The sequence below is a fragment of the Strigops habroptila genome, chromosome 9 (assembly GCF_004027225.2).
Source record: "Strigops habroptila isolate Jane chromosome 9, bStrHab1.2.pri, whole genome shotgun sequence".
NCBI classification, from domain to species: domain Eukaryota; kingdom Metazoa; phylum Chordata; class Aves; order Psittaciformes; family Psittacidae; genus Strigops; species Strigops habroptila.
In genome coordinates this window covers 24,594,942-24,712,669 of record NC_044285.2, presented here as the reverse complement: position 1 = coordinate 24,712,669, position 117,728 = coordinate 24,594,942, and the positions used below count along the sequence as shown (strand labels likewise).

The window sequence follows — 117,728 nt, the reverse complement described above, 5'->3', positions numbered from 1 at the left end:
GAAGATAGAAAACCAAAGCTGAGTAAGAAAATACGGGGGTTTTGATGGAGAAACTGAAAACTGCCACAGCCTGTATCTCTGCTTGTGCTTTGGTGGCTGCCCTTGGACAGGCAGTTCTGTCACCCTGTGCTCAGCTTCTCGTTGCACTAACAAGGGACAAGGAGCTTCATTGATCTTTGTGAAGCATTCAGTAAGCACCACATTTTTCTTTCATGTTCTGGATGTCTCTGCTATAGAACACATACACCAAACCCTGCCCGTAATGAAGTAATTAAATGGCACTGCTAAAGGGATGTCATAGGATGGGACTGATTATAGCTCACCCAGAAATGTCTTCCCAAGTCCCAGGCCCTTTGACGTGATTCTCCCCCTTCCTCTGAATTTCTTCCTGCATTAATTTCAGCCAGTCCTGAGATTATTTGAAAAAGGGCCTTGGGGGACTTGTTCAAAGGCACTGCCACCACGAACGGCTTTGCTTTCTGAAGTGAAGCGTTTCACTCCTATCTGCCTGGACATATGAGCTGCTCAGCACTGCTTCATTAGGCGAGTTATTTTTAAAATCCCAGAAAGAGCAAAACATTGAGAGAGGAATTAGCATTTGCTGTTGAAACAGCTGCAGAGAGGAACCGGCAGAAACCCACTGTGGGTCCCCCCTGCCAGCCCTGTGATTAACCAGGCAGCAGTACCCAGAGTCACTGACACATGCTCAAGCTGCATATCAGATGTTAGAAATTACGCCTGAAGATGAGGATTAGTGAGTGACCATCGGAACCGTGGTTTGGGTGTAAATAAGAGGGTGAGTACCTACACTGAGTAACAAAACGTCTTTGAAAGATCTCTCTCTTCCCTCCAACCCCATCCTGTGTTTCCCACTTTCTCCCTTTTTCTCTTAAGGATTTGGACACAAAAAAATCCATTTTGTTTTCTAAATACATATCAGTGAAAAGATAAAGAGTCCTTGCTTCTCCAGGGTCTTTGCCTGCCTAGAGTCCTTGCTTGCCTAGAGTCCTTGCCTCTCCAGAGTCCTTGCCTGCCCAGAGTCCTTGCTTCTCCTAAACAAAACCTAAAACCCAGCGAGCACACAGTTCTTTCTTTCAAAATGCCAAGGCTGATGCTACTTGTATTCTCACTTTGTAACACATTTAAGTTTCCCAGTGACTAATACTGCTCTTACAGCACAGAGTTAAAGCAAAAGGCACGGCAATAGAAGTGTGAGAGCCAGGTTTTGGTAGCTGTCTTTTTGCACATGCTGATTGCCCTGCGGCTTGTGCTGCTCAGGGCGGCTATGGCTCACACTGATAATGTTACACAGGCAAAAAAAAAAGTGTTGGAAAGCTGCAGCCCGTTATGGATATAGTGTAAACCTGGAAAGGGAAGAGAGGTGACTCCAAATGTCCTTTACACCTAACTGGGAGCGCACACGAATCACGGCTGAGCCAGTGTGCAGCTGCTTTACCTCTTCCCTTCGCCCTTGCCTGCAGTCATAGTGGTTCTGTATTCAGAAGGAATCCAGCAGGAGCTGTTCCAACAACCTGCTCCCGATTCCAGCCTCGTAAAGGCTGAATTCCTCTGAATTAATTCTTGTTCAGACTACAGCATTTCCTCTGGAAAAACCCAATCTCAGTAAGTGTTTGCAGTGATTCTGCAGCGACAGGCGCTCTGCCAGCCGGCAAATTGTGGGTGGACTGTTGCAGTGGACAACTTTCACCACTGCTAAAAATACACAGGAACCTATTTGGATGTCCAGCTACCAAACACCACTTTGCCAGATAAAGAACCCTGTGATGTTAAATCTGCCATCTGCCCTCCTAGAGACTGCGTTTAAATGTCCCTTGGGCTTTTATGTCTTAGTAAACTGTGTTCCTTGGGTGTTTTCTCACCAAGGTGTGTTTCCCAGCCCTCAGGGAAGTCTTCCTGGAGCCCACAACAGAGGTAATAAAATCTCCCTTGTCTGTGTCTCCCTTTTTGGTTGCACAGAAGCATTAGCTCCTCTTGGCAGAGCATCTCATTAGGAGCTCATGTTCAGCTGATTATTCCTCTTCTGAATCAGTGTTTTCTATGACTTTGTCACCCACCCTGTAGTCCAGCTGCGGCTCTATTCATAGGCTAACGACTTTACATCTGCTGGCATTGAAAAACATGTTGTTTACTTAAGCTCAGCTCATTAAGTGATTCAGATTAGGTTTGGTATCAGCGACCTGCCCCTAACTTCTGCGCACCTGCAGATCACCAGTAATGATTTTATGTTCTGTTGTAGGTCACTGCTCACACACTGAGTGGCGGGGGGTCAAGAACAGATAGGAAGGGAGCTGTGCCTCGTTCCGTGATGCCTCTGCTTACAATTACACTTGGAGACTTGTCAGTTCGTTTTCAGTCCAATTAATATTTGTCATATTGACTTACCTCGGTTCCTCTTCCTCAATCAAAATATCGTGAGAGACAAGATCAGATGTCTCATTAACTGAAGGTTTATTCTATCAGTGCTACTGCTTGAAACCCTGACATTAAGGAAAGTGTCTGGTTAACTCGACAAAGCCTACTTTTCATAATGTTACAGCATCTTCCTGAAATGATTTATTAGTGAGGCCTCTTACCTACATTACTCTACATTATTTTGCTTGGCATTGCTGTCAGCATGACAGAGACACACCACATTTGCTCCAGTAAAGGCCGTCCTTTCACTCCCACCCCCAGATGGGCTCAGCCTTCAACCGAGTCTTTTGTGGGGCTCTGCTTTATTGCAAAATGGGATATTCTCACCATTTCTTTTGCAGGCAGGCTTGTGCCTGTTTGTGAGCACTCCAACAGGACACAAGTATTAAAGAGTCAGATTTGAAAAGGGAAACTGTGGAGTCAGCATAATGAGAAGTGGTAGGCAGCTTCTGGCTGTTTAATGAGCAGGAATTAAATGTTTTGGAAGCCTGTAAGCAACTTCCTTTCAAAAACATGCAACAACACTTCTCTCCAGCAAGGGTTTACCCAAACCCAGCAGCAGTTACTCTTTTTAGGTATCCTTGATCCCAGAACATCAAGCAATGTCTGTCATTAACATTTCAGGAGACAAACAGCTGCCACAGATCTCATCTGGCCTCTTCTCTCTCAGCTGTTAACTGTGAGAGGCCAGGCCAACTGCCCTGTGTGCTCCAACCACTGCTGCTCAGGGACAGGGCCCCAAATGAACCACGCTCAGGGTTATTTTGCCCAATGCTGCAGAGTCCTTTGTGTCAGGGGTGTAAAATCCAGCAGCCCCCCAGCTTCCTGCGCTGCATCTTGCACCGGGGTGTCTCTGGGCAGAGCTCAAAAACGTTCTCCGCACCCCGCACGTGTGTTCTGACGTTTCCAGCTCTCGCCTTTGAGAGCTCAGTGCTGGTGTGTGTGAACACTGACACCCAGGAGCAGAGAGACACCGAATGCAGTCGGGTTTCTGTCCAGGCAGAGAGAAAAGGAAAAGAGCTTCCAGTGTTTTTAACACTCAGAACAGAGGGAAGAAGGGGAGAATCTCCTTTTTAGAACTCTTGAGCAATACAGCACTGGACTGTCTGTTTACTCGTAGCCACTTGCAGTTGTTCCCTTTCTAAGCATGTAACAATTTGTTGTTGGTTTTTGTTGCTGCTCCTCTTAGGAGAGGCAATGGAACAAGGATTACGAGACTGCTGCAGATCGATCCGCATTGGGAAGATCCTGATACAGAGCGACGAGGAGACGCAGAGAGCCAAAGTGTACTACGCCAAGTTCCCACCAGACATCTACAGGAGAAAGGTCCTGCTCATGTGCCCAATACTGAGTGAGTGTCTGTTACATTCAGTTCTACCCATCTGGACAGTGAGGACATGGAACTGAAAGGAAAATGACCAAATTTCAGGGGCTTTGATTAGGTTTTTCCTTGATTTAGGTGCCACAGCAGGGAATTGGTCAGGCTGTGCCAGAATACGTGTCAGTCAGCCTGCACCAGCACGAATGCAGAGCAGATCACCTGGGCATGCCTGTGTTTGTGAGAAAGGCTGGAGCATTAAGACTTGATATCAATTTAATATTTGCCATGAGAAAAGACTCAAACAGTATTTTTCTCATGCTATTAAAAGACATTTTTGGATTAATATTATAATCGTAGAAGTAAATTACTTTAGAATTAAATACAGTTAATACTACCAAAAAAATATAATCTGATAAGTGTGGTGAGGAGTTTGTCAGGATGAAGTAACTTTTCCAGTGTAAGATTTAATTCTGGTTCTACACGTGGAGCTCTTAATTGCTATTTTACTATTTCAGATGAGCTTTCTTGCCTCGGGCCTTTAATAAAATCCACTGGCTTCAGTGCTCAAACCCAGCAGAGCTGTTTCAGAGTGGAGATGAAGTTCCTCCTTCAGGAGATCAAAGTCTCCTACAGTTAATACCTGCAGAGGTGGTAGTTTTGCAGCGGGCAAGGATGGTGGTGTCATTCAGTCACACCCCAATGTGAGCACGGATGTTCTTGGGGGGCTGAGGACAAGTTCTTCAACAAGGGGAGAGGGGTGATAATAAATATATCACTGTTTCCCCTTTTAGGCACTGGCAATACTGTCATTGAGGCTGTCAAAGTGCTTGTAGAACATGGCGTGCAACCAAGTGTCATTATCCTGCTCAGCCTGTTCTCCACACCTCATGGCAAGTTGGGGCCTTTGCCCTCTCTCGAAAGGTGCCAAATTTATCATCCAGGAATTCCCTTTTAAATGACAGATGTTCATCCTGTTCTACCCACACACTTTGGACAGAAGTATATTAGAAGAGGCTGACCCACTCGCAATAAACAAATATGACTCTATGATGTTACCAGAGTTTCTTCCTACGTTTTATTATTGAGTTGAATGAGGGTATGTTTGAAAATCTTTTTGGCCAAAGGGGGAAATACTTGACTTAGGTTAGTTCTGGTCAGTTCCAGCCTGAGCACAGCATCAGGTTCAGTAACAAAGCACTCTGTCATTACAAAGTCAAGCATTAATGCTGGGGTTGTATAAACTGCTGCGCTCTCTGTTTTAACTTGTTTATTCTTCCATAGCCTGAAGTTTTGGGGCTGCCTCGAAGAACAAAGACACGTCGTGTCTTCAGCTGCCGCTGTGCTCCTGGACACGCACCTTTCACTGCAGCTCTGCCCTCAGCCTGACCCACAGGACGCAGAGGAACCTGCCTGACTGTGCCGGGGCACTGGAATGCAGCACACACAGTGCAAGCTCCAGGCACAGCGTAAGGGTCTCACCTCTAAGTCAGCAGAAGAAACCAAAATGGAGCTTGTTCAGTCACTCGGACATGCAGGTTTCCTGCATTTTCTTCTGCCTCATTTTTACACCACTTTTGTATTTGTTTCATGTTTATTCTGGAGCTTTCAAATCCCTGATATGTGACTATTGATGTGAAGTGGTTCTGAAGCTCTCAGACTATTTATTGTTTCTACCTGGACAGGAGTTTGTTATAGCCAAGTGAGGCTGAGCTGCTGTTAAGGAAAGGGGAAAATCAGCCATAACTAATTGCAAGTAAAGTTACTGAGTCACTTGGAAACCTCTAAAGCTGTTTCTAACTCAGAGCCCGATAGCTGTGTTATCATAGAGACATCTGTTTTAATAGCGAGACAAGAATTGATCCTACACTACCTGATGAGCAGCGCTGCAGCCAGCAGGCAGGGACGCTGCCTGCACGTCTTGTAGGCAGCTCTTGTGCTGCTGCTGCTTGGCAGAGACGCAGCACTGGCACAAGGACACGGCTGTAACCAGAACCAAACCCAGACAGGGCACGAGAACCTGCTCAGAGAACGCCTGTAAATCCACACGGCTTCAGACACAGCTCATGCTCCTGTCTTAAAACCACACTTCAGCTGCCAGAATGAAACAGGAGGTCACCAGATCATCCTCCTGTTTCTGTAAACGAGGAATTGTGAGCTTTAAAAGGCACAAATAGCACCTCTGTGGGTGCTAAATTCCTACACATTTCCTATTGTGTTTAGCTGCCATCCTCCTATCACCAGCCCCCTTCAGAACACATTTTGCCAGCAATGAGGTGATTAATTCTACTGCATCTTTCTTCAAACACAGCTCAGGGTCCTCCACGAGATTTACATTAGAAATGCAGGTTAAGATTGGTAAGATTGAGGCACTGGAACAGGTTGCCCAAGGAAGTTGTGGATGCTCCATCCCTGGCAGTGTTCAAGGCCAGGTTGGACGGAGCCTTGGGTGACACGGTTTAGTGTGTGGTGTCCCTGCCTTGGCAGGTTGGAACTAGATGACCTTAAGGTCCTTTCCAACCCTAACTATTCTATGATTCTATGATTGAGGTGCTGGAGCGTGTCCGAAGAAGACCAGTGAAGCCAGTGAAGGGTCTGGAGAACAAGTCTTACAAGGAAGGAACTGGAGGTGTTCGGCTAGAGAAAAGGAGGCTCAGGAGAGACCTTATCGCTCTCTACAACTACCTAAAAGGGGCTGTAGTGCGGTGGGTGTTGGTCTCTTCTCCCAAGTTTCACACTACGAGAGGGAATGGCTTCAATTTTCCCTGCAAAACAAACTTTCCAGGCTTTAAAATGGGATCTTTCAGAACTCAGTGGGAATCCCTTCCATTCTCTATGGGAGACGAGTCTGGAGAGCCGCAACCTTTCCCTCTGCTCAAACTAGCACTGATACCCAGCATGGCACAAGCCCCCTCAGGTTCAAAGCTGAGACTGTAGGGTTTTTCTCTTCTGTTTCTCTTTATCTTCAGCCAGTTTTCTTCCCGCTGTGTGTTTCCAATTCCTGACTTTTCTCCGCCAGAATACCCTGAAGGAGATGGGCTTTCCCTGGAGGTATCACAGATGCCATTTGTAGTTTCAGTGGCAAGAGGGGAGGAACTGCAGACATTAAGAACCAGCCTTACAGAACACAGGTAGTCCAGTGTTCTTAATTAATCCAGGGTCTTATGGAAAACGGGGATACCTTAGCCTTTATACAGCATGACAGCTGGCTTTAACACATAATACACACTTTAACAGCAGAGAACACTCTGCCACAGTTACAGGGCAAGGAGAGCCAATGTCCCCACCAACAGCTACCAGTGCTTATCGCCACTTTTCAACTCGCTCTTTATACGCGCTGGCCCCTCTGCCCAGCACACACTGAGCTGACATGAAATGGCCCCGACACTGCCGGGCCTTGCTGCTGTGGAAACGCAGGCCCCGCTGTTGCTGGGCTATAGCGGCCGCACGGGCGGGCCGCGGGACGCTCCGCTCCGCCCTGCTCCGCCCCGCCGGGGGGCAGCGGGAGGCCGCGGGGTGCCCGCGGAGTTCCTCACCCACCACTCGCCCTCAGCCCTCGGCCTAGCGCCCCTCTTCAAAATGGCGGCGGCGCCGGGGCCGCTCTAGCCGCGCGGTCCTCCACGCTCCTCTCGTTGGGCCGCGCTGCTCCTCCTCCTCCCTCCTCCTCCCTCTTCCTCCCTCCCTCTCCCTCCCGCCCCACTCCTCCCATCCCGCAGGGGGCGGCGGCGCCTGCGCAGAGGCGCGCGCGCCTTCACTTCCGTTTAGCCGGCGGCCGCTTCCGGGCCCCCGTTCCTTGGTAACAATGGAGCAGAAAATGGCCGCCTGAGAGGGGAGGGAGGGCGACGCTGCGGCTGTTCGGGGACGGACGGAGCGGGGCGAGCCGGGACCGAGTCCGCTGAGGAGCGGGGAGAGCAGCGGAACGAGCGCTGGGGAGGCGGCGGCGGCGGGCGGCGGCGGCGGGCGGTGAGTAGCGAGGCCCGAGGCGAACTCTCAAAATGGCCCGGAGGAGGGAGAGGCCCAGGCCCAGGGGAGGCGGCGGCGGCCGCGGCCCCCGCCCGGAGCCGGGCGCTGTGGGACCCCTTTGCCCTTGCTCTGGGTCCCCGCCGTGCGGGCTGCGCGGTCCCGGGCAGGGCAGGGCGGCTCCTGGCTCCGCGGGGCTCGGGAGGCCGAAACCGCCCCGCGGCAGAGGCGGAGCGGGTGCCGTGATGGAGCTGGAGGCGGTGATGGCGGTCTGGGCGCGGGTGTGCCCGGGGCACTGCGGGGATCCTCGGCCCCGTCCCCCCCCGGATGGGCCGGGCTCTGTTACCCTGGGCGCTTTTTCGCGTTCTCCTGGGGTGTGTGGCAGGGCCTCCCGCCGGAGCGGGGAGAACCTGTTCCTCCATTTGGAGCCGGAGGAGGGTTTGTGCTCCCCCGCCGGGAGGGCTGCTGGGCCCCTCACCCTGTAGGTATCCGATTGGGCTGGAGGAGGAACTGAAATTAGCCCCTTTTTGGAGGGGTAAAGTGCGTGGGGGAATTACAGCCGCTGTCTTGGGCCTCTCTATACGGCTTAGTTGCCTACTTAAGGAATCGTAGCTCTTCAGGATGGTGTTTTCAAGCTATTCTTCCCCTGAGTTGAGACAAGAAGTCCTGTTGTGGGACACGGGCAAGAGGAAGTCTTAGCATGTTGTGTTGTTATGAGGGTCGTGATCAATTTGGGACCTGTTAAAACCTGTGATGTTTGCTATTCCTACCCTATTAGTTTCTCTCCAGTTAATCACGTCATCTTTGCTCTGTCACCTTAGTTTCCTGTGCAAGTTGTTCCTTCCCTTTTTAATACTGTTCGTTGACATTTGAGGTTTCTGTTTACTGGGTTTTCAGAATCGACATTGTCAAGTCCAGCTAGATGTACTTATTACTTTATCTTCAGTGATCTACTTTAATGGAGAAGCAATATCTGGTTGTATATAACAGTAACGTAGTTATTAGTGTTTGTTATGTGTTTTTATTTTAGTGTGTAGTAGAAGGAACCTGACAAAAGGTGTCACAGCAAAAGATACAGGGTTGGTTTTTTATTTGTTTCACCATTGTTCAGGAAGATAGAGACTTTATACAGAGAAGCTTGTAAGCTAGAATTCCAACTCCATTGTACCCAGCAGTACCATCACACAGCTCATTTATTTTCCCTGTTCATATGAGCAGCACTGGTTAATTTCAAGTCAAAAATGGCTGTCAGAATGCTAAAGAAGCTCTGGCACCAGTTTGTCCCTGAATTTTAATTGCAATGATTTGTCAAGTTTTCTCTTCTTACTTTTGTCTTTAACCAAATAGTTGGCTGTTTCTTGTGCACTTAATTGTCATAATTGGAAGTCAGAAGCTTAGTTTTGTTGTAGTGGTCAACTCCAGCAGTTAAGCTGACTGTATTCCCTCCACAGGTTTACCAGTTTGGAATTAAAGGGATTATATCTTGGAATTATGGCTTGCCTGCCCCTAACAAGAGTGAACACACCGCATGTTATAAAATTAAGGGTTTCTTGTTATGTTAGACCACTAAAGAATAACAACTACAGTGTTCTCTTCATCAGCAATTCTGACTACATGAATGTTTGTCACTGAAGTAACCACACCAGCATTTTTCAAGCGTGTAGTGGTTGTCATCTGTGTCATATTTATTTTCCATATTACTGAATCCATAGCCATGCCCAAATGTACTGGAAAACAGCGTCTGGAATCTCCGTTACATGTCTCTTTTTCCTTTCTTTCCTCCTTTTGTACTAGTATTTTTAGAGGGATTGATAGTGTGATCCTTAATTTGAGATGGTTTCAAACCACCCATATATTAATGTATCTGCTTAGCTCGTTCCTTTATTTATCTTCCCTATGGGAAGGTAGCAAAATAAATTCCTTGATCTTAATAGAATGCTTCTAGTTGCAGTGGAGGTCTTGTACTACTTTTTTTGCAGCCATAACATAATGTTACGACTTCATATACTTGAGTCTAAAGATTGCATTTAAGTCTTAATTTAATATAGCGTAACATTTTACTAGACTGTTCTAAATTTTTTGTGGAGAACTCAGTTTCCATGAATTAAAACTTTGAAATCCAGAAACCCAAATTATCGGGTATTTATCCAAGGTTTCGTAATTTAATCTCAGCCTTGAATACTTATCAGCTCTTAAGCTTGCAGAAATGAACCTTGTAAGGGATAAACCCAAACATGGATGTCTCCATCTTCAAGATAATTTTATGTGATGGCCTTGTGCATCTCAAACAATGCTTCTAAACAGTGTAGCAGCTTCAGAAGTTAGTTAGAAGCTTCAGATGGTGAGCAGGGATAGCCAGAAGCATCGCAGAGACTTGGTTTAGCTTTTGCACGGGTTCCTGCCTGCAGTTAAGATCATAAGAAGCACACAAGCCTGTCTCCTTCAAACTGTTCAGCTTTACATTAACGAGGTATGTGTTAATAACTTTTTGCTGATGCACAGTATTTAAGCTCAGCTTTTTACTCGAGGAGGTCTGCGGAGTCATATGGTCTCATTAAACCATCTAACAATAAATGAATATGGAAAAATCAGCACACATTTTCTCTTAATTTAGTAACTTAAAAACATTTTGCTTGGAGCGCTCTCAATTTCAATATGCAAGATGTGTGTGCACGTAGTCATGTTAAAATGCTTGAGCTTGCCTGCCTTGGTATATCATCAGATATGGAATTCTAGGCTTACAGATACTTACTTACATTCAAATAAGTTTTGCTTAATTTTGTTTTCTGCTCCTATATTGGGCACTAGACCTCAACAACCAAAATCCATGTATCAGAATTCCTGTGTGGGTTGTGGTTGTACTGATTGTCAGTGTTTTATCAGCCTTTTAGTTCCAGTAGTGCATGTATTAGCAACAGTGTTGTGGAGACAGTGAGATTTGGCAGTAAATTTAAAGGTGGGGGTTTCTTTTCTAGGTGAAATTCGGTGAGTTACGGTTGGCTCAGTGCTTTCACTAACCAGAAGTTCTGTTTCTTCAGAAATCAGAATAGTACCTGCTGGTCATTATGTAGTTTTGTGGGTACAACTTCCTTGGGTATCAATCTTGTTTATACCAATTGTCTTTCAGTGTCAACACTGGTTACTTGCTTGCAGCATTACTTCTTCCTTTGAGCTTCAGAGTGGCCCTTCTGCTTGCTGACCTAGCAGGAGGCTCACTTCTGGGGGGAAAAGAGCATCATTTCATGAGACTCCAGTGCTGGAAACTTGCTACATCTTTGTATACACTAAGCAGCTACCTGAATTCAAAGGCAAAAGGCAGTACTATCTTAATTTTATTTTCAACTTGCATGTGAAAAGTGTTGTTTTAGTAAGTGCAGATGCTAATGTGAAGCCCTGCATTTTGGCAGTTCTTGCTGCATGTATTTTCAGAGCTCCATCTTCATTCCACATGCTCTCAGTATTCTGGAATTGCTAAGCTTTACCCTTTCGTGCAGAAGATAAAATTGGAAAACTGTAATGAGCTTTCTTTGGTTTATAACTAGATCTCTTTGAGTTGGGAATTTATACAGTAAGGTGCCTGCTCTGCCTTAGTGTAGGACTGTTGGAGAGTGCTGGGATTCTGTACTCTGATTTCTTCACTTTCTGACTTCTCAGGAGTTGATGGTACATCTAAGAGTGTTTCTCTTCATCTCAACAGTTGGTTCTCTTGAAATGTTTTCCTTTTTTTATTCTGTGGAATTTTCTGCAACTGTTCTGCAAAAGTATTCAACTGCTTTCTATTGTTTAAAATGTATGTTCAGAATGACATCTCGTTTTCGGGCTTTTGCTTTGAAACATACTGGGGTAGTAAAATAGCTGAGTCAATGTTTAACACTCCTTGCTAGGCCAGCATTTAACTTCTATAGCAGTTTACATGGAATAGTTCATAGAAGACAATTTCCTTCCAGCTTTTCAGAAGTGCTACATGTTCCATGACATTTTTTGAGGCAAAGAGGACATAATGAGTTCTTGAGTGTTTAAAATTTAGGTGACATCTACTAAGAGTGTAGATCCTGTTCATCAGAGTGTCAACAGGAAGCAAGAACAGCAGGAAAAGAAAGAGTATATCCAAAATTCATGATGTAGCTTTGAAAACAAGAAAAGTTTGTTACTTGTTACTGTTTCTAAGATGTAGGTGAGTAAATTGTACCTGTGTTATCAAAGCCTTTGGTGTGATCACAAAAGGCAACTTGTGCACCTGCAAGAAAGGGAAAAAAAAATAACAAACCAAACTTGACATAATGAAGCTCCATGTATAATGCGAATACTTCACTGTTTCGTTTCACTGGTTTATGGTATCTTTTTCCTTTAATGACAGGATTCACTGACAGTCAGGTTTTGCTCCTGCTTTTGAGCTTGCAGGCTTGAATGATGAAATATTTAAGATGAAAATGTAGTTTCTGTTATGTCTTTCTGCTAGTTTGAGGATTGAGTAACTGGATGCTGAGTGGTATGGAAGCTATTTTTCAACTTGTAGTTCTTCTGGGAGAACCTAGTAGTTGTGAGGTGGGGTGGTTCTGATGAACACTGCACATGCAGTTGGTTCTGTGTGTGCATAGAGAACCCGGAGTAACAGAACTGCCTGTTCTGGCTGCTGTTCTGGTGTCATTTGAGAAATGGAATTGGAGAGAGTGCCGAGGGTGGTCCTGCCAGACGGGATGGTATGTTAGAGCTGCTGAAGTCAGAGTTCATGGAAAGCTCTTCGAGCAAACAGCTGTGTCGTACTTCTGCTGTAGAGCTAAAATGTCTTTGAGTTATGTTCAGGGAAAGCAGAGGAGGAAAAGAAATAGTTAATCTGTAACAACCCAAACCAGAAAATAAGTATTTCTGGCTTCCACTCCTGAGTCACTTCTTGTAGTCAAAGGGTTTGATAATTTCGGCAGACTGGAAGTAAGCAAGGTGCTCTACCGGTTGAAGTACCTAATTATGATGAGGTTATGAATCATAAATGAGAAATTAGCCTTCTGCTGAGCACATCTATGGAACACTCATATTGCCCTCATCTTTTTTTGTTTATGCAAAGGTATTGACTATGTTGCTGAGACATGAGGTGATTCAGGAAGCGTTTCTAACATGCAGCATGCTACAAATTTCTCCTGTAACGTTGAAATACCAGTAACACCTCTATGGGGAGTTCTAGAGGACATTGCAGACAGCTCATGAGCATTTGAGTTGTTTCTGCCATTTAATTCAGTGCCTTTGTCCTGTTAAAATTGGAGACTTGCCCCGTAAATCTCATGACGATTTCTAATTTTAAGGTATTGCTTTTCCATTTAACCCTGCAAATGAGGGATTTTTGAGTTCAACACATCTTGTCAGTTTTACCTGCTTAGTTTAATGAGAGTTCTAATGTTATGTGTAATTTTTGTTTTAATTCAGAAAATCAGGAATGCAGGCTAAAGCAGTGTCTTGGTGTTTGATACAGATAACTGATAGCGGAAGATACTACGCATTTTTGAAGGAGGAAGAACTAGTGGTTTATCACTGTGCCTCATGGTCCATTACTACTTTTTCTGGGAAGCTTTCTGCAGTATGAAGATACACAGTGTTATTGTTGAAGCTAAATGGATAACATAAGTCAGTTACCAGTGCTTGCTGTCCCACTAGGTTGGTTTTAAGCAGTAGTAAATTCCCGGTGGGTTGGATTTAGTTTACATATAACTTGGCATAAGGGAAAATGTAAAATACTTCTTGTACTTTATTGAAGGAATATCTAATACTTTATTGAAGGAATATCTAATACTTTATTGAAGGAATATCTAATACTTTATTGAAGGAATATCTAATTATTGAAGGACTATCTAGTACTTTATTGAAGGAATATCTAGTACTTTGCTGAAGGAATATCTAGTACTCTTAAATTTTTCCTATCCAAGTGGGCATAATATTACTTCCTCTTGAATGAAAGAATGTAACAAACAGTATGTTTTGTGGACTTACTGGTTTTGCTCCTGCAGTCTCTTGCAGCAGTGGAGAGACATCTGGTCATACGTGCTCTGAAATCTCGGGTTGTTGAAGCATAACTGCAGGGAAGATACTTTGCTGACTTGTGGAAGGATGGGAACACCAGTTAAGAATTCACTGTAGTTAATGTGTCTGGATATTTAGCTGGTGAAGAATATTCCCCCCCCACCCCCTTTTTTTTTAATAGGAGAAAATAATTTATTCTAGCTGTGATTCCCTTGTTTTGTGCAACCTTTAGGCAATTCCCCCTGTTTTTCCATAAAGAGGTTTTCATCAGCTGAAGTTGGCAGTAATCAGCAGATCTGAACTTCCTGCTCATAGACGTGACCTTCCCCACCCTTTGTCAACTCAGTGCTGACAAGGAAGGACAGTGAAGAAGGAAATTGTGAATCTTTTAACTTGGCTAGGAACAGTCTTCCTCTGAGTTGAACTAAATCACTGGAAGAAAGAGAAACAAGTACCTGCTTATTAGATAATCAAATGTTGGTTGTTTTGTTGTAAGGTAATAGTATACCTGTTGGGTTTCCCTATGTTACTGTAGTTGGCTTCCTTAAGCCAATCTTAATTTTGTGCAGTGTATGAGCTGAGAGCAGACTCCTGAGTGAGGGACGGATTCTCATGTTATTTCTGCAACACTGTATCATGCTGAAATAGGAGGGAGGTGACACGGTAACTGCCACCATGGAAATCCTGTGGTACAGCCAGATGGGATCTATGGAGTCATACTGAGGCAGTAGTAGTCTAAATATTCTAGTAAGTTCAGTCTGGTAGAGCAGAGCTCTGCAGCGGTGTGAGGGGTGAAGCTTAAAAAGGACAGTGTGGACAACGGGCTGAGTGGACGGTGAAAAGACAGAAAGTAGCAGAAGCCTTGGGGTAGATTGCTGTCAATAGTAAGGTAGGGAGAAGGTGTTGATGCATGTTTATGTGTTTCTGTATTTCCATTGTGTAAACATCCCATATAGGTTCATTGCATTCCTAGGACATTGAAACTAAACAGCGTGAAACTGTAATCTATTACAGGATTGTGGGGGAGTGTAATCTATTACAGGAGCTTGCAATAGGAAAACACAGGGAGCTTGTCACTAGTCGAAACAATCCTAATGTAAATGCTGTTCTTAATCCAAGATCCTACTTGTGAGGCTTTTTTCCTAGCAGTAGCATCTTTTCAGTCTTGACCAATAGCTGATTTTATGGTTCAGGAGGGAAGATATGAGATGATGGAAGATTGAAGAGGAGCAATCTTGTAAATCAGTAAGACTGACTTATTCTGAGCATTTCCTAAAGCATCACCTATCAGAGTACATCAGTCTGGGGGTAAAGAAGAGAGATTTATTTCTTCACACACTTCACTTGTTCTGAAGCTTCTTTAGAAGCTCCTGTTTTCCATGACCAGGAATGGTGCTCCTTAATTTTCTCAAATGGAATAAGCAAATGTGTTAGAAGCCAATAGGCATTATGTAGTTAAGGTGCCTGCAAGCACTGGAATTTGCAGTTAAAAGGAAAATTTTCAAGCATAAGCAGTAAACAAATGTCATGCTTTGTACGCATAGTGTGGCTTGCTTTCCTAAAAGCTGTTGTAGAATTAGTCTAATGCTTACAAATATGTTAATACTGCCATCTTTATGAAGACATTCTATGTGTTTTAAAGTCAGTAAATCCCAAGGTGGCAGTCACTTGGGGGAAAATATTTTACACGACTTTATGCTGCTCCCATCCCTTAGCATCTTAATACATTCCCTTATTTCCTTAATCTTACTGTCAGCTTTATTTTATTGTTGTCCTAAAAAAGGGAATGCTGGTTAGTTTTGATGTGTATCCCCAGAGAACTTACACATCTTTCAAGGCTTCAGTTTGGATGAGAGTCTCATTCTACTTAAGGCTTTATTCAGATGTTTCCTTTAAAAGCAGCTGTCTTTGTGTTTCTGGTGTCTTCTCAGAATGTCTTTAAATGAAGTTACTTGGAATCATAATTCTGCTACGGAAAGCTTGTAAAAAGTTGTTTGAGTTTCAAGTCAAGCGATGTTCTCATTAGAAATATGTCTGAGATTGGCAGGGCATACAGATTTCATCACTGAGCCCAGTCAGAGGTGAACATACCTGCTGAAACCATTGCACAACTTCCACTGGGAGAGGGTTCATTTAGCAGTGTATTTGACAGCACGTCACATGCGAGTCTTCAGACAGGCCATGCCATCTTCAGATTGCGCCAGAGATTTAGCAATGCAGAGAAGGCCGATAGGCTTCCAGTTGAAACAGTAGTAACCCTGGAGATTGCTGCTGCTTGCTGATAAAAAGATCAGAAATAAGCCTGATTTCTTTGGTAAAATGGCAGAAATTCACAGAACCAAATAACACCAATAGCCTTGCTAACTGTATTACTGAGTGGCAACAAGTCATTTGTGCTGTCGTGTGACTAACTTTAAAAGCAAGTTCTACTGTGTCAGAATTGAAGAGGGTTGGAGCAGCTATTTTATACTTTACAAGTCTGCAGTAATGAGATGTCCCATCCTCTGGAATTCTTGTACTGTTCCACACTGAGGTTGTCAGTGCACTTTAATTTTCTCAATAGCAGCTGAAATAAAGTGCCCCTGGAGAGCGTACGGTACCGTGCTTCTGTGGAGAAGCACTAATGTAAACTGTGGGCAGTCTTGACTTGACAGCTGTGCTGACAAACCCAAAAAAGATGCTTTTTGCACTAGACAGATGTCGAAGTGTTGGAAACGTTCCAGTGAGAAGCAGAAAAGCTTTATTCTTCCAGTATTTTCATGTCACATGAAGTATGGTTTAAATGAAAGGAATGTTTTCTGATGGGGAATGTTATTGCAGAGCTTTTTAGCATGCAGAGGATTAGCTTGCTAATCACCTCTCTGAGTAACTAGATTCTACCAGTTGTACAGGAAAATTCTTGATGTTGTGAATAGCGAGGCATAGTGATTAAGGAAACTAGTTATTATTTTAACTTCATTTGATATATTTGCATAGTGCAACTAGTGCCAGAATGTCTCCTGCATTTGCATGTCTTTTGTTAGAATATTTATCAAATATAGACATGGCATTCATCAATAATTTTTTGAGACATTGTCAAGTATCTCATGCAAATGAAAACCAACATGAGGATCAGATTGTAATTAAATATAAGGAATATAGAAGACACCTTTTTGTAACGGGAATTATATCTGGCATATGCTGTGGAGTTTTGTCCTGGAAATTTTAGTTAGCAATAGTAATAATTCAGTAAGTGCTGAAACTTGCAAGCAAATTCTTCTCTTGACTTAAAGCTATAAACTTGGTTTTACAAACCCTTTTCCTTTTTTGAGGAAATGAATAGGATACATGTTTCATAGCATCTTCCATCTTCTATATTTGAACTCTTCATAAACCCCTTCATTCTGTTAAAATTCACTTGGATGGTGAAGAGGGTGTTTGTTGTAGCAGGTGGGAAGAAGCAATAAACATATAATCCCATGCTCTTTTAGAGAGCATGATCAAGGATGGCTTATGCCTTGTATCGGTATGGCGCTGTAAGGCATGCTTTGGGAAGCAGTTGCAGCATTAGGAATATTGTATGCTAAAAAGCAGAGTCATGGACACCAAGTCAACTGTGTGAATGTAAAAGATGGACTAAGGATTATGGCTGATGATATTCCACGTGTTCCTACTTCGTGCTTTATTGGTGGGCATAGGTTTTGTTTGTACTGCTTGAAGAGGTTCATGCTTGGAGAATGATTTCACTTTTGATCGCTTGTGGTTATGCATTTCATCTTAACTGAAGCTTCATTAGCAACCTGCCTCTCCTCTCAGTTTAACGATAACGATGACTGTAGTACAACTTAAACATGCCAAAATTCCATGGCATATTTCATTACACTGGATAAAGGGTTTGTTTTCTCCTTTTTAGGTACTCTTCCACTTGTCAAGATGGAAAGCTCAGATTCCAGTGATAAAGGGAATATCGATCAATCGGAAGCACAACGTCAGAGTCAGCTGGATCGGTTAGATCGAGAAGAAGCTTTCTATCAGTTTGTAAACAACCTGAGTGAAGAGGACTACAGGCTTATGAGAGACAACAATTTGCTAGGAACACCAGGTAGGTAATGCCTGAGTGTGTACCTCTTGCTAGGATTGCTTGTAGGTGATTTGTGTCCTTTTCTGTTCTCCTGAAACTGTTTCACCCATTTAGTTTGTGTGCTGCAGTTTGTGTTCCATGGTAGGAAGTAGCTTCTTGCTGATTTGTGCATATTCAAATTTGAGTGGTGCCCTGACTATTGGAGAGGTAGTCAGGGTGATGTGGGTTCATCTGATACAAAAGCCTAGTGTTTATACAACTTGGTGGGAGCACCCAGAGTTGTGCCAGTTATGGACCCTTAGACATTTTTGATTGAAAGATAATCTCCCTTAAGCATCTATGTAAAAGTTTTGTGCTGGTGAGTGAAGAGTTTGTAACTAGGGTAAGTAGCCTGGTGTGAGATTCTGCATGGGCATTTTAATGTCAGTTTTCAATTGACTTACTACTTTAAATTGACCCTTTGTAGGCTGATACCCAATTCAAACCAGTTCTAATTTAAAACATGACTTCAACTAATTTAAACCATCTTTCATGCTTGTGAAGGTGTTACTTTAAATATTTTACTCTGGACAGCCATTTAATTGGTATAGGATGACAAAAATTGCTAACAAGTTGTAGAGGTTCCAGAACCAGAAAGCACATCTGTCTTGAATAGGTTGAAACTGTTGGAACTTTCCACTTCAGCAAAACTTACTTGGGACAGTGGTGCTGAAGTATCTGAACTTCCCCTTAGCAACCTGCTTGGCAGTCTCATTATGGCAGGATTTAACTAGAAAAGACAAGCAGTGGCTTGTACCTTCTTTAGAAGCTTTTGATAATGCTTGCCATACATATGATTTGGAAATATTTTTGGAAAATTTTGCTTATTTTCTAAGGTGAAATTACTGAAGAAGAGTTGCTGAGAAGGCTACACCAAGTTAAAGAAGGTCCGCCACAGCAAAACAGTGATGAGAATAGAGGTATATACAGTATTTGTGAAAACTCTTAACTTTAGCACCCCATACGGACCTTAACTTGAGTGCAGGAGTGGAACAAGTTAAGCCTAGGCAGGTGCAAGGTGAGCTGTGTTTTGAAACTAAGTGACCGTTATGTCTGATACCTGCTGCAGAGGTCAGTTTGGGACAGATTTCACTCATAATGCATCTGTTACTGGTATCAAGATAAAGTTTGATTTAGGTTTGTTTATTTTCCTTTTATTTTTCCTTTTTTGTTTTCAAAGGTTGCCTTCCTGTGTGCTCCCTTGTGGGATGCTTTTTGGCAATCCCTCTCTTTTTATTCACCATTCTTCCCTTCCAAAGATGGTGCATTGCTTTTGTTATCACTGTTCTATAGAGATTGGTGAAGGACACTTGGAGCTTACCACTGGGGTTCATTCTTTAGTGACATAGATTTGCTATAAAGCTATTCTTCAAGTGAAGGGTCAGGACAAACTTAATTCTCTGTTCAGCGGTCGATAGATCACCTAATTGTCTGGAAAGGAAAACACAGAATATTGATGTGTTATGACACCTGAAATGTGACTTTCCATTCACTTAATGATAGACAATGTGTTCCTTTGATGACTTGTTTGCTATGTGATGGCTGTAGCCTATCTGTACTTCCTAGAAAAACGTCCACTCCTGCTCCCTTAAAAGAGCTCTGGTAGTTAAGAATTGTGATGCTACGTGTGAAACCACAATAGCACTTGATAGGATGAAGCACTTCTAAATTGTCACTTGTTAAACTAAGCAGTTATGTTCTTGGAAAAGATCACTCCAAAATTAGCTCAGTACTCTAATGTTGGTAGTTCCCTGTCTTTTTCACAGGTGCAGAGTCCGCAGAAGATGTTTCAAATGGAGATTCTATAATAGACTGGCTTAATTCAGTCCGACAGACTGGAAATACAACACGGAGTGGGCAACGAGGAAACCAGTCTTGGAGAGCAGTGAGCCGGACTAACCCAAATAGTGGTGACTTCAGATTCAGCTTGGAAATAAATGTCAACCGTAATAATGGGAACACAAATCCAGAAACTGAGAATGAGCCATCTGTAGAGCCTTCCACTGGGGAGGATCTGGAAAACAGCCAAAGTGACTCTGAAATTCCAAGGTCCGAATCGCCATCTGTAAGGCAGCCTGGATCAGAAAGGAGCACTTCAGAGGAGCTAACAACTGAGGAAGCTTCCCCTCCTAGAGGCCAGAGGAGAGCAAGAAGTAGGAGTCCAGAACAGAGGAGAACACGGGCTAGGACTGATAGAAGTAGGTCACCTATTAATCCAGTGAGTGAGACTCCTCGCAGGGCTCATCACAATACATCATCTCAAACACTTGACCACTCCTCAGTGAATGAAGTCGAGGGAAGCTCTAGAACTAGGCAGCATGTGACATTAAGGCAGCATACAGTGGGGACTGAGATGCCAAGTGAAAACGCAGTTCTGTTTTCAACCCCTGAAACAAGACCTGTGCCTCAAGCAGCAGGTTCGTCAGAAACTAACGGTACCAGTGAGTCCGCAACTCCTGGGCAGAGGCCTCCTACCATAGTGCTTGATCTTCAGGTGAGAAGAGTTCGTCCAGGAGAGTATCGGCAAAGAGACAGCATAGCCAACAGAACTCGGTCCAGGTCCCAGACACCCAACAACACCGTCACCTACGAAAGTGAACGGGGAGGGTTTAGGCGCACGTTTTCACGTTCAGAACGGGCTGGAGTGAGAACTTATGTCAGTACCATTAGGATTCCAATCCGTAGGATCTTAAACACAGGCTTGAGCGAGACTACATCAGTTGCTATTCAGACTATGCTAAGGCAGATAATGACAGGCTTCGGAGAGCTGAGTTACTTTATGTATAGTGATAGCGATGCAGATCCTAGTGGCCCAGCTCCAAACCAGAACGTGGATGCTTCTGAGCCACAGAACGGAGGTAGTGGTACTTCAGGCAATGAAAGTACAGATGTTAGCTCAGGGGAGGTATATGAAGGTGGCAATGAAGGTGGTTCAACATCTGGTGCCAGACGGGAAGGTCGGAATACGAGGGGCTCGGTCACATTTGAAGAAAGTGGTTCTCTACCATTCCTTAGCCTAGCACAGTTTTTCCTTCTAAATGAAGATGATGATGACCAACCAAGAGGACTCACCAAAGAACAAATTGACAACCTAGCAATGAGGAATTTTGGTGAGAGTGATGCTCTGAAAACCTGTAGTGTGTGTATTACCGAGTACACGGAAGGCAACAAGCTCCGGAAGCTGCCTTGTTCACACGAGTATCACGTCCACTGCATTGATCGCTGGTTATCAGAGAATTCCACTTGTCCCATTTGTCGCAGAGCAGTCTTAGCTTCCGGTAACAGAGAGAGTGTTGTCTAAATGAGATCTGGATTTATGGCCAAGCAGCTAGTGTGATAGTGATGGGCAAAGAAGTCACTTCCTTTATGGCCACTTTTTGAGTGGTACCTCAAATGTATAGTAATGACTTGGAGTGAATCTTCCCCCGTGAAAGCATTTTCTCTGGATTCAAGCTTTTAAAACTGGAAAAATTTCTTTAATTAGAGTTTTCAAGATTTAGTCAGTTTGGGTGTTAAATTTCACTTGTCCAAAGACATCTACTCACTTAAACATACTTTTTTTTTTCTTTGTGAAGAGTATTAAGTTCTTTCCCCCGCCCAGCCCCTGCCATCCCAGTCCAATAAACATTATGTCCTCAAGATTGTGCTTATGAGGAGATCTTTGAGAAGTCATCCCAGCTAAATGTACATGAGTCGAGGAGGAGTTTTTGCAAGAAATCCAACTATCTGAAAGAATAACATGAACTTAATTGCACACTTGAACCTACTTTTAGTTTTCATCCTGGGTTGATATTGGACATGTCTGTGTAAATAACACTAATGTTAGCCCTTTCCCCATCACTATGGCACGCTGTAGGATGAGCTGTTAGCTTAACTGGGATATTTATCTTGTTGTGGAAATATAAGAATTGCCTATGCTTGTTTAAATAAAGAAGAAAAAAATCTGTTTTAAAATTGTAAAGCTTTTTTGTAGAAGCTCAGTACTTTTCCAATGCACTGTTGTACTAACGCATTAAGAATTAAAATTGTACCATGCTTAGAAATCAAGAATGCTTTTCATACAAAACCCACCACACAGAGAGCAAACTAAATACAAGAGAGCTGCTTTTGTAACTGTGTACCTGTCAAGAGCAGTGCATATCTGTACTATTTATGTGAACAGCTACTGTAATATAGACCCAGTTGAATTAGACATCTTAATTGCATTAAAAAAAAGGAAATTAAATGTTATAATTGCAGTGTTTTGGCTTGGTAATGCCACCAGAAAAGAAACTGTTCTAGTGGCTGGTTATTTCTTGGTATGGTTGCTGATACATGATAATACAAACCAGTATCTACCAGTTCATTCAATGGGGTTTCATTCAAATTCAATGCCCAATTTTCTATCAACTTTTACTTTCAATTTTTGAGGCAACTCTACGTAACTATTCAGCAAATACATATTGACAGGTTTTGGCTTTTTCTTCCCAGATAGCTTTGATTGTATTGGCAACCTCTGAATCTGTTGAGTGAACGTGCTGATATGTCCAGTGTTAGTAGCTTGTGGCTTGAGTGCCACAGAAAAATAACTGAAGTATTAACTGGAAAACATTATCAGAGTTAGATTAAATTTGAAAATTGTAATTGATTATGGGATTACACTTAACTGTGTAGCCAAGTCTAAGAATAACAAACTCTTTATGCTCCTATTGGACAGATTAAAATGAGATGAATTTATGTTTAAAACGATGTGTGTGACATTGAAATGGAGAATTGGAGCATGTACCTCAACCATCAGTGTCAGAGGAAAAGATCCTTCACCCTCAATGGCCAGTTTTGTTTTAATCTTTAATGATTATTTCCTGGCTTACACATGTGACAGGGAAAGCAATATTTGGACTCCAGGGCAGTAGTTATGAAGGGATATGAACTGCTCTTGCTGGCTCTGTGGGAAACATTGCTTGTTCCTCACATGATAAAACCAAAGCTGGCTTATCTCTTTTTTTTTTTTTTTTTTTCCTAATTAAAACACATTTTTGGTGTTTTACAGTGGTGGTTGCATAAACTGTAGTCTCTGCTCTAAGCCATTTGAACATCTCATCAGCTAGTTAAGGCTTCCACAATGTCCCAAAATTCCAAAGTTTCTCTACGTGTGCGTTTTGTGGTGCTTGGTTCAGTGGGAAACCCTGACTGGCTCTTGAGCTCGCTTTCCTCCTGGTGGGGCTTCCTGGGTGGATTCTTCTTGAACAGAAGAATCTACAAGCTTGTGGGTTTTGCATTTTTCCCTCTTGACATGCATCACTGTATAATTGGAAATGAGCTATTTCAGATGCTGGACTCTCTATGCCAAAATTTCCTCAACAGAATAACACTTCTGAATTTCTTCTAGTAGCATTCACATTGCAAATACACGCTATCAGTTGCAGTTTCCAGTAGCTTTACTGACTTACTGGAGCATAGAATTAGAAAGAGAAAAAAAAAAACCTCTTTATGTGAATACCATGTAAGATTTCAAAAGCCTGATGTACATCTCTGAGGACTAATGCTGGTGACCAGAAAGAAAGGAGCCCACTAGTGCTAATCAATGTGAAGCACGGCTGTGATACCTGTCATTCAACATAGCTTTCTTTTTAATGTTCTGAGTTTCCAGTAACTGTTCACATTGGTAGAATCAACTTTACAGTTTTGTTATAGCTTAATAGTGGCATGCCTTAACATTTTATCTTTCTGTAACAATAGCAACTAATAAAATGTTGGAGGTTTCCCAAATGGTACCAAGAACAAATAATTTAATCTCAGGTCAGGAGACCTTGAGTGTTCTCAATGTTTTCTATGCCTTTTCCAATGCTGAGCGGGCTGAAGGTGCTGGGGGGGTTCTTGTCTGACGTCTGGAGGAGCTGGCAGAATTAAATTGCTGATGCAGCAAAGACCTCTTTCTGTAGCTGAGTCATATGTTGGCCTCTGGTAATTCAATTTCTATTCTTTTAAAGTTAGATGGGAGTTAGAAAAAGCTAATGTTAACGCTTGGATTGCTAAGCAAATAGGAAAGATGTTTTTCATTTAACAGGGTTCACAATTAGCCTAATTTACAGTTTATGGATCATTTTGCTATTGAGCATTTGTACTTGTCACTTCCTTAGATTCACGCTTTCATGGAGGCATCCAGCAACATAACTCCTGCCTGTAGCCACAGGAAGGGTTATAATGGGCTAATTTTGTTATATTCAAAGGCCTGGTTGTACAGAAATGGGGAGTGAAGAGGCAGAGGCCTCCTGGCTGCCTCTTCTGCCTGGTTTGCAGTGCCACCGTGTGGGAGCCTCTCAGCCTTCCTTGCTTGGAGCATGGAATCTGCCTTGGAGCAGCACGGTTCCTTTCGCACTGAAGGCTATGGCTTTATTTTTGATGGGAGTTCCTTGTTATTGCTCGCCTCAGTAGTTATCACGGTGGCTTTGTCACACTGCTAAACCATCCAAGCTCCTGCTGGGAATATCTTATCTGGCATGCGAGCTTCATTCCTTTCCTCCTTGTACCCACAGGACCTTCATACGCAGCAATTATAGCAGTCACAAGGCCAAAACAGAGAAGAACGCACAGTGTTATTTTTATTTAACTATGTTTGATAGTTTAGCTCAGATTATGAACCAATACAGAGTTTTGGATGCGTGCTTTCTATTTAACTGGGGCTTTGCCCATTGAAAGACTGCGAAGAGTTATTCCTGGGGTTTGTTACGTTTCCCTTTCACGTGCACTTTTATTTCTTTGCACAAGTTGGGGTTTTTTGCAGAGAAGTTGTAGGTAGTGAATTTATTCCATTTAAAAATGATTTGATTAGTACTGCACATTGCTCAATAAATGACCTTTTGTACGAAGGCTGGATGTGCAGGTGCAGCAGCTGCACTGACACGATACCCCATCATTGCTGAAGGAGCTGGAATTGTCCATTGTGCCCACTTGCAGATGAATGGATTTCCCACCACAGTTGGCACAATGGACCACAATGGCTGTCACTCCGGTTTCCTGTCACTTGGCTGGATTATGCAAATGTGGCAAGTCCAAAGGATGTTTCCTGGTGTATCTGTGTCCATGTTTATCTCGAAATGGTTGCCTACACAAAGAGGAGGTTCCCAATGGTCTCCTAATGATGAGGGTCTAATGTGAAGATGAGAAAAGAAATGCAGTTACGGCCTGACCGTGTGTCTCTGCCTTTTAGCAGTGCGATGAGGGGGTTTCTGAGTCTCCCAGCGTGATCTTCACCATCACACTATGATACAGAACATGTTGGCTTAGCCACAGCCTTATGGTTAGGTTGGGATCCTTCTCATTAATATATGTGTTCTTGTAACTGATGTCTTGGTTTTCTCAGTGATCATCCTTGCTCGGGGAAGGGTATGTAGCACGCATGGAGCTGGTGAGGTTCAGTGATTATGGAAATGCCTGCCTGCTCCTCCGCCTTCTCCCAGGAGGAGGTGCTTTGGATCAGGCTTGGCTTGGAGCCACATTAAGGGAATTATAACAGATTCAGACATATTTCCCACCCTCACATACACTAGGCTTTTTGTTTGTTTGTCCTTGGCTAGAGAGGGAAGGAGGAGGGTGGAGAGACAAAATCAAGGGTAACTTGCCCAAAGTACGTAAAAGTTGTGTTTTCATCTGTTATACCAGGGCTTCCCAACCTTTTGGTAGGAGATGGCTCTTTTTTTCTTCTTTTTCTCATGGGAAAACATACCATTGAGTTTGTTTTGATTGTTTCATCTGGTTTTGTTCTCTTAAGCTAAAAAAACACCCGAGGCCCCTTTTTGCATTTCACTGCCTGTTAGTAAGGCTGTTGGTTGGGAAGCCCTGAATTCCACTGAGAATGTAACAGGTTTCTTTATTTTTCCTTGGTTTTTTTTTCCTTTTTTCTTTTGTACAGTGCTTTACATCTGTTTATACTGGACTTGTTTAATACCAAATGGTACTCTGAGGTCATGGGACAAGAGTTTGACCAGATTTGCTAGCTAACATTTAGGAGGAGTTTGTTCCCTATGTAAGATGTCATAATGCAAATTTAAATAGACTCAATAAAATGCATGAAGTGTTCATTTTGTGCTCGATCATCACTCCTTGGGTTTATTCTTCTTATGGTGGGACTGCACTGGAGTAAATGATGATGGATGTGGTAGGAATCTATTTCCTCCGTAGGCTTTTTCGCTTGAGGCTGGGCAGAAAGGAAAGAGCCGGAATGGTAGAGTTGACTTCTTGGAAGAGTTTATTGCTCCTTAGCACATTAAACTGAAGCAATAAATCTCACTGTCCCAGACTTGTGTAAATCTGTCAGTGGATGATGTGGGATGCCAAAGCAGTGTCTGCAAGTTGTCTTTCAAGTCGTAGCTGTGACTCTTACAGATGCCCATCAGTACCAGGGCCCAAAACTGCACTTCACAGTGTACAGCAGCTTTCATGAGCAGCTAAAACCATCCTAAAGTTAGTAGCTGATGTACATGCAAATACTTGAGTGGGAAGGGAATTTTTTAGGGCGTGGGAAGGCATCTTCATTATCAGCTTCCCTCACCTCAGCTCCCCGGAAGGAGTGTGATGACAGTAAAACAAAAGACAGGGTAGGAAGGTGATGGATAGCTTGGAAACGCAACGCCCGCTGTTTTGGGTGCCATGATGCTCAACAGCACTGCGAGTGTTGCTCTTTGGTGGGTAAGGAGGAAAGTCGTGGGCTTCTCCAGGGATTCACTGAGTCAGGATTCAGCTCCAGTTCCCTCTCCATGGGGAGAGCTCTTTTAGATAAGGGTGCTTTCCCTCTCTCCCCATTCCCGCATGCTTTGTCTTGAGCTCCATGGTCTGTCTTGCTCTGCAAGTGCGCAGTTCCAGCTGAAACTGAGTCTTTAACACAGGCATCAACTCTTATTTTGGTGACTTCATCCATGAAGCAGTTCCCACACTGTCTGTATGAGGAGCTCTTTGCCAGATTGCTGTCTCCAGCCACGCATCTCCCTTTAGGAAGTAAAAGTAGTCCTTTGTTTTGGGTAGCCTTGTATTTGTTCCCTAAAAACTCTTGATCAACCCCCAGTTGCCCAGAGAAGCTGTGGCTGCCCCATCCCTGGCAGTGTTCAAGGCCAGGTTGGACACAGGGGCTTGGAGCAACCTGCTCTAGTGGAAGGTGTCCCTGCCCGTGGCAGGGGGTTGGAACTGGATGAGCTTTAAGGTCCCTTCAAACTCAAACCAGTCTGGGATTCTATGATTCAAATTGCTTAGAGATGCCAAACCAACCTTGGAGCACGTGTGTGGCTGACTTCATCCCTGTGTTTGTTTTCTTTAATATATTTGAGGTCTTTGTCCTGGCCTGTAAAACTTTATATAACCTTGTTCTTCCCTCTTGGTGCTTAAACCTGTAACCTTTTACACTGTCCTAGTCCTCCCCTCAGGGCACGTTCCTGTGGCAGATCCAGACTTTCACAGGGGAATGTGTTTGGCCCTTTGCTGGACCTGCTGCTGGCTGGGAGGAGGAAGGTTGTGTTTGGCAAACTTGTCCATCCCAAAGCGATGGGAGTGCAGGAATAACCGTGTATTCAGGGGCTTCTCATCTCCAAAAGGGCTATTCTGACTTCTGGAAGAAGTGGGATCCAGTGCTTGGAAATAGAGAGGAGGGGAGGAAAGCAGAGGCTGGCTGCTGCTTGCTCACCCTTCCCAGCTGTTTCAAGTGCAATTGAACCTGTTTCAGGGCTGTTAATATAATGAACTTAACTTAAATTCAGCTCTCTTGTGGCTCCCTAAACCCTTACAATGAGGTTATATAGGGAAAATTAAACCTACTTTTTAGTCTTACACTGGAGGGGCATTGTCTGTGACACTAATGAGATGCTGGTGCTGCATGCTCCAACTGTTCCCCTGAATAAATCCCCTGTTCAGCCGAGCATGTGAAAATGCAGGCATCAAGTCCCCTCAACAATGATTACTTCATAAACCAGGAGTCCTCCCATATTTGCTGAGGGTTTCTTGAGTTTTGGCACCCTACACCAGCAGGGTCCTGGGTTCGCAAGGAAAAAGCCGAGGCAGCATTCTTGCAATTGTGTTGAGAGTCGGATTATGGGAGCTGGACAGGGGCTATGGTGGGTTCTCCCATGGCAGCACCAGGAGGGAAGCCGCTCGGGCTCCTGGGTGTCAGCAGAGATTATTGTTTGCACTGGTTTGATGTCTGGGGATGGATTTGCAGAACGTGATTCCTCCAGGCTGAAAGTTGAAGGCCGGCAGTTCTTTGCTCCAGAGCAGCGGCTTTGCTCGTTGTGATGGGTCCTGTATGAAAAACCATGAAGCAAAAAGTGCCTGGCTTAGTTTTGTGGCTTAAATAAATACCTGCTCTAGTCTTTCCTTTCACAGCCCTGACACCACCCCAGACCCGGACCTTGCCCACAGGCTGCCTGGTGGTTTTCCTGCTACTGGAGGGTGCTGTGGGTGTGAAGGCTCATGAAATTAAGCTATTTCAGGAGAGGGTTTATCATCTGATCCCAGGGCAGGGGTCTGTGACATGAAGGGAGGTGGGACTGCTGCATGCCTGCCCTGAGCATCACTCGCTCCTGGCCGAGGGGAAGGCAGCACCAGGCAGGTAAAAGGCAGGAGGATGTGCAGCGGGAGGAACAGTTTAATCTCTGACTTCTAAACAATCTAAATAAATCCTAAATGAACCTGGAAACGACTCTGTCTTTGCTGCTGGCACCTTTGGCATGATCTTACTTTAATTTGTAAAGATGCCTCTAAATAAACTGAAATACCTGTGGGAGGCTGGAAAATGCCCTAAAAGCTGATTGCTGTTGGCAGTGCTGCTTGTCCATCTTCCCTGCATGCATGGTGTGGCCAGGAAGGACAGGGGGTGGGAAATGGTGGAAGGGGATGAAGGACAGAGGAGGGGAAGGGAAAAAGGAGGTGAATTAAACTGAAGGTAAACTAGGTAAAGCTGAATAAAGAAAGGGCTTTTGAACTGTGCTCATCTGAGTGGGATTGGTAAAAACATCAACACAGGTGGAAGAAGAATACGGGCGGGAGAAAACCATGGGGATCCTCAGGGTTGGGTCACGAGGATGCAAAGAAGGTCCAGAAGAAGAGACCTGGGGAGCATGGGCTGGGTCCTCGGGGGCTGAGTGGAAGAGCTGCAGCCACTGCTGGGGATGGAGTGGGATCGGCCACAGGGCTGGTCCAGCCTGACCAATGCTCCAGGTGAGCAGCAGCCGATGGATAACCTTGCAATCGATGGATAACCATACAATCCCAACCACACAACCCCAACCCGAGGCGCGTGCCAGAGCGGTAGCTGGAGCATGTGAGGACGATGGGGACACACACACTTGCACCCCGCAGCCACAGGAGGGGCTGTTTACACAACCATGCCGAAAAAGCCCCCATGCTGTGTGTGTTCCCAGCGCAGGATCAAGTGGGGCTGCAGGAGATTAGGAGAAACTTGTTTGGTGCAGCTCTTGTGCCAAGATCAAAAAGCAGCACACCCCGAAGCCTCAGCCAGGATAAAGCATGAACGACAAACAGCTCCAAAAGCAATCAGTGCTTCTTGCAGCCCAACGTGCTGCTCTGGTGGGGTGGGCTTGGGCTGGCTGCGGGGTACCACAGGGAGCCTGGTCTGTCCCCTCCCTCCCAGCCACACACACCTTGCACTCTTTCCCCCCTCTCCTCCTTTTTCCATGCCTCCACTGTGCTGTTTGCCTTAGATCTAAGCATAGATGTATTTTTCCTGCCTGGCTTTGCCCTGCTGCCAGTATTAAGCAGTTTCCTGTACTGCATTTTAAAAAGTCCCTAGGACCCAACCCGCAGGAAGACAGGCGTATCCCAAGCTCACCCCAATGCTCACCCCCTCCAGCATGTTCTTTCTCTTCTTTGACACATCCCAGGACCTGGGGATGGGTGCCAAGCACTCCATTCAGGGCAGAGGATCCCAAAACCCCCCCAGGTCGATGCCCTCCCCTCCCTGCCAAGCATGGGTGCAGATGAACAGCCCTGGGAAGGGATTGTTTCCAAATGATTGCTTTAAATAATGACAGCAAAGAGACAGCTCTAGGAAAGAGCTGCATTTAAAGGCAGAGATGATTAAAAAGAAATACTTCGGCCACTCATCAATGCCTCCTTCAAAGGCATTTGCAGACTGGGTTTGGGTGGTTTATTTATTATTTAAGGATTATAATATTTAAGCCCTGCAAAAAGAAAACAGATGGAGAAGAAGACAATGAAAGAAAACAAGCCCAGCCCAGAGCCCGCAGGGAGAGGAGCAGAAAAGGAGACTCCAAATGCCCAGTAACCACTTGCAGGTGGTCAGCCTCACCCACTGGCACACATACACATATATATATGTGGGAGTATCCATGTATAAATTAACAATAGCAGCTAAATGGAATTATAGGTATCATATATGCCATTCACATATATATAGCTAAAACCATATGTAATTTGTAACTATTCAACATTGACATGTGGTTCACATTTAAGATAGAAAACATCCATGTAAATGTTGCATTTTGTAAGTACAAATGTAAACCATTATCTAGAATCAGCTTGTTTTAATCCATGCTCTTGCAATGTTAATGCATGAATAGCTACATAAACACTTAACTATTGTATTACAATAATGAAAACACCCTTTTTCTGTTGCTGCTGTTGCTTGGTTTGGTCTTTTGTAGTTTGCAGCCTTTCTGCTGGAAAACTCAGGGGTTTGCTCTGATCTGAAATACTCCTTTTTCCACCACTTTTTCAATGCATTTCATGTACTTCAATGTACTTTCCATGTACTAGGGCCAGCCCCAGGAGGCTGGCAGAGCCCTGGGCTCAGCCGGCAGTGGTGGGGATTCCCTCCAGGCACATGCACAAACACACCTATGGAGGTACATCTATACATATATAGCTATGTATTGATTCATCTGGAGTTTGTGGAGATGGGCTGTGATGAGCTGATGGGCTCACCCATCCCTCTCTGGGTGTCTCTGTTGGTGTGCAGCCCGCTGTTATCCTATCCCCAGCACCCTCCCCAAATGTGCAGCCATCCCAAGAGGATGATCACAATATGCAGCTCGCATTGACTGCTGTGTTACCTGTAAAAGTGAAGCTCCGTGCAGCTCCGCATGTTCACACAGTGCTTTCCACTCGCAGGACTGGGATGCAGCTCTGTCCCTGCATGCACTGCACCAAGTCCTCCAGAGGAGCTGGTTGCTGTAGCCTCATTCCCTTTGAATCTCTTTTTATATCAGCTCTTACCTCCTGGTGGGTTTTGGTTTTAAATACTATATTTGCAGTAAATATCCCCAACTTGAAAAAGGGTTGAGATGCACATTAAAATGAAAAAAAAGCCTGAGCTATACAAAACTAATGTATCCATCAGCTTTCATCTGATGGCAACTGAAGCACCTATCAATCATAAACAAATCATTAATACAAAGCCCTTGATAAAAGCCTTGTTTTCAGTGTCTCACAGCCACAGAAACATCACTTATGCATAATGAACCCCCGTGTTTCCCACCCACAACCCTCCCACAACTGCTCTTATTGACAGAAAAGAGTAGCTCTCCTGTGATCAGTGCTAACACCTGGGAGGCCTCACCATGCCCCCACACTGCTGCCAAAAGGGAGAAATGGTGCTAATGGTTAAAAGACAAGCTGTGGTGCTGTCCCTGTGTGAGAACCCCCATGGAACAAAGGCACTGGTTGATAGAAGCCAAAGCTGTGCCCAGGGGAATGAAGGGGACCCTGTCCCTGTCACAGGGATCTCACTTTGGGCACCGAGATGCTCTCAGGGGGTTCATTCTTTGTTATTTTTAGTTCTTTATGCCTCGGGAGGGACAAGGACCATCCTCCACCCGCCGCCACCATGTCCAGCTTCCACCCTTCTGCATCGCATCAGGAGCTCGCCTCTTCTTTAGGTACCAGAACCATGGCAGAGCCTTTCCTCAAAGTGTATTAAAGGCTTGATGCGAATAATCCCCATGTTAAACTGCCATCAATCTAGCCCCTTTTCTATGGAGATCCTGGGCAGGCCCCAGGCAGAGGATTGGAAGCAGTCAGGAAAGCTGCAGGGAGAGGAAACCCGGCAAGACACAGGCACAGACCCCTTTTCCTTTTTAAACTGGTTTTATTCTACACCATTTTTTTAAACAACATTCATAAAACATTAATTACAAAAATGTGCTAATAGGGGGAGGTTTGTTTCTTCTTTTTTTTTGCAGTTCAACAACCAGAAATTCACATTTCGAAAGGATACTCATACTTTTTAAGACACACATTCAAATACTTGACTTCTGGATACAAAATTTGAAGGGAATATAAATGGCTTACAAGGAGCAGATGGCACAAACGAAAAAAAAGGAATCATTTTGGACTTCAAGGCCTGACTTCTGCATGGAATTGCAGTTGCTTTCACACCACTCTTTCAGCCCAGAACACCTCGCAGGACCCGGTTTGGGGCAGGAGCTTTTCCATCCGGAGCTGACACTGACCACAACAGCCTTGGGCTGCAGCAGGGCTGGAGAAAGGTACTGCAGCAGGCTCCACTAACCAGGGGGTGATGGCAGCAGGACTGGAGGTCCTGTCTTAAAAACAAGCTGTCTCATGAGTTACCCAAAATTCAAGCCTTGCTCCAGTGCTTTTGTGTGGAGTTGGCTCCGAACCCACCCATCCAAAAGCAAATATTTGGCTTCATCCTGCTGGATTCCAGGGCAGGGGAGGGAGAGCGGGGCAATTTCCTAATTGCCCTCAGCCTCTTCAGAAATGTCCTGTCTCCAGCTTTAATAGGTTTAAATGGCTGAAACAGGATATGCTGGGAGACTTGAGGCCTCAAGAAGCCGTGTTCTTTCCCAAAATGATTTGATTGAAGCCAAAAACCCAACGGCATTCAGGCAATCTGGCCGTCACCAACCAGCAATGATGCTACACAAAAACCTGCTCCAGTAAACAACTTGTCTTACAGGCCATGATTAAAAATGAACAAACAAAAAAGAGAAAAAGCTTCATTGCTTAGTAAAATAGACACTAAGTCTTGCCTCTAAGGCTACGGTTAAGAGCTACGCTTGCTTTGCTGGTTGGAGGTGGATGGAGGGTGAGTGTTGGGAAGTATGTTACACAAAAGAGGAGAAACTTCAGAGGTACAAAACCTCCTTCCAAAGCCATGTTTGGCAGAAAACAGGAGAGTCTGTGTGTCTTTACCCTCCTGCTTTGCCTTCGCCGGGACCGGGGACCCAAGCCCTGCTCCTGCAATCAGTCCTGATGCTTTACCACCATCGTGGCAGGGCTGGGGTGGGAAGAGGGGACACGGGGACATTGGCAGCGTCTGTCCGTGGTGGGAGCACTAAGGGTATTGCAACGTTTGCAAAGATAAAACAACAAATCACCCCGAAAGGGGCTGTGCAGGATGGACCTGCCAAAGCCCAGTGATAACCTTGCTGTCAGCAGGACTAAAGTCCATGGAGCTGCCATGCCAAGCTGATAAAGTGCCCCGAGCAATGGTCACCCCTTGGCCATGGGGACAGTCACCCCTACAGCCACCCCTGGGGCTCAGCCACAAAACCCACTCAGAGCTGCAGAGGGATGGCAGCTCCATCCACCCCCACGTCTGCTTTCCTTCCAAGAGCTCTCCAAAAGAAGGGGAACAGCTTTATTTTGGTTTATTGCTTGCTGGATGAGCCCCTTTATACAGTGCCAGCTCCATCCCTGCCCTGCATTATGCAGAGGACATTGGAGGAGTATTTAAGGAGCGCCCATCAATCACATCATTCTTCCCAGAGATTAAACAGAAGTGCCCAAAAGAGCTGCCCAAGTGTGGGTTTTGTGGCAGAAAGGCAGTGGCTGAGTGGCGGGAGGGGTCTGCCCCGCTTGCCTTGGCAAAGGAGCTGGGGCTTTCAAAGTCATTCCAGTTTTCTGCTTCCAGCTGGATAAGGAGAAACAAACTCCACCAGCGTGAAAATTACTGAAGCCAGAACAACCTAGGTAACCCCAAACAAAACTGTTGGGTACAGAGGCACATGAAAGCTGGTAATGGTTGCAGTGAAGGATGGAGGGGTGGCAAGGGGCAGCTGGATCTGCCCTCCTCTGTGTCCAGAGGATTTGGTCCAAGTTACCTTTATGCCGGTTGTTACTCTGAGGACTGTATGGCCACATACAGATGCAGATGTCAGCCAGGGTTAAAATCCACCCTCAGCCTCCCAAGATGCTGAACCAGAGTGATCTGAGCAAGCGTAGATGAGATCCTCAGCACCAAATCAGACTGCCCAGTGCAAATCGCTCCTAGCACCAACGTACCAACGCCAGAAGAGGCGTTCTATCATCGTGGCACTGTCAGACAGGAAGGGCAGGAATGTCCTTGCCCAGCTGCAGGCCACCTTCTGCTCCCGGCTCCTCCGGACCAGGCAGCTCAGCCCGGAGGGTTACAAACCACCCAAAATGGTGGGAGGCAGAGCCAAAAAGAAGGGGTCCCAAACCCCACGGTACCGCAGCAGACCTGCAAAAGCCCTTAAGCTTTGATGGTAATTAGGATGTGGCCTTCCCACAGCTCCCACAGCAGGACAATGTTAGGAAACCTCAAGCCCAGCCAATGAGTGGCCGGAATTCGTTAAGTTTCAGCTATGTGACTTACAAACATGCATTTCTCTGGCCATGGGACCTCAGGGCAGGGCACGCTGCAATGAAGCAGCTCTCACAGATGGTTCCAGCTTTGTTTCACAACGCAAAAGAAGCTCTAAACCATGAATCATGGCACATCCTGGGCAGCTCCTGCAGCTGCTGCCCTATTCATCTGCCCATCACCAGGAGACCCGAAAGCTGAAAACAAGTACCCCCCGAGCCCTTCCAGCTCGGCTGGTGCTCCCACTCCATCCCTCAGCCAGAGCGAGAGGAGTTAAACCCCAGACCTCACTCTGCAGCACCAAAAAAAAAAAGAAGAAAAAGGGAAGAAAAGACAACTCCTTGGTTTTGAACACCCTCAAGCTAAAGATTTAGAAAGGCAGCCCCAGCCAAGCCCCGAGCAGGGCGCTGCTGGGACACGTCCTGCGCTTGCTGTACACTTACATAAGGCTACATGCAAGCCTGCAGCTCTCCAAACACCCCAGGCACGGAGCAAAGCGAGTCCCTCCCGCTTCCTTCCACCCCTTTCCCACCAAGGGGACTCAACCTGCTCCCGTGGTTCCCAAAACTGGCCAAGCCCAGAGCGTCAAGCTCCACCTTCCCCTCCCAGACCAAAGGAGGGGGACAGGAATCACAGCCCAGCACTCACAGGGGAGGGAGAAGTTTGGGGGTTTTTTATTGGAAAACTGAGTAAAAGGGAGTTTTCATGGAATTACAGAATCAGAGAATGGTTCAGGTTGGAAAGGACCTTAATATCACCCAATTCCAACCCCCCTGCCACAGGCAGGGACACCTTCCACTAGACCATGTTGCTCCAAGCCCCATCCAACCTGGCCTTGAACAGTGCCAGGGATGGGGCAGCCACAGCTTCTCTGGGCACTCTGTGCCAGCACCTCACTGCCCTCACAAGGAAGAACTTCTGCCTTACATCACTGTGAATGTTGCCTCCTGTTCAGCCCTCGCCCATCCAGAGGAGGACATGGATGTGCTAGGCAAAGATGAGCGGATCCTGATAGAAAGAAACAGGAGGGGATTTAGGACTGAGCTTTTTGCACAGGTAGGGACATATTTGGCATCACAGCACCAGACTACAACAGGCTAAGAGGATGTTTAGGAGACCAATGCAATTTCTCCCTGCTTACAGATGCTCAAATGGCCACAATCCCACCTCTCACATGCCACAGAGTCTGCAAAAATTCTTTCAAACTGCCTAACACTCAAGGGACAAATCACACGCACAGAGACAGCATTTAGCTCACAAACAAACCCAAAAATACTCCCCTTTATGTTGACAGACTACTCCAACCTTTGCCCTTCCTCTTCCCATCTGTGTTTGCAGACGAGGTGAAGCTTTCATTGCTGTTGCTCAAACATGCCTTCCCTGACGCAGAATTTGCCCTCATCTTGACCAAGGGCAGGTTCTTGACCAGACAAAGATGCTGAGAGTGGTTATGGGAAGCCGGTCCCAGACATTGGTCCAGGATAGCATGAGGGGTGGATTCCTTTGACCAAACTCAGGTGGTCCACGAATGCAGCTCATCACTCAAAATCTCCTAGAGGGCTGAGAATAAGAGCAGTGGGCAAAGACCACCATTTAGGAGGGATGAACATGGGTACAGCCATCCCTAGTGGAAGTCTTGCTGGCTCCTGGCTGACATGGAGCTGGTCTGGTGCTGCTGCAGCGTTAAGCACTCATTGCACTGAATGCAGGCTCCTCCCAGGGAAAAGACTTTTGCAGGCAGGCAGAGCATTTAAGGCAAGTGGAAATCTGTAGAAATTTGGGATTTGAACCATAAACCACTTAGGACCAGAAAGGTTTTACCACAACAAAGTCTCACGAGGGTGCAGTCATAAATGGCTCTGCCATGCAGCCTCCTGCTCAGGCCAGACACGGGTTTGAGGCAGCTCTGTTTGTCCTCTTGTTGGTCTGAAGAAGCTGTTTTGTATTTAAATCCCTCATAAGCTTTCCTTCAGGGGGCATTAAGATCAAAACCATGATTTAAAGAACTTCCTTGAACTCTGATAAAGGCCCCAACTCACAAAAGGAGTTAGGATGCAACGTATTTCTTTCTTTCAGCTATCAGATGGCTTTGAAGATGCCCCATTGCCAATGCTGCCAACTGAAAAACATCGCTTTAACGCCTTGCCCTAGGATAAACCCAGCAAATCCCAATGCAGCCAGATCAAGGGCACCGTGGTTCAGCTCCTGGCAATGTCCTGCCTCCCGATGAAGCTCCTACTGCCTCCTGTAACCTCTTAAACCAAGCAATGGGTCAGTAGCACTGAGGCAGATGGTACAATATGGGCAATGAAGGGTAATAACAGTCACAGAAAAGTGTATAGAAGAAAGAGACAAATGGACATCTCGTTTTATAGTCATAAGCAGACATGTCATAACATACCAGTTAATTTTCCAGCTCATACAGGGACAGAAGGGCCACAAAACCACAAGACCTTCTAACGCATTAGCCAACATGGATTAAAACCAGGACCAGAGGGACATGCAGGATCCTGAGCCTATATACAAAGGTTCCACCACTGCCCACAGGAGGACGGCCTCCAATGAAACCAAGTTTCCACAGCAAAGCTTTGTCTTGGTGTTACAAACCCCTACATGAGGGATGGGGGGACTGAGGGATGATTCCCATGTCACCCCACACATCCCTCTAAGCTTCTCTTCTTTTAATGGCAGCTGAATAAAATGAAAATCCAATGAAGGATGGTTTTGCAGCCAGGATAAACATGAGCTTTGTTTCTTGCTCTCTCCTGGGTTGTTATTCCCAGGAAAAGGTACCCTGGTCCTGACGAGCACCATTGACATGGGGACCCACCAAGGCAGGAGAACTTCTACACAAGGCTGAGCTCTGCCTTTGCTCTGTGTGGTGGGTGCCCATGGACTGTGCTGCTTTCTTGACCTCTACCCCTCTCCCCCTGGGGACAGCATTGACCCTGCACTAGCTCTGCACAGCAACACACAAGCTCTGAGTTAAACACTGCCAGGGCTTTTAAACCCTTTGGAAACACAGGACTTGCCCTGCCACTACTAACACATGGTTATTGCTGCATAATACACAACTGGCCTCAAAAAAGAGCAGTGACACCCTCTACCCCAATCTAACTGCATCCATGCACCCATGGGTGCCCTGTGCCTGTCAGGGAAGTTGCCTCCTGGCATGGAGTGAACCCATAATACATGGGACTCCATCCCAACCCTGTTGTGCCTCAACACCTCCAAAGTGTCCATCTCAGCAGCTTGCCCATGGCTTTCACCTTGTGGAGCCAGATACTGTGGGCTGTGCTGGGAGCTGCCCCTCTCTTTCACACCTTAAAAGCCCAGTGATTAGTCACTGAGCAAGAAAAACAGAGATGGAAAGTTGCCAAAGGACCTGCTGGTCTCATCCATGCATTTTTAAGGCATATTTTGCAGGAACACGGTGCTCCCATGTGGCTCTGGTGGATGAGGGTGGAAGGACTGGAGTCAGCCGAGCTCCCCATCGTCCCAGCTGCAGCTCCCTGGTGTGTGGGAAAGCAGTGGAAAAGGAGACAAGAAGGTTAAAGCAGGACATGCCGACCATTTATTTGGTTTGTGCATTGGTTTGTGTGGACTAAAGCAGCCTTTTTCCTTCTTCTGATCTTCTGGCTCCAAAACAGCCTCTGGTGCTGGACGGGAGGGGGCTGTCCTGCTTCGACATGACACCCGAGTGGCACCGAGGCAAAGAATGGGCAGCTGCTTCCTCAAGCTCCAGCTGCAGCCTGCTTTGAAAAGGCATTTATTAGCTGTAAACCTCTGTTGTGACATATAGAAAACCAGGGAGAGGAGCGGGAGATCGATCAAGTTTGGATCCTGATGAGAAAGTTGTCCTTAGAAAAATGGTTACAGGAAAAAAAACAGGATTTGAAATCAAAATTGTCCCCCAAAAAGAGTATTTCTGCTAGTTAAAGGCCTTTAACTAGAAGAACTTGGTGTGGGTTTTTCTTTTACAAACATAGTGCGTCTGCAATCACTGGGAATTACGGTCCATCTGGGAAAGGGCCTGTGCTTGGGCTATGGAGAGGCTGCTGGTGGTGACAGTGAGTGTCAGTGAGCAGGGTGTTATATGTGTGCTTCAGAAGATGGACAGCCCGGCAGCAGCTCCCCATTTACCACCGCCTCCGAGGACAGCATCTTGTCTTTGCCAGAATCCAGGCGCTGCTTCTTCAGCATCCTCTGATGGACCAGTGGGACAACAGAGAGCACCAAGCCACCGATGATGGGGGGGACTCCAGCAAAATAAAAGGCTGCATCGTAATTCCCAAAGTAATCATTGAGGTATCCTGGAAGAGAAGAACAGCAGTGGTTATAGCCATGTCAGTCTAATGACAGGCTTGTTTCCTCCCTTGAGTGCTTCAACCACCAGATTTGGGTTTTTAAACCAATCTTTTTTCCATTGCATTCCTTGGAGTTTGTATGCCCCAGATTAAAGGATGTGTACAGCCAACACTGTGTAGCAAGGAAGCCAAGGAAAGCCTCAGCCGTCCTTCCTATTTAACCAGAACAGGACTCAATCGGCACACATCCCAAACAATCTCATACACAAGCTGAGACACTGTTAAACAACCAAACACTTCAGGTGGCTCTTCCCAGCACCTTGTCATCCAGGAGCTCATAGGAAAAGTAGGCAGGGGTTGCTCCTCTCCAGATGGCCTCCATCTGGAAGCCTCAGTTTGCTTATGGATATTTTATCTACATGGGGATGTCAGCCAGTTACGAACAATAATCGATCCCTTAAAAACCAATGAGGTTCTGCACTTGTTGGTTTGGCAAGTTCTGACACAGCCAGGAATCCTTGGAGAACAACGCATTGCTACTTATCAGCAATGGAAAATCCCTCTGAGTTTTCTCCTGTCTGGGAATTATGTCCATGAAATGAGCCCCTGCACCCTGTAAGCCCGATGCAAGGGTACTGCAGCAGCACCCTAACAGCAAGACATCTGCAACCCCCACCCTTCTTCATGAGAGTGTTAAACTGAAATTGGCTGCCAGAAGCAGAAAGATCTGAGGCATTAAAACAGCTTTAGCTTAGCAATTGCTGATGCAGACATTCTGCTGTTCAAGGGCCAGCTTTGGCAAAGTGCTCAGTGTTAGGGACGTTGTGGTTATTACTGTGCTTAAACCCATACCCAAATCTTGGGAAGACATAGGTTCGGGTGGTTACACCTTTTACTTTGATTCAACAATCCAGGGGCTGACGTTACCAATTAGCAATTGGTCCGTGGATATCTAGGATAACTTCTAAAAGATTGATATCTGCCAGTTCTTAGCTCAGCTTCAAACAGAAATCAGTTACTGTGATCTTGGGTCGCTCTCACTGTTCCCCCTCTGGTCACCTTTCATCAGCCTGGAGTAAGGCCCCGAGATGCTACAGGATGTAGCATGGAGTGATGCTACACCCATACTTCAAACCCCATGCAACATGATAACCCAGAAAATTCGAACATATTCAATACATCTGATCTCACACCAAAATATCACCCAAGATGAAAGCTTCTACAAGGATCTGCTCCCTCCCAACAGCTGCGTCCATGGTCCGGCACCACGGCGTTACCAACCTGCTATTGGTGTACCCGCGGTCATGGGCACAGCCATCAGCCCCATGAGGTACCCTATGGCCTGGGACGCCTGCATGGGCCCCACCAGCTCGAAGGCAATGGGGGCCATAATGGTGGTGAAGAAGCCATCGCAAAGGCCGAGGAAGAGGCAGATGACAATGACACCCTCAAACCCTTGGCACTGGGGAATCATCATGCACAGGATGCCCAACAGCACGAAGGATGCAACCTGAGGAGACAAAAGTGGGCCTGTCATTGGTGTGCAGGGTGAGTGGGGATGGGCAGCAGGAAGTATCATGAAGATGTACCCCGAACAGGTCAACGGCATTGCCACGCCCCTGGACCCAGCAATGCCATCTAGGCTCTGCTCTCCTCTCAGAGAGGCCCTTATGAATAACCTTTTAAGAAGCTTTAGGAAGGATTATCTGCTGGATTAGCTGCTACATTTCAGCAGTTTGTTCTTCAGAAACCACAAGAAGGTGAGAGGCTGTCCAGCAGTTTGGGATGAGTTGAGACAACAGAGTTGGATTGCTGAACGGACACCGAGACCTCAGGTCAAGTGTATAACTTCTCTGTGCATCTTTCTATAATAAATGTAATTCCCTAACAGCAGACAAGGGTGTTAGCTACTGGCCAGCAAAGGATTTGCAGTCTGTAGTTGACAGTTACTAAGCAGAGTGTCAATACTGACGCAGAGATGCTATCCTCTGACCCACAGTGGTTAGCCAGCAGCTACATGGCGGCTTGGACACAACGTACCTGCAGGTAAATCTTCTTCAGCCCGGGAATGCAGTCACCAATGCGGCCTGCAATCAAGCGCCCCAGCCCTGACATGGCTCCGAGGCAAACTGGGAGGATCCAGTCCTTTTTGGTTTCTTGAAATCGCTTCTCCACGTATTTTACCTAGGATGGAGGGAAGGATGCAAGGATGGGAATCCTCAGTTAATCCCTCTCATATCCTAAAAAAGGGACAAGACTTCCCACAGAGGGCTCGTGGCTCTGGGGGTGGTTGTGTGACCCTCATGTCTGCACCACATTGACCTGCACACACCACCTCCATCCACCCCAACCCAACAACTTCCTTTTCTATTACCAATGCTCATTCTCAGAAGCCATGTGAAGTGACCACTCTGCCCACCCTAGCACAGAGGACACATACCAGCATTAACAAGCTGTCTCCTCCCATCACTATCCCCGTTTACAAAATGTGCCTGCAGCAGTTTCTTAGCTTCAAGGCTTTTAGTGGCCCTGGCCCTAATGCCCATCTCCACCTTCCCACCTCCTCCTTGCTCGCATGGAGGAGCCCTTTCACTCCAGGCAAAGGGACATCCCTTCAATTCCAAGGCTCTTACCAGGTTCATGTAAGGTACAAGATATCCCAGGACAGCAGTAGCGATCCCAAAGGCCCAAATCCGATAGGTCTTCCTCCGGAAAATCCTCAAGTTGAAATACTTGCGTGTCTGGGACCAGCATTGCTGCCGCATGCTCCGGCTGCCCAGCTTGTCCCGCCCATCCTGCTGAGAGTCACAAGAAGGTGGCAAGATGGGCCGATAGGTCATGGACAAGAATATCTGGATGAGCATTAAGGCACTGAGTACTTGGAAAGTATGTGCCAGCCCAATGGCTTCCCCAACAATCTTCAGAAAGAAGGGAAGTGGCACGGAGATGAGGCAGCTGCCGCCGGCCACGATGCCGTTGGCCAAGCCAAGGCGGCGCTTGAAGTAGTGACCAAGGATGACCAGCGAGGGCTGGAAGGCGAAGGAGCTGCCACAGCCAAAGAGGATCCCATAGGTGAAATAACGAACTTCCAGAGACCTAGTGGGGAAAAAACCCAAAACACATGGAAGTGGTTACGTTATGCACAGGTAAGGAAGCTTTCTCCCACATGGTCCTGCAAAACATGGAGTCAAGACCCAGGTTTCACATGCCACAGGTGCTACACAGACAGGCTGACCTCAAGGAGCTTATTCCCTAGCCAAATCAAGGATTATCCTCATTTCACAGCTGGTGTGTTAAATCTTCCAGAACATGAAGTCTAGCTGGGGAGTGCTTTCTGCAAAGAGAAGGCAGCAGCCAACCTGCCCCCTCCTTGGGAAAATGACCTAGCACAAATGGTTTTTAAACTACAACAAGCAAGATTTTCTAAAGGTAGCCAGGGTGGGTTATTTTTAGCTGGAAATCCATTTTTTCCCCACTGAAAGGACTAATTGAAAACATTCTGCACCCAGTCTTTGAAAGCAGAAGGCACCAGCCTTGCTGGTTATTAGGCACTTAGGAAGGAAACATTGAGTTTCTGCCCAGACTCCAGGCTGGTTAATTAAGTTGTTCTTCTTTAAGCTCCTCTGGGACCTTCAATTAGACAGTTAATCAATCTCATTTGTACCTTACATTGGTGGCTGGTCTCAAGGAGGGAACGAAGTGGCTGCTCTAAACAACAGGTGGAGGGCCCCGAGAGCCCTTGGAAGGAGCCATTTCCCAGTTGCCAGCCCAGTTTTCCCAACAAAAGCAGCTGAGAAAGGAGCCTAAATTTAGGCAGTGCAAATAACCCATTGTGTTTCTCTCCAGATGAAGGACTTTTCTTCAACCCCATGCAGTACATTCGGCTGCAAAAGTCTGGGAAGAGAGTGTGATGGGACCTTTTGGGCAGCTCACTGGCCACACATGCTGCACAAACAAGGTCTTTACACCAACGCTCAGAACAACTCCTGTGCAATACTGAGTGCTGCTCATGCAGCAAGCAAGAAGACAGCAGCCCAGATCTAACAGAGCAGTTTGGGAGTTGAGAAAGCATTTACAATCCCATCATTTCTTCCATTACATGCTCATCCCTTTAGCCAGCCAAGCAGAAAGCAGAGCGTGCTTGCTGTATCCAATAGCTCAAAGACAAATAACTGTCACGAAAGGCAATTTCCAGCTACTCCAGAATGAAGCCACATCAGAAACCCCCTCTGCAGGAGCCAGGCAGCAGCTGGGCCATGCAGGCTGTCACTGACCTCCCACATAGCAGCCCTGGCCATCTCGGCTGGGTCACACCAGCTTTGGCACTGCACTAAGCTGACGTGTTGGATAAATGGAGACAAATGCCACGGTTGGCCATCTGCTCCCCGCTGATGCTAAGACACCCCTGCATGAGCATCGGCTCCTATCAGCCATGCTTCTTAGCCAGGATTTCCCACCCTGTTTGCTGGGAATCAGCCAGCTGCCCTGTAGTGGGATGGGCAGCATCGTCTCCCTTAGCTAACAAGGTCTCCCATGGAGACAGAGCATTTTGAGTGCAGGAGACACCGGGATGCAAGGCAGCAAAGAGGAAAAGCTTTGCCTTGACCCCTTCCAGAAAACTTCAGCCTTCCCCAGAGCTCTGCTTTTCACCATATTTTGTTCCTTTAGTGGTTTTCATACAAAACTCCCAATATTTTGAGAGCAGGAGGCACTGAGCATGAGCTCTACAGGCTCAGTGAGGTTCTGGATCAGCTTAATGTTCCAGAGTGCTAGGAACCCCCTGCATCCTCCACTTGGACAAAGCAAACCCATTTTAGAGAAACCAGGAGATAAAGGCTTGGTCAGGCTGTATCCAACCCTGCCTGAGCCCACCAAACCCAGGCTGTGTCCCCCTTTACAGCAGCAACTCTTGAACAGCAGCTCCCTCTGCACCCATGCATGTAGCATGGCTGGCAGTGAGAGGGTCACCTCCAGCTGTGGCTGGCAGAGCTGGCAAGGGAGACCAGGAAAAAAAGCTTCCCCATTGTTCTGGGTGAGCAGGAGTTACTAGCTCCAAATTTCAGGACTGGCCTTTGCCATCCAGATGGAGCAGTGCCAAATCCCGCAGCCTTGCTGCTCTTCCTCTGGCTCGGCTGCGCCGAAGGCAGCTTCTCTCACTGCAGTCCAGCTGCAAAGGGGCTCCTTTCTCCTTAAAAGGCAGCCAAAGGAATGTGAACTGAGAGCGAAAAGGCAGGAAATGGGAATTTCAGTTCTGGAGCCCTCCTGGAAATAATACTCTTGTCTGTCTGTGCTGTTTGGTTTCTTTTTAAGCCAAACACAACGAGCCACTGGCAGCGATATGGTCCCAAGAGGTCGTCTTCTTTGCACGAACATTTTACAAGAGGGGGGAGAATATTCCAAGCTTCGTTGATTAGCAGGAAAGCAAGATTACATGGGAAGCGCCTGTGATCTGCACTGCCAGGAGCCCAGCATCCCTTCAGGACTGACTGCACTTTCTCTGATTACTATTATCTTTAGGAATACAAAGAGGTGGCACCTGCAGAGGAAGCTGCAGAGTGTGGTTCCTTCCACACTGCTGCCCATGCTGCTGCCCAAGATGGTTTCAGCATCCCAAGCCCCATGGCTGAAATTGGCCTCAGTCCCTGGAGGTTCAGATGCTGCCTTCCCCCTCCAAGTAATGGGGGGCTCCCATGGCTGAGGACTTAGAGACCCATCACATAGCACATATCCACAGGGAGCCAGGGCTGGGGCAAGCATGAATGTCTCAATGACCAGGGTGAAAGGGAATTGGTGGTCTGCTATCCTGCGCAGGCAGGGTGGGCAGGGAGGAGCACAGAACAGGCAACTTGTCCTCTGGGAAACTAGCGTGTGTTTGCTTTTAAAAAAACCCACTTCTTAATGGATTTTAATTAAAATATTGATTTTAACAGAAATCCAACCGCCCAGAGGTGACCTCTTTTTGCTCCCACAAAGATGCAAATGTCTTGGGTTGGAACGACTCTCACACCAAATCAGCTATGCCTAACATCCAAATGCACATTGGTGAGTGCCTGCCAGCAGAAATTCATGGCATGGAATTAGCCATGAAAAATGAGGAGCAACGATCATCCTGCGCTGCCAGAAACACCTGAGCCAGCACAGGAACAGCACAACCTGCTCCAAACCTCATCTGCATCCTCCTCCCCATCTACCCTGCATAGAAACTCTCCCTTGCTAGGTGTAACCCATCAGACATACTAAGCATTAATTTACTTTCAGTCCCAAATGTGAAATTGGTTGCAAAAGAGAACGGTTTTGTTCACGAGTCTGCCTGCAAGAGGCACACCAACTTCTCACTTTGTGTTTTAAAGATCAAATGAAGGACCTGAGAGCTAAAATCCCATAAAATAAAGTTCTTCACTCAGGTACAATTCACTCTCTTGTTACACAAGGACAAAAGAGTAACTTGGTTCAGTTTGGAGAGTGACAGGCTGAGCGCATGCGAGCTGCACATGGGCTGCAGGGATGCCAGGAGCCCTCTCATCTGGATGGAAACCACCTGCTTTGCCCCAAAAGGAAGCAGCAATGTGTAGGCAGAGGGGTTGCAGAGAACAGCAAGGAGCTTGCTGAGGAAATGGGTGGCCCCTTTGCAGCCTTACTTGGTGAAGGAGCTGGAGAGCAGCCCGATGAAGGCAATGGCAGCTCCCGTGGCTGCCGTGGTCCTGCAGCCGATCCGGTCGGTGAAGATGCTGACGATGGGAGAGCAGAAGAAAATCATGCCCATGGCCAAGGAGCCGACCCATGCTGGGGAGAGAGAGAAGAAAGGTGATGGTCAGGGCAGAACATCAAATGGGGGACAGGAGGGGAACAACCAGGGACTGAGTCCAGCTTTGAAGGTAGTTGTGCAGAGAGGCAGCCCCACCACACCGTTAATGGCACAGCTCATAAGTAACATGGTTACCATGTTATTACTGCACTGCCCACCAGCATCATGGACAGGGCACAATCTGCAGCATCTCACTGTTCAGTTTTTCCTTCTATTCCCCTCCATTGGGTTCACACATGCCCCAGGGAAGGTGCTGAGCTTTCCATGCTTCTTTCCTAATGGCCCTTGTGTGTATAATGATGCCTCCACATATGCTGCTTCCATAAGCAGCCCCCCAAGCTCCTCAGAGCCTTCTGCTCCCTGGCTTTGGCTATGAAGAGTTTCCTATCTTGAGTTATAGCTCTGTGTCCCCAAGTACCACACTCATTTGTCACTGCTGCCCACTCCCCAGGGTCAGGACTGCCTCGCCTGCCCCTTGCCCTATGTTCAGTGGGGATTTCTCATTGCAGCTGAGCTGATGGGAAACACACAGCTTGTGCCGGGTTAGATCACTTCCCTGGCCCTGCTGGGTGATGCCCAAGTGAACTATGATCTCATGTCTCCTTTCAACCCACCTCTGGAGAAAACCACTGTCTGTCTGTCTTTTTTTCAGAAGCTTTTATTATTCCCAGATTATTTCAGCTCATCATCTTCTCCCTGTCCTCCACTGTCTCTCTTTAATGGTTTCTGTGACTATTTTGGGGAGGAAAGGCAGGATTTCAAGAAAAGCAATGTGGTAAGGAAAAACATCTCAGTCTACCAGCTCGGAGGAGAAGAAAGAGGTCCCCTCAGTGGGGCGTGAGGCAGGATGGATAGACAAGGGGCCCCCAGCTCTACCCGGCACCAAATGGAGGGACCTCCTGGAGCATCTCCCAGCTTCAGCTCTGGGCTTCCAAGCACAATCTGCCCCACACAGGCCCCAGGACATGTGCTCCTTACTTTTTTTATCCCCTTTTTCGGGTTGTTGTTTTTGCACCCAAACCAAGCACTCTGAAAACCCTTTTAGCACAGCCTCACACAATAACAACCCATTCTTCAAGAGCCGTGAGATCTTCAATAAATAGCCAGGTCTCTTCAGAAAATAGCAAATCGCGGCTATACAAGAGCCTCTCCAACCTCTGCCTTTCAAAAAGGACCACACAAACAAGGCCTTGCTAGCCTGAGAAGAACTGACCCTTCCAAATTAATTATAAGTTTGCAAGTACCCAATTTAGTCTCAAGTCTTCCTTAATAAATGCAGAGCAGAGCAATAAAAGGAAAAGCAAGGTCTGAGCTGGAACCTCAGCTGGGACTTGCCAGGCTCTTGTCTCAACACCAGGCAAAATACAGAAGGGTGAGGGAGAAAGAGAGGACCCCCCTCTCCAGCTGATTTTGTTGGTTATAAATACAAGGCACAGTGTAATGAAAGTCCTTCTAATAGGATTAGGTGGCATGGCTCCAAAGAGCCGTCCAAAACAACTCTGAGAGGGGGTGAGGGGTGGGAGCAAAGCCAAGATGGGAAAGGCTCGTTAAATTGGATAATATACTTCCAGAAATGTTCCTTCTACTCCAGCCAAGGCAGTAAAATGTTAGATGGCCCCATCATGTTTGAAGTTTGTTATTTTTGGAAATTACTTTAAGAAACGCGGAAATAAAAGCATAAAGCAAAGTATTAAATTTAAAGGGCCAGATTCGGATCTTAATAACCCAGAGATTTACATGCAAATAACCAGTATCAATCTCTGGCCCCAAAAACACACACTCACCTGCAGAGATCAAAGCAAAGCCAGGGTGAGAGGCTCAGCAACGGGCGCTTAAATCTCCTCCAGCTTTGGGTTTGTCAAAAGGAGATAGTGCTCAATTAAAACCAGTAAACACAAAAATAGAGTCCCGTGGCAAATTGCTCCACCTTAGAGAAAGGGCTTACCACAAGCAATGAATAAAAATAGGCTTGGGGAAGAACATAAAGTTAAAATTAGTAAGAACAATAGCCTCACTTCCAGAGCTGGGTTTTGTCTTCCCAGCTAAGCCCCGGGAAGCCAGGAGGGCTGGGCGAGCTCCAGCGCTGAAAGGAAACCTCAGCAAGATCTGGGGGCAGGAGAAAGCCACCTCGGCCCCAGCTCTGGTCCCAGCACAATTCACACCAAAGCAGCCCCTAGGGAAAGGGTTGTATGATTTCCCCCCCTGTTTTATCCCCAGCGTGATGGTGGTGATCTCCTTCACTTGGGTCAGGGCAAGGCTGGAGGAAAGCCAAGGCAGAAAATCACAGGTTGGGGAAAAAATGAGGTTCAGGTGAAGTGTGGTCCCAAACCTGCCCCTTTAGACATGGAGCCAGAGTCTCTGGATCTGCTCCAGGGAATGAGGGTTTATTTTTAGCAATCTGTGTAACACAGTATTGAAGTTTCTCCTGGATTTTCCTATACATGAAGGGCAGAGGCAGCTATTCCTCTGGTGGAAACCAGACGGAGCTTAACCAGCCTGAGTCAGGGCTTCCCTTCGGCAGCTCCTCCGATGCTGGAGAAGTTATGACTTGATTTAAAGCCCATGGGATAAAAATAAAAAGAGGGGAATCTTTGCTTCTGATTTCCATAGGGTTTGGATGAGATGGTTAATTCCTCACCCGGCCACACCTCACAACCCTCTGTGGCTGATAACCCGGGCGAGATACTGAAACACACAAAGACAAGCTCCCACAAGAGGCACAAAGCCTTATCAGCGGTGTGGTGCGATCAAGCAGATCCTGAAAGAAACAATGGACCGAATCCAGCTGAGGATGGGGCTGGAAGGAGCTCAAGAGCTGCGCAGAACTTGGACAGGAGTCGGGTTAAGACTTTATCGAGTCTCAAGGTGCTGTGAGTCCAACCACGTCCCTGGAGCACCAGCCGAAGGGGCTGGTTTTGGAGCTACCTGGCTGGGTGCTGCGGAGGGATCTGGCTGGTGATGGCCAAGAAACCTGCTCTTCAAGGGTTGCCTTTAAAGAAACACTAAAAGCTTCAGAAACCACTTTTTTAGGGGCTTTTTTTTAGGGGAAAAAAGGCATTTAAGGCAGTGTCCTTTTGTGAGGGGTGCAAAGATGACTTCTGGGGCTGGCAATATTAGACGTGGCTCCACATGTGCTGTCCCTCCCTGAAAGCCACCTCTCCACTCACCCTGCTTGGCACTGTGAGTTACACCAAGACAAGCCCTATCCATGCCACCCTACTCCCACCCAAAATCCCTCCTGAAGGCAGTAAGACAGCAGCTGTGGAACCATGACTCCCCCAAAGGGCATGTACCCCACTCCTCGCTGCTTGCTCTGGCAGAGACCATGACACCCTGCTGCCACCCACGCTACCAGCAGCCTCCAGAGCTGATGGGACCTTCCTGGTGATTCTAGGGATGCTTTGGGGTTTGGGAAGAGCCCATCATGGGGCAGGTGCCCCTTTTTTGGTGCAGAGAGGTTGACCAAGGGAAGCATCCCACCAGCAGCCATCCCACAGCATCATCACATAGGGTGAAGCTCCAGCTAAAGCTCTTCAAATTGCTCTTTCCCATCTTGACTTAACAAAGCCAAACTTTTGTCCCATGGGAGGTCCAAAGCAATGTGGCCTTCAACATGAACAAGGGAACACAGTGGTTGAGGATCTGCAAGAAAAACATGATGCAGTGATGTAGGAGTTGTGGCCAAGCTGAGACTTCCTCTCTGGCACCACTCACTCTGGGCTCAAGACAAGAGTAGAAACTGGGGAGGATGACCCATTTGCCCACCAGCCCAACATCATCAAGCTGTGCCCATGATGGAGCTCTGGGACCAGGAGTGCTTCAGCCACCAGGTCCTCCTCCTGCCAATGGGTAACAACACTGCTGGGGACCCAGAGGAGGACTGGCACATGGTGGTCAGGACCTGCAATAGGGCTGGTGATGCTAAGGGGCCAGGGAGGGCTGAGAGCACCATGTCCACATGTTCATGGCAGTAAGAGATAGGCAGGGCCCCTGGGGTCAGTCCAGCAGGTCACACGTGCCAGACACCGGATCAGCTTTCTTTTAAGCAAGGCCATCCCAAAAGGATGAAAAGCTCCTTGCTGGCTTTTTCTGGGCGCAGAGCAAGGTGGGTGGCAGGAAGGTAAGAAACAACAGAAGAATACATCACCGCTCCGAGACGCAGATCCTGGTATTTAGCTCATTGTTCCAAAAAACATCATTAAACCCTCGTACTGCGTAGCACTTGCGGCCAAGCCTATTTGTTCCTTTAAAAATTAATCTCCAGGGAGAGAGAAGGAAGGGACGTCGCTCTCAGACGTGCTTCCCCGCTGACCCAAATACCTCCGGCTGGAGGGATCAAGGGCCAGGAGGTGACCTCAGATCCGCCGCTGGAGGAAGTGTCTTCCCTCGCTTCCCGCGGCTTCTCCCGCTTGTGCGGTGCAGCCCGGACACGGCGGCTGCTTGAGGGGATGGGGACATGCTGCAATGGGTCACCTTCCCCAGGCACTTGGCATTTCTTGGATGAGAGATGGGGCAGTCGAAGGTAATTCACCTTCATGTCCCCAAGCACCGCTCCTCCAAGGAATAAGTAGCTTCTTGAGTCACGTTTTCTGAGGACAGGGAAAACCTGCTGGCATGAGAAACCTCATCACACATCTTCAAAGCCCTTCCTAGCCCTACCTGGCTCCCTTTCCAGGTGGCCTATAAGTCCAAGCAATCTGATGGTCCTACCCACATAGACACTGTAGGGAAGCAGACAGCTGTACCCATCCCCTGCGGAACTAATGCATGCCACCCGCAGCACATCTGCAGTGGAAATGAAGCAGCTGTTTTATCTTGTGCCCTTCAAAAGCAATTTGCGTCATCCTCTTGCTCAAAGTACAGCCTGAAATGCTCCCAACGGCTTGGCCCCATGTGCTCAACACCCCCCGTGGACTGAGCCCATCCCGGCAGGGTAGGTCAAGGCTTAAATGAAGGCAGACACAAAGTCACATCTGAGGAGGCCACTGGAGTGCACAGCAGGAAGGGAAACTAAGCTAAAGAGCAGCAAACCAAAGCTGAGGAGCAGCTGGGCTCCTCTGGATGGGAGGTAGTAGTAGGGCCATGCGGTGGCAGCCACCGTGCATCACGTGCAACTAAAAGCCAGATAAACTCATTAACTGTATAGCAAGCCCTGCTTGGTACCATACCCTAAAGCTTCAGAACAAAGTCCTCCTTTATCAGGTTTGGCTGACTTCTCCCCCCCCTCCCTTCTTTTGGAAACAATTCCATAACAGACTGAAAATTGGAATAAATGGCATTATTCAGAGGAATTATTCAAGGTCAGGTCTGGCTAAAGACCCTTTCAGTGCCCTGTTCGTGACGGTATTAGGACAGACTAAGGAAAAGTGTGAATGTCATAGGAGAAGTGGCAGCTACCATCACCATTGCATGTTCCCATGACCATGCACAACAGCTTCTCAGAGACCAGTGTCCATCCAGTCCATCCATAGGAGACTTAAAAAATCAGGTTTTAACTGGTTCAGGAGCACAGGGAAGCAGAGCAGGACAGGATGGGAACGTACCATGTTTTAAAACACACTACATCTCTCCTGATCAGGCATCTCTGCCTTCTCTTGCCCTCAAGGACACAGAGTACTTTTAAGGGACAGTGCCCAGGCCACCTCCTGTAACCACTAAGTGGCAGATACCAGCTTATGTGAGAGAAAAGTCCCAATATTAGATGTCCTGTGGCCATGTTAAGCAGAGATGGAGACAGATCTGTGGTTTTGCTTGGCAAGTGGCAGGCGCGGAGTGTTTTCCTGAGGTTCATGCACTGAATATCTCGCAGAAACGCAGTCCCAGCCACATTTTGCATCATTTCATTCCAAAACCATAAAATTCAACCCTGTTTAGAGCAAAATGGTGTTGGAGCTCATGTCTGAGCTGTGTCATGTTCTCCCCATCCACAGCCCGGCTCCCAGTCAGCCTCAGAGGCCCCAGAGCTGGTCCAGAAATGCAAATTCTTGTGAAATCCATCCAAAAGCAACAAGGCAGCATATGCTCTGCAGCTCAAATCCACTATGTGCCCAGGCTGGATTGTTTCTCCCCAGCACTCCCCTCTGCAGGCCGGGAAGGTTTTTCTTCTCCGCATCGCCTCTGGCTTGCAATTTCTGAGAGATGATTCACCTACCACACATTAAAGTTACCCAACAAATAGGAGCCAGGGTTGCAACAACTTCATCTCAACACAGGCTGCCATCCATCTCGTCCCATCCAGACGTCTTTCCATGACCTGCACCCTCGGGGAGGATGGGGATCTGGTTACTCCAATCTCTCCTGATGTTGGGTGACTCCAAGTGATGTTGGGTTGGACCAACTTTGCGATGTGCCATCTGGTTAGGGAAAAGCCAAGGGTTGCAAGTAGGAAGCTCTTGGGGTTCAACTGCTGTTGGGCAAAACCAGTGCCCTCATGCAGCTCCTGCCTGAATGAATTGGTAAAGCCTTTTTATTACTGGGGGGAAATCCAGCATGGGCCAGGGGCGAGCATCCTTCCTTCGACTGCACTGTCAAACACCTCAGCAGCCCCTGGCAGCATTTTCATCCAGCAGTTTTATGGAAAACAGAAAAGTTCCATTCTAATTGGTGAAAATTCCCTCCTCCCACCCATGGAGCGCCAATCTGTAATTAGCCTTTCATGTCCAACGATGTTTATTCCTGACGAAGTTTATCTTGGCACAAACACACGCTCTGAAATGTGCACACATTTGAAGACTCAAACCCTGCATTTAATTCTCTATCTGCTTGTTAATTCTCATTGTTCCCAAGCCCCTTTTCAAAACACACCCACAGGGAGAAGAAAGTATTTTTTTATATATATATAAAAAACCCCTTCCAGTGTCAGGAACACCAGCAGTGAGCACAGCACCACAGGCACTGGCCCAGGGTCCAGCTGCTCCCACAGCTCCCAGTGCTCACCCCAACACATGGTGCCCAACCCAGGAGGCCTTCCTCCTGGTTCCTTCCATCTTTCTTCCTTCTAATATAATTTTTCTCTGCAGATGTGATGTCCCTTAGAGGTCCACCTTGCAACCATAGAACCCCAGACCGGTTTGGATTGGAAGGGACCTTAAAGCTCATCCAGTTCCAAGCCTCTGCCGCGGGCAGGGACACCTTCCACTAGACCACATTGCTCCAAGCCCCTGTGTCCAACCTGGCCTTGAACACTGCCAGTCATGGGGCAGCCACAGCTTCTCTGGGCACCCTGTGCCAGCGCCTCAGCACCCTCACAGGGAAGGGCTTCTGCCTAAGAGCTCATCTCAATCTCCCGTCTGGCAGGTTAAAGCCATTCCCCTTGTCCTGACCCTACAGGCCCTTATCCAAAGCCCCTCTCCAGGTTTCTTGTAGCCCCTTTAGGACTGGGACCTGCTCTAAGGTCTCCCCTTAAGGAGCCTTCTCTTCTCTGGGCTGAACAAGCCCAGCTCTCTCAGCCTGTCTTCAAAGGAGAGGGGCTCCATCTCTTCTGAGCACCTTCGTGGCCTCCTCTGGACTCCCTCCAACAGGTCCCTTCTTAAGTTGTTGCCCCAGAGCTGGATCAGGACTGCAGGGGGGGTCTTCCCAGAGAGCAGCAGACGGGGAGAATCCCCTCCCTGGACCTGCTGCTCACGCTCTGGGGGTGCAGCCCAGCACACGGTGGGGGGTGGTTCTGGGCTCAAGCGCACACTGAAGCTGGGTCATGGGGAGCTTCTTCTCACCCAACACCCCCAGGTTCTTCCTCAGGGCAATAAACACAGTATCCATTTTATAAAATGAAAGGAAGAGTAAAGGGTCAGGGTCTGGGTCAGGGTGAGGATTTAGGGTTTAGGTCAGCGTTAGGGACAGGGTAAAGGTTTGGGCCAGGGGGCTCAGCTTTCCCCAGCCCTATGCACCGTGACAGGTTGGGGTTTCCTCCAGGCCCATGTGCTGGCCAGTGTTTTTGGGGAAAGGGCTCCCATTGCTGACACCAGGCAATGATTAACTCCACTGGGACAGTGTGGGTCAGCTGCGGCCCTTGACACCGGCTACTGCACATCCAAAATTTTAAGCCTTTGGAAAAGCCATGACCTGACCAAACTCCAGTGGACTTTGACTGTGATTAACCTCCGCCACTCACTTGCACAAGCACACGGAGCGCTCGCCTGGGAACAGTTCAGCACTCATGCCACGACCATCCTCCTATCCCCAGCAGTGCAGTGGTGGCACTCTTCCTCTTCCCCCAGCCCAAAATCATGTTATTTCCTCCAAATCCCCACTGTGGCCACTTCTTGTTACTGGCAGACTCATACTGGTACCCAGTTCCTGCAGCACACAGACAACTGGTACCTAGATGAGTGCTGGGGGGACACCAGAAACCCCAAAAGGGCAGGAGGGTGACTCTGGGGGTGCCTTACCCCCTGCCCTGTGCTTACCTGTGCCCCGGCGCCCCACAAGCCACCCCACACACGTGGTTGTTGCGGCACTTCCCTGGCTCAGAGCAGCTTGGCTGCTCTGTGATATTCTGCCGGATGCAGAGGTTGTGGCTCCCAGCCAGCATCAGAGCAGACAGCAAAGCAGCACTGTAGCACGTGGGCCAGGCCAAGGGGACAATGCCAAAGAGGTCCTTTACACTAAGGTCAGTGGTTCATCTCCCGGCCAGGCACAGCATCCGTGTGCATCCCTATGGGTGCCTATGTCCAGCACAACCTACCACTACAGCTTGCATCGCATCTTCATCTGTATTATACCCAAGACTCCAAAAATCTCCAATGTTACTCTGGGGTGAAAGCACCCGGGGCATCCCAACCCTTCGATGCCTCATGGAGAAGACAGGACAGCTCCCAGCCCCTGTCAGGAGGCAGGTTGAATACCCTCCCAAAACACAGCTGGTGGCCCAAGAGTGAGCCACCCTTTGTGAAATCACCAGGCACTTTTTGTCTCCTCTCACCCTCCTGCAGCAAAACCTGCCTGGGCTGCATTTAGGAGCCCTCTGCCTTCTGCATGGAGACTGGGGTGAGAAAGGATGCTTTTTTCCAAGCTGGGAGAGACAGAAAAGTTTCCCTCCTTGCCAAATTTCTCCCAAGCTATCTTCTGTTTCCCATTAACAGCAAGAAGAAACCCTCCAGCTCAGGTCCATGCTCCTCCTCTTGCAATTCCCATGGGCACTTGTCAACATCCCAGTAAAGAAGGAGAATTAAACCCACCCAACCTGGCTGGCCATGACACAGGGACCAAAGAGTGAGGACTGGCGACGGATGGAAAACAACCTCCCTGCTCCTCTCTCACATCTCTCCCACGGAAACTTTTCAACTCCAGTTGCTGGCAGGAGCAGGGCTGATCCCAGCTGAATTCCTTCCACTTACCAGCAAATAAATAGCAGTTAAATGGAGGGAAAGAGAAAAACACTCTTTTTTTTTTTCAAAGGGAAAACAAAGAGGCCAGGGAAAATAAACAGGCAAAATGTTGGGCTTATCACAGGCTCATGAAGATCTTTTTCCCCTCCTGGTTGAGCACTTGACAGTTTTCCCTGAAGTTAATTAAGGGATACTCAGAAAGAAAAATACTTCCAGCCCTTTGCCAGCCTTGACCATTAAGGAGAGTCACAGTGCTCTTGAGACCAAACCAGCAGCCCTGGCCACAGCTCCTCCACTCAGCCCAAGCACTTAAACCACTCTTTTTCAGACAAATAGGTGCTGCTGCAGGACATCTGTGGTCTCTTTCCAGCCCTGGCAGGCTTCTGCCCACCCTTTTGTCCAAACTCTCCAGTGACAGGCATCTCCAACCTTCCCCTAGACAAACGCTGAACTTGTACTTCAAAGATCTCTCCCAACAACACCTTCCTTGCTGTAAAATTTCAGGGCATCACTTTGCAACCTGTCCCTCACCAGACAGAGAAAACAGCGTATTACCTTTTTTGCAGCTTTTTAGGGAGCTGAAGGCACTGATGCACCTTTCCCCTCTAGCAGGAAAAACCCCAGCCTGGCCTTCTGCACTGCACATCATTCCCCTTCCTCTCCTTCACTTCTCCCAGTCAGCCCAACCCTTTCCCAGTGTGTGGTGCTCGGTGGAGATACCTTCCCACATCCCTCTGATTACTTGTCCCTTGTCTCTTCCCTCCAGTGCAATGTGGTTCCTGGCTTTTGTCACATTGCACCCCAACAGTCTGTAAAGCCACCTCCCAAAATACCCAGCCCAAGGAAGCCCTGCAGGGATGGAGGGCTGCTGCCACCCCTAATGGCTGCATTACTCCCAGCCTTACATCGGGGTGTCCTCTCCATGGCCTGCAGCCACTGACGGGTTTTGAACTCCAAAGGTTGTTTGATGCTTTGGATAGCACTGCTTGGATGTGTGTGCTGTGGGGAGCTGGGCAGAGACCTGCCAGTAGCCCTTCTCCAGTGGGATGAAGATGGGAAGAGCCAAATCTCCCAAGTGTCCATTGGAAAAGGCTGGGCACCCCAAGGATGAGTGATGTTGGAAGAAGGCATCTCCTGTGTTTGTCCCAGCAGCAGACACTTGCACTGCCACCTTTGCCCCACCATGGTGCTACACAGCAGCATCCTCGCCGCAAACACCCTCTATCCCATAACCACCCCATGGAGCCCCCTCAAGCTCCAGGGGGGAAAAAGTGCTGCCAAACCCTTAGCCTGAGCCCCCCATGCACAAACACCCCGAAATGGAGAGCACTGGGGCGGCCGCGATGCCTCCCCTGCGGCATCCAAGCGGAGCCGCCCACCTGAACATTATCAAACTATTCCAGTTATGTTACTTATTTGTTTACACCCAACATGGCCCCAATTTCCCCGAAGACAAAGTCCGCCCAACACCAAACTATACATGGAGCTAGGGATATGAAAGGGAAAATCTAGGCAGCAGCGGCAGCTGCTGTGGGCACCTTCTGAAGGGAGGCCCCTCTCCAGGCTGCTCCAGTTGGCTTTGAAGTTGTTTTGCCCCCGGGCTTCATTCACAAAGGAGATAACACCTCCCTGCAATGGCCTCTTCCATCTGGGTTCCCCTGACACAGCAGCAGCTCTCTGGGCTGGCCCCAGTGCTCAGCCCCAGCACAAGGGACAGCACCAGGGGATGACCAGCCACAGAGGGGGATCCACCGGAGAGTCTCCTCTGTTGAGTGAACATCTTTAAGAATCAAACTACATGAAGAAAAGCTGTTTGAAAGCAGGTTGAGCAGAGCCCTCAAGCAGGCACACCTGACCCAGCCTGGTGCACGCAGCAAAATGACTCCATCGTGGAAGATCTGGGCTCTTCTGATGGCCATCAAGAAATTATTTCCTCCTCCAGTGCTGAAAAGTTTCTGCACAGTGACACTAACACCTTTGGATAGTGCTCCTGAAGCCTAGTAATGGGGAAGAAAATTCCCGTCAACGCAAGGTTTGAGTATTGACATTAAACCAAATGCCTGGAGGCCAAAAGAGAGATGAAATATCCACGTGATTTCAATTTCTTGGCGTTTCCTTACATTAAAGCACACATCTAAGAACAACTGGGTAGCTCAGAAAAAATAGACCACGCTGTAATTAAGCAAATCCAATAGCTAAAGGAAACTGAAGAACAGCAATATTTTATTGTATTTGGTATTATTTTCCCCAACAAGAAACAGGTTATACCTCTGTGCCACTGGGCTGTTACTTTCAGCTGACCTGCTCTCATTTGAAAGTGTTTCAGACACCAGGTGGCTTTGACAGCCCTGCCCTTTGATGCTTGGGGTGGGTAGAGAAAAGCCGCAGCCGAGGCCCTGGGGTTTGGTACCCACTCCCCTGTTTCCTATTAGCATCCCAGGAACCCAGCCCCAAGCCCTCCACCTTGAATGCATCTTGAATGGGGATCCATAATACATATACACACACCCTATCTATGTGCATATAGATGTGCGCGTGTGCACAGAATCATAGAATGGCTTAGGTTGGAAGGGATCTTAAAGCTGAACAAGCTTTAAGCTTAAGGCTGAACAAGCCCAGCTCTCTCAGCTTGTCTTCAAAGGAGAGGGGTTCCATCTCCTCAGAGCATCTATGTATGCACACATATACATATATATCAAAAGGCAATCCCCGGAGAGCTGTAGCCCACATGATGGCTGTGGGCAGAGCTGCACTGTGGCTTCTCTGGAGCCACACAATGTTTAACAAGACAGAGGGGAACCGGGGACAGCCCATTCCACTCTAAGTGCCTTGGCAGCAAAGTGCTTCAAAGCCCAGTGAAACATTAATATGCTTTCCTGAAGAAATGTCTTCACTTTTTGCTGCATCAAGGGCTTTTAAATCAAAATAAATAACAGGGCAGGTTAATGAAGGTTTCTATCAGTTACTGGGTAAGTTTTGGTTATCTTGCAATTCAGGTTTGAAAGCCACATATCCTATCTCTGCGGGAGGAAGCCTCCTCTTTCTCCCCATGGAAATACTGCCTTTTGGGGTAGGGACAGGAATCAAAACTACCCTGTTTTCACAGGTGCAGGTGTGGGATTGCTGTAAGGTAACACACGCTGCAGTCCCTGAGCTTGTTTTCAAGCACCTGAGCTCCGATTTCTGCCATGAAGCCCGTGCATGCCCAGGGGCAAAGGGAAGAGCAGGGTCTGAGCAGCTTCAGCGAGGTAGAGCTGAAGCTCTTTCTGCTGTCCAAGGACCACCTTTGAACTGGGGCTGCCTTGAGACTGGAATGGTGAACACAGCTGAGCCACAATCCCTGGCTGCAGCTGAGCACCACCACTGCGAGCAACCTGAAGTTGAAATTTCCCCCTCAATGAATCTGTGCTGCAGCATTCACCAAGGACAGATGCTCTAGGACAGCAGAAGGCACAGGATGCTGATGCCTGTTTGCATCCACCGGTTGCTTTGACCTGGCCATGAAGCTTCAGCGTGCTGAGGAGCCGGGAGGTGCACAGAGGTGTGAGGGAATGGGGTCATGGAGAAGCCACCAGGGCTCAGGGAGCTCCTGCACTGCTGCCATTCCCGCCAGGCACCGAGAGTGGCTGCGGGCCGGCGGGGGATCACGGGGTGTTTGCAGAGCCAGGGAGAGGCTCACTTCTGTCTTGTTTTCTAATGAGACTAACACCGGCTGCTTCTCGCTTAACCAGTCTGACCATCAGGCTGAGCCAAAACTGATTCATTCATAAGAAAATGGAAAAGATCGACTCGGCACCAGCCCTGACTAATGGAGAAAACAGCCAACAATCTGCTACTTGCACACCAGCCCCAGCATCCTGCTTTTTCAGCTCTTTAGCATCTTCCCAAGTTCAAATGCATGGACAAAGCCTGAGCTTTTATGGCATAGTGGGTGATAAAAGAAAGGGCTATCTGCTGCAAAAAGTGTCAGTGTGTGGCCAAGGGGCTACTATCACCCAGCAATGGCATTTTGCAACAGCTAATTCCTGCTTCAGAAGCAGAAGAAACATTAAAATCTTCAAAGTCACTGTTTCTCATGCTGCTCTGCCTGGCATCATCTTCCCAACAGCTTTTTGAGTTGTTTTTTTCCTCCTTCCCTCTTCATCCCGCAATAAAAATCTAAGCAACCGCCTTCATTGCGCAGAAAAACTCTCCACCACTCTGCTGTAAAAACTGCTTTCTGCCTTTTTCTGTGGTGTGTTTTGCTTTATGAGCCCAGTGGGACACAAACTGTGAGGGAGAGGCTGCAGATGGGGTGGGTGGGAAAGCTGGGGTTGGGAGGATGCTGCCCCAAGTGAGGGAAACAACCTTCGAAATCCTAACCGGAGCTAATCTTGTCTGCAGGTGTAATTTAGGGTTAACAGCGAGGGTTAACAGCCAGCCACGGAGGTCAAATCAGGACCTGAAGTACCTCTGCTCCTCGGCTCCTTGGTTCATGCTTTGATTGATGAGCTGAAGCAGGGCAGAGTTTAACAGCTTATGCCATGATTTCTTAGCTTTGGGCAACACATATGGTTTTACATGAATCTCCTTTAAAAGAGGCCATCTCCCAAAATGCAGATCCCAAGGGCCAGGCTCTCCCAGCTGCAACACCATCCCTTCTGCCCAGATGTCCTGAGTTTTTATCACCCTACCCTGCGGACATCAGGACAACCACGGCAAAACTTCAGCTCTCAGTGAGAAACCCACCCTGCACCAATATGGATTTCAAAATTCAAGGCAGAAAATCCACAATCAGGCCAGTCTGTGCAGGGATATGCCCCAAATCCTGATGCCAGGAGCACTCAGCCACCTCAATGACCACAGGGTTCCACAGGGACAGTCGAAAATGGGGACCCCGTGGGTCAGAGGCAAGCAGAGCTCTGGGTATCAGGACCGATGCCTCACTCATCTCTCCCACAACAGCTCCAGCAGGCTGGGAAAGAGTTGCCCAGTATGAAGTTTTCCTTCACCCACCTTGATGCAGAGGCACTGGTCAAGCATTTCACACACAACACTGGGAGCGGAAAAGCCTCATGCAAGGGCTTTAGGATGCACACCCTGCTCTCCCTCCCGAGGGCATCCAGCTACCCAGCATTAACACAATGCCCACATGCAGCAGCAGGCATGCACCCCACAACCTGCCAAGCAGGACAAGAAAAACCTGCAAGGGATGGAAACTACATTCCCAGTGTGCAAGGGAAAAGCCACCCAGAAAGCAGTTGATAACATCCCTGTTGGTCGTCACCTTCCACTCCCAGCGGTTTCTCACTGGCTGTGGTTAAGCTTCCCTGGCATTAGGTCAGCATGGCTCTTCTTTGATACTGAATCTCTCTGTGGGCAGGGAATGTGGTGGGGTAGGAACAGGAGGTGCCCCATGAAGACCTCACACCTCCAGCAGCGCCATGGCCTCGACAAGTTTATATTGAAAAAAGAAACAGAAACCCAACACCACCAATATTCACCCCTTGGCAACATATAATCTCAATAACACTGTGCTATTATTATACTCTGCAATTAAGTGATAAGCCATAATTGCCTTATTTGATGGAGCTGGGCATGGCAGCAAGGCAGGAGCTGGCCTCTGAATCCCTGTCCCGCTGGCAGTCAGTGGTTGTTGAGTTTACAGGATAGAAAGCATCATGCCAGGCATTTTAAAGCCACCCTGTTCAAAATCATCCTCCTGCTTGGCAGACAGCTGGACAAACAGGACCCCAAAGCAGCCCTGGGCTTCCTCATCCCAAACCCGGGTCAGCAGCATCACCCCTGTGCCTATGTGCTGCCCCACTTCCACCCCTGCAGACCACAGGTGGTACCCAGGGAAGATACTGGTGGCCTCCGCCAGCTTCCAACCAGGAGATGGTCAGCTCTAGCCAGAATGGAAGCACATGGGAAAAAAGAGGGCAGCATTTAATCCATTCTTCCTGCAGGAAAGTAGAGGCAGATGGTGGAGAGACCAAAGTGCAAAACCACGTCATCAGCTGCTCCCCAGCTCTCCCCATCACAGCCCTGCCTCAGCATCCCCGGAGCAACCTGTGGCCACGCAGCCAGGAGAACCTGCTAAAACCCAGGTGTGCAACCTGCTAAAACCTGCACATTAAGAGCAGCCCCTCAGGACAGGATTCGGCACGCTCATCTGTACCCACTGGATCAGGGCACTGCTTTCAGCAGAGGCAACCCTGGTTCCCAAGCCCAACATCTCAGTGTCCCAGCAAAGCTGCACCCAGCAGCTCTCAGGCCATAAGAAGTCCAACTTGGTACTTTCATCCACACGTTCAACGCCTCTGCAAAAGCTCTGATGGGCCGTGGCATCTTTTCCAACAAAATCATCCCTGATTTAATTTGTTCTTTTAAATTTGGTGTCCCCTGAACCCTGATTCTTGCCATTTTTCCAAGTTCTTCAGTACCCGGCCTCAGTGCCTGACCCCAGGAGCTTTCGGCAGAGCCGTATTCACCGGCCTCAGCAAAGAAAAACAAAATCCTCCCAAATCCTCCCCACGTGACCGTTTCCCAAATATCCCCCAATCCGCCCAGCCAGCGAGGCCGCCAGCTCCCTGCACCTCCAGCCCAGAGGCCACGGTGAGGGGTGCCGGGTCCACACCATGCCCCTCTCCCAGGGCCAGCGGGCTTCCGGCGGGGCTCAGCCACAAGAGAGGCCGATGCAAATCTCATCGTTAGCATTCCTTCCGTTTTAATAACCCAAGGTGTTACCAGCAACAGTGTTACTGATTTTTATCTCCACAACAGCGCCTTTTAAGCCTTCCAATTTGTTTTTCTTGGAGATCTCGTTTTGTTTTATTAAAGCTGACACCGAAGAGGGAAAGGAGACATTCTGGGCCCCGAACACAAATATCCCGTTTAAATAACCCCGTATTATTTTCTTGGAAACGCTTCTGCTTTGACTTTAATTAAGCTCTCCCCAGGCTCGCGAGCTTGGCGTGCTTGGCTTTCAGGCGAGTTTAATCCCAGACAGCCCCAGTGCTCCCCACTTCCATTGCTTTCACGAACCTTAAGAAATAAACTGGGTTTTGTTAAAATACATGCATTAATAGCTGGTCTGCCATCAAGAACGTCTTGACATTGTCTCTTTGCCACTGGCTGACCATAAAGCAAGCCACAGCCCTGGCTATCCTGCTCGCTGCACCGCCAGACCCAAAAAGCAGCTTTTCTCTCTTATTTTTTCACGGTTTTTGCCATTATGATGCTGGGTATGGAATGGGGAGATCCATCCCTACTGCCTAGCCATGCCTCAGAGCTGTCCAAGCTATCAGAGGCTCATCCACCAGCCCAGCTCCAGTGGCCATGGTGCCGCTACTAAGCCTTGTGTAATCTCATCGGGTGCTGCCGTAATACCAACACACACACACCCCCCCCCCCCCCCATAGTAGAAGCACTTTAGGATGATTGCAAAGTTAAAACACTCCTAAAGTTGGGAAATCCCAAGAGGGAGCTTGTCTGGGCATCATCTGGTGCATACCCATTATGTAATTACCGTCAATCTTTAATCACAGATGAGTTTTTTTGCCATCGGACCCGATTCAGACAGAGCACAGGAGGCACAACCCTCTCTTGAGGAGCTGCCATTCGGTTTGGTTTCCACCTCAATGGGCCCCAGTGTTATTAAACAAGCTCCTGCTGCTTCACACAGGGTTTGTACAAACCCTCCAGCCCAAACGCCCAGCTCCTTGGCAAGCACCAACACACTCACTCACGCAACATCCCCCCAAGAGGGAAGGATTTCATCTCCCTTTTACGCACAGGAGCTGCGGGCGGACAGATTAAGGCCAAGAGCTTGAAACAAAACCTTTGTTTTGGTGCCTGATGCAGGATGGCCAAGAAAGGGGCTTTTGGGGATGCACTGGGCAGGGCAGGGCGACTGTGTGTCCCCAGGGGTCTCCGTTCCAGCTGATCCCCAGGAATGGGGTGGCGGGTGGGTGCTCAAAGCAGGTCCCTTTGCTGCAGGCACTGCAGGAGGGTTGTTTCTCCTCCCCAAGGAGGGCTCCGGTGTTTGCCAGGAGCGAACCCCAACAAGTCAGCCCATGCAGCAAGCGGCAGCACGTGGGGCTTCCCTGCCCCAGGGAGACCAGCTGCCGGCCCTGCTCTCTGCTCTGCACCAGATAAAGCAAGATAAAAACCATCACTGAGCTGCTAAATCCAAACCCAGAGCTAACACACCCCCCCCCAAAGATGGGAAGAAATACAGTCCTGTGAGCTTGGCTCCTCCACCATAGGGTTTTGCAGACCAGATGCTCCTGAAGCCACTCTGTTGGCAGCACCAACCCCAAAATACCATCTCCAAGGAGCCTGCGCCAGGACACAGCACCGGGAGCTTATATTGCAGCAGTGTGGTGCAATGCTCTTCTGCCTGTGTCCCATGGGATGCAGGTATGGGCTATCCCCAGGCTGGAGCTCCCCTGGGGTGTGCAAAGCAAAGGTGCAAAGGGGTGATAGGGCTGAACTGTCAACATGCCATCACCATCATCTTGCCCATCCCATGCAAGCCAAAAAGGTTGCTTGGAGCACCTTGAGCTGCTCCTTGCACAGAGGGCAGCACGGCACAGCTTCCAGGCATGCCCAAGACGAGTCCCAGCAAAGCAACCTGCCACGGGCACAGGGCTGTGACCTGGCAGCCCTTCCCGAGGGCTTTCCCCTACGCTTCACCCCATTCTGGCTCTCGAGGGATGTGCTCCAGAGTGGGGAGCTCTGGCATCAGGTGATTTTTTAGGGATCTACAAACTTAAGGGCAAGGGGGTTAAAAAAAGCCTGAAGATGTGCTAATGGAACCCAGGGATGTGCCACCCTCCATGGCTGCACCCCTGCCCCGTGGGATGTGCTTGATGGAGGATGCAGTGCAGGCAGGAGCTTTGCTGCCTGCGGCCCATACCCCGGGCAGGCAGTGGCGCGGGCAGGGTGCTGTGGGCAGCCCCGCATCCTGCCTGCCCCGGGAGCTGGCAGGACCTGTTGTACGAGGTGCCTGGGAGAGATCGGAATGGCTCGCGCCTGCGAGGAGCGTGTTACGGCAATTCCCAGCACACGTCATGTGGGTTTTGCAACCGCCCCAACTGCCTCGGGTGGGTGAAACGAAAGAGCCCCGAGTGAACCGAGCGCCCCAGCGCCTGCAGCAGGCACCGGCAATGCCCCGGCGCGAGAGGCAGCAGGGCCCCGGGCGATGCCCAACCCGGAACACACCCCGCACCAAGCCCTTTTCCATAGGGATGAATGCCAAAAGGCAGCATCGCCTTCCCTTGCAATAAGGACTAATTGATCCTTCGAGGAAGAGGAAGGGAAAACCCAATAAATCCCTGCTGTAATGGGTGCAGCAGCACTTTTGTACACGTGTTATACTGGCATACAGTGTGGTGGTACCCAGTCCTCTTGCCCCTCATTGCCAGAGCAGGTATGGTGATGCCATAGGCTCATGGTTGCAGAAAGTCAGGGAAAAGTGATTCCCCAGGGAACCATTGGCTGCAAGAGAGGGGTGCATGGCCAGACCCACTTGGGAAATGCTGGCACCCTCCTTCATGCCTGTCTGGCTTGTAGGAAACCCCTGAGGGTTATCATCCCAAAAGAAGTGAGTGGAAGAGACCAAGGTATTTGGTGACATGCCGGAAAATTCCCTATGGCACCGAGACACCAGCCAAAAGTGGGCAAAACCCCAATTACTGAGCCAGGGTGAAGCCTCAGCGGTTTCCAGCATCAGGGGACTGCATTGGGAGCCCATACTGGGGGCAGCAGGCAAGAACAAGCGCACGTGGCACTGACCCAAAAGCCACTGAGGTCCCCGTCAGCCCGTGCATGGCTGGCACACATCCCACGCTGCTTTGGCAGAGGTCCCAAGGAGTCACCAGGATAAGAAAGCAAAAAGTTACTCAGGCCCTATACTGAGATGCTGCTGGCTGATCCAAATCCCCCTTGGAGCATCAGCTATTGGTGCCACCATCCCACTGGGCTTGGCAACCTGTTGCCATGATAGGAGCAGGGCTCCTACGCTGGGTTTATCCATGTCCCCAGTAGGAATTTCCCCCCTACAGGATATAAAACCACCCTTGGGATGGTGGAAACCCAGGTTATTGCTCCTTCCCCAAACAGCCTACACAGGGAATGCGGCAGCCCTGGCTCCATGTCCACCCCGCCTGACAGACTCCATCAGGCCACCAGATTTTTGGGAAGACAGCTTCTCCCACCACTCACTTGGTACCTGGTGGGATGGGTGCCTGGAAGTGCTGCCCCACAAGTGTGGTGAGCCGGGAAAGTGTCTGTAACACATGGGATAAGGAGGGAGGGAGGCAGAGGAGCTACCCCAGGGACACGAGCGGGTGACAACGCCCGTGTGAGCTATGCGCAGCCGGCACAACGGGCACTGCAGCGAGGTCAGCGGCACCTTCCGGCTACGGGGCTTCACCCAACCTGATGGGTCAGGTCTATTTTAAGGTGCTGGGTGTCAACCAGTTGATGGTTGGCTCCCATCTGCTGAGGGTTTTTAAGGGGATTAAAGGGTGACTGATCAAACTCCTGGCTTTCTCCCCGAAAGGAGAATTGAAATTGCTCCTTTGCTGCTGACCCCCAAAGCCCCACAGCATTGCACCACATCACACCCCATTTCACCCCACAACTCTGCATCCATCGCAGCCTGCACCTTGCATCACCCAGCCGCTTTACCCTCTGCTTGGGCATGCCTGGAAGCATGCCTGGAACCCCTCTTTCTCCTCCTCTCAGCCCTGTCTCAGCAATGGAGCTGAAACCCAGCACCTTCACAGTTTAAACTATGCTCAAATCTCTGCAAGGTGGGGTGGTTTTGTTTGTTTTCTTGTAACTGAAAGGACCAAAAGAGAAATAACAAAACCAAACCAATTGCACAACCCTATGCACCACTTCATATACTGCAGCAAGGTCATGGGAGCTGCCACCACTTGAGGACAACGGCCACTGGGAAGTACAACAGAGACTGGAGCATCTCCTTGGCTAGCTGGTGAAGGAGACTTTAAAAATGAACTAAAAGCCACTAACCCAGCAAGTGTGCTGGCTGAGAGGGCCCCTGCAGTCTTTAAAAACAAGAACCTCCCTTAGAAACAGCGCTCTGGCCTCCTCATAACCTCAATCGCTCCCGATGGCCCCAAGAACCAGGTTTGATGACGCAACTGTGGTTTGTTTGCTTTTCAGGCTGCTTTATCTCACACAGCACCTTGCACTCGGCTCAAGCCATGAAAACCCAGTTCCACCAAAACTCAATCCCATCCCCCTGTGGACACAGGCTCCATCTCCCAACGCGGTAGGAGAAGAGCCCGGCACACTGGCATCCCTCTGCAGGAAACTCCCAGTAAAGCTGGGAAAGCTCCGTGGTGCCCTTTGCACTCCCCAGATAGCAGGGCTGGGTGATAAAAGGTGTCTTTTTGGCTCTTTTTGACAGATTTACATCCCAATGCAGGCTGTGTAAATATTGTTTATGACAGTGCATCCCTCCATGGGGTTAGGAAATGAGGAAGGCGGGAAACTTGGTTGGACGTGGGGAAGCCATGAGGAACACAGAGGTCCACAGCACCCTCGGCCAACATATCTATTAAATGGGGCCAGTGCATCTCCCTGGCAATTAATTAAAGCTCCAAATCCTGCGGATTTGGGTAAGAAGGTGACAACCACAGTATCACCTTCAGGAGATGGGAGCTTTCTAAGCACCAGCACTGGGCAATGATACCCATCACAGGTCTCAGACCTACCACTGGCTGGTAATTTGTATTTAAGAGTGTCCTCACCCTTCCCAAACCCAAACCTCACACCTAAATTAAATGCAGTTTCATGGCAGCCACCCCTATCTGGTGTCACCCAGGCCATGGTGTATTGCTGAAATTCAGCTGGGACCATTGCCAGGAACTACCTCTTTTAATTTACACTCTCTTTGGGGTTTCCCTTCTCAGCTCCTAGTGCTCCAGCCACACTCACCCACTCTGGGACTCTTCTTCAGGCCAGAGAGGAGTCCATGGCTTCTCATCCCCATCTTTCACTATAACTATTAGAGCTGAAATGCTTTATTTTCTTCAAGAAACAAACTCGTTCTTACCAAGGCTCTGTTACAATGCTGGAGTACAACCAGCCTTTTCCAGCTAAGCTCACCTGTCCTAAGGATGTGAAATCAGTGCTCATGAAGAAATCCCCCCCAAAACAGACGGGAATTCAGGTATAAAGATGGCATCAGCTATGCCTTGGTCTTATGGGCACAATGAGGTATGATAAGCCCAGGGATATGGTCCATCAGCCCGGATTCCCTGAGCATGGGGTGATCCAGAAGCCTTCACTCCCAGGCTGGGGCTGGACTAACGGGGGGAAGCTGCTTCCTAAGTTCCTGCACAGAGACCAGAGGATGATGCTGGACACACAGATGCACTCAGAGGAGCTGCGGACAAGCCAGACCAGCTCCTCAGGCCATCCCTCTAAGTGCTTGCAGAAGCATTTGCAGCAACCAAAACATTAAATATTAAGCAAAGAGAGTTAATCTGTACCTGGGATATTGACACAAAGTGGAGGAGGGGAGAAGAAAAAGATAAATAAAATTCTTTGTCAAAAATCAATGTGCCTCTCCAGGCTGCCCAACCAGCACTTGCCAGACCTCCAAGCACAGCACCAGGGATGCGTTTGGATGAACAAGATGCACCAAGAGGTGCCATCCTCCCGGCTCTCTCAGGGTAGCCAGAGCACCCCACTGGGACCCTTGGGTGGCCTGGGTGCAAGTGGGTGCTCCTGAGCTGAGAGCAAATCCCTGGCTGGGGTCAGACTCACCTTGCGCTCACCTCTGTCAAGGTTGGGAGAGCATCCAGGCAGTGGCAGATATCGATTTAAGGGAGTTAATGCCCAGGTAATGCTTACCAGGACCATTCTGCTACTCAAATGGGCTTATGGGGCTAGGGAAGACGAGCACAGCGGGATGGCTCATCCATCCCTTGGCTCAGCATCAGCCTGCACCTGGCAGGACCAGCAATGGAGTGGCTGTGTCCCATAAGAACCCTCAACACCGGAACAAGCCTTGTACAACCGGAGGGAAACGCCACAATTCATACCCCAGCAAATGCTTTCAAGCATCACTCAGCACCTCTCCAGCAGAGGAGACTGATTTTTTCCTGCCTTGAGTGCTCGCATGTATATTATTTTTTCATTCCAGTCTCAGCATTCCCTCCCCCCCAGCCTTCCATTTCTCCCCCAAAAGAAAACAAACCCGAAAGCACAGAGTGTGCCGTGCAAAAGTCCCGGCTCTGGCGTCCCGCAGCGAAGGGGCACGCGGTGGTCCCAGCCAGCCTGGTGCTGCTTGTTGACATACGTGGCGCAGTATATTTCTTTAGACAAAGCGGCCTATGCATTCGATGCATTGTTGCGAGAGGGTTTGTTTTCAAAGCCTGACCCCAAACCTGAACTCCGCAGATCCTGCATTTCCCAAGATCAAACACAAGAAAACGTGACCAATGCAAACAAGAAATAAACCTTGATAATTATAGCCGAGTGCCGGGGCGGCTATTGTTTAGTGCAGACGAGCACCCGTTTTAGCATAAACATAACCCTATTTTTAAAGGGATGCCTCACAACATCACTCCTAATTTTGCCTCCAAATCTCCTCTTTGATACAAACCCCCTCTTGTTCCTGTGAACAGAGAAGAGATTTAAAAGCAGAGCCAAAAGGCTAAGCGGTGTGCCTACAGCCGTGCCGAATGCCGGGCTTGGACTATACCCTCATCTCCCGGACCTGCTGGTTCATGGGAGACGAGGGGGACCCCAGGGTCTGGCTGTTGCTGCAGCAGGCAGCAGCAGAGGGACGTCAGAGGACAAACAGACAGCACCAGTCTTTTCAGGAAGGCCCTATCTATCATTTAGCGCTTGGAAAGGAGCTACAATATTTTCCTGATTATGTTTGCACGCAAACGAGCGTTGTGGGGAAATTATGCAACCCTGAGCAGGGAGGGGTGGGAGCGAGGGAGGAAGGGCTGGAGGGGGGCCCCACGCTGCACCCCGCTGCCCTCGGCCCCAGACGGCGCAGCTGCAGCCCCCGAGGTACCGCGCTGTGGCCGCGGATGGGCTCCGTCACCACCTCCTCTCCCTTCTGCCGCCGGAGTCCCTGCACCACAGCCTCGGAGCACAGAGGCAGCCCTCGCATGGCACAGGGGTTATTAACGGCCTCTTCATTAAGCACCCAGGCCAAAATGCATATATTCGTCACCCAGGCAATTTAATTACTGAGCCTGGATTCACCTCGCACACCCACACACATTTCTTTTTTGAGGCCTCTGTGCGGTCATAGCCATAAATAAATAGGGAGCAAGAGGCAGATGTTGACTCCTACAACCTCTGTCTTGGGCACAGAGCCTTTAAACCACCAGAACTTGCAGTATTTAATTTCTTTTGTTACTGCTTCTACCTTTAGAGGTCTGCCTTAGGCTTTCTAGATATGATCACAGAGAGCAGGAAACAGAGCGCTACGCGATGAGCTTCCTGGGGATCACACACACACACGCACACACATACAGCCCATCAATCACTCTAATTACAGCTGGCCACACGTCCTCTGCTCTCCACGGCACTCCATTACTGCCCGTAATTACACGGTCACATTGTTTCTCCAGTAACAGTATCTCTGAGTTAATTTGTGATTGTAGATGTGGTCTATCTCATAGTACATTTCGTCACCATGATCACTGGTAATGCATCAGATGAACAGAGGGAATGCAGGCAACACTGGTCCCCAAAACAATAGTTCACAGAGCTCACACGCCCCCCAGCACTGCCTCTCTCTGCAGCACACTCCCACTTCAGTTTCTGGTGCTGCCCATGTCCCATCCAGAGTCAGGACACCACCACAAGCAGGTTTGCTCAACGCCAAATGGTTGTCTCTAACCACCAGGTAAAAGCAAGATGGGCAATGGATGTCCATCATGAGAATGGATATGATCTTCTAGGGGAGGACACCAAGACCTGGGACAAGACTGGGCCGCCCGACACCAGTGTCCACCATGGACCTGTGGGGACCAGCACACCGGCAGGCTGCTGTCCCTCTGCCAAGTCTACTTAAACAGTGGGGTCTCTGCAGTGAGAAACAGCCCTTTTCTCTGTGTTAACTCTACACAGCCTTGACCCTGGCTGAGCCTGTAGGTCCTACCAAAAGACACAACTGGGTGCAGGTTGTGTGTCTTGCTATTAACAGGTGTTAATTACTGGAGACCCTGCACCCTCGGCCATGCAGGCGGCACTGCCAGACCTGCCCTATGTACGCTTTCCCACCAAACAGATACCACTTGCTGGAATCGTGTCGGTGAGGCTGATGCTCTCCTGCAGCCACCCCCAAGAGCGATCCAGCAGATAAGACAGACATACATACAGCTTGAAAAACCCGTAACAAAATGACAGGGATAATAAAAAATAAAGGGGATGGCTCACACACACCAGCTGATTCACCAGTGTTGCTCTCCTTACTCCAAAACACACCAGGCAGGACAAGCTAAGGGCATGCTTTTCAGATGAATTACTTTTAATTGAGTACATAGGAGCTTAGAAACACATGATGTTGTAGGAGATAAATATCGCCACAGCTACAAGGATGTAGAGGGCAGGGATTAATCGCGGTTCAACGCATCTGAGAAGGAGCCTCCAGTCCCGCAGCCACCTCGGTGCGCTCCGGGAGGCAGCGCCGGCCGAGCCGCACCTTCCCCCGCCGGCCGCGGCCCCGGCTCCGCTTCGGCAAGCCCCGGGAAGGGACCGGGGACCCCGTACCTGTTTTGAACTCCAGCGCGGGGTCCTTATTCCCCTCGCCCAGGTCGCTCTGTAGCATCATGTAGAGGATCCCGAAGGAGTTGTGGATGCCGAAGATGGAGCCGTTGCACCAGGCGGCGGCGAAGACCACCACCCAGCCGAAGCCACCCTCGGGGGGCTGGAAGGGCGCGGCGGCCCCGCTCGGCCCCTGCTGGGTCCCGGTCTCTGCCACGGTCCCGGTCCCGGTGCTTGTCCCGGTCCCTGCCCTGGTGCCGGTGCCGGTGCCGGTGCCGGTGCCGGTCCCGGTCCCGGTCCCTGCCCCGGCCCGCGGCTCGCCCTCGCCCGCCGCCGCTGCCGGCCCCTTCTCGTCACGCTGCGCCATCGCGGCCGCGCTCCGGCCGCCGCCCGCCGCCCGACTGCCCCGCAGCCGGTCCCACATGCCCGCCGCCCCCCCCGGCCGGCCCCCCCGCCCGCCCCCTCCTGCCGCAGCCTCACTCCCCGCCTCCCCTCCGCCGCCTCCATCCTCCTCCTCCTCCTCCATCGCGCCGCTCGGCCCCCGGGTCTCTACCTGCGCCGGGGGCGGCCCGCTCCCCCCCGCTTCACCCTACCCCTTCCCCGGGCCCGGACAGCGGCGGGTGGCGCTTCCCCTACGCCGCCCGCGCTCGCCGCCCGCCCGCGGGGCTTAAAGGCGGCCCCGGGCCCGGCCGCGGCCCCGCATCGCCCGTCGGGCCGCCGCACCGCCTCCACCGCCTCATCCTGCGGCGGGCACAGCCCCGGGGCGGGCCGCCGCCAGCACCGCCCCCACCGGGTCCGACCGGGGCGCGAGAGACACCGGAGACACCGGCTGCTCCCGCTACCCCCGGCCCGGGAGAGTCCCGGCCGCCGACTGCGGGAGCATCCTGCAGGGGAAGAGCCCGGCCGCTGATGCTACTGGTCCCTCTGCCCCACCGGGGTACACAAAGCACCGGGGAACAGGCCGAGCGGTGGCAAAACGCAGCCCCGATGAGAGGACTTATTATCCCACTTCATGCCGGGTTTGCCAGTGCGATCTTTGGCTCACTGGCATCCCACACCCCGAGAGTTTTGAGAGCGTTTTTGTTATACCAACCCCGAGCCATGCAAGCTCCGTGCTGTGGGGTGGCGAGGTGATGAGCCCGCGACTTAAATCCCAGCAGAAAGATGCGGGATGTTCCCCAGGGCTATGGGTCATCCCACCTTACTTCGGCGCTGGGGTTCGCCGGGCAGGATGGGGAGGGATGCGGCAGGGACCTTCTCTCTCACCTTGCTCTTGTTTTGCAGTAAGCTCTGCCTTTTCTCTTCTTTCAATAAATAATTACAAACCCACCAATATATTAAAGCCTGTCTTTTCACACGCTGAAGGTATTTGCACTTTAATATATGCCAAGTCTAAGTTATTATTCTTTCTTTACCCTAATGGCTGTGTCAGTCTCAGATTCCTATCAGAGTAAAATAATACATCTCAACCTCACGCTGCTCTTTCTTTACCTCCAGGGGTATTAATTACCATCGCCTGGCGAGGCAGCAGGGCAGGGTGTGGAGCCGGCAGCGAGGCAGCAGGCAGGGCCCCACTTCCAGCACCGTCTCCCCGCTTCTCCCGCCGCCGCAGAGCAGCACCGGGCCACGGGCGGGCGGGCTGCAGGGTGGGAAGGTGTTTGCTGACGTGCTGCGGCTCGCCGGGCTTGGCGAAGACCCTCTGGGACATGACTACAGCCAGAAAAGCCTCTCCTCGGCCTGCCCGCCTGCTCCTGGGTGCAAATCACTGCCAGCTGCAGGTCTGCTCCATTGCCATCCGCTTCCTTCCCACCCAGGGATGAGGAGCAGAGAGTGGTTCTTCCTGGCTCCCAGCAGCCTGCGTGTGCGTTAGGAGAGACCCAAGCCGGAGGGCTGCGAGGATGGGAGGTGCGGATTCCTCCCCTCGCCATCCCACATCGCTGCCGCGCCGATGGAGAAGCCCAAATCCTTTCTTCCCAGCAGGGTGCCCGGCGGTGCCACCGCGCTCGGCTCAGCCCCGCTGCTGGAGGAACTGCATTTATTTCCCTTCCTCTCCGGTGCAGTCTCCTCCCCGGATCCCCATCTCCGCAGCGAGGCCGGGGAGGTTTGGGAGCATCGTCTACTGCCCTCTGCTGACACGAGGAGCTCCAGCGCTGAATTGTAATAACCATTTCAGCATAGGGCCGTCTGAGGTTGCTGCGTTTATCTTTGTGAAGCTCCAGCAACCTGAGAGGGAAGGGTTTGGGGTACCTCGGGCTCTGCGAGGTACCTCCCATGCTAATTCCCTGATGCTGCAGAGCTGGGGCTGGACTAAAAACACCAGAGAGAGAGATAGGAGAGCCCTTTGCCATAGCACACACCATCTCACCAGCACTTCTCCCATTCAGAGCTGCAGAAGGCTCTCATGGAGTGGGAATTTTGGGGTGAATAGTACTATGGACCTTGAGGCAGGCACAAAACCCACTGAGCAGCATCTCTTCTGAATGCTGGCCGCACAGGGTCCTGGCAGAGTGTTTTCTCATGCTGGCTGTGCCAGGCATTGCCGCAGCTCTCTGTGCTGAACGACACCAGTGGGGCTGCGGGTAAAAGCACTGGGCAGGGGGTGAGTGAAGGGAGGGTTAAAGGGCTGAGCTGGGTGAGCTGGTGGAGGCTTCACCCAAGAGAGACCTGCAGTCTGGAAAGATCAGGGAACAACAGGCAGAAGCAGCTCTGCTCACTGGTGTAAGACCAGCTTTTATTTAGACTGGAGCATGGCTGATCAAAGAACAGAGGAAAAAACAGATACAGCTGCTCTTCCCTGATGACACTGAATGATAAAAATACCCTCCTGTGTCCATGGCATGGCCTTCCTCAAAGCCCCCAGCCTGCTGGCTTGGTAGAGGGATGCAGTGGATGGCTGCAGCCTCTCCAGGACCCACATCCAACATCCCTGCTGAGCTGGCATGTGGCACCTCATGTCATGGTCGACAGGCCTCTGGTTGCCCAGCAAAGCACGGCTGTCAGCAGCTTGTTGCTTGTCTCCAAAATGTGGTGCCAGAGCCTCTGCCAAAGGGATTGGCAGCTACAAAATGCGTGTGTTTGGCTTTGCAGAAAGGGGCAGTGAGAGAATGAAATACCTTGTGCAAATACCTTGGGAAGTGTCGCAGCGGGATGTGGCCTCGGAGGAGAATACAAATTCCTGGCGGCTTTGCAACCTGTCTTTGTTTCAGTGGATCTTGCGCAGTGGCATGGGGACACTGAGGACAAAACATCACTGACAGCATCTGCTGCTTGGCTGAAAGCACCAGGAGAACAGCTCTGGTAGCAAGCAGCTCCAGCACATTCACATGCTGGGCACAACCCTTTCCTGTCATTAGCAATGCTTTTCTCTTCAGCCGTAGTTAAGACAGCTGTTACATCTGGCCTGACAAAGACACCACATACATTATCCCAGAGGAATAAACAACTCAGGAGCAGCCTGAAGTGACATGGCAGCAGTCACCCACTGGCAGGGATGCTGGGACACAGCATCTGGAGCCCAAGGCTTGTCATAGTGAGAAGGCAGCAAGAATACCAGGACTTGTAATGCTGCCGGTGCTGCCTTCAAAGGAGAGTAACCCTGACAGCAGGCAGCCAGGCTGCAAGCAGCACTGCAGGGCTGCTGCATGCTACACCCAGCCAAGGCAAAACGCACTCCGTAGCATCCTTCCACTGCCTGCCCTTCCCAATGGTCGGGATCAAAATATTAGAGGCGGCATTTTCTGCCTCATTAACGAGATTAAAGTCGACTCTACTTAGTTCAGTTGAAAAATGAGGCAGCTTAAAAGTGCTGGTGTGAGCAAGCAGGCTTTCAAGGCAATATGTGCCATCAAGCCCCACATTTCTCTTTGTTTGGTGGTGGAAATCACAGCACCATGTTGACTCTAGTGGCTGCAGGCTGGATAGGGAACATGGTCTGGCTCAACCACAGTTGCTGCCTCACCTGATTTACCATACAGTTGAGCAAAACCTACTATTTCTGGCCCAAACAGAGCAAGGGGATGGATCTATGTTGTATTAAAGGGCTTCTGGAGTGGTTTAGCTGCCTGCTCACCTTCACCATGCTGTTGAAGAGGTGTGAAGAGCACTTTCTGAGAGTGCTTCGCTGGTTTTGTGTCTTTCCTTTGAAATAGGAGCTACAAGGGCATGTTCCTGCGGGGAAGTGGAAGCTTCTGTCTGGAGCCACCAACCCCAACCACCGTCCAGCCGCCAGCGGCCGCCCTGGCTCTGCTGTGTAACCCCACAGGACCTCGGCGAGAGGTGCCAGAGATGCTTTGCTGACGGGAAGAGCTCAAACCGGCACACAAAGGAGGCAAGCATCCAGCTCTAAATTAATATTTTATAGAACACCAAGAAAAATCAGAGAGGCTAATTACAGTGATAATCATCGCGGCCCGGAGGCATTTCCATGGAAGTCAGGAATTACCCAGGATTACCTCACCCCTTGCAGCAGCCTGTGCGGAAGGCAGGCGCGTGCAGCAGCGGCACAGCACCCAGCACTTCCTCCTGTGCTGGCTGAGGGTCTGTGACCCAAACCATAGAGCAGCCAGGTTTCGGCAGCCTCCCGGCATCCGACTCCAGATGCACGGTGCTTGGTTTGCTGAGCTGAGTGTGATGGAGGCTTGGAGTTGTGGGGTTTGGGGCTGGGTGCTTACCCCAGTGCCACTGTTCCCAGTCCCCGTTTGTCCCCAGTGTCACTAGTGTGGGAGCCATCCAAGTAGGTGCTACCTACTTGGCATTGCCAGCAGAGAAGTTTGTGGATGTGCTCCCAGAACAAGTTGTTCCCATGGTTCATTAATTAGTGGTAGTAACTGATAACTGCATAGTTTACCCAGGGACAGAGCAAATTCCCCATCAGCTCCTCAGTTTGGAGGCTAGGGCCACATCCTAGCTCCAGCACGGCATGAAGTTGGCCCTATGCTATTTGTGGCAAGTCTGGAGCATCTTCACAGCTGCATGGCCAGGAGGGCTGCCTGCTCCTGCCACATGGCCCAGGGCAAAGCCAGCACAAACACCTCCAGGGCTAACAGCTTTGGGAGCAGAGAAGCATCAGTGCAGCTGGTTCATGCAGCTGAGATCAAGCAGGAGCATACCATGGGACTAAGACCCAGCCTGTAAGTGGGACAGGAAAAAGTATTGGGTAATAAACCCACATCTGGTGCACACAGAGCTGGGAAGAGCCTGGGGCAGATGCTCCATCCCTGGCAGTGTTCAAGGCTAGGTTTGACAGAGCCTTGGGCAACACAATCTAGTGTGAGGTGTCCCTGCCCATGGCAAGGGGTTGGAACTGGATGATCTTAAGGTCCTTTTGAACCCAAACCATTCTGTGATTCTATGGGCAGAGGATAGCCCTAGGCTGATGGTGCTGCTCAGCTCTGAGGGTGCTGATGCCTGCCTACACCCTGCCCAAACCATGCTGCAGCACCCCTGGAAACAGCAGCGACAGCAGGCACAAAGCATGCCCTTCCTCAGCTCTGGGGTGGGCATGGAAAGAGAAGTTCCTAATCTGTAGAGTTGGTAGAGGCAGAGAAGATCTGCAAGGACCTCCTGGCGACAGACTGTCTGCCAAAATGTCTCCCATCACATGAACTGGCCACCATCCGAGGCTGCAGTGAGACAGCAAAGGTCCCCTGCATCCCTGGCTCTCCCTCTATCTGTGACAGGAGCAGTGTGCTGCCTTTCCCTGCCTATCCCTGCCATGTGTGGACCAGATGGCCAAGCTGCATGGAGCACCCTGGGCATGCTGCCTGCTCGCTTGCCTGTGCTCTCCAAGCTTGGGCATGTGCAGGGCTGCGAGCACACTTACCCAGGCAGTGCAGGAGATGGTCCAGGCTCCCAGGGCCTGAGGACCAAGGTGGTTGTGACATCCATCATTTTGTGGGTTCATGATGTGCTGACCTGCTCCTGCAGCACAACAAGCCCCAGAGCTGCTCCAAGCATGGGCTGGATGTGACTGATGGCTGCAGCTCTCACCTCAGACACATCACCCATGGCAAAGGGGATGCTCACACCTCCTGGCTGAAGGTGAGTCCTCTGAATCCCTGTCCCTGCAACAAGGTGCTGATGAAGGTTGTGCTGATCCTGAGAGCAGCATCAGCATGTCTCGCCCTGGCCAGCTGCACTTCTGGCTCTTTTAGGATCAGGGAACACTTTCACTTCATTTTTTGAGATGAAAACACCTCTGGTAGCACCAGCTCATGCATCAGCACGGGGACAGCACAGCCAGACCGGGAAGTCCAGGCTGAATCTGAAGCAGTTGGCCTGAGTGGCCAAGCTGCTCTGGCCACTTGAGGAGGGCCCCTGAGGACACCCATGGCTAGCGTTGGCACAGGCTGAAGACCTGCCTGAGCACCTCCAGGCATGTCAAACCTGCCTGTACACTGTTGCCTGCAAAAGAGGTGGGCACTAGGATGGGACATAGTCTCATGCCAGACCCCTAGATCCGGCCTAGTGATCTAGTGGTAGATATCAGCTGTCCCTTTTGGGATGTCCATGCCATGCATCCATTCTTGGTTTCTCTCCTTGATGAGGACCAGGAGCAGTCACAGCAGTGCTCAGGGTCCGAGGTGCAGCGCCCTGATGTGCTGGGGAGCAGGGAGCTCTGGGGTACCCTCCTTGCAAACACGGCTTAATCCAGCCCTGGAGCGCTCCATGGGAAAACAAAACAAAGCGTGAATCATCCTACTCCAAACCTCAAACCATGTCACAAGCACCCCTCTCTCCGTTGAAGTTCTCCCTCTCCCCCATATACCTCAGCGGGAAGCACACGCGGATTCCCGCATCCCAGGGCTCGCTCTGCCCTCTAGTAGCGGCTGGAATTACAGCAACGGGCTGTTTGTGCGCGGCGCCTCACCAGGGGCTTGGGCAGCGGTAGGGGGTCACCAGGGTTTGGGAAAGGGGTCACTAGGGAGTCTGAGGAGGTGGTAGGGAATCACCAAGAGTTTGAGGATGGGATAGGGGGTCACCAAGGGTATGAGGAGGGGGCAGAGGTTCACCAGGAGTCTGAGGATGGGTAGGGGGTCACCAGGGGATTGGGATGGGGTATGGGAGTCACCAGAGCCCGCCCTGGCTCCACTGGCATCCCCGGCACGGACCCGCAGCCGGCATGGGCAGAGCCGTGCGGTTTTCCCGCAGTCCCAGCCCCTGAGCGAGTCATTCCCGCTGTCGCTCCCGAGCCAGCCTGGAAAACCTCTGCTGGAGCCCCAGCGGGTGGCACAGGGCAGGCAGCGGAGTCCGCACCGCCGAGCCCGGGTAGCGGGGAGCTGAACGGCCCCGGGGCTCTGCCGTGGGAAGCGGAGCGGGGCGGAGCGGGGCGGAGGCGGCGGAGCGGGCACATGCGCCGTGCGCGCACTGCGGAGCAGCGCGGAGGGGCGCGGAGGGGCTCGCAGCGGGAGCGCGGCGGCCGCCGCAGCCCTGCGCAGCCCCGGGGGCCGCCTCGGAGGGAAAGACCCCCCACGATCCCCCCGAAACCGGCAGAGGTGAGCGGGGAGGGATGCGGGGATGACGCGGCACGGGGAAAGTGGGGGGAAGCCCCCCATCTGTGAGTTGATGGGGGGCATCGCTTGGCAGCTTCTTTATTGGGGTCCCCCTTGGCTTTGCATCCTTTGGGAGGGGCCCTCCGTGAATGGAGGGGATCCCCCAATGCTCTGCATCCTTACATGGATGGGGGGGATCTCCACCGCTTTGCACCCCTGCATGGGGGGTCCGGGCCGCTTTGCATCCCTGGATTGCAGGAGTGTTCCCCATAGCTTTGCATCATAAATGGGGGGGGGTGTATGTTGCTTTGCAGCCTTGCATTAGGACTGTCTGAGCTGCTTTGCATCCTTGAGTGGAGGGTCCCTGTCAGTTCACACCTATTCTTCGAGGGGGGGGGAGGATGATCCTTTGCATGGAGGGGAGGGAGTCAGGCTGCTTTGCACCTTTTCATGGGAGAGGAACCCCCAAATCACTTAGCACATTTGCATCACAGTGCTCTGGGCCTCTTTGGACCCTTGCATGTGTGTGTGGGTGCTGTCACTTTGCATTCCTGCATGGAGAGGGGGGTACCTGGCTCCTTTGCACCCTTGCATTGGGGGTGGCACATCACTTTACATCCTTGCGTCGTGGGGAGGGAGAATCCACCACTGCTTTTCATTTTTACATCATTGTGGAAGATAAACTAGTGTGCAGGGAGAGGCACCTATAGCCAGCATAGTGTAGGGCTCATCACCCCCTGGCTGGGAATGTGGGGGTCATGGAGGGGCTGCAAACTGGTGTGAGCCTGGAGAAGCAGAGGGGACAAGGCCAAGCAGCGCAGAAGCCTGGTGGCACCTGCCATGCATGGACCCCCCTAACCTAGGGCTCTCTCCTAGGGGTTTGGAGCCCTCCCCAGCAGCCCCACAAGCGGGCTGCAGGCAGGCACACTCCCCCTGAAGAGCATAGAGCCAGGGCCTCCATGCTCCGTGATTCAGCTACTTGCAGAGAGCTTTAATTTTATGGCTTCAAACTCGAGTTCTTGCTGCCTCGTGGTGGTGTCAGCACGATAAAATACCTATGGATTAAGATGCTTTTTAGTGTAGTTTGTGGCTGCTTTGTCTGTGGCTGCCTGGCAGAAAGCAGTCAGGGGCCAGATACACTGCCGGACACGAGCTGGAGGGAGGGAGCACAGAGCTATGGGCAGATCAGCAATGGCAGAATTAATAATTCATCTCCAAACTTCAGCGTGCCAAGGCACACCCCTCAGTTGCTGCATCTCATCGCCTGGGTTTTAGAGAGGTTGCTAGATTCATTGAAATATATATGGATGGATAATGATGGATCTGTGTATCTCAGTAGCATCCCCTATGACGGGTTGAACAGCTTGGAAATGAGGAGAGGTTGAAGAGGGCATCAGCCAGGCAAAACTTCATCTGGCAGCTAGGAGGTTAATGTGCACCGTGCTCTTCTGTCACAAATGCAGAGCATGCTAAGGGCTCTTACACATGATGCCTGTGATGCAACTTAGACCCCAAATGTCCGTTCCTTCCCTAAGGAGCTGAAGCCCACAGAGAAAACTCGAGATGAAGCATATTTTGCTTTGAGCTGTCATCTCCCTTGGCCCAGTTCTGAACCAAAGATGCTCATCCTCCATTTTATGGTGGATGACAAATCAGCTGCAGATGCCAAGATCTTGACAAGTTACGAATAACAGCCCTCGAGCCCAAAGTGTTAAAATAAAACAGGCAGGAATGCTTTTCTTTTTGCAGAGCTGCTCATCCTAAAAGCCACCCTCTGGGAAGGGACCACCCGGGCACATGGCACAGCCCTGAGGGAATCGCATTTGAGCTGGCTGGAGATGCCAGCTCTGTGGCCGGAGATGCCAGTCCTGCGGCTGTTCCCAAAGGCAGCGAGCGCCGGCTTTCCAGAAGGACCCTCACTGCTTGCTGAGGGTTTCCTGGGTTTATCAAAGCTCCTTCTATACTGGGGAGAATAAGGGTGGTTTGTTCAGCAGCATCCTGGTCACACAAACCGCCAGCGAGCACGAGGGATCCTTCTGTTAATGAGCTGAGCAAAAAAGGGAGAGAAATGTCATTGAAGGTTTTTCCTTTGGTGATAGAGAGTCATGAAAAACAACACATGATTCCCAGGTCATGAAAAACAACACATGATCCCGGGATCTCTTCCAGCCAAAACACAGCCGGGATCTGTGCCGCTGTTCCCACCGCCCCATCCCCTGACTCCTCAGCTGGAGATCAAGGCAGGCATCGCTGCTCCCAGGCAGCCCCAGCACAGGAGCCACGCACAGAGCCACCAAAGGACGACAGAGGAGGATCACATGTAGTTTCATCCACACCTTTCTCACCCTTTTCTCCCTTCAGCTTATTGAGGCATTGCGTTTGCATGGATTCTGTTTGTATCCAAAGCAGAGACAGAACTAAAAGGTGGTTGTGGTGGTGGTGCTGGGGCTGGCAGCAGCTTCTATGGGATGGGAAGGACCTGATGAAGTGGCCCTTGGCTCCATGAGCATCACTGAGAAATCAAACCCCACATCAACTAAAACCCAAGGAAAAGTATCTGAAAACCCACGTGCCAATTCACACTGTTTGCTAGTTGCATACCTGTTAAGAAACATCATTTAAATAAAAAAAATTGTAAGGATCCTGCTTGTTTTAAGCCAAACCCGCAGCAGGATGAGCTTTTTATACTAACCCCAAGGTAACAAGGCCGTTGCACTTATGGCATCCTCCTAAGCAGGCTTCTGTTGAAGGTTGGTGTTGCAGAGCCCAGCCTTCAGAGGCGTTTGTGATTTAGAGGCAATTTAGTCAAGTGCTGTTCCTAGAGCTGAAACATTCTGCAGTAGAAAAGGAGGAAAAAAAAAATCCTGTGGCATTTACTAATAAAACTCTTTAGGAATATTTTTAGCTGTGCCTTAACGTTATGTTGCACTTTGCTGTGAAGTGTTCGCTCGCTGAAGCCTCCTGGCAGTTGTTAGTTGTGGTAGAGCTGCCTTTAGCTGAGTTAGCAGGGGAGGAGAGCTGCAGATGGACTGGAGGAGAGGTGCTGCTGCGGGGTGGGTGGTGTGCCTTCCCTATGGGACACAGGTCACTGGTGCAGTCCCAATCCAGGGAGTGATGCAGCTCTGCCCCAGGGCCAGCCGGACACGCAGCTCCCGCTTCCCTGTGGCTGGAGTGCCTGACCCTTCCCCTTCTGCTGCAGCTCAGTCCCAATTTGTTCTTGGCCAACAGCAAATATTCCTCTGTGCCATCAGGATCAGGGCTGAGACCTCCCAACTCATGTCCTGCAGGAGCAGCAAGTCCATAGCCTCAGCTTCCAGCCTCCCCTGCAGATGGTGGCCCAGAAACAGCATCCCACATCCTGGGGGTTTTCAGTCCCAAAGGCATTTTGCCACCCAATGCTTTGCCATGAGATGTGCTAATCCTTCTCACTTTGGATGGGGCTGGGATGCTTTCCATGGCCCCAGACCATTTGTAAAGCTGGACACCTGGATACAGAGGTCTCAAGGAGGTGGTGTTGCTTCTCCCATGCCCATCAGCCTCAGTGTAATGAGAATTTACTCCCACTTAAGATCTGCCCTCCAGTTTATTTTAAGCAAGGGGAATGCTGGAGATCCAACCAGTTTTCATATATTTAACCTTTGGACAATAGCGCTGGAGTGATGATCAGCTTCACACAAAGCAGTAACATTTGTCATGTTGGTGTAGCATTCAGTCATTTGGACTAGCAACAGATTGAAAGGTGGTCACAGATGCATTTCATAAATTAGAGCAACGAGTCCTTGTGGTGCAGATCACGCTCCATTTTGAGTGAAGTAAATCAGCAGATCTGGTCCAGCTCTAGCAAGTAGGTTTCTCTGCATTGCAAAGAGCCACCTGCACAGTTTCTGCTGGTTGATTTTTTTCCTGAGACACCAAAGCCTCAGCCCCTTTAGCTATAGACTCTGCTTTCCCTCCTGAGGCTGTTCATGGTCCACGCCAGCCAAATATCCAAGGCTGAGAAGCAGTTTAGGGCCACCTGAGCCAGACGTTGCCCCTCAACCATTATATAGCTGCTGGTGACCCTGCAGATTTGTCCTGTTGCTCTTTGAACCCTCCTGCACTGATTTCCAGCACGCTCTGGGGCAGAGCTCCACAAACCAACAGCTCAAAGAGCTGCTGCTTTTGCTGCTACCACTTACTTCTGTCTGCTCAGAAACATTGCACACCCCAGAGATCCTTCCCAGCCCTCTCCCATACCAGATCTGCCCTGCCAGACTCCATAGGACAAGCTCCTTTAGGCACCTACGAGCCCAGCCGAGTATCACCTCTGCCTCTTGTCCTTTTCCTGACTCCAGAGCTGGCTTTTTTCCCTCTTTTCAATATTTCAGGACTGCCTTTTGTCTACTTTTCCCCCCTGTGCCCACAGCCCTTCTGTACCTTACCATTCCCAGGGTACCTGCACCGAAACACAGGTTGCTGTCCTGAACAGGCACTGTGAGATCTGGCTCTTCTTCTTGTTTTGATATTAATTTATCAAGTCTTTTGTCTTTTGTTCAAAGATAATGGATTTTTCAACATACCCCTTTGGTTTTTGCACTACTCTGGCTCCTGGCATCCAACCAAAGCTTTCGCTCCCTTGCAAAACCCTCCAGTTCCTGGCAGTGTCTGGTCCTCAGGGCTCAGCAGCACCCTGGGGAGCCCAGTTTGGGCAAGAGCTTTGGTTGCAAGGGTGGAGCAAAGGGACTGTCCCCACAACTTGGCACAGAGCTGAGCTTAGCTGCAGGGGCTGACCCCAACTCCCAGTCTTTAGGTGCTTGGCCTGGCTGTGCTCACTGCACACTTACCCATGTTCTCCCTAAATCCAGGCTCAGGGTTGGTCTTGGCCATCTCATACAAGCTCAGCTGCTGCTTTCACACACTATCCACCCATGTGGGCACCATGCTTCAATACCATCATGCAAAGTGTACCTCAATGGCTGATCATCCTTCCCAGCCCAGCTCCATTCATCCCTGCCATGGCTCCATTCCCAATCCAGGTTTCTTCTGCAGGAAGCGCCCAGCCATAGAAAGCAAATCCCAGAACTGCCTTCTGTCCCACCTTGGCCACATGAAGGAGAGTGGTAGCAAGGCAACTTCCCTCCGGTCTCTCATCCAATATGAAGCAGGACACTGAGGCTGAGCTGCAGGTATCAAGCACAAACCAAACATCTGTCATGGGGATTAGCCAGCATGAGAAGCTTGTTGTCACCCAGCCTGTCCCTCCTTGAAGGGCTACCCAGAGCATGCATGATCCTTCAGGACACTGTGGATCCCACCACAGGAATCCAGCTTGGCATTGCAAGTCACAGCTCAGTCCCCTGCCCAGTGGGAAAGGGCAAGTGGGTTTGGGGTCACAGTGGAGGTGGGGAGACAGTTATATATCTGAAGAGTTATTGCAAAGAATATAAGGAGCAATGGCTGGACATGAAACTCGAATCTTTTGGGCCCTCTGACAAAAAAAGAGCTGCTTTCCTGTTCCTGATGGACCCTGAGGACTTAAGCTGCCAGATGTGATGTCTGCAGAGATGAAAGATGACATCTGGAAGCAGCCAGCTGTAGGGGTCACCTGTGAGCCAGCATCTGCAGATCACATTGCCCGTCTGGTCTGCAGGGACCTGCAGTCATGGTCCAGGGCAGCACTGAGCTCCATCCCTCCTATGCTCCTCCTGTGCATGGTCTGGAAAAGCAGGGGCTGCTCCAGGGTTTGGGATGCTGTGGTCAATTTGCTGATTGTTCCATGAGAGAAATCAGCTTCTTAGGGTAGAAGATAAAGCTCATTCCTTATCTCATCATCTCCCCTGCCTGGGCATCTCAGCTGATCTTTGCTTGGGCAACAGCGAGCTGGATGTGGAGAAGTGGGCACTTTCCAGTTACCATCGTCATCAGCAAGTGTGTCCTTGGCCTGACAGCTGAGGCTGTCACCACTGCCTTTCACCTGCAATGTTTCCCAGTACTACAAGATCTAGAGTTATTGACTAGTTCAGCAGTTAGGAGAGAAGATGAGTTATGGGAGAGACCCTGCAGTGAGCCTGTGCCATGGCTGCAGCTCCTGGGAAGCCCCCACAGTTGGTCCCATTCCTGCCTTCCACTTCCAGGAAATTCCTGCTGGGTTTGTGGCTCCCATTTTCCTCCCCCTGCAGCCTGTCACTGGCATTATCCCACTGATTGCTCCTCACTTCCACTGAGGAGACAACAAAACCTCATGGATCTTAGTCCATGGGAGCGATACGAGAACCTGGCTGATGTTCCCAGACCCAGCAGAAGAGATGCTCACTCTGCAATAGTGCCCTGGAGATGTGCAGGGAAATGGGAAATCTCAGACCATTGCAAGAACGTTTGGCTGGTTGAGGTTGTACCTGTGAATCCCACACCCATGGAGCAGCCAGCACCTAGAGAAACTGGGGCTATCCATGAGAAATAAAGAGAAGCTAACCTTGCCGACTGTGGTTGGAAAAGCCCATATAGCCACATAAACCTGAGTGGGGCTTTGAAGGTGAAGCATTGTGGGAGCTTTCACCATTATCCCAAAGCAGCTGAATGGTTGGATCAGAGGGGCTGCGCTGGGCAGCTGTGGCTGGAATTTCCCTGTGGCCTCAGAGCCATCAGCTGCATCCTCTAATGCACCCTCAGATAGAGAGGAAAGGACCCGAGCCCTCAGGGACTGGCACATCTCCTGAGCTGCAACCAGAGAGGAGAGCAGGAGGGAAAGACCTCATCTCCCCCTACAGGCATCCATCACCAGCAAGGATAGACACTTGTATCCCAAGGGAGGATTTTAGGAACTCCTTTTCACACCCTTGGTGCCAGAGCAGGCATCTCACAGCAGAACCCAGCCCAGGACTCAGACACCTTGCACCAAACCCATGCCAGCACCCATCCAGGGGACCCACCTGGGGCAGGAGCTGCTTGCAGGAGATCCAGCAGGAGTCTAGCCAGGAGCAGGGCTGAAACATCCATCAGGGCAGGACTAGCTGAGTTTAAATAACCTCCCGGCCTATGGGTGGGGATGTGTGTCCCAGGTGAGGCTGCTCAGGGCCATCAAGGGCTAGTAGTGCATATCCATCAAGGGCTAGTAGTGCCTATGGGAAGAGGGCAATTTGGTCCTGCAGCTGCCCAGATGTGGCTTTACTGGTTGCATGGCAATGCCCAACTGGGCTGTAGTGGGGGTGCCACAGCAGTTGCTACCAAGCCTGGTGCATGCAGTGCTTTAGTGATGGCCCGTGGTGCTGAGCACTGAAGTGGGGTCTGGTATGGCCATGTGTGTGGAAGAAATCATTAGTTGCTCTTGGCCTAACTCTGTCCGTGTTTGGAATATCAGCCATTAATTGGGGAGGTTAAAAAGCAGCAATTTAAAAGTTGCCTGTCCTGGCTACCTTAGCCTAAAAATGTGTGTGCCTAACTCCTTGGTTTCTTCTGCTGCAAGCTTTGAGTCTTGTTAGAGCCTTTGGGAGGGGGAGATTAAAGGGACCATTCTTCTCCCACAGCATGGGCTCCAATGCTGTTATCAGACCACAGCCTCACCTTCTGCCCCTCTTCAAGGCTGTCCTTGCTGGGAAGTTTCAGACCTCAGATCCTTCTTTTCTTCATCCCCCTCTGTGGTCCCCATGAGGCATGGAGGCTGATTCCTCCCAGGCCCCCCGTGCAGGACAAAGAGCCCCGGTGCCGGTGGCCGTGTCCCAGGCGGCTGCTGAGAATGGCTCTTTGTTCCCTGTTTCTAATTGCTGGGCCCAAGCAGCTCATTAACTGCTCTGCCCTGCACCCTCCAGCCCCTGCAGCCACTGCTACATGGGGACATGCTGGGGCTCAGCCTCTGAGTGTGGGTTTTGAGGTGACACGTAAAACCATCTCAAAGCAAGCTTGGGGTGAAGCTGCCAGCATTGCTCCTCTCTTTATACACTGCAAGTGCGGTTCAGGGGTGGCTGGAAAGGAGGACTGTGTCTGGCCAGAGGAAGCATCCATCAGCAACATCCAGAGCCTCCCCTGCAAACTCCGTCACAGTTTTCTCAGCCAAAATATACCCAGCTGGGAGAAGCCTCTAGGTTTTTTGGGAGCCAGGAACAGCACCAGCTCCCCACGCATGTGCAGTGACTTTGGGAAGAGCCAGAGGACACACAGTTTGCTCTAAGGAGGGTTCAGGGCTGGGGTCCTTCCCACGGTGCCCTGATTGCCCTGGGGCAGAGCAGAGCCCAGCCGTTCACTCCCTGCACATACAGATCCGGGAGTACAATCAGCCCTTTGGGAAGCTTGATATGAATGATTTAGAAACAAGTTTTGGACTCTTTCATGGAGGGAACTTGCATTTGCATTTGAAAACTGTGAAGGAGCTGGCGGTGCTGGTGGGGAGACGGGAGCACTGGCGGGTGCTATCAATGGGAAACTGTTCTGTCGAATGCTCCCGGGGCCAAAAAATGTGAACTCTGCAGATTTCTGGCTCTGTTCATGGTTGGAATTGCTGTGCCCGGCTGCTCTGCTCCCAGCTATTAACAGCTCTGCTTGGGAGCTGGTTTTCCTTCGCTGCCAAAGCAGGGCGGGTGTTTGCGAGGGATGGGGTGGATGGGGTGTGGAATGTGGGGATTCATCTCACTGCATCCAGGAGCTGGGAAGGCTGTTCATGCCCCTTACCAGCCCAGGATCCAATTTGTGGCGGTTTCAGTGCTAAAGCCATCAGTTTGCCTTTGCATTAGGAGTGGATCTGAGGCCTGATGCAATTGTGTCACCCTTGTGCAAGCCTGTGTGCTTCGTGCCTGTCCGTGTCCCAGTCCTGGGCTGCAGCACCCAAGGAGACATCACCATGGTTAATAAATGCTCTTTTTTTCCTCCTTTCTCAGCCTGTTTCACACCACTTGCCCTTTACATCAGCAAGGAGGTCAGCAAGGGTGCTGACCTGCCCCCAGCACCCCCTCCTACCCCACTGTGCCCATATTCATCCTTCCTCACCAGCTCTCATGGGTGCTCTCACTGGAGATGAGGCTGCTGAGTGCAGGCATCTCCCTTTATCTCCTCAAGCTCCATAGAAAATGAACCATCCCCAGTCCAGGCAAGGATGGTGGTGGGGCAGGAGGCATGTAGGGTGCTACAGAGAGCAGGGGTAAGCTGGCCACAGCAGCTTGCCTCGGTGTGGTGTATGCACAAATAAAACCCTGGAAAGCTTTGCACTGAGCTGGAAGTAATGGCATTACAAGCGCTTGCTTGCTTCTGACTGCTGTTTGGGTTGGACGAGGCTTTTCAGGGCTGCAGCACATGGGGGTTTGCTTCTCATTTGAGCACAGCTCTGGGAAGGTAAGTGGGAAAAGCTACCTGGGTACAGTGGCTTGTCAGTGGAGCACAAGGGTAGGGACAGGGCCCATCATCATCCTCAACTTCATCCTGGCATCCACATACTCCAGTTTGAACCCACAGAGCATCCCCTGCTTGGAAAAGCCCTGATGCCACTGCATGGGATGCACTTGCCATGTCCCAGTATGGGCAGGCTGAGTGCCCTGAGCAGAGAGCAGACGGAATGGGGATAAAAACAGGCAGATGGTAAAAGCTGTGTATTTCTTGTTCTCTCTTTCTGCTTTGCCCAGGAGAGGTGTGAGGGCTCGCCAGCAGCATGCCGCTGGTGAAGAGGAATATAGAGCCCCGGCACCTATGCCGGGGGGCTCTTCCCGAGGGGGTGACGAGTGAGCTGGAATGTGTCACCAACAGCACGCTGGCTGCCATCATCAAGCAGCTGGGCAGCCTCAGTAAGTCACAGCACAGTGACCTCGGCATGGGATAGTGATGGGATGATGGTGGGATGCTGATGGGACACCGCAATTGCTTGGTCCAGTTCCAATCACGGAGAAATGGGGCTATATGAAAGCTGTGTGGCTGCAGCCACCCTTAGTTTGGTGGGAATTATCCAGCTAATTAAAAAAGGAGGATGCTCAGGGCCAAGCCCAAATGGGGACTTGGTGACATTTTTAAGACCCGTTTTCCTCCCATAGCTGATCTGTGCAGTGGGGACAAAAAGCCTTTGTGAACCTCTTGCTTCTCAAGTTGGCCTGAAACAGGAAGGTCAGGTGAAGAGTGAAAAAACCCGACCTATTGTTTCTGATCTTAGAGCTTTATGTGAAAGAGAGGTCTCTATAAAAGGTCTAAATCCTCATCTGTCTTCCTGTGCTGGGACTGATTTCAGCAGAAAAGGGGAGGATGAGAACACTGCCCACACCAGTGTGCAGATTTAATAGGGGCAACCTATTTCACTGCTGAGTATTGACTTATAATAGAGAAAGAAGCACAGGCTTTTCAGGGCTCCCTCTCTTATTTACCCCTCCTCCAGAACTAGATTCTTCTCTGAAATACAGAAAAACAAACCCTGTATTTAGGGAGCTGCTGGAAGTGCGGGAACTCACATGAGCAGCACCCATGAGCACTCAGGCCATGGCTCCCTCATCCAGGGGAAAAGGAAATCAAATATAAACGTCTCAGTTGGGTGACAGGCTGAGCAAATTCCAAAAGTGCCTTGATCTCAGGAGCCATTTGATACACGGTTTTAAAGGAAACCCGAGGTACTGGCCTGGGATGGGTGCTGGGATGGAGGATGAGATGAGATGAGATGGGTGCTGTAGCCTGCAGATGTCAGCAATGCTCTGCCAGGTGCCCTGCTCAGTCCTGTGATAATCACAGCCCTAATAAAGAGTTATCATAGCACTGAGCACTGCAGGAAAATAACTGCTGAAGTGAAATAAATCACAGCTTCTCCCTGCTGTAGGATGCTCTCTGCTGCCCTGCTCTTGGTTTTCCACCTTCAGGACAGGGTTTCCACAGGTCACATTGTGTGATGGTAGTTTTTTGGCTGCATCTGTCCTGGTAGATCCAAAGGCTTTTTGGGGTATGGACCGTGATGGTTCAGTGCCTCCCATGGGTACCACTCTCACTGAAAAGGATGTTCATGTGCAGAGGAGGCGCAGGAGAAGGGTGGGTGGTTTCTGCTCACCTCCCTCTGTGCATTCTGCAAGGTCTGGGAGAGGATGAGGCTCCGATCCCAAAAAACAAGGCTGGGGATAGAGCCCCATGGAGCCAGTGAGGGAAGGTGTGAGGTGCAGGGATGGGCAGGGTGAGGGCTGCCTGCCAGCTACCGCTGCCTGACGTGCGCATGTTGCCCTCTGCCAGGCAGGCACGCAGAGGACATCTTCGGAGAGCTGTTCAATGAAGCCAACAGCTTCTACATGAGGATGAACTCGCTGCAGGAGAGGGTGGACCTGCTGGTCATCAAGGTGACGCAGCTGGACTCCACCGTGGAGGAAGGTGAGGGGCTGGGGCTGTTTTGGGGTGGTGGCTGGGTGCTCAGGGCCAGACTAGCCCAAGATTCATGGGGCTGAGGCCACCCCTGCATCCCCACTTCTTCTCTTGCCCCCAGTTTCGCTGCAGGACATCAACATGAGGAAAGCCTTCAAGAGCTCCACAGTGCAGAACCAGCAAGTCGTGTCTCGCAACTCCATCCCCAACCCAGTGATGGAGATGTACCAGCGCTGCGACAAGCCCCCGCCGCTCAACATCCTCACACCCTACAGGTAGGGCAGCCAGCACACCACTTCTTGAGGGGACTGAGGAGGTCCTGGGGTGTTCTGGGGGTCCTTTCCAGGAGAGACGTGCGGGTTGCACCCCATTTGTTGCTCAGCAAGTGCTGAGAGGCTATTTTCTCCCGTTGCTGTGCCACCATGTAGTGTAGGATGCTTGGGATGAGCAACCCATGCAGTGGTACTGCAGATAGTGATTGTTGTGTTGGACATGTTCATGGTGGGGCAACAGCTAATGGCTGTGCTCATACCAACCCACCCTGTGCAGGGGAAGGGGGTATTCTGTGGCTGATAACTCACTCTCCTTTCCCAACCCCCCAGGGATGACAAAAAGGATGGCCTCAAATTCTACACTGACCCCTCCTACTTCTTCAACTTATGGAAGGAGAAAATGTTGCAGGCAACAGAAGATAAGAGAAAGGAGAAGCGCAGGCAGAAGGTAACGGTGGGAGACACTGGGAGGGCTGCCGAGGACCGAGGGGACAATCACCTTCCTGGTGCATCCCCTGTGCTCCAGCCCATTGTGGTGGGCACATCTTGTGGTGCTGGGTGATGGTCATGGTCTGGAGGAGCTGGGCCGAGATGTGTGGCTTGTGTGTGCCCCCAGGAGCAGCGGCTGGTGGAGGACTCCACCCGGGAGGTGAAGAAAGTGAGGAAAGCCCGTAACCGGCGCCTGGAGTGGAACATGATGGCGTATGATAAAGAGTTCCGGCCCGATAACAGGTTCTCACCATCCCCCTATCACATGGCGTCATCGGAAGGATCACTGTCCCCAGATAATAGGCAGGTTTTACCTACTGCACGTTTAGCTCACCACCTCTCCTTTGCTTTTCTCTTCTTCTTTGTCTTTGGGGGAATGAGTTGCTTGTAGGAGGGTCGGGATGATAAGCCATACACCCGTGGTAGCTTCAGGGGTAGCTGGTGCCCTCACGGTCACATCCAGGACCTTAAGAGCAGCCTTGGTGTTGGGTCAAAGTCTGAGCACTTTCCATTTGGCAGCTAAAAGAGACTGGTTCAGCTGTGTTGGTGTTCTCCTCTGCTCCGTTCTCTGCTTTTGTTCATCTATATTTCTGAAGCCATTTCTTGCTTTGTTGTCTCAACCCCAAAATACTCCCAAACCCCATATCCCCCTAACCCCTCCCACCCATCCACCCCCCTTCCCAGAAATACAACAGTTGGGTTTTCCTGTGCTGTAGATCTTACGCATCGGACGCTGCGGACCACTCGTACCCGGCGAGCCCCAACCACCCAGCGCAGCTCCTGGCCCCAGCGTCCCACCAGGCCCCGGTGGAGCACAAGGAGGGGGTGCTGGTGGCTGTCCCCCCCCAGGAGCACGTCTACCGCCCGTCGGCAGGCAGCCGGCAGAACAGCCTCAACCGGCTCCAGCAGCCCCACGTGCTGCAGCCCCCCGAGGCCATCCTCAACGGGCCGAGACCTCACCTAGTCAAGGAGTACGGGTAGGGCTTCAGCTTGCTGCTTGCTTCATGGTGGAGGGATGCCCAGGGGAAGGGGGGCTTAGTGAGGGGTTGACCCCCCCATTGGTGGTGGTGCAGGGAGATCCCTTTTCTGCAGCTGAAACTGCCAGTGAGACCCGAGGCCAAATCAGTCAGGAGCACTTTTGGGGTAACCTCATCCCAGATAAGGCAAAAAGATAGATGGAGGGGAACATTTTCCCACCGCATGCCCCATTGCCCATTCACCAGCAGAACCTCCTCACCTCCATGCCCCTGGGACAGAGCTCATCGGAGGTCCAGAGCAAACCAAGCCACAGCAGAGCCAGTCGGGTGCCCGGAATGGGTGATGAGTGCTGTTGTTCTTTGTACCACTGACATGGCTTTGCTCCCATTGCAGCCCGCAGCCGGTGCCCATGGCAGAGTACTTCGTGCCGCCCGCCCCGCCACCCCCACCGCCCGTCATCCCCTCGGCACAGACCGCCTTCGACAGCCCCATCTCAGCTCCCCCCGCCCTGGCTCCCGGCTCTGCTGGCCCCCCATCCTACGCACCCTCACCCCCCCCTGCGCCCCCCGGGCCCTACTCCGCTTCCCCGCCGCAGGCCGGCCCCATGGGACCCCCGGTGGCACCCCCACCACCGCCGCCGGGGCCCCCCGCTATTTCCGCCTCACCGGCACACTCAGCATCGCCGCCGGCTCCCACCGTGGAGCCTCGGAAGCCACAGATCCCGCTGATGCCCATGAGCGATGCCCGGAGCGACCTGCTGGCAGCCATCCGCAGGGGTGAGTGGTGGGGCGGTGGCAGCAGTGGGAAATGGGGGACAGGTCCCCAGTGCTGCCACCATGGTGGCAAAATACCTCTTGGCATAGAGTTGGGTGGTGGTGGTGGAGTGCAAGATGATGCGTGAAGATGGTGGCATCCAGGTAGGGATGGAAAGAAATGCATTGCAAGGGGTTGGAGGGAGCCGGGGGAAACCATCACTAGAGGCAGTGTGGAGATCCACAAGGGTGACTGGCAGCTCTTATGCGCATGGCCTCCTTCCACGCTGTAGCAAAAGATGTGCTCCAAGGTCCTTCCCATTTCCCTTTCCTGCAAATCTTAGGTTGAATCTTCTTGGATTTAACCTAAAAGGTTCAACTTCCTCAGGTCAAGTGGAAGCAGAGGAGGAGCTTTATTCTATTATATAGCCTTAAAATCTCATGCATCACATTATCTCTTATAGCTTTATAATCGTGTGCATCCTCCTGCAAGGGGGCTGCAGCGATCTCGTTTCAACTGAGGGGATGCCACACATTGGGTGCAGCCATGGGTGCTGGCTACATTGTCCCTAAGCCTTTCCCCCTTTCCCATTGCAGGAATCCAACTCCGGAAAGTCCAGGAGCAATGGGAACAAGAGGCCAAAAAAGAGCCGGTGGGCAACGACGTGGCGACGATCCTGTCCCGCCGGATCGCGGTGGAGTACAGCGAGTCCGACGACGACTCGGAGCTGGATGATAACGAGTGGTCAGACTGAGGGGCCCCGGGGCTGGGCGGGCTCGGAGCATCCCAGCTCCGTACCAGGAGTGTGCAGGCACCTTCCCCAACCTCGATGCCAACAAGTGCGGGCAGCCCCGCTCATTCCGGAGCTTTGCTTTTACACTATGTCAAAAACCCTTCGGGCAGCAGCAGCACTGGTAGGATACACCTCGGAGGCAGTGAGACCCATTATTAGCAGCACCTTCACGTTTAATGACTGCTCTGAAGGCAGGTTAGTAGGATTACTCCAGGTTTACACCTGGAGCAAGACCAGAGACCAGCCCTGAGCATGCTTTGCTAGAGAAGGGAAACCCAGAGGCAGTAGTGCTTTGTCAGCTAGACATCAAATGTGTTAATGAGAAGCTCCTGGAGAAGAAGCCTGTTTGCAAAGCTGGTGCCACCATGGGTGTGCAGGGATGGCCAAGCACTGGGTTTGGGGATGCTTTGCTGCCTGCTTTTGTAGGATCTGACAGCTCCAAAGGCTGTGTGTGGGCAGGAGCCTCCTTCCCCATAGAATCATAGAATTACAGAATCGTTTGGGCCGGAAGGGACCTTCAAAGCTCACCTAGTCCAAACCCCCTGCCATGAGCAGGGACATCTCCAACTAGATCAGGTTGCCCAGAGCCACATCCAGCCTGGCCTTGAATGTCTCCAGGGATGGCACATCCACCACCTCTCTGGGCAACCTGTGCCAGTGTTTTAACCACATTTCATGTAGGAATGGTCACCTTTGTGCTGTTGTTCCCTGGAGAAGACCAAGCCATTGGTGACCTGAGCCTGTTTCCATCCTTAGGACCAGTTTTCTGGGAGGAAAGGGTGAAGGCAAGGCTTGTGCAGCTGGCAGGGAGACACAGCAGTTGTCTAGGCTTGGAAAGGTGCAATGTGTGCTGTCCTCGGGGGAAAAGGGGCTGCTGGCAAGGGAGCAGAGGTGTCCAGGGAGCTTCCCCATGCCCGGCTCTCCTTGGCCTTAGGGCTGCACCATTTCGGTATTATTTGGGATAAAAATAAATAGACAAAATGCTGCTTTTAGGTAAACTCTCAACTTGCACTTCGCAGCCCCAGAACCTGCACTTGTACAGTTGGGATCAGCTTGGATCCAGGCACTAATTCCCGCCAGCCTGATCCTGCCTTGTCCTTTACTTCACAGCTGGGCACTGATGGGGGACCTTGGAGAGCTGGACCCCCAGCATGGCACTGAAAATACCACTTTGCTTGTCAAAATAGAGCATGATTCATTCAAGGCTTTTCACACAGCTGCGAAGAGGGGAGCCACGGGAAGGCAGAGCAAAGGGGTGGGGAATACTGAACATATCACAGTCAGGAGTAAGAGCCTGCAGAGAACAGGGAGAGGTTCCCCACCAGCAGAAAATGGGCCAGGACCAGCCATGGACTTGCCCAACCTGGTGTCTCGAGGTTCTCTCTTGTGTTCCCATATACCACAAGTCCCTGAATGGGGTTAAACAGAGCCTCCATGTTGCATCTCTTCTGGGGAGAAGCTGGGCTCTGAGTCCACCTCCCCGGCTCTCCCAGTAGCCATGAGGGTGATGGCTGTAAAAGTAGTATTTTAACTATCTAGAAGCAACCAGGCTGCTAAAGGAGGTGGGAGGATATGGCTGGGACACAAAAGGCTGCTCCTTAAATTCACCCTGAGAAATGCTAGTGTGAGTGATGCTCCAAGCATCAAGGGTTTGGGGAGGGGGGTGCCCTGCCATGGATCACATCCCAGGTTTGGCCCCCCTTTCCTCAGGAAAAGCTCCCCTTGACTTCATCAGGGCTGATTGCTGGAACAGGAACTCCAAATAAAATCCTTGGATTTAACACCAGAATTCCCTATCTCAGCAGCACTGATGCCGTTTAAGCTGCTCAGGTGCTTTTCCTGCTCTGCCTGTCAAGGGAAGCCTCCCCCAGCAAGAGGAAGACCTGACAGTATGGGATTAGCTGTAGGGATCAATCCCAGTTCCCACATCAGCCTGCCAGGAGGTTCCATGCCTCCCATTTCACTGATCTCCCACTGCATACAGGGCAGGCAGGGAGGAGCAGAGCAATAGGACACATGGAATAGCTCATCTATTCCAAACCCAGGGAAATAGGACTGACCAAGGCAGGGAGACAGTGTACTTCAGGTGACCAGGAAATTCCTGATGCTTGGCATTCACCAAGACCTCTCATTTCTGATGTTGACCCTCTGAGATGCAGAGAACTGGCTGCAAAAGCTTTTGGCCAAAGCCTGGCACCTCTGCCCAGGCACAGAGCTCCTGTGACAGGCTTTCCTTGGGAAGGCAGCTGGGATTTGGCCTGGAGCAAGGTCAGAAGAAAGTCTTGTAAAAATTCAGAGCAGCATTTAAGCAGCCACCTGGTAGTATTCATTGTGGAGTGTTATTAATATAGATGCAATCACAATACTGTTTGTATGAGAAGAGAAGTTGGATTTATTTGGATAACTTAGGAAGAGCAATAACCCTTTGTGAGAGAAGGAATAGCAGAGGGCTGTTGGAGCTGCTATTACCTGTTATGGTGGTTGAAGGGCTACAGAGTTGGCTGCAGGGACTCAGCTAGGACTTGGACAGAGCCAAGGAGTCCCACCAGCCAATGAAGGCAGGGAATGGGCTCTGAGACATACAGGACTGGCTCATCCCTTGAGTCTGTGATTGTCCCAGTTCCACAAAGCTGAGCTGATCCTGATGGAAACTGGAGAGGAGCCGAGTACCCCTAGGAGACTGCATCCCTTCTTTCCATGCACTAGTTGCTTTGTGTGTGCCACATGAAACTGTGATAATTCTAGTAGGACTCCATTGGTGTGTGGCAGGTCAGGATTATCCCTATAGGCCCCCACTTCCCTGTCACCTCATAGCATCTTTGCTGTGCTTGGGATTGGCAGCAGTCAGTCAAGCCATGCTACTATCAGGGTCGATGCCGTTGCATGGCAGAGCGCTTGACAATCATGTAACTCAAGCCTGCCTGTGTGCAGGTAGCAAGGCTCACTCCATTTCCTCACATCTTTGTGTTCTTACACCATCCCCGGATATTCCAGCACATCCTCACTGTTTGTATCCCACTTAACGAAAGCCCCTGATAGCATGAGCCCATTTCACACACAACTCCAAAGCAAGTCAGCAGGACCATAACATCCTGGCATTGCCCATTGCTTGAAGACATCATGATCCAACTCTTCCAGGGATCTGATCTGCCTCAGCTCCACTGAACTGTCTTACTGCCAAGGGTTGGGGCTGATTCACAGGTAGCCTCTCCCCAGTGAGATGTCTACATCAGAGCACATTGGTCAGGTTTCTTGTGTAGCTGGTGGAGAAATAACCCACATAGTGAGTGCGGGCTGCAGACATGTCTGATCATGGTGCACCTTGCTCTTCCCAGCTCTCTTCTAGCAGCACCACAAGGCAGGCAAGCACATGGTGGCACTGAGAGCCCCAGTCTCGCAATACAGCCATTCCTGCAAGGTCAGCTCTACTGGCAAGCCAGAATCCTCAGTGTCTTTGCCTGAGGGACTCAGCCACGTTTGAGGATGACCATCTTTATTTTAGGTGCATTCATCTATTTTTTGCCCAGGTGACCTATGAAACCCAACACAAGGGACACAGACTCCTTGGTTGGTCTGGGTTAGCTCTGCTGGACCTGGTTGTGCCACAGTAATTAACACTGGCTGGCTGACCCGTCTGCTGTGTACTCTATTCTGTACGTATGTGCCTATTTCCATAGACTCTTCCAAAAGTAGGCCAGGCTGCATTACACAACCTGAAAGGCTCAAATGCTCATGTGGGCTGATATATAAAAATGAATATTTAAATATTTTATCTAGCTTGGCAGCCATTAAAAATACAATCCAGGTCGCAGATGATTGAATTGCTCCTCTCTCAAGTGCACCAGAATTGGGCTGAGGAGGTTCTCCTGTACATTAAGGTATCATATTCCACGTTAAAATACAACAGTGGCATTTCATTGCCAACAGATAATCAGAGTGCCAAACATTTAATGAGCCCAACTGATGTCCCAAGAGTTCTTCTTTCCATTTTATCTGCTTTCTCCTACTTGCCAAATGATAGGCATAGATTAACAGTAATAAATATGATTGCCAAGAGGGTGAAATATATTTGTCTGCATACAAATTAATTGGGCCAGATTCAGCACAAGAATAAATAAGCCAGTTTGGTTCTGCTTAGAACACTATAGTCCTTGAGGTCCCTCAGGAACCTCTTGGACATCTCTAATATAGCTGAAAAAGAACATTGTGGGACCACTGTGCCCATGGTACACTAGTGGCTGCCTGTGAAGGCTACATCAGGTGTGAAGCCTGGTCTTGAGCAAGTTTCATGAAGGTTGGTGGAAGTCTATCAGTGTTCACATCCTGGCATTGCACCCTCAGTGTCTTCTTGACTTTGAGTGAACATTGGAGCTGGCTGCTGACACCGGTGGCTCTTAGATTATCCGTGTCCTGAAGAAAGAAGGGATTGGATAGTTTCTAACTTTCCATCCTGGATAGAGTCCTAGAAAGGAGCAGTCATCTCATCCAGTGAGAGCTGTTTTATCTTGGGAAGGTTTTACTCTGGTGACAAACATAAGGCTGAACATGGCTTCCCCAGAGAGTTCCCTTCACATAAGAGCCCTCAAATTTCCTCCCAGTAACTTTTCCATCTCTATTTCATTTCCAAGTCTCCTAATAGCCTGAATGGAAGCTTTGCAGACTCTGCTGGGAACAGAGCCTTAGTTAACACCTCAGCTTTAATGATAAGTGGAAGTTCCACTTGGAGGGAGGAAGGTTATAGCACTGGAGGTGGTGTTTTGAGGGGTGTTTTCCAGAGGTGCATGGCTGGCAGGAGTACCATGCTGTTTCCTTCTGGATGGACTGTGGGAAGTGCAGGAAGCACACTCCATCATGGCATGCTGGCAAGGGCAATACAGGCCCTTCCTTTCACCACGATTCCTGTTCTCCTCTAGTAGTAGTAGTAGTAATGTAGGGGTAAGGATTTCTCAGCTCACATGTCACTTTACAGATTAAAAGGGCAAGGACTCTGTCCTGAGGAGTTTACAGTTTACAGCAAAGACCATATAACCTGCACTGCACTTTAGAAGCCTCAAATGCTCACTCACCCATGAATTTACCCTCAACTCGGCAGCAGCACCTTGAGGACTGTTGTCCTCTCCTTTAGGTGACCCCACAGCGAGCACCACATCCGCATCCCCCCGCCAATGGCAGCGGTGGGATTCCCTACCCTTCCACTGTCCCCATGCAAAAGTGCCTGAGCAAAGTACAGGAGTGCCAAGACATGCTGGTTTTGTCTCTGAAGGGGTCACCATGCCCTCAGGTTGCGCCTTTCCCAATCCTCACAGCTCTGCTCCTCTGGGATGACCATACAATGCCATAGGAAACATGCCCAGCCACACCATTGCAGCTACCTGCCAACACGTGGAGCTGCCCATGCAATTGATGTGATGGCATCTAAGCTCATAGAAAGTGTCCTCCCTCCTTCAGGCACTTACACCCAAGCCTAGACTTTGAAGTATTTCAATCTTTTTGGGTCAAAGAGTTGTTTTATGTGAATCTGATATTCCTTTAACAAGCCCCAGTTTTTCTAGGACCACTGCCTCAAGCTCTGCTTTCTCCAGGTAAGAATTGTGCCTGCATTTAGCTGGGAATTTTAAAAAACACAGTCAGAAACTTTGAGTGAGCCTTCAGTACCGTGCCCACAGGCAGTGTGGAAGGAGAACAACAGGATGATCCCAAAGGACACCACCCAAGAGTCAGCCAGGATGCTTGTGTGCTCCCTTAGCTTTGTTGCCCCTTCTCTGGTGTTGGTGTTGACCCTCAAGTACAATAAAGATAAAATGCACTTCAGATTAAACACTTGAGACAGAAGGATGTGAACTAACTGCAGAGAACCAGGCTGTGCAGCTAATACTGCTGTTTCAACAGTTGGAAAGCAGCAGTTTCAGTAACCTGCTCCTCCAGACCATTCATGGCTCACATACCGCAGCATGTAAGCCATGCTGGTACATTAAGGTGAACAACTTAAGTCACCCCTTGATTTGGGATAGTTCAGCTGAGGAATCCAAAACCAAACAACCCATCCCCCAAACTAAACCAACCAAACAACTTACATGTGATGTCCAGAAGGAACAGTCTGTTCTATCTCCTTACCCTGGACCTTGAGGGAAAGTCAGAGCCAGCCTCTCCTCCCATCTAGCCACCAAAAAATGGAGCAGTTGTCACCATAAGCACTTCCTTTTGGAAGTGCAGCTCCTAAGAAAGCAGTGTTTAAAAACAGAGCAAGCAGCACATCAGCCCACAAATACAAGAAAGAGATAGGTCTCCTGCCACCATGGGAAGTACTTTTGTCCCTGGAGGACTCACCTCAGCTGAAGTGTTTCAAATCCCATTGATTTTCACCTGTTACCGATGCTTGTGTGTCCCTGATGCCTCAGCTGGGAACGCTTATTCCATAGAAAGTATCTTCTTGTGAAAAGAAAACCAACCATAAGAATCTTATTAGAAACAAAGTGGACTTTGAGCCCCATGATGTTCCTGTGATGCGGGTTGAGGAGTTGTTGATGTCCCGCTGGCACGTCTTTGGCACAGTTCTGACAGGTCTCCAAAAATCCTACTATTATGAGCATCAACCACTACCAAAGTTATTTTTATACTGAGGTGTTTCAGGTCTACCTTTAGCTCTGGCCCATTTCCCATGAACGGGGCCTCTCTGTGGTGCCTTTCATCTCAGATCAGAGCAGACTAGAAAAAGGAAAGAAAATCCCCACCAAAAAAAGAAGTCTTTTTCTCCAAAACGTATTTTTAGGAGTGTTTCAGGGCTGATGGCTCCTCGTCTTAACAGACTTAGTTCATTTTGGGGCTGCTTGACTCACCTGCGGGAATCTGGAACAGGATAACCCCAGCATGAGTTTGAGTTGATGCTGAAGTGTTGCTGGCACTTCCCTCTGCTTTCAGCTGTGCTGTGTCACACATGGGGCTCAGGTCCAGTGCTCCCCAGTCAGGACAGCAGTGGGGCCACGATGGTGTGGCAGCTCCTGACTGACACAAGTGCCTTTCCTGGAGGTCCCCACTGCATGGCCAAGGAACACGGGGCTTCACGGGGCTGGGGAAGGGCAGAGCATTTCCAAGCACTGCTGATGCTCAGCCTGTCCTCACCTGGGTGGAAACCTGGACCTGCCCAGACCCCGAGGTATCCACTGGCATTCCTCCTTCCTTGTGCATGGGTTGTTACCCCACAGCTGCACATGGGTAGTTTTGGGAGTAGCTTTTACTCCAATCTTGGCCAACCCAAGGAAACCTGGCTCCAGCAACCACACGTCTCCAGGTGCAGATGCACCTTTGGCATGGGGACAGTCCCCAAGAGGACATGGTGGGCATGCAGGGAGGGGACAAACCCTGTCACCACAAAGGCTGGAGAGCCTTCCTCCTCCCAGGAGCCATCTCGCTGCCAAGTTTCCATCACCTTCAGAGTGATGGAGCACAAGCCAGGCACTGCAGGAGTGTTATTTTGGGGGACATTGAATGTGAGGATCATCTCCTGTGCCCTGCAGCCAACAGCCCAGGGATCAAGGCTTGTCCAGGCTGGGCTGGGAGCACCTCAGGCACCCCAAACCTCCTCTGCATTACCCAAACTCAGCAGCTATGAACTAGGGAGACCTCACGGAGCACTGGGGCAACCACTCCTCCTAAACTAGAGCATCAGTGAGCAGCCAGCTTGAGCTGAGCATTTTAAAAGCAGTTTTCTCCCCTTTTGGCAATGGTCAGTCACACATACAGCCTGGAGCCAGGGCTGGGGCTGCCCTTTATGGAGGTTGGCTCCAGCTCTGCAGGGGTGGGGACAGGGAGGTGCCAGCCCAGTGGCACCTTGTGGTTGGCTTCCCGGGATGCTCAGCATCATTGGAGCTGCCCCAATGCTCCTGCAAAAGGCTCATATTTTAATACCAGGAGAAGTATTATCTATATTTCCTTTGACTTGCCATTTGATAAAAGCAGCTGACAGGAGATGGGCAGCTCTCCCAAGGGAGGGTCACCCACCACAGGCCATAACTTGGTTTCCAGTATTATATAGTTGAAATTAAAAAGGAAGGAGATGTTCACTGTCTAATGGGGTCTTTTAACCATGTGCACTTAGTCAATAGGTGAGTAGATGTTGCTGCTTGTATCTATCTACCGTACCCAGTTGCTACGTGTGAACAAGTGTATTTCTCCCCAGTGTTGTGGGTTCTGCCTGTCGTGACACGATGATGGAAAGGTAGGGACTACGTCAGTTGCAACACGAGTTTTCTTCTGTACAGTGTAGAGAGGAAACCTGGATCGATCCGAAGCACCGCTTGTAACTACATTTGTTCAGACAATGTCATCTTAATCCCAAACTGTTGACACTTTATGCATGTGCTGATTAAAAAAAATATTAAAAAAAATATTAAAAAATAAAGATTTTAAGAGGTTAAAGTAGATTTGGGTTTGGCTCTTTGTCGGCTTACCCTTGCTGGGTCCATTTGCTGTGAGTTATCAGCCCTGTGATACTCCCTACTCTATTAGAGGCCAGGGCACGGAAGAAGCAGCAGAAAGCTGTGATATCTCTATAACCCTTCATTTGGAGAAACCAGCTCTCAAAGATCAATTCATTCCCATGGGTATTTAATCCCTGACCGCCTGGCTAATCAGAGGGCAGAGGATGGCTTGCTGATGGAAACATCTCCATCCTTGTGCTTGGAGGCTCCAACCAGCAGGAGCTGTTCCTTCCCAACCCATAAATCAATGTCTCGAGCAGTTCTTATCCTCAATGGTGATCCAAGTAGAAGGAAACAGAGGGTGAGGGAAAGCAGAGACCTGTGCTAGACTCACTTCAGCTGAAATCAAAACACAGACACACACAGTATGGCACGTACCTGGGACAGGAGCCCAGATCTTCGGATATTTTAATTTCAACCCTCCCTCCCCCTATTTTTGGATATCCTCTTGACAAATCACTTTAACAGTTTTATTTACAGTAATAAAAATAAATTACTCTTACAGATGAATGTATAATATTATACACAATAGAGATACAGTGCAATAACAGCATTTTTTTTTCTCACTCGTTCATAAAGTGCATCGAAGGGGCTTGATTTAACCAGAATTGAATGATAACTGTACATTTTTCATTGAGATCAACTTTCCCAGTCGAGGTTAATGAAAACACATCAAAATAAGTTGCTGTTCTGATTGCTGTGCAATGGCCTTGTTCCTGCAGAAGCAGATAGGACTGGGAATAGCAGGATTGGAAATGGGGATAATCAACTCCCTCCATGCTAGAGGGTTCACTCTCTAGGGAGGATGCTGTCTTTCCTGCCTGGGGCCTGAGTCTGACCTACTCAAAAGGGACATCAGGAACAAGCCCACTCCTCATCACTCTCTACATGATGTAAAGGAAAAGCAAAGCAGAGCCAAGAGCCTGCTGCAGCAGACTCAAAGGGACTCCTGCTTTGCCACCAGTGGCCAGCACTACCTCTCATCCTAGATACTGCCCAGTTAGAAAAGAGCCTTTCCTGGGACAAGCCAGATGTTTTCCAGCTCCCAGATCCTGCGATAAGGCCATAAACCTGTGCTTGTGATTTCAGTGTCTGTTGATACAATGTGCTGCCAGACATCCAGCATCCTGCGTGCTGCAGCTTGCTCAAATTGTGAAGGAATAACCTTGCTTTAGACACAATTCCGCTTCATATCAGGCAGGATTTGTGAAGGCAACTATTACCCTTGGGGTTGGAAACAATTTCTTCCCATCCCTCAAAGCCAGGGACAAAAAAGAGCTTTGGACCACCCATTCTTATTTGGGTCTTTGCTGAAAATCCATTTTATCCTTATAATGTTCTGTATTGCAGAGTTTTCCAATGGGAATGGGAAAGTTCCATTCCTATGGACGCAGGGACAGTAGGAAGGGTGGCTCTCAGGGGATTTTGCAATAGGCAACTGCTTTGTTAACAGAAAAGGTACAAATGATACATGCGAAGTCATCAGCTTGACCACCTCACTGAGAGGAAAGGTTGCACGTGAATGAATGCAAGTACAAAGAAATACCATGTGCATTGAACAGTTATTCCCGACAATTAAAAGTGAGCTGTTAATTCATTGTTAACAATTACGTGAGTCATCAATGCTGGTCAGTACACATCAATACAAGTGATTACCAAGATCAACATCTTTTTCAAGACGTCCCCACCCCAATTTTGATGCTCTACAAGAAAGAGGTACTTCATCACCTACTGAGAACAGTAATGGTTTCTTGGGGTTTTAGTCAAAGTTCAATTAAAAATCTGCTTAAGATGAACAAATTGTGGCTGCCACATCAGGACTGAGATCCTTGTGATATTTACTGCTGGTTACTGAAATTAAGTTGGTTAAAAAGAGGCGTTTTCATGGCTCAAAGTCCCAAACTGAACAAAACGGGACAAAACTGGACAAAACCAAACCCTTTTGTTGGCAGAGTCTATACATTTCATCAGCCTTTTTAAAAATATCATTTCTCAGTTGAAACACGCTGGGACAGGGAAAAGATCTTGTTGTAAACACGCAAGCTCACACTCACCCCTAATACAGCTCCATGAAACTCAGGGCATTCATGCAGCTGTGGTTTTGTCCCATCCAGTGATGTCCCTGGCCTTTTCACAGTATATTTGAGGAATGTTTTCTCTTTTCTTTCTCCTCCTCACCCTATTCTCATCCCCTCGACTAAAACAGCCACTACTGACACAGAAAGCATTTCATACCTATGTTATGCTTGCAACTCATGGTAGAAAAGCCAAAGACCAGCAGAAACCTATGAATAAATAAGCAAATAAGCATTGGATTAATTTCTGTGGCTACACTGATATTTGTCATAGGGTTGGTTAGATACCACATGTAATTGTTCAGAACCAATGTTCAGAACCAATTGTTCAGAACAATGTGCTTGTTCTGCTGCTGGAGATGTAGATCAGCTCCTGTAGGGCCCAGAAGGTCCCTGGCCCTTCATCTTTTATCAAAAGCTATTTGCAAAGCCCAGTTTTTGAAGGTACAATGGCAAGATCTGGGCCATTCACCAGGACGAGGACATGGAGGTCTTCCCAAATCAAGCTCTGACCATCCCTCTCCAAGCAGGCCCAGTTTCCACCTGGAGTGGCCATAGGAGGATTCAATGTGTTGGAAAACCCCTTCTGTTTTGCAGTGTTCCTCTCATTGTTGGTACCCCATCCACATGTGATACCATTACATTCATGGGAGCTGCTCCTTACTTTTGGCAACACAACCTCATCCAAAGTCAGGCTCTGTATTCTGTACTAAACGTGTCCCAAAGCCAGTACTGAAGGACACCAAACACCAGGGCACTCCCACCCTGCACACAGCATCGCTAACTTGACAGATATTTTAAGGTCTTAAGTTAGGTCTCCTGATGTCCAACATAAGGAGGCTCCAACATCCAACATCCTCACTGATATCCAACATTGTCACACAAAACTTCCTCCAGTAAAAGAAACGAACCACACCAAACAAACAACACCAAAGCAAATGTGCAGTAAAATGGTCAGAGATTTCTGCAGCGCAGTGAATGGCAGGGAGCTTCTACCTGTTCATCTTCTTCCTCACTTCACCTTGTTTTCCTCTCTTTCACTGATAAAAAAGGAGAGGAAAACCCGCAAAGGAAAAATCACCTAGAAAATGCATTTCTTTTTATTTAATGGAAAGACTGCAAAAAGCCAATTTATCAACATTTCTTTAGAGATCTCTTGAGACTTTGCCTGAAGCTTACCAAGTGTTTTAACAACCTCCATGGCCACCTTTAACAGACTCCAAGAGAAGGATCCTAGACCATCACTTAAAAATATTAGATTAGCATTTTATACTAAATCTGAGCACACAGAATACTTGTGCCACATCTTGATACTGACTGTGAGTTGGATTAGTGCAGCAGAATAAAAGTCTCCTTAGTGCAAGGACCAGATGTCACTTGGCCTGTGTCAAAGTTGCTGTACATGTGTTTGGGTGAGCACCAAGCATTTCAGTGAGGACATCTCCACCTTCTCTCTGACTTCACTATCTGGTAGGGGCTGTATCCTCAGCTTTAGCTCCTCACAGCCCAAATCTTTCTCCTATTGCTGTGGAGGGAAATGATTTTACATCGACCCTTGTATGCCTTTGTTAGAGCTTATCAATAGATCCCTCAAACTGAGACAAGTTTCAAGTATACACTTAAACTCTAAAAAGAACATGGTTAAAATCAAAACCTTCAGCAACAGGAAATTGACTGGAAAGCCAAGAAAATGCAACTTTTTCATGTCAAGGTTTCTCTAGAGCTGATTAGTCAATACTACACTTCATTTAAAGATACAAAATGAGCTGCCCAGGGAAACAAATGCTGTCTTCTAGAGAGGGTTGTATAAAAATGTTTTAAAATGTTCATAATCTCTCAAAAATGGTCTAAACTAACTGTGCCTTGAGTTTTCACACTGAGAAACTGCAGGGACCTGGCTGTCAGAAACCAGAGAAATAAAATGAGCAGAGAAAAGTATTTCTACATATATTATTCTTTCTTATATATATATTTACTTTAAAACATACGCTGATCCAACATGGTGCCTACTGCCCATTGCCCAAGGTATTCAAATGAGAGAAATGAAAACAAAGAGACAGGCCACCTTTCAAAGGTACGCAGTAAGTCCAAGCCCCAGGCACGCTTTGGAGATCCATAGCTTTCCCATGTGCACTTAGCTTTGAGGAGCAAGAAATTCATTGCACAGACCCACAGAGAAAACACAGTTGTGTCTGTGTCGAGCCATAAACTGGCTTTGTATGCACTACAACCTCACAAAGTAGGGGTACTTCTGTTTTCCACAGCATTCCCCTGAACACACTTGTTTTGGTGGTGGCAGTGCCATTGGATGGTGTTGCTAGGAACCTTGGTCTGTGATGCCCATGGTGCAGCAGAACCCAGCTCCTGCTTTGAAGATGGGCATTTTGGATGCTGGAGATTACAGCATCTTTAAAGGAAAGCAACGTATTTGTGACACCACTGGTAGGGGTCTCCTGCCTCAACCATTGAGCTGCTACTGCACTGGGCCCCAGAGCAGCACCCAGCACCTGAGCACTCTGAGCCACCCCAGATGCTTCTCCCCAAGCCCTGCCATCTCTCTGAAGGTTGCTGGGTTTCTTGCTTGCTTTTTAAGTGAACACACTATGCCACTTCTCAGCCAAAAGAAAGCACAAGGTAAAGGACACTTCATCATGGTCTCACTAACACACAAAGCACATGACACAGCAGAGGAATGTGAGGGTGCTTTAGCTTCTCCGATGAAGCAAATTAAACTGGTAGCATCCGGAATAACACGTGTGATTACAGAGGCTTCCCTCTAGGGGACCCCAGCAAGCCTGGACCCGTCTTTGGATGAAAATCCCCCCCCCGTAAACGATCCGTGTGGAAGCGAGCGCAGCCGGGGGAGCGCATCACCGCACGGCCCCAGACCGGGAGCGGGGAGAGCCCTTCCTGGCCCCCCCAAGAGCCTTGGGGTACGGGGGACCCCGGCTGCCCCTCCACCTGCACACCCGAGCCCCCAGTCACCTTTTTCTCCCCTTTTTTTGGAGGAGATAGGGAAATGGATTCTCCAGGTATCCCCGTCCCTGCGACAGCCGAAACAGTGGCCGTCCCCTAAAGTGCCCTTCGCCCCGCAGGTTCTCAAAGTGCTTCACAAACGACATATAAAGAGAGCGTGTGTCCCCCCCCGGTCCCCTTCATCCCCTCCGCACCCACAAACCCACCCCGGTCCCCCGAGCCGGAGCTGTCCGCGCCCGCGGTGCTGAACGCCGCCCCCCGTTATTGCATAGCATCGCAAGCCCTGATTTTAGGGGGATGGACGCCCCGCTCGACAGCCCCACGGGTGAGGACCAGCCCCGCCGGGGGGGACACGACACCCGCAGCCCTCACCCCGCTCCTGTCGCCCTCCCGGCGGCTGCCACCCGTGGGATGTGCCGCCGGGCGGGGGGAACCCCCCTGGCTCCTTACCCCAAGAGGAGACAATCGCCATCGAACGAGGATCCCTTTTTTTTTTCCTTTTTTTTTTTTTTTTTGGCGTTTTGTGTTTTTAAATAAAAAATAAAATGTGTAAGAAAATAACATTTCTAAAGGAAACCATTATCATTCTACTCTCTCTCTTTCTTTCCCCCTTTTTTTTCCCTTCTCCCTTTTTTTTCCCTCTCTCTTTTTGGCCGTCTTTTCATGGAACGAGATGTGCTGCCCGGGGGGGTTCCTCCCGGTAGGAAACGATAACGACAGAGGGGAAAAGGAGGAGGAGGAGGAGAGCAAGGGAGCGCCTCTCGCTCCGTGCTCAGTCCTCACACATCGCTGGATGTCCTTGGTCTGGAGGAGAACGTGGAGGGGATGCACCCGCAGCAGGCCAGCCACAGCGACTTCTGGATGTCTGGGTTTCTGAAGGCGTAAATGATGGGGTTGATGAGGGAGTTGCAGGTGGCGGGCAGCGCCAGCGAGTAGGTGTAGACCACGGGGTAGCTGGAATCGGCCACAAGGGAGTAGATTGCGAAGGGGATCCAGCACAGGGCGAAGGTGCCTAGGATGAGCGAGAGGGTGGAGAGCCCTTTGCGGGTGGAGGTGGCCTGCGCCGTGGCGATGAACTGGTGCTGCACGGCGATCTGCTGGGCGTGCCGGAAGGCGATCTTGCAGATCTGCAGGTAGAGCTGCATCATGAGGGCGAAGAGGAGCAGGAAGGTGACGGCCAGCACCGCCGCGTTGTCCTTGGTGACGGGCCGCAGGATGCTGCAGGCGCTCTGGTCCCGCAGGCAGTTCCAGCCCAGGAGGGGCAGCAGCCCCACGCCGAGGCACAGCAGCCACATAAGCAGCACCATGGCGCAGGTGAAGCCCAGCGTGCGCTCGCTGTGGTAGGTGAGCGCGTTGTACAGCGACAGGTAGCGGTCCACTGTGATGGCCAGCAGGCTGCAGACCGAGGCGGAGAAGGCGGCGAGCAGCAGCCCCGCAGCCCCCAGCTCCGCCGCCTCGCTGGGCGGCCGCAGCAGGTACCGCACGGCGAAGTTGGCCACAAGCCCCAGCCCGGCCAGGAGATCGGCCAGGGCCAGGCTGCCGATCAGCAGGAACATGGGCGCCCGCAGGCTCGGCGTGTAGAAGAGCACGGCCAGCACCAGCGCGTTTTCCCCCGCCACCGCCGTCCCCGTGGCGCAGAGCGCGATGTCCCAGGGGCTGACGGTCTCCCCGGCACCGGCCCCGCCGCCGCCACCACCACCCGGTGCCGCCGTCCCCGGCCAGGCGCTGGGCTCCGAGGCGTTGCCAAGCCCCGGGAGCCGCTGCTGCTGCGGCTGCGGCTGCCACGGCTCCCCCATGGCGGCGGGGCCGTGCAGCATCGCTGGGGAGAGAGGGAGAAGGATGCGATGAGGGGCGAAGCACACGGGCACCGGGCTGCGGGGAGCGGCGCCGAGCACCGCACCGAGCCCGGGGACCCCCTTCGCCGAGCCCCGCACCGGGTTCCGGAGGCACCCGCACTAAGCCCCTGGACGCCCCGCACCGGGCGCCCCCGCCCGCCGCAGGGCGCATTCCCGCCCGCCAGCCCGACTGCAGCTTCCCCAGTGAAGTCACCCCCTCCCCGTCCCCACACGCACCCGCCGCCCCGCTATCTCCCGCTCCTCCCGACGGGCTGAGGCCGAGCACAACTCAGCGCCCCGCTGCCGGCAGCACCCTCCATGCGCTCTGCCCTCGCAGCATCCGCGGGCGCTGCGCACCCCGCCGCCGGGGGAAGCACGGTACCGGCGGCCCCGTCCTCCCCCCTTCCCAGGGGCACGACTACCTTTTGTAGCCTATTTATAGCGCACCCCCCCCGCCCCTTCCTTCAGCCCTTTCTTTTTTGCGTGCAGTGAGTAAAAATAAATGCTATTAATAGGCCAGCCCTCGCATGTATGCGGCGCCGCTGATGAAGCGGGAGGGCAGCGGCAAGGGACAGCCTGCGTTAACTTTCTCCTTCCTCCCTCCCTTTTCATCCTATGGAAAAAGCTGGTGCAAGATGCTCCCAGCCGGCTGCAAAAAGCTGCAAGATCCTGCCCTGCCCGGCGCGGTCCCCTAGCAGAGTAAATCACCCCCGGGGCTGGTGTGAAGGTGTGAAGGTCGGGTGGGGGCTCTGCCCGCAGCCCGCTGCCCCCAGCATCCCCCCTTCCCTCCCGCAGCCGCGACAGCCGGGTTGTTGTTTTACCTGGCTTTAATGCTCGAGGATCAGCTTGTTTCCCCCCGTCTTTATTTTTTCCCTTCCCAGTCCTTCCAGCCCTTGGTGTTAAGCCTCATTCCTCGGCGAGCATTGCTAATAACGTTGGCAGATAGCTGGCATCGACTTGCACTTAATATTCCTGCCCCATTGGATCTGCTGATAAATCTCAACTCTGACGTCAAAGTCTTCACTTATATTCATGATCCAAGTCTGTGAATCAGAGCCGCTGTGATCAGAATAACAACGAGGCTGGCTCCCTGCTCCACATCCCATCCACACCCGCAGGCACGAGGGGCTGCGCGTACCCGCACGCTCCCGCGCCCCGCACGCTCCCGCCCCGCCGTTCATTCATGAGCATTCCCGACGCACCTCCCCAAGGTCGGGCCCTGGCACCTGCGTTCTGCGGATGCAGTTTGGGCACAAGCCAAGCCCCGGCGCTCGCAAGGTTTATTTTTACCGCTTGTGCCAAGAGACGCGGGGATGTGATGGGAGGGGGTGATTCGGTGTGGCATTCAAGGGCAATGCCAGGGACAGCAGCACCCATCCCGCTGCACCCCAGGGGCTGGCAGCCGGGGTGCTCAGGGGGCTCTGTGCAACCAGGCTGGGGCAGATGTATCCCATGTGGGGCAGATGTCACATCCCAAAGCCTTCATCCCACATGCGCTTCCCTCCAGCCACTGTAAAAGCCGGGGTGGGGAGGACCAACACCCAGGAGCTTTGCATGGGATGCCCAGCCCGGCACCCATCCTCCTGCATGGGGGGGCCTGCCCAAGGATGGTGGGTGCAGGGGTCTGTCCCTCACACCACACTGCAGCACCAACCTACCCCCAAGGCTTCCTTCCTGACTATTTAGGAAAGGATGAGCCTGGAAAGGAACAAATCCCAAAAACACGATTATTTTTCCAGCCACACACAGCTCCGTGATTCAGCTCAGGAGCAGCATCTTCAAAGCAGGATGCTCAGCTCTCGGCTCCGCAATATTTTAGCTACACCTTCTCCCCCCTTTCCTACTGGTTTCATAACACTCCAGCTTTACTCTTGCATCCCCCTCTCTCTTCCAGGCTGTAGCTATGCAGTGCAGCGAGCTCCACAAAGGGAAGGATTTCCATCTCCCTATGTTCAAAGATACTCAGGTGAGTATCGGTGGCTTTGGCTGAACCCCATCACCTCTGTTAGGAGCATCTGGATTCTTAATCAGGCCAAGCCCTATCCCAGGGGACTTAAATCGTCACCTACCTGGGGCTGGCAGCCGCGTGACTGCGCGCCGTTGTGTGACATGAGCAGCACGGAAAGGGGTGGAGGAAACGCGAGCGAGGAGCTGTTGAATGAATTCTCTCCCGCTCCCGGTAATTACGCACCGCCCGGGGGAGGGGAGGCGGGTGCGGGGCTCTGATTGACTCCCATCCGCAGCTGCTCCTGCCAGAGGGGGCTGCAGGATCAGGGCTGCAGCGAGGTGCTGCAGCAGAGGGGATGTGGTGGCCGTGAGAGGTGCTCTGCAAGGACATGGCCCACACAGGGACCCCAGGCTAATATGGGTGCAGGTGGCTGATGGACCACGAGCAGCCCCAGGTCTGAGCAGGGTTGTCTCTGCTGTCCCCACTACATCTGCTGAATCCCTGTCCAGCAAAAGGGAGGCTGTTGCAGCTCCAGACCCCCAGGTCCAACCACAAGCAAGGCTGGACACGTGCAGACACACTGTGCATCCCTCCAGTAAGTGCCCTCAGACACCAAGTTGCTCCAGTGCGGCCCTTGGATCCTCTCATGTGGAGCTGCCTCTTGCACAGACACACATACACCCCAATGGGTCTCAGCTGATCCTGAACACCATGGTCTCACTGGTGGTTGGCTTGGACCTCCTGCTCCCTCCAGCATCCAATCCCTCCACTCTCAAACACCCAGGTCTCTTGGTTGATCCATGCCCCATGGTGGCCCTGATAGTGGCCCCATGCCTCAGCTGGGCTGGCGGAGTCTGCATCCGAATGACAAAACAGGCTGAAAGAGGTCTCAGGCCTCTGCCAACACATGTCCATCCTCCTCTCCCTTTGGTCCCATACCGAGGAGGACATAAACCATCCCATGTGCTGGCCGCACAGCTGCGGACCAGATTATTTCCCTGTTAGCTGGGGATAGTTTTAGGATGCCCTGGACCCTCCCAGTGGTTCTGGTACCTGTGCTGCACACAGATCTCAGCAGACGGGCTGCCAGGATTCAGCAGCTCGCAGGGGCTGGCATGTCTGTCTGTATCAGGGCAGCCGGGGCCACTGGGGCACCCCAGGAGTGTCATGGTGACGAAAGTGACATTATCTGGCCATTTTGCAACCAAGGGCACGGGGCACCCAGAGCTGCCCCGAATGCAAGTGCTGTTACCCCTGTGAGGATGTGCTGCTGCACATCGCATTTGGATGCCCCATCCCTGGCAGTGTTCAAGGCCAGGTTGGACACAGGGGCTTGGAGCAACCTGCTCTAGTGGAAGGTGTCCCTGCCCCTGGCAGGGAGTTGGAACTGGATGAGCTTTAAGGTCCCTCTAATCCAAACCATTCCATGATTCCATGATTTGTGATATTTCAGCATCTACTTTTTATAGTGGCTTATAACGTTCTGAGATCCCTGGGTATCTGCAAGAACCTTTTGGCAATATATGAAGTACACTTTGTCTATATTCAAATTAAACTCCACAACAAGGAGTAAAAATCAAACTAATCAAAGACACCAGCAAAAGCCTGATGCTGTGATTACACTGCGAGAGGCCACCAGTCTCCCCTGGGAATGCTGTTCAGCCAGGATAAGGCTTTCTCTTTCCATTTCCCATCTTCATTTCTTAACTTCCTCCTTGGCTTTTGGCCCTTGGGAGGAAGCTTCATGCTAAACACCACAGGCTGCTGCCAACCCACAGCAGGGCTTGACCTGGGCCTCATCCTGCCTTAGAAATTGTGCTTTTTTGGTTAAAAATCAAATGACTGGCAACGTGGCTGCTTGGCAGGCAGGACATGAACTTGGGATGTTCAATCTCTAACCCTGTCCCTGACTTGCTTCACTGCAGCTACTTCCACAGTTAGGTCTTTGTGGTGATTAGGTGGCCCTATGAGGAGGAGCTAACAAATGCCTGGGTGGGTTATGGGGTGGCAAATCACTAATCAATCACCTGGTCACCCAGGGCAGAGCCAAAGTTTAATTTACCACCAGTAACCAAAGTTTGCACAGGGGCTGCTGTTTCACAGCCATAAGGGGTGGTACAGAGCTCGCCAAGAAGAGTAACCACAATGCCAATACACTGGAAAAGCTTATGGATTGGCAGCATTTTCACCACTGTGTGTTGGTTTGCAAACAGCCGTCAAAATGCCCTGAAAACCATGGGCAACCGAGCCGGGGGGCGGAGGGTTTAGTTCCCTTGGGCTGTACAGTGAGCCCCACACCATTACTGACTGCTGTTAATGCAATGGGGCTTCACAGGCACTGCCCTGGCTCCATGGACATGCGGGGAGCTCATCAGGGCATCCTCCACTCTCCATCATGGGCTGCAATAAAACCCCACCTGTGACACATTTGATGTAATAGATGTGATGCAATTCTCTGTCATTTTTCCCTCCAAAAGCATTAAAATCGGCTTTATTTCTTTTCCTGGGGGAAACATCATGCCCTCCCTGCATCATGAGCTTTTGCCCTCCCCAGCTCCCACTCCTGCCAGAGCAAAGCCTGAGCTCATTGCGTTGAGACCCCCCGGGATGAGCGTGCAAAGCCGCACTGCTGGAAGCTCATCCCTGTATTTATACCGGCACCTTTTCCGCAGCGAGCGGACACAGCCTTATTTCAGCACCTCTGTTGTTCCCTGTTACTCCAGCAGTGCTTGAAGGGCTGTGAGATGGTAAAACAGAGCTATAATTAGCAGTGCTGACTAATCAGGGTGGCAAACAAGTGCCAGCCTCCCCAAAACAGGGCCATCGGGGGCCGTGTGCCGCTGGAGCGCGGCAAGTCCTACATTCAAAGGCTTTGCATAATCTTTGTGACTATGACGAGGAAATGAGGCCGGTTTCATGCTGCTGCTGGAGAGCAGGGGCTTCTCCCAGTGCTGCTTCGACTGCTGGCTCCAGCCTCCCATCCTGGCATGAAGAAGGGTTGGGGCTCCATCATGGGTTTGGGATGAGGTGCCCAAACCCAGGCAGCCAAGGAGGTGCAGGCAGGCAGAGTCTGGCTTATGAAATCATCCATCTCTGTTGAGAAACAGTTCATTTGGCTTAAAAGTCTCTCTTACAGGTAGCTGGAGTGGAACCATTCAAGGGCCTGGCTTGCAGAAGTGACCTCTGCCATCCTGCCTGCAACAGCACCATTGCAACCCTACTTTCACTTCTCTGGTAGCTACAGGTGGATGGTTGGCTTTTGCAGCACCAGGGAACACACATCCCAGCCTACCCCCTCCCGTGGAGATGTGTGAGACCTTCTTGCACCAAAACGAGATACCTCTGGGTTACCAGAGAACTGGTACCTGCAGTCCTGATCCAGCTCTGGGGCAGCAACACAAGAGGGATGTGGAGCTGTTGGAGCAAGTCCAGAGGAGGCCATGGAGCTGCTGCGAGGGCTGGAGCAGCTCTGCTCTGGAGCCAGGCTGAGAGAGCTGGGCTGGGGCAGCCTGGAGAAGAGAAGGCTCCTGAAGGGGAGACCTTAGAGCAGCTCCAGTGCCTAAAGGGGCTCCAGGAAAGCTGGAGAGGGGCTTTGGACAAGGGCCTGTAGGGACAGGACAAGGGGAATGGCTTTAACCTGCCAGAGGGGAGATTGAGATGAGCTCTTAGGCAGAAGTTCTTCCCTGCATCGCTGTTTCCCTCTGGCACCCGCACAGGGGCAAGACCCCACTGGTACTCACATGGGGACAGGACCCGAATGGCATCAGCACATGGACAGGACCCCCAGAGCGGATGAGCAGGCGCAATGCCAAGCTGTGCCAGGAGGGAAGGAGCAGCCTTGCTCGCTCCAATTTCTCCCCCCAATCCCATCCAAGCACTCAGGCCTAACCAGGGTGAGGATTTTTCCTCCTTCCTTCAGTGGTCTTATTCCCACCTGAATGATTTTGCTCCAAGTCCTTAATGTCCACCGCTTTCCCGAGCCAGAGGAACATGTTTTGGAGCACCTTTGCTGGCACACACCATGGCACCATATGTCAGCTCAGCTCTGGCACACAGGGCTCCTCAGGCAGGGTGGTGTTTCTGAAATAAAGGGCTTTTGCACCATGTTTTCCTCCTTCTCCCAGGCTGTATTTGCTGCTTTCAGTGGCCACCTCATCAGGAGTGACTGTGTTTCGCCTACGCCGCCATGGGGAACACTGGGAGCATGTGGGATGTGAGGCAAAATATTAAGGCAAATCATTGTGATAATTAATAATTGATGATAACCTGATTTATGTGACGTGCTGCAGCGGTGAGGAAGGTTTCCTGTGGTTTGGAGGGGGCAAAATAAGGAATAGATAGAATAGAATAAATCTGGAGTCTTCCTGCAGCCAAGTACCAGGCAGCCCTCCCTCCCTGCTGGAGTCCCTGCAGCCACCAGCATGAGCTTCCAGCTTGGAGCAAGCTGCTTGGTTGTTGCACCCACTCTAGGATCACATTGATCCCTGCAGAGATGCAGTTTGAGGACCAGAAAGGTCCAAGATCCGTGCAGAAAATCCACTGGAGATGGTGATCCATCAGCACTGAAAGATGTGCAGCCTCTGCGTGCTGGCAGGGATGGATTTGTTGCTCCATTGCAAGCACTAAACCCTCTGCTGATCCCCCCTGGCAGCCCACCCAGCGGGAGAAGCCCCCCGTGGCAGCACTCAAAGCACCTCCAGCTCCTTTCCCGCTGGGCAGGAAGGACGTTGGGTTTCATAAAACCTGGGGAACAAGCTCTCAGCTTTGAAGCGGAGCAAAGGCAGCTCCAACACCCCCTCGCCCAGGCACAGCCGGTCCTCCCTGTTTATTGCTTTAATTCTGGCTTCTGACATTTAAACAGGATCCTATGTGGAATCAGGGTGCCAGGCTCCCCTCTGAGCATCTCCCGCGCACAGGCACGTCCCATGGAATGAGGCTGGGGACCGCATTGCTTGGACCCAGAGCCCTGGTCTGAAACAGGGGGTGGGATAGGACTTCATCAGGAAAAGGTCGCAGCTTGCTGGTAAGTGAAATAATTTGTATAAAGTGAATGCTCGGCTTGGAAACACATCTGATTGAGTCAGGGAGAGTTAAACCAGGTAAAGTCAAGCGCTGGGAGCCAACAGGAGCAGTTCCCATGGGATTGCGTGAGCTGCTGCCCCTCTGCCCCGAGACTTCACCCCAGAGCTGTGCTGTGCCTCTCCCCACAGTGATGCTGGCAGTCACTTGGTTGAGAAACATCATCCCCTTGAGACTCCCACAGCTGGATTTATGGTGGAAAGGGACTTCCAGAGGGAGTGAGAAAGTGGAAAACCAGGAGAGGGGAAAGACCCTCCAAATACTTTAAACCTGCCAGATTTGAAGGGGTTGGGGAGGTCTTGGTGGGAGTTTCTGGAAGTAGAACAACAGTTTCCCTGGCATGTGCAGAAGAACAATGCATGGCATGGACAGAAGCAGGGTAATGGCACACATCATACCTGTGACACATCACCCCATGCTGAGCCAGCACTGAGGTCCCGCACGCCACCGGCAGTGCTGGCACCGGAGCCATCCGGCTGCCCACCGGGAATCCTGCCTCCCACCGCCGGCACAGAGCCACGGGGGATTTACACCTCTCAGCTCAGAGACTGTTGACAGCGGATCTGCTGTTATTTCCCACCTGGGAGTCCCCAGGCAAGGGGGTGGTGGGAGAGATGGGGCATGAGACACAGGGATGCACCTTCCCATCCAGTTTTGAGCTGTTTCCTTTATGTTTCCCTCCCGAAAGGTCAGCTCTCTTGTCAGCACTGGAAGTCGCAATCATCGTCCCTGCTATCAGTGTAATTGTGTTTGATGAGTCACTTGTTTAACGGGAAGAGGCTGCTGGTTGCTATAGGGATGGCAGCAGAGGGGAGAGGATCCCTTCATTACCCTAATCACTGCTTGTGACGGGGAAACACAACCCCAAACAATTCCAGGACAAACTCCCCTTCACTCCAACTTTCCGACACAGTTTGATATGCCAGGCTCTTTCCCAGCCGTGGTGCTGCAGGGGTGCCCAGGCAGGTCCCTGAGCATGGGACAGGCTCAAGTTTGGGGACATCAGGGTTGGGAGGTGGCAGGGACCAGGGGGGATACGGATGAGCTCAATGTTCAGCTTTGGTAGCCTGGAGAAACCGGGAGCTACAGGGGCTGCAGTGGCTTTGGGGTGATGGAAGGAGGCACCGATGAGCTCCCCACCATCAGCTCATTAAACACCCACCCCTTCTTAAGCTGTTTCTCTATATCCTAGAAAAACACGTGGCTCCTGGGACTGCCAGGGCTGATCCCTTTGCAACGCAGCCAGTGCCCTGATTGGCAAAGGTGAGACATTGGCAGTGCTGGGCAAGCTGTGGCTGGTTGTCACCTTTGGCAATGAGGCCACCGGGTCACCATGGCCAGTGGCCAAGGTCACAGCACCCATCACCTCCCAGCTCGCTGTTTGCCAGCCTTTCACCCCACTGGATTTCACCCCTTGGGGCATCCCCACCCCACAGCCAGGCACCTCCCGGGGTGCCCCCTTGCTCCCTTCACCCTCTGCTTCACCTTCTCCTCTCCCATGCCAAGACTGGGGGGTTTATTCCCTGATCTGGTCCCGGAGGCACCTCCAGCCACTTCCACATGGGACATGGGGGATGGATTCTGCCAGGCCCAACCCTGCAGACTCCACCGCTGTCAGTAACCCCCCATCTGCACGATGCTCTCCCCGGGGACACCCCTGCTTTCCCAGCTCTTCCTTAGGAAGCTCCTAATTACCACCATAGTGTTCATTGATGCCATTCCACCACAACGCTCTCGCTCTGTGTACATGGGCTATATTTAGCTCTGCTGCTCCTGCCCACTCACCCTCTTTTCTCCGGATCAGGAGAATTTGGTGCCTCTTTATGATGGGGAGGAAAGTGGGGAGAAACCTCCAGCCTCCAGCTGCGTTCTCCAAAAAGGTTTGTGCTTGTTCTCTCCCACATGAGCAGGGTTTGAAAAGTTCCCTAATGGGCTCCCAGCAGCGCTGTCTTTGAGAGAGGAGCATCCTTTCCTCTTCACAAATCCCACTGTGGAAAATAAAAGGTGGGGAAAATAAAAGGACAATGGCACCAAGGGAGACTCAGACCTCATGGGTAGCAGCCAGCCTGTTGCCTCTTTGATGGCAGTGCTCAAAGCGCTGCAGAAGAACCCATTTTTGGATGCTCTGATGCGCTGGTTGCATTTGCAGCGCTGGGGAAGGGTCTCTCCCATTGACTCTGCTCTCCAAGCAGCTTTGGCCCCATCAAGCCCAACCCCACAAACTCCACAAGCATTTTGGGAGTCCTTCATGCTGGCAAGACACTATGCCCTTGGAGGAGGAATTACCATCACCCCCTCTGCTCCATTGGCTGCTTGGCACAAGCCTTGTGAATCCCACAGCTTTCCTCCATGGAAGAAAACCTGTAACACAGCTGGTCCTGGAGCAGCTCCGGGGATGGGGACATCAGTGGGAGCGGCTGTCACTGGAGGAGATGCAATGGGATAAAACCCACATGTGGTATAGTGATGGTCCCATGGGTGCAGCCCTGTCTGCCTGACCCATCTCACCTCCAGGTGCTGCACAGGGGCCAGCTCAAGCACCCACCTTTTGCTGTCATCCTTAGCACATTGGTCCATGGCAGCAGAGACCCCAAACCCTGCACAGACGCTGCGGGGTCCCAGGTCCCACCATGGTGCTTCCCAAGTGCCAGCTCTCAGCTCCCTGCCTGCAAACACAGGATGGGACACAGCGTGTGC

At 50.3% G+C, this 117,728-nt stretch overlaps 5 protein-coding genes across 12 annotated transcripts; 3 read left to right on the top strand and 2 right to left on the bottom strand.

Annotated features, from left to right (window-relative positions):
* The first annotated feature begins 2,794 nt into the window (after nt 1–2,794).
* On the top strand, nt 2,795–5,168 carry LOC115613111 (uracil phosphoribosyltransferase homolog). Its single transcript, XM_030498199.1, has 4 exons — nt 2,795–2,871; nt 3,623–3,784; nt 4,546–4,675; nt 5,036–5,168. The coding sequence occupies exons 1-4, from the start codon at nt 2,862–2,864 to the stop codon at nt 5,166–5,168; spliced, it is 435 nt and encodes a 144-aa protein (XP_030354059.1). The 5' UTR covers nt 2,795–2,861.
* A 2,324-nt stretch (nt 5,169–7,492) lies between these two features.
* On the top strand, nt 7,493–25,879 carry RLIM (ring finger protein, LIM domain interacting). 5 transcript variants are annotated; one of them, XM_030497635.1, is made up of 6 exons: nt 9,871–13,064; nt 13,953–14,216; nt 14,854–14,965; nt 17,613–17,801; nt 18,656–18,739; nt 19,586–25,879. In XM_030497635.1, exons 4-6 carry the CDS (start codon nt 17,633–17,635, stop codon nt 21,118–21,120), a joined length of 1,788 nt encoding a protein of 595 aa, XP_030353495.1. In that variant the 5' UTR covers nt 9,871–13,064; nt 13,953–14,216; nt 14,854–14,965; nt 17,613–17,632; the 3' UTR covers nt 21,121–25,879. The 5 variants fall into 5 exon arrangements, with proteins under 5 accessions (XP_030353498.1, XP_030353496.1, XP_030353495.1 ...); XM_030497636.1 differs by lacking the exons at nt 9,871–13,064; nt 13,953–14,216; nt 14,854–14,965 and adding an exon at nt 7,523–7,714; XM_030497638.1 differs by lacking the exons at nt 9,871–13,064; nt 13,953–14,216; nt 14,854–14,965; nt 18,656–18,739 and adding an exon at nt 7,493–7,714.
* A 6,009-nt stretch (nt 25,880–31,888) lies between these two features.
* SLC16A2 (solute carrier family 16 member 2) lies at nt 31,889–71,037 on the bottom strand. 2 transcript variants are annotated; one of them, XM_030497290.1, is made up of 7 exons: nt 70,892–71,010; nt 70,593–70,837; nt 45,338–45,482; nt 41,333–41,795; nt 40,740–40,883; nt 39,981–40,209; nt 31,889–38,705 (listed from the first exon to the last, which is right to left on the bottom strand). In XM_030497290.1, the coding sequence occupies exons 1-7, from the start codon at nt 71,008–71,010 to the stop codon at nt 38,485–38,487; spliced, it is 1,566 nt and encodes a 521-aa protein (XP_030353150.1). In that variant the 3' UTR covers nt 31,889–38,484. The 2 variants fall into 2 exon arrangements, with proteins under 2 accessions (XP_030353150.1, XP_030353151.1); XM_030497291.1 differs by having other exon boundaries at nt 32,000–38,705; nt 70,593–71,037.
* A 6,902-nt stretch (nt 71,038–77,939) lies between these two features.
* On the top strand, nt 77,940–101,061 carry LOC115612690 (wiskott-Aldrich syndrome protein family member 3-like). Of its 3 annotated transcripts, XM_030497288.1 has the most exons (10): nt 77,965–78,079; nt 83,105–83,241; nt 87,661–87,819; nt 89,231–89,365; nt 89,478–89,631; nt 89,959–90,076; nt 90,245–90,420; nt 90,834–91,094; nt 91,489–91,871; nt 92,445–101,051. In XM_030497288.1, the coding sequence occupies exons 3-10, from the start codon at nt 87,687–87,689 to the stop codon at nt 92,600–92,602; spliced, it is 1,518 nt and encodes a 505-aa protein (XP_030353148.1). In that variant the 5' UTR covers nt 77,965–78,079; nt 83,105–83,241; nt 87,661–87,686; the 3' UTR covers nt 92,603–101,051. The 3 variants fall into 3 exon arrangements, with proteins under 3 accessions (XP_030353147.1, XP_030353148.1, XP_030353149.1); XM_030497287.1 differs by lacking the exon at nt 83,105–83,241 and having other exon boundaries at nt 77,940–78,079; nt 92,445–101,061; XM_030497289.1 differs by lacking the exon at nt 83,105–83,241 and having other exon boundaries at nt 77,969–78,079; nt 87,664–87,819.
* Nucleotides 101,062–101,550: 489 nt separating this feature from the next.
* On the bottom strand, nt 101,551–110,138 carry LOC115613211 (G-protein coupled receptor 12-like). The gene is made up of 3 exons (XM_030498369.2): nt 110,074–110,138; nt 108,826–109,047; nt 101,551–107,988 (listed from the first exon to the last, which is right to left on the bottom strand). The coding sequence occupies exon 3, from the start codon at nt 107,984–107,986 to the stop codon at nt 106,949–106,951; it is 1,038 nt and encodes a 345-aa protein (XP_030354229.1). The 5' UTR covers nt 107,987–107,988; nt 108,826–109,047; nt 110,074–110,138; the 3' UTR covers nt 101,551–106,948.
* Nucleotides 110,139–117,728: the final 7,590 nt, after the last annotated feature.

What these genes read in the sequence shown, in the direction of transcription:
- LOC115612690 (XM_030497287.1), top strand. Translation starts at nt 87,687, where the DNA reads ATGCCGCTGGTGAAGAGGAATATAGAGCCCCGGCACCTATGCCGGGGG. An exon ending in CACCTAGTCAAGGAGTACGG is followed by an intron (nt 91,095 to 91,488) that starts GTAGGGCTTCAG and finishes CTCCCATTGCAG; the next exon opens with CCCGCAGCCGGTGCCCATGG. An exon ending in GCTGGCAGCCATCCGCAGGG is followed by an intron (nt 91,872 to 92,444) that starts GTGAGTGGTGGG and finishes TTCCCATTGCAG; the next exon opens with GAATCCAACTCCGGAAAGTC.
- LOC115613111 (XM_030498199.1), top strand. An exon ending in GCTCATGTGCCCAATACTGA is followed by an intron (nt 3,785 to 4,545) that starts GTGAGTGTCTGT and finishes TTCCCCTTTTAG; the next exon opens with GCACTGGCAATACTGTCATT. An exon ending in CCTTTGCCCTCTCTCGAAAG is followed by an intron (nt 4,676 to 5,035) that starts GTGCCAAATTTA and finishes ATTCTTCCATAG; the next exon opens with CCTGAAGTTTTGGGGCTGCC.
- RLIM (XM_030497634.1), top strand. Translation starts at nt 17,564, where the DNA reads ATGGCATATTTCATTACACTGGATAAAGGGTTTGTTTTCTCCTTTTTA. An exon ending in CAATTTGCTAGGAACACCAG is followed by an intron (nt 17,802 to 18,655) that starts GTAGGTAATGCC and finishes TTATTTTCTAAG; the next exon opens with GTGAAATTACTGAAGAAGAG. An exon ending in AAACAGTGATGAGAATAGAG is followed by an intron (nt 18,740 to 19,585) that starts GTATATACAGTA and finishes TCTTTTTCACAG; the next exon opens with GTGCAGAGTCCGCAGAAGAT.
- LOC115613211 (XM_030498369.2), bottom strand. Translation starts at nt 107,986, where the DNA reads ATGCTGCACGGCCCCGCCGCCATGGGGGAGCCGTGGCAGCCGCAGCCG.
- SLC16A2 (XM_030497291.1), bottom strand. Translation starts at nt 71,010, where the DNA reads ATGTGGGACCGGCTGCGGGGCAGTCGGGCGGCGGGCGGCGGCCGGAGC. An exon ending in CGCGCTGGAGTTCAAAACAG is followed by an intron (nt 45,483 to 70,592) that starts GTACGGGGTCCC and finishes CTCTCTCCCCAG; the next exon opens with CATGGGTCGGCTCCTTGGCC. An exon ending in CGCGGGTACACCAATAGCAG is followed by an intron (nt 38,706 to 39,980) that starts GTTGGTAACGCC and finishes CTTCTCTTCCAG; the next exon opens with GATACCTCAATGATTACTTT.